The sequence below is a fragment of the Sander lucioperca genome, chromosome 5 (assembly GCF_008315115.2).
Source record: "Sander lucioperca isolate FBNREF2018 chromosome 5, SLUC_FBN_1.2, whole genome shotgun sequence".
Lineage (NCBI taxonomy): Eukaryota > Metazoa > Chordata > Actinopteri > Perciformes > Percidae > Sander > Sander lucioperca.
Window position 1 is genome coordinate 25,998,438 of NC_050177.1, and position 144,179 is coordinate 26,142,616.

At 39.0% G+C, this 144,179-nt stretch overlaps 7 protein-coding genes and 4 long non-coding RNA genes across 22 annotated transcripts in view; 3 read left to right on the forward strand and 8 right to left on the reverse strand.

Annotated features, from left to right (window-relative positions):
• Nucleotides 1-4,443, forward strand: part of zgc:114130 (uncharacterized protein LOC570332 homolog) — a 5,333-nt gene extending 890 nt beyond the window's left edge. The window contains exon 2 of the mRNA XM_031297281.2: nt 890-4,443. Coding sequence (XP_031153141.1) covers nt 890-2,146 — 1,257 coding nt within the window. The 3' untranslated portion in view covers nt 2,147-4,443. The remainder of the gene's footprint in view (nt 1-889) is intronic.
• Nucleotides 4,444-9,831: 5,388 nt separating this feature from the next.
• On the reverse strand, nt 9,832-13,297 carry trappc6bl (trafficking protein particle complex 6b-like). Of its 2 annotated transcripts, none has more exons than XM_031297280.2 (7): nt 13,041-13,297; nt 12,590-12,695; nt 12,292-12,359; nt 12,041-12,158; nt 11,683-11,766; nt 11,252-11,345; nt 9,832-10,990 (listed from the first exon to the last, which is right to left on the reverse strand). In XM_031297280.2, the coding sequence occupies exons 2-7, from the start codon at nt 12,683-12,685 to the stop codon at nt 10,959-10,961; spliced, it is 492 nt and encodes a 163-aa protein (XP_031153140.1). In that variant the 5' UTR covers nt 12,686-12,695; nt 13,041-13,297; the 3' UTR covers nt 9,832-10,958. The 2 variants fall into 2 exon arrangements, with proteins under 2 accessions (XP_031153140.1, XP_031153139.1); XM_031297279.2 differs by having other exon boundaries at nt 12,590-12,687; nt 13,029-13,296.
• A 30-nt stretch (nt 13,298-13,327) lies between these two features.
• bloc1s3 (biogenesis of lysosomal organelles complex-1, subunit 3) lies at nt 13,328-15,471 on the forward strand. Of its 4 annotated transcripts, none has more exons than XM_036001384.1 (5): nt 13,328-13,447; nt 13,762-13,892; nt 14,013-14,199; nt 14,450-14,550; nt 14,753-15,471. In XM_036001384.1, exons 2-5 carry the CDS (start codon nt 13,764-13,766, stop codon nt 14,936-14,938), a joined length of 603 nt encoding a protein of 200 aa, XP_035857277.1. In that variant the 5' UTR covers nt 13,328-13,447; nt 13,762-13,763; the 3' UTR covers nt 14,939-15,471. The 4 variants fall into 4 exon arrangements, with proteins under 4 accessions (XP_035857277.1, XP_031153137.1, XP_035857278.1 ...); XM_031297277.2 differs by having other exon boundaries at nt 13,330-13,447; nt 13,762-13,877; XM_036001385.1 differs by having other exon boundaries at nt 13,390-13,549.
• A 7,437-nt stretch (nt 15,472-22,908) lies between these two features.
• Nucleotides 22,909-38,650, reverse strand: LOC116048276. The gene is made up of 3 exons (XR_004104597.2): nt 38,491-38,650; nt 35,895-37,900; nt 22,909-27,105 (listed from the first exon to the last, which is right to left on the reverse strand). It is a non-coding gene; the product is annotated as an uncharacterized LOC116048276 (long non-coding RNA).
• An 8,138-nt stretch (nt 38,651-46,788) lies between these two features.
• Nucleotides 46,789-65,610, reverse strand: si:ch211-136a13.1 (HHIP-like protein 1). Its single transcript, XM_031297275.2, has 14 exons — nt 64,211-65,610; nt 58,801-59,065; nt 57,849-58,128; nt 57,598-57,723; nt 57,303-57,446; nt 54,369-54,481; nt 53,857-53,997; nt 53,348-53,422; nt 52,934-53,060; nt 52,376-52,521; nt 51,755-51,836; nt 51,125-51,207; nt 50,310-50,675; nt 46,789-48,232 (listed from the first exon to the last, which is right to left on the reverse strand). The coding sequence occupies exons 1-14, from the start codon at nt 64,502-64,504 to the stop codon at nt 47,466-47,468; spliced, it is 3,009 nt and encodes a 1,002-aa protein (XP_031153135.1). The 5' UTR covers nt 64,505-65,610; the 3' UTR covers nt 46,789-47,465.
• A 7,893-nt stretch (nt 65,611-73,503) lies between these two features.
• On the reverse strand, nt 73,504-75,992 carry LOC118495044. Its single transcript, XR_004897334.1, has 2 exons — nt 75,422-75,992; nt 73,504-74,153 (listed from the first exon to the last, which is right to left on the reverse strand). It is a non-coding gene; the product is annotated as an uncharacterized LOC118495044 (long non-coding RNA).
• A 319-nt stretch (nt 75,993-76,311) lies between these two features.
• LOC118495046 lies at nt 76,312-78,218 on the reverse strand. Its single transcript, XR_004897337.1, has 2 exons — nt 77,955-78,218; nt 76,312-76,559 (listed from the first exon to the last, which is right to left on the reverse strand). It is a non-coding gene; the product is annotated as an uncharacterized LOC118495046 (long non-coding RNA).
• Nucleotides 78,219-80,344: 2,126 nt separating this feature from the next.
• On the reverse strand, nt 80,345-102,520 carry LOC118495045. 2 transcript variants are annotated; one of them, XR_004897336.1, is made up of 3 exons: nt 102,387-102,520; nt 92,244-92,324; nt 80,345-81,612 (listed from the first exon to the last, which is right to left on the reverse strand). It is a non-coding gene; the product is annotated as an uncharacterized LOC118495045 (long non-coding RNA). The 2 variants fall into 2 exon arrangements; XR_004897335.1 differs by lacking the exon at nt 102,387-102,520 and having other exon boundaries at nt 92,244-92,392.
• Nucleotides 102,521-116,627: 14,107 nt separating this feature from the next.
• yif1b (Yip1 interacting factor homolog B (S. cerevisiae)) lies at nt 116,628-122,736 on the forward strand. 6 transcript variants are annotated; one of them, XM_031297273.2, is made up of 8 exons: nt 116,628-116,886; nt 117,787-117,889; nt 118,122-118,251; nt 118,353-118,457; nt 118,749-118,885; nt 119,506-119,661; nt 119,882-119,975; nt 121,225-122,736. In XM_031297273.2, the coding sequence occupies exons 1-8, from the start codon at nt 116,850-116,852 to the stop codon at nt 121,378-121,380; spliced, it is 918 nt and encodes a 305-aa protein (XP_031153133.1). In that variant the 5' UTR covers nt 116,628-116,849; the 3' UTR covers nt 121,381-122,736. The 6 variants fall into 6 exon arrangements, with proteins under 6 accessions (XP_031153133.1, XP_035857143.1, XP_031153131.1 ...); XM_036001250.1 differs by having other exon boundaries at nt 117,787-117,883; XM_031297271.2 differs by having other exon boundaries at nt 116,709-116,895.
• Nucleotides 122,737-123,145: 409 nt separating this feature from the next.
• LOC116048268 (E3 ISG15--protein ligase HERC5-like) lies at nt 123,146-136,745 on the reverse strand. Of its 2 annotated transcripts, none has more exons than XM_031297259.2 (23): nt 136,458-136,745; nt 135,426-135,576; nt 135,248-135,324; nt 134,569-134,796; nt 133,074-133,165; nt 132,841-132,968; nt 132,481-132,635; nt 132,064-132,122; nt 131,374-131,465; nt 131,199-131,258; nt 130,993-131,089; nt 130,590-130,761; nt 129,924-130,075; nt 128,652-128,771; nt 128,428-128,526; nt 127,608-127,787; nt 126,769-126,909; nt 126,261-126,427; nt 126,032-126,098; nt 125,845-125,915; nt 125,290-125,473; nt 124,281-124,383; nt 123,146-124,161 (listed from the first exon to the last, which is right to left on the reverse strand). In XM_031297259.2, the coding sequence occupies exons 1-23, from the start codon at nt 136,696-136,698 to the stop codon at nt 123,926-123,928; spliced, it is 3,072 nt and encodes a 1,023-aa protein (XP_031153119.1). In that variant the 5' UTR covers nt 136,699-136,745; the 3' UTR covers nt 123,146-123,925. The 2 variants fall into 2 exon arrangements, with proteins under 2 accessions (XP_031153119.1, XP_031153120.1); XM_031297260.2 differs by having other exon boundaries at nt 132,064-132,119; nt 136,458-136,744.
• A 615-nt stretch (nt 136,746-137,360) lies between these two features.
• Nucleotides 137,361-144,179, reverse strand: part of LOC116048266 (NACHT and WD repeat domain-containing protein 2) — a 9,545-nt gene continuing 2,726 nt past the window's right edge. Inside the window, 7 exon segments of the mRNA XM_031297258.2 lie at nt 137,361-140,901; nt 141,294-141,939; nt 142,532-142,633; nt 142,929-143,169; nt 143,171-143,271; nt 143,942-144,081; nt 144,172-144,179. The exon segment at nt 144,172-144,179 is cut by the window's right edge and continues 134 nt beyond it. Coding sequence (XP_031153118.1) covers nt 137,732-140,901; nt 141,294-141,939; nt 142,532-142,633; nt 142,929-143,169; nt 143,171-143,271; nt 143,942-144,081; nt 144,172-144,179 — 4,408 coding nt within the window. The 3' untranslated portion in view covers nt 137,361-137,731.

The window sequence follows — 144,179 nt, forward strand, 5'->3', positions numbered from 1 at the left end:
GCGTTCCTAGCATGGAGTTGTGTTTAATTCGTTGGATGCTAGTAAGTATTCGCAGGTTGTAAACAAACTAACATTTATTTTTCTAGAAATACGAGGGATTTACTGTAACGTTACTTCATGCGCTGCATTACAAATATACATCATCTCGTCCTTGCTTATTTTCATCACAATAGAAGATGCAAGTATGTGCAGGATGCCAGGTTAAACCTTTTTGGTCGTGTTAGTGTGGATTTAAAACGCATCAGACATATTGTTGACTGAAGTACCTGCACCTGACGTCGTAGTGTCTGCATTGCATGACTAAAAAACCTGTAACGTTAGGGGTTGACAGAAGTTCATAATGCAAAAGTAAATATTTGACAAATGTTTTCATGTGTAACTGTATGTGGGTACTTAGTATCCCTAATCCACGAATAGAGTTCTCCATACATTAATTTATTCTGCCAGACATAAAACACATTTTTACATTAACACAGAAATCCCAGTGACAAGTGTACCAGGTAGAATGCTTTCTACACTGGGTGTACAGTTGAAAGCTGGAAAATCAATGAGCTTAATGCATCTGTAGACAACATGTTGGATAATTGGGTAAATCTGGGAGGAAAAAACAGTATTATGCATTGGCCACATGGTACTTCCGTAGTGTTCAGCATGGAAACTGAAAACAATTACATCCTAACAATGGTTAATCAAAAGCACAAATGTTCATTAATTGTTCCATAGTTTCTAAGGGAAATGTCAACAGATGTCAATGAATAGAAATGTAAAATCATTGATGGACAAAGAAACATGGCACAGTGATTTTTTTTTTAAAAAAAAATGTTTCCAACGAATCACTCAATATTAATTAAATATATGCTAAAATTTTGTTGTCTGTTCTTTTTTACAGCAGTTAATGAATCTCGACTTGAGGGAGAAAAACAGACCACTACCATCCCTCAGTCTGGCAATGACAACACCAGGGTGCATTGGTCAGCCACGGAGCAACATATCATTTTCCCTCTCGTCTCTCTCGCGCCTTCCCACTGATCCTTCAGAGAGTGCATTTCTGACCTCCAGCCAGTGGGGGCAGCAGTCAGAAAGCTCTCTGCCCTCCCAGCTCGCTAATTCCACCCAGTGGGGAAAGTCAAGCTTCCTTGCCCAGCGCTCCATCAGTATGGTAGAGAGCAGCAGCACCACAGCAACGAGTCTTGGCTGGCCCGGGACCGACATTACGCAATCCCAAAGTGACATCAGCCACACTGCACTGAACACCAGCTCCTCCTCTTCCACCTCATCCGTTTCCTCTTCCTCATCCTCATCCCGCTATAAGACTGAGCTGTGTCGATCCTTCAATGAGAGTGGCTTGTGCAAGTATGGCTGCAAGTGCCAGTTTGCTCACGGGCTAGATGAACTGCGGGATCTCAACAGACATCCAAAATACAAAACTGAGCCGTGTCGTACGTTTCACACCATCGGCTTCTGCCCCTACGGCATGCGCTGCCACTTTGTCCACAACAATGAGGAAGAAAAGAAACACTCCTTCTCTCGCTCCTCCTCATCATCCTCTTCCTCAAGCATTCCCCAGCAGCCACCCTCCTCCTTCCGTTTGCACAGACCTCCTCTTGTCCGACAGAGCTTCAGCTTTGCTGGGTTTCCCTCTGCTCCCCAGCAAGCCCTTCAGCCTGCCCTTAATGCTCACCCTCCTCCTGCCACTGCTTCTTTCACACGTGCTCCATCGGCATCTCCTCCTTCCTGCGCTGACATTACTGACCTCCTTTCTCATGCCTTCCTGGAGATGGACTCTGCCTTTGAGGCGTCCCCTGCCCACCAGTTCCAACCTTCCATGGGCCAGGCCACTGCAGTAGATCCCCGGTCTCCATTCCTGCCTTCCCCAGACTCCGGCTGTTATCCATGTGGGCTGTCTCCGAGAGCCTCCCCTTCCCTGAGGCAGAGTCCCAGTGCTACTGTGGTTTTTTCTGGGCCACTGGGTGCCCGATCCCTGTCCTACACCTCTCTGTCAGACCAGGACCAGGATGGAAGCAGCTCTGCTAGCTCGCTCAGTGGCTCTGAATCCTGCGGTGGCATTAATGAAGTCAATGGCAAACGCCTGGCGGTATTCAGTCAGCTCTCTGTTCCAGAGGATGCTACTGGGTTCTGCATTTAGACTGCAGTGTGCTGTGGACACATACGTACATACATATTTGCATACATTCAGACACAAACATGCAGACCCGGGATACTCTTGAGACACAATATATGCAGTACACACATATCCACGATCAAGCACACACAGTGCTCGCACACTAGAACCCTATAAATGCACACATACCCTCACACCCAGCCACTGGACTGACAGCTCAGACGTTCTTTGCACCTGTGTGGCATCAAAGGAAAGAAAAACTTGGTGACTGACTTAGAACGCACAGAGAGATTTGCCTACTCGATTTATGGGGTTAAAATGTCACTGTCATATGCGTAAGGGAAGCCACAGTGATGCTGTAACTGAAATGTGTGTTGCCACCAAAACAGTACATATTAAGACAGAAGGTAAATAGTGCTAAAAGTGATTGATGCTTAACCAAAATAATATGTTGAGATGGAAAATTGCGACAGATATTGTAATCACAGTGTGATTGGCCTCAGTGTCGCCTGTTGTTGAGTCCAACCACAACCTTTATATTTATACATTTTACCAACATCTTACGAATGTGAGAAAGCCAAAGACATCTTTGTAGCGCAAACGTTTTTGATTATGCTGGTACAAACAGACAATGTTTAGGAATTGTTGATTTTTTTTTTCCATTAACTGTACACAGTATTGTGTTTATAAGCTGGTGAAACTGTTTTTTCCTCATAACTCTACAGTCTGAGGTTATGTTTAGATCACTGGGCTCGAACCTGAATGTTATGTTTTTAAACAACTGAAGTGCCTGTTGCGTTATTTACCAGGTCATGTGTTGAAACAGTATTTGTGGGTTTGTTAGGAGAGATGTGTGGAGGGGTGCGAGTCTTTATTTAGTCAAGTAAGCTAGTGTTGGTGAGTTCAGGTCTCTTTGTTGTTAAGATGACCACAAGTGTTCTTCTGTCCCTCGTGCATTATTGACAAACTGCCACCAGTAAAATGCCTAATGACCAAATTGAACCTGCCTTACAGGAGGAGGAAGGAGGACTTAACAGAAAAGCCAGTGGGCTTATCATACTTTTACTTTTAATCATACTTTCGCAAATCACATGTTCGTGACATATCGTTAACTGTATGACTTGCCAACTGGAAAAGCAGGACATGGGAATTGTCTAGGCTTTGATATGTGAACTGTGTCAGCACAAACGGCATTGCAGAAAATCCATCAATATTGAGAGTCCAAGATGGACCTTAAATAAGATGCCATCACAGTATTCTGCATCTTATTTTGTGTAAACTGATATGATCTGAACTTGGCTTGAGTTGCAAAACACTTGGTGTAAAAGTAAAGTTAAATCGAGTCATGAATGTTTGATTCAAGTCCTGTTTTACCTCTGGCATTTATCTTAAAAAAAACTTGTGGTGCTAATTGTATTTTAGATTATCTTGAACACACATTCCCAGGAGTGTTTTTTTCCCTTCCTTGTCCACAGGCAGCACTGGTGTTATATTTTTGATAAATATTCTTGTTTTTGTGACTCACCCAACCATATTTCATCTCTCCGTCAGTATTAATTCTTCCTGTTATGACTTTGTACTGTTATGAATGTGTAGCGTTCCTGGTCTCATGCATGTGGACTGTGCACCCAGATCTGTTGCCTTACTGAGCGAGATCCAGCATGTTGTAGGGTTAAGGTGTATGTGTGTTAAAGAAATGTTACTTGGCTGTTTTGTGTGTTTATGACGTAGTTGGTTAGAAGAACAGACACTGTGCTGTTACTAGTCTATTTAAAATTACCTTTTCATCAACATGTTTGAGGCCTGTTTAGTGTTAAAGGTGATAATCTTTAGTAAATTAATTTCTTTAATTTATTTTAACGTATTTATAGAGGACTTTGACTTGGTAATGCTTGTATCAAGTTTAATATATTTGGTTTCTTCTTTTTTGTACTGGAAATAAAGTTTTTGTTTTTGATTTTTTTTTTAACTGTTTGTTTGTTTTGCTTAATTACCTTCTCAGGGTTACACATGATCCTCTACAGGTAAAATCTATACAGGCTTGCTTGGCACATCGGCTCAGAAACCTTGCTTAGCTGATGCTACAGTGCAGGAGTTAAGAGACTTCAACTTTCTGCCTGGTTGTATGCATTATGCTGGCTGTAGTAATTGCAACATTGTTTACACCTTTGTGATGCAAGGTGCAGGAAGGAAGGAAGCAAACAGGAAACCAGCGAGCTGTCATTTATGGTTTTCATTGTAGATCACGATCATTCTCCGCAGTGGCACTGTTGAGGTTAACTGTATATACACACACAACGTCAAAAGTAATTAGCTTCACTCTGAAGTTGATATCTCATATTAGACTGAGTGATAAGACTTTTGTTTTCCTGGACAGCAAGGACAATAATAAATGTATTGTTGTATTCTAGTTTTGTTAGACATATCAATCTATAAATGAACATTTGATCATTTAGTTTACCTGAAATTTAAAAAATGTTTTTATTTAATCACCACACAATCGGACAGGTCATTAAAGAATGAAGCTTTATGCCTTTAGTGTGACTTTGGATTACAGTTTATTATTCAGTTTATTCAAATGGCTGGCAAGGGTAATCAGAGACTAGAAACCTCTATTTTCATCCAAAAGTTCCACTACAAGAGTGAAACACAACAGGTCCTCCAGGTGAAATTGTGCAAAGGGAGCAGGCAATGACTCACACATCTAATCTGTGGTGCAGCCTCAGCTTAAAGAATGCTTTCAAACCAGTGTTGCTGATTGATTCAATTTGAGCATTTTTTTCTGATTCCACTAAATAAAAGGAGTAAAATGTATACATTTTTAAAAGAATGAAAACTGTGCCTCCTGAAATTGCCTTAGCAGACTAAAGTGAGGTATTGATGGTTACAAGATACAGCTTGGTCTCACATTCTAAAAAAGACACCATAGCAAAAATGGCTTCACATATTAAGTTTGCAAAAACTGATTTAAACAAGCAAGTCTTTTCTGCCTTAAACGGTCTGCTGCAGGATGGCAAGATGTGTATGTGTGTGTGTGTGTGTAGTCATGCAATTGAGATTTCATGTGGAGATAAGAAGTCTTTTGTTTGGTGTTTAATTTGACCAACCCGGGGCTCCCACCCATGTCCCTTCTCCCTCACTGCCTCCACTGATTCCATCCTTCCTCCCTCACTTTGTTCCTCTCCTTTTCTTCAGTGATGTCCCCTCACCTCTCTACTTTCTACACTCTGAGTAGCATCAGAGTCATTATTTAATCTTCTGTTGCTATGGTGAGCAACACAAGTTTGCAGAAGCAGGATCTTCATTAGCAGGTAGACCACACAATTTGGTCCTTTTTAAATCCAATGTCTTTAGAGCAAATCTGTGTCTTCAGATATCAGGGAAATCATGTCATACATGTAAAAATTTAAACAGGGAAAAAGCCTTGAATATAAAACCAAATTGTGGCCTAAGTTACATTAAGCAGTGTCAAACTCATTTTCATTTCATCACCATAGTATTTTTTTTCTCTACCTTTCACAATGTCCCCCCAAAAAAACATAACGGGGCTATAGTTGCATGGTTGACCCTCCAGGAATCTCTCTTTCATGCACACAACAGCTATTATCTTGTCACTGTTAACATGAGATGAGCCTGCTGTCTGGGAGTGATTAGTGGCTGTGAAGGGGTTAAAGGCATGTGTGTGCTTGTATGGTTTCTATGTGTGTGTGTGTGTGTGTGTGTGTGTGTGTGTGTGTGTGTGCTTGCTTGCTGTATTGTGTCTGATAGACATTCTCCCACACTCTTGCCCTGTGGGACATAGGAAAGGCAGGCAGATGGCTGTATTCAGGTCCACCACGGGTCAACATATGGCCCCGAGGGACAAGGTTTGTGTTTGTGTGTGTGAGACAGAGAAGCTCACTCTTACCATGCATGAGTGGAGGAAGTTGAAAGAGTAGGAAGGGAGGGGAAAAAAAGTTGATAGTGGTAGCAGAAAAAAAAGCTGTGAAAAAGAAGTTGTGAGATAAAGAAGTGATGGGACAATTTGAGAGGATGAAAGTGGGCGGCATCCTGTGAGATCATACAGGTTTTTTTAAAAAGCACACTTGGTCGTCTTGGTCAGTTTTGTTAGGATGCTGGAGGACAATGAGACCCACCTGAGGCAGTGCGAACCTATGCTTTAGTTCATTCTTCTTCAAATATTGCATATAACAATTAAATTTGGAATAAATCAGGTGTGCAGATAAAAATAAAAAGAAAGATATGAAAAACTGTTCAAAGCTTTCGTAAAGAATCGTTCTAAGCTAACATGACCGGTTATTTAACTAAGTAGGGCTAGCTAGCATATCAGAAGCTAGCTAGCAATTGATTTAGCTCTATGGTTTACTAATCAGCTAACTACTAGGTTAATGTTAATGCTAGCTAACTCAGTTACATGATTAGGCATACTATGCTACTGTTAACCTAGCCAACTGCTAACTACTTCACTACTAAGAATAAATGTATAAATATGAAATAAGTATGACTACAGCATACTTTATTGATAGAATCCTTCTGTTAGCATCCAGGTAGCATCAACATAACTGCATTTGGTGACTTAATTTTATTTCTGCCTCCAGACTTAAGTGAGCATTCAGGAAATCTAACCCATATCAATAGTTTCTGTCAACTTCTCACACTACAAAAAAACGTTCATTCAGGCTATGTCAGTGTTACTGAATTTTAGCAACTCATCAATTTGAGAGAATGAATGCTGGTTTTACCTGCACACCCCCAACACCTCCTTTCTTTCTTTTAGCCCTGAACCTCCCCCTCCTCCTCCTCCTTTACTCTCCTCCCTTCCTTCATTCACCGTTCCTTTGTGTGAGTGTATTGGTGAGATTGTGATGCAGGGTAGAGCAGGAGGAAGGGGAGGGATGCTGTGTAAAGCAGCACAAAACAGCTGTTGCGTAACTCTCACCATCTATGCCATCATCCCTCAATTTCACAGAGCCATTCTCCAGATTCCCTCACTTTATACTGTTTGTAAGACATTTAGGTACAGAAACTTCTCACTCACTTCATCTTTCTCTTCTTGTACACTGCTTCCACTCTGCCTCCCACCTCTAATAAACTTATTTTTTCTACCTTTCAATTCCCTCCAGCCTCCTGTAGAGGCTATTTATTCTCTCCATCTCATTTTCCTCTTGCCCACCCTCTCCTCCTCCGCCTACTTTCTACAATTCTGCCCCCTCCCAAACTTTCTCTTTAATCCCCCCTTTCTGTTTCTTTATCTTCTCTCCAGAGAGGATTTGGGCAAGTGTTTAATGGATGGCAACAAATGGGCAAAAGAGTGGGCTATAGTCCGGTGCTGCACATTTATGCAGATGCCTCAGTTTTCCTGTTTTCTTCTTTCACAACAGTCCTAGTTGAATATAAGTTCCAAAATCCACACATCTTGCTGTCACCTACAATGCACTATGCAGATCAGCAGGGGTAGAGTGGCAGTCTACTCAGCTCATTCAAGAACTCTTGTCTTGAGGGCCTCCATATTGAAGTAAGGACTTAGGCTAACCCAGTTTGAGTGCTAACCCAAAGTTAAGAATAATAAAGGGAATGTAGTTTTGCACTTCCATGAAGTTGGGGGACTTGTATGAGATGGAATTTTAAAAAGAAAGATCAAAACTAATGCAGCAGAAGCTGAAGCCTCCTGACTTTAATCCCTACGTGGGTCAAGCTCCACAAAACAGGATTCTACACTTCCGATTATGCAATCAACAGCAACTCTTATATTAGACCCTTCCTCCCTAAGTCCATGCCATCAGTTTGTATTGCTGTGTTAAAAGTCCCCAAACATAGCTGACCACGCTTCAGGTGGAATCATTTACCCCAATCAGAGGCTATATATACTGCCTTCTTCCCTTTGTTCCTTCTTTTCCTCCGCAATGTGTGCTTCCTAGAAAAAACACAGACAGAAAAAGGCAAGTGAAGAATCTAAATTGCAATCTGCCTAGTGAATGCTCTGCTTTAACTGCCAATCTGCTGACTGCGTCTCATTCATGCTGACATCAATTGAGTCAACTCTCCAGTGTTTCCCTACAGCAGGCTTTTTGTAAAAAAAAAAAAGCTGTGGTCTGCAAGCCTAATCCAAAATAACCCTGATGACATCACCATAGTCCTTTTCTTAGACTATAAAATGCTCCCACGAGAGCCACCAAAGCCATTTTACAACTGTTTTCACAGGCCGATTGGAAATTGGTGGAGTGCCTCTTTAAGATCCAGTCCAAGTCATTATTTTTCCTCTTCTCCCACTATGGCAACCCTTTGCTTCATGGTGTTTTTTTTTTACAAAAATAGTTAAGTTTAGAATGACACAAAAATATATATCTGCCCGTGTATATTATCTGCAGTGTTTAAGGACGTCTAGATTTAGTGCTTACGGTAATTGCCTAAACTTTATTGTTAAAGTATGTGCATGAGAAGTCGTCCACATCATTACATACACACATAATTCCGCTCTGATGTTGTCATTCACGATAATAGCCATTATGTCAAATATTCAATGAAATACCAAGGCCAGGGTTTTTTCCTTGTATGGTGAAATACAAACTCTATGGTGTGTATAATATAGGCAGTAATTACTGTTGTCAGCAGTAAAAGCAAATTTGGAAAGTAGCACCCACACAGCAGTTTTTCAGGCCTGAGCCTGAGCCAGAGACACATGGGGAGTGGATAAAATGGATAAAGTTACACGCAGAGACCTTTGTTGTGTAAAACTATTACACCGATAGTTACAGTTGAGCCTTTCGGGACAAAACTTTGATTCTAAATATCTCAGAAGTGCAGTGCGCTCACATACAGTAGAACCTCTTAATACCAAGCTCATGATATGGATCAACAACATCAAAGAAATATTAATAACTTAAGCAGGGATGATGGGAAATGGAACTACTGCTGCTACTAATGCACACAGGGAATGTGTTATGCAGAGGAGTAATAAAGCGAAAAGGTAACATCTATTTACATAAGAACAATATAACTAAAGAGTTCTCTTCAATGTGTATCTTGTTCTTTACAGTGTCATTTAGAAGGGAGAACAAGTCTTGAATTCATGCCACGTTATTTTTCAATGTGAAAATAGATTTTTAAATATTTTTAATGAATAAAAAATACCATGCAAAATAGAATATGCAAAGGGTATTTACACACCTTGTGTTATCACCAATGAATTATATCAATAACAGACATTTGACTAATTAATGGAAGGAATTGCAATAACTCTGACACACTTTAGAATTACTTCTTTGTTAGAAATGATTATGTTGCACAAAACATTGTGCAAATAAATATACAAGGCACTCTGCAGCCAAGTGTGTTTAACTACAAGTTGTCCCATCTTCCAGACAAACACAGAGTACATCAAAAAGATAAACTACAGATTTGAGAGAACAAGGCAGAACAGACAAGGAGACAGTGGGAAGAACTTTGCAAAATGTCAAAGTAACAAACATGAAAATAATGACCGCTTTGTGTGTCCCTCTAGTGGCACAAAGAGGCCACAGCATCTACCGGTGAGGTGAATTTCTTTTTCCCTGTACCAGTATTCATTGTGTTGTCTTTTATTGCTTACCAAGGCCTGGTTTTTGTGGTGTTTGTGTCACAACATTATTATTCAATTTAGAGAAAATGTTAAGTTGAGAAAATGAAATAATTAGAACAACCAGAACAAACTTACAGCCTCGCAGTTTTAGACTATTTTAGGACTCATATTTGAAGAGACTTTTATTAAAAGCAGTGTCATTAACAAATGTAACCCAGAAATCCATGTGAAATGATTTCAAAACCATACAACACGTTCCAAACACCTTTGCAGCTTACTCTATGCTAGGAAAATCTCAATACTACATAGTACACATTAATGCTGTACAAAAGGACAAAAATGTACAAAAAAATTAACTCTTAACCCAGTTTGAGTGGTCAACTCTGAAATGTGATATTACTACATAAAAACAGAGTGATGCTCAGAAACTGTCATCACACTGATAATAAAATATAATTAGACTAACATTCTTGTAGCAATGACTTATTCTATATTTGCATTTTTGCCTTTTAATGAACTGAAATTCCAAAGATCACCAGCGTACATGGAACACCCAGCTCCTAAAGGCAATCTGCTACAAGGCAGAGCAAAGCACCAGGAACTAGTTAGGTATTCTGTGTCTGCAGAAAAACAAGTGTTGAACAATGAATCCGATGTGCCAGGTGTAATTATTTTCCAATGTTCGCCAGCTATTATCTTGATGGCTGCTAAAAGAGATGGTATGGCAATTGATGTCTTATCCTAAATTATTTTTCATTTTCAATTATTTCTTAGTCAGTCCTCTCAATTTGGGCACTCGGCATTGCAACACATTACAAAGAATATTAAATTACCTTGTGATTGACTATACATTCACATTATCGTATTCACATCACTGACAGTCAATATTTATTTTCAAAGCTTGGCCAAGTGGGGTCAGTCAGTGCGAGGCTCCACTTGTTTCATGAAAACTAAAGTTGAGAACATCATACATTGTTTCAATCAAATGAGAAATAAACTAATGACGATGAAAATCATCAAAATGCAAAAGAAACTAAACAAGTCTTGTTCTGTGTCAAAGTTCGACAAGTAAAGGGTTAGCCCTGGCTAAGCCCTCCTGTCACGGGTACCTGGTTGTCAGCAGAACCTGGCTAATCCTGTTTGACCCAGTTGTGGAAATCAGGGTGATGTTTGATTCCCTCTGTGGTTGGACTGGAACTACTATCCTCTCTTTAGGATTAACGGAGCCCCACAGGGCCCTGCTGATCAGCTCCAGGGTAGCAGAGAGGATCAGGTTGGTCACAACTTCTGGATCACCACTTGGAACTTACCTGGCATGACAAAATGAAGGGGAGGTGAAAAATGTGTATGAACCTTAAGAGAGGTACTCAAAATTTTAAAACAAATTAGGTACATTAGTTAAGGATATCGCAAAAATTTCACGTACATGTCCTGACCTACCTGACAACACCACCATTCTGACACCTTGCATGAGTAACAACAGTTTGGCTTCTATCCAATGAGCCTGTTTTGTCACCTCGCTCTTTCCCACAACAAAGAGAATCATGGATTGGTATTCTGATAGTACTTACAGGATGGCATAACAGAGACCTCGGCTGTCACCACGCTGTCAAGACCAAGGTTAGACAGAGCTCCTCTCACCACGCCACACGAAAAAGCGAGGTACTGAGAGAAAACACACACAAATACACATTAGCATTAGCTAAAATGAGATGGAGTCTGAGCGATAAAGCATTCAATTTGAAATATTTTTCGTGGCAATACTGTATCGCTACAGCTGGGACGCCAAATATCGATCTTTTACTTTATAAATTACACATGAGAATTTAACTTTTTGGTACTAGAATAATACAATCAATTGCTTTTCAGTCCACTAGATGGAAAATTGAAGTATGATGAACAAACAGACTAATGTATCTCTAGAAGGAATAAGAGAGAGAGAGAGAGAGAGAGAGAGAGAGAGAGAGAGAGAGAGAGAGAGAGAGAGAGAGAGAATAATAACCTTAGGTGCCTGATCCAGGTACTGTTTTCCACTGGAGAGCTGAGTCAGTAGAGAAAACTTGTTGTCCTGCAGGACATAGGTACCCTATGGCAGAAAATAAATGCATGTAACAACCCTTGTAACAAACAATAACAGATTGTAACCAACACTGAATATGCTTCTGTATATATTAATGTCCTATCATTCAGAGGGGATTTAAGTAAGCTATGAGCTTAATTGAGTTTTATTGAAGATTAGGCCACTCTAAGCTCTTCTTTGCCATAATGATCTTTGATATCTATTACAAACTAAGTCACATTTTCACAAAAGAGACTGACATTTCTGTTGGTGGAAAGACTACTCTCAACTTTTATTTTACCTGATGGTTTGTTCTGAGGTTGTCAACCTGCCTCCTGAACACCTTCGTCCAGAAGTCTTTACAGACAAACTTCATTACATCCAACTCATCTTTGAAGCTGGGAGAGTCCCTGGTCAACCTAGACAGAGCAAACATCAACACAGGCACGTAACATAAGTGAGGATGCAAGTCATATAGCATTCAGTCAGTCTGTCTGTCTGTGTGTGTATGTGTGTGTGTGTGTGTGTGTGTGTGTGTGTGTGTCCATCTACCTTTCAATGAGTCCTTGTCCCACCCTGAAACCCATGCTTTCAAGGACAGAAACGCAGACAGCTCTGTCCTGAAGAGAAGAAATTCAAGCGGTTTACTGGCTCATTCACTTGTGTGTTAGTGTGGTAACGTTATGTCATGTAATATGGCCATGTTAAAGCTACACTTTTATAATGTAATAGCATAAGTTGGTGTTTTTCAAGGTGATTACAAACCACAGTGTAACTCAAGGCTAATGTTTTTCTAACGCTATATATTATGTGTCAGGTGATGATTGAACCATGCCTTTATGGAACACACCTTGTTGTCCATCTCTCCTTTACTGGATTGCTGCTCCTTGTAGATATGTGACACGATCTCCATATGGAGAAAGTCAAACAGAGACTCGTCTGCCATCCCTGACAAACACACAGAAGTGATTATACAGCCCAATATAACGCTTACGTAAAACTGTTTGACTTAACCTACGGTAGTTGTGCTTCAAAAGACAAAATCAACAGTAACGCTAGCTAAATGTGAAAACCCTTAACGGCGCTAGCGTTAGCTTCATAGCTAGCGCCAGACATCTAACGTTAGTGTTATTTGCGGTCCACTGGCCAAGCCTAGTTTTTCCTTTTGTCGGCATATGAGAGAGGATGAGGACAAGAAGCCTAACCCATGCATATATATATATATATATATTACATATCTTGCAGTTATCTAAATTAATTAAACATAGTAAACAGTTAATGTACTGTACCTGTCAACTGACTGTAGGCTACACGAAGTAAACACAACCCTGCTTTATGGGTTGAACTCGATATTTCTGCCAGGGTACACCTCTAGATTCACATAGGCGGAGTTAGCGGGAGTTGTTAACCCATAACGTGAAAAAGCACCCGGTGGTGGCGGATTATGGTCCACCATAACAAGAACAACAAATCATACATCTATTAATTGAACATATTGTTCTCATATGGAAGGCATCAATACACGTGGAGATTTAGCTAAGCCTGTCTGAAATTTACGTTGAAATCGGCATACGCCAATTTAATAACAAACAGACGCGTGTCTTCCAATCGCGGTATGAGACGTCAGATGTCACGTGACATCATAGCTCAGAAAACAATCCACTTCCTCACTGCTCATGTGATTTGTGTTTTTGTCATCACAGTGAAGGTTTGACAGTTTTGGGATTTTTGGACTGTATATTTGAGCGTTTAGCTTGTAGCTAATTTTATATTATAGATTCTCGTTGAGTATTTACTTGTACTTAGCAAGGTGAAGCTGATGCCAGGAGTACTGGAACACTATTTAGCTACAGCAACGATCTAAAACGTTACTTTGTTTCAATGTAGCTAACGAAGTTTTGTGTGTGTGTGTGTGTGTGTGTGTGTGTGTGTGTGTGTGTGTGTGTGTGTGTGTGTGTGTGTGTGTGTGTGTGTGTGTGTGTGTGTGTGTGTGTGTGTGTGTGTGTGTGTGTGTGTGTGTAGCCATGTCCAGCGGGTACCAGATAGTGGTGCAGGGCGAGGCCTCTGAGACAGACTCTGATGATGAAGTTTACATCACCTCCATGCCCGCACCCCAAACTGCTACAGTCGGAGCTAAGGTTGTCTTGCATGATGTGTGTGCTTGAGCGTGATATAGAGATAAAAAGTGTGTTTTCTAAAGCATCAACTAATATCTCCACCCCTCCTGACATTAATCTACAATCTGCTTTGTCTGTGTTATCTATCTTGGATAGGTTCCTGGGGAGGCGTCTGAAACAGACAGTGAGGGTGAGGAGGAGCAGGCGGGCCGAGCCTCCTCACTGAGCCAGGAGAGCGCTCAGATACTCAGGAGAGACCTGCCTCCTCTTATCGTAGTTAGAGACCATCCTGATATACAGTCGATAGTGGAAGACAGGCCAAGTCCCACACACAGGCCACAAGGTGAGGAATGCAATATTGCATAGTGACAATTAGAATAATAAATATCCCAATCATAATACTTAAGGTGTGACAAAATTAGTCTCAACTTAGAGGTCCGTTTACCGGCTTCTCCTATTCTTCACGCATTTCAGCATTCAGCATTTCTTGTCATATTTCAACATATTTTGTCATGTATGGCTTCGATCAAATAAGTGAACAATGAAATGGAGGTTTAGTTCTGAGTTATTTTAGTATTTAATTCTGTTTCCAGGTGACACCCTTTTACAACAGAAGCTGCGGGAATCTAACAGCTGGCTATATTCTGACGTGGGACAGACACTACGGCAGGTTTATGGCAGTGCCAGTAGAGAGGTACGGAGATGTGTTTGACCCAGAACGCTTATTGTCAAACATATGAATTAGGTATACAAAGGTCTCCCAAAATGCCCTTTATACTGCATCATTACTACAGAGTCCAGTGCTATATTCTATGATAAGCTGCATCATGTAACAGCTAATTGGTTGTGTTTGTAATGCCTTCATTTGAGTTTTTTTCTGATTGCTTGTGTGAAAGGTGAACAGTGCAACAGCTCAGCTGAATACTTCGCAGAGCGCCATCATCAATGCCTCCCACAGCATAAGGTTAATCCTGGATGACCTGAAGGCTGTGTCTGAGAAGATTGACATCATCACCAGCTGTCAAATACTGCCTGATATTAACATCAATAATCCAAATAATTATACTCCTCCTATACCTTAAAGAAACAAATTAATATATATTTATTTAAAATATACATATTGTCATGGGTATATTTTCATTTAATATCATATCATAATATCTTAGCTTTACTTCAGTGTTTACAAACAATAGCAACAATAGCATATGAAGAAATGCGTATATCTAGCGATCACACACTTTATATGTATTTGTCTGGCAGGATTCTTGGTCCTTGTCTGGAGCTCTGTGATATTTCTGTCAAGAGATGATGTTCTGTCATCCTGCGTTTTGCAGCTGTCCTCCAGGGTTGCACTTTGACATAGAACATAGGAACATATTTGCAATATCAATTTTCTTTCCTGCAGTTATTTGCAAATATAAATATACCACAACATAATCCCTTGAACCATTGTACGATGATTCTTATAAGGCATATCCTTTTCTGTCTTTGCTGTTTTTTTCTGGCTCCCTGTGATAGGTCAAGGATGCAGACAAGTTTCTCATGCTATGATTCAAATGTTTGGTTCTTTTTTTCAGTTTGTTAAAATTGTAAAATAAATGCAACTAAATAATAAACAAATTGCTTTTGTTGGTAAACCTGAATGCTGTTAAATGTTTTTAAATGTATTGACTGCTATCAGAAAACAAAAAGGGTCTCCAGAGCTGTAATTCTGCCCTGGTTCATTGATGTGGCTTTGAATGAAAGTAAATGTGGATATAACTTAAAATGTATTGGTTATACTTTAATTTTCAGAAAACAATAGCACCAATCAGAAAACAAACATACATTGCATACATATTGCAGACACAATTAAAAATAAAAGAAAAGAAAGTTTGTTAACTCACAGAAATCAACAATGCATACAATTCGCCCAGTGTTGGTCAAACATCTCACCTCATGGAAAAGGACTTTAAAGCAACACCAAAGCACTTTTCCTCTTTGGTCCCCCTACAGGTTGGAAGCGGAATTGTCCATTACGAGTCATATGTCTCATTGGAACTACAGATCTGCTACCCGATCTGGCAAACTTGCATAGTGCGGTTATAGCCAGAGGGCCGCAAAGCAAATGCAGAAGTGCCGTTCACCCTGTTACGAGTTGATGAACCACTGAAACGATTTTGGAAACATTATTTTAAGGTATAAAAGAATCTTTGGTGTTGCTTTAACTTTGAGGTAACCTTAATCACAGTTACAAACCCAACTACAAAGGTTGGTTGTATCAGACTTAATAATATAATGAAAAAAACAAATGATCCTCAACACTAACAATATAAGAGAATGCTACTGATTCGGCCTGTTTAAGACAAACACTCCTGTGTTCACAGCATCCTGTTCCTTCCTTCTAGTTGTCCTTGCATCCATCAAGTAGGTGATGTCCCATTTATACACCTGTCCTTTCCATCCAACAGTCAACAGCTTCACCATGAAGCTATACAATCTGTGTGTAGGCATGTCAGATAGCTGTGTAGATATACACTAACACCACTACCAGCAGGTTGAGAACTGTGCCCACAATACCCGCGATGCCAAGCATGTCCTCAGGGTCCACCTTCCATGTGTCCGTTCCACCATCAGGAAGCATGCTGACGGGATCGGCCACCTGAAAGAGAGACAGAGAGAGATGTGCAGTGTGTGGCCAGTGTGTACAATTAACATGCACTCAAGGCAGAAATGGTTAGATTCGTTTTAAGTGTCTTGACATGCTTGAGCCACCTGATGGCGCCATCGATAAAGACATGACAATTTACACTCACAAATCACAACTGGTGTCTTCTCTGCTGAACATGTTATATTAGCCTACATTTGCAGTTAAGTCCATATCTGCACACCTTTATGTCCATAATTATGTGTAATACATGTATTATGTCTAATACAGTGGTGGAAGACGTACAGAGATCTTTTATTTAAGTGAAAGTAGAAATACCATGGTGTAGAATCACTCTGATTTAAGTAAAAGCCATGAATTCAAAATTATACTTAAGTGACAGTACAAAATTATTAGCATCAAAATATACTTTAAGTACCAAAAGTTAAAGTACTCATGCTGAATGGCCCATTTTAGAATAATGTATATCATTGGATTGCAATTATTTTTTTTAAGATCATTTTTATTGACAGGACAGATGAAGACATGAAAGGGGAGAGAGAGGGGGAATGACATGCAGCAAAGTGCCACAGGTCGGAGTTGAACCTGGGACTGCTGCGTCGAGGAGTAAACCTCTATATATGGGCACCTGCTCTACCAACTAAGCTATCTAGGCGCCTGTGGATTATCATTATTGATGCGTTTATGAGTACATCACTTTAATGTTACAGCTAGTAAAGGTGTGGTTAATTATTATTATTTTCAGAATTAATAATCTGTATCTGCAAAGTATGTTATCAAATAAATGTAGTGGAGTAAAAAGTACAATATTTCTCTCTGACTTAAGTAGAAGTATAGTAGTAGCAGAAAATGGAATTACTCAAGTAAAGTTCAAATTTGTACTTAAGTACAGTACGTCAGTAAATGTACTTAGTTACTTTTCACCACTGGTCTAATGTTATACACAGTATAAGTTAAATGTATTAATTTATAGACACATGATAGTGAGAGAAATTCTCTAATATATATTTCTATGCAATATAATGATATAGTGACAATATTGTGATGAAAAGTGTTCCAACCACCAGGAAGTAAAAAAAAAGAGATTAATCTTTCCTCTGATGAGCTGAGTATTGTGTTCTCTGAAATTTACCTCTTTGCTGTTTTTCTTTCCTCTGTCATCCCTTTGCTCCGTTGGCTCCATTTCTCCCTTGTCAAACTCACTTAGTGCAGTAAAAACTACTTCAGCCTTACTGTTATCCTGTTCAGTCCCAAAACAAATAGATCCAAATATTCACAGGGATGATGTCAGGCAGGACTTTGTGCAGCACCGCTCTCTGAGTTAAAGTCTTCTTTATCTTCTCTCGGGGCTCCACAGACCCACAGGTCTATAACAAATGGGAGAATAAAGGGATGCTGTTTTGTTTTGCTGTGCGGCTAATGGCACAGACTGTCACACAAGGCCAAGAAGCCGCCCGGCTGCCCAGACACTATTTCTGTGTCAAGTCAATATTGTTGGCTTGTAGTTGCCTCTGTGTGCGTGTTTGTATGTGTGTGTTCAGTGTGTTACTAAGGGATTGAAGAGGCCGCGACTACGTGGTGACGTCACTAGTGCCCTCTTATTTGTGTGTATGTGTGTGTGTGCATTCTAATTGTTGCCGTCTCTTTTAGTGTGATGGATAAGATGTGCCATTTGGTATCTGAGGTGTGTGTGTGTGTGTGTGTGTGTGTGTGTGTGTGTGTGTGTGTGTGTGTGTGTGTGTATCTGTGTGTGAGGAGGCAATTTGAAAGCCCTTTATGGAGATAAAGAAACTCCCAGTAGAGACATTTGTACGTGAAACTATCAGCCACTGTCATGTCAAACTACTCTAGTTTCGTTTAGGGAATTAGTTTTCCCTTATTATTGTTCATTGTTCAGCTTAGGACAATTAAACTAAACACACATACGCAGTGCAGTGCTGATTCACATCCATCATGCAGCAGAAGAGTGTTTGCCATTGTAGAACCTTGATAATAGAGATCCATTGAGGCTTCATTACAGGCAAAGCTGAGGAGCAGAGGTGAGGTGTTAGTGGTGAAGCTCCCTCAGGCCATTTGTCATTGAGTACCACTACATTAGTCCGTGCAAGTGATTATTTGACTTAATTAGCCTATAAAATATTTATAAAACATCAGTTTTAGTAGTTTTAGGTTCAGGAAAGAAAATATTAATTTAAAATTGCTGGAGCTAACATAAATTTAAAAAAGAGGGTTAAATAATAAGCCTCATTCAACATTTGGAAGTAAACAATTTAGATTAATATCCTTTGCGTGTGCTGTAAAAGACATCTACCAAATGATGACACATTTAGTGCAGATGTTATAGAAATCGGGAAATAATTGGCTAAGATCCCAATTAAGAAAAATCCATGTAGTTGCCAGTTTATTAGCTTCACCTAGCTAAAACTATTTCAGTCTAATACAACAGTCCTGCAATTAATCATATCTCATGAAGGTTATACTGTTCATTATTGTGTAAACTGTTTAGAAAGGTGTAGATTCAACTGTAAGATCATTTTGGAGTTTGTGATGCTGTTGAATTGTAATGTGTTTTACTGACAGGTGTTTTTATTATGTTGTGCTCCACCCTGGTCTCCGTCCTTCTTCCCTGACTGGAACAGAGGTAGCTGACCATAAAGGGAGCAAAGAAGCCATTAACCAATCGATCAGGGACTCTCATGGGATGCAGATAACATAAGTATAATGAGACCCCGTGGGACATGTGAATCTGCCATCTTCATTTGAGGAACCGGCTAAAAAAGCATTTCTCACATCCTCAGATATATTATTTGTCTTTTACTGTGTGTGTGTGTGTGTGTGTGTGTGTGTGCGTGTGTGTGTGCGTGTGTGTGTGTGTGCGTGTGTGTGTGTGTGTGTGTGTGTGTGTGTGTGTGTGTGTGTGTGTGTGTGTGTGTGTGTGTGTGTCTATCCCTCAGTCAGCTGTCCTGATTGAACTCCAGGTTTTGAGGGCTGCATGAGTGATAAGAAAACACATCAGGACCGAAATAAATAAGTGTACTTCTGCATTTGCCAATGGCTGAGGGAACATTTCATTATCAAATGGCAATGTGAACATATGAATATTTATGTATATTGCATTTTATTGCATATTAAGTATATTGTATATATATATATATATATATATATATATATATATATATATATTATTATTTTGCAAATGTAATATATATATATATATATAGAAAGTGAAATGTGAACGACTTTGATCTTTCAGGACACTGCCTGTGCATTGAATAGAGACCTAGGTGCGTCTAGGGAGGTTAGAAACAATAAATGAAAGCAAATAACTATGTGACTCAGTGGGTATTTTCATTCAAGGCTGGTTGAGTTTCTCAGGGACTTGTTACACTCAACAGGACATTATAGCACTGTTTACATAAAGCATCTTTCCTTGTTCCATTGCTTGAGGCTCAAAGCAAGGGATGGAGTTCATGCTTGAGCTGGCAAACTAACTAAAGCCTAAAATAGGAACATGACAAACACCAGGGCACTGAGAAGAGATCATAAATGTTTGTGGTACAGAGAGTGCAGAGGGTAAGGGAGAACAGGAAGAGAGGAAAGAGACACTAGATTGTTAAATCATACTTGAGCTATAGTTAGATCTATGTTAGACACTGTAGGCTGGTGTGGGTGAGTCTTCTATAAATGCATGCGTGTGTGTGTGTGTGTGTGTGTGTGTGTGTGTGTGTGTGTGTGTGTGTGTGTGTGTGTGTGTGTGTGTGTGTGTGTGTGTGTGTGTGTGTGTGTGTGTGTGTGTGTGTGTGTGTGGGCACAGAGGGCAGCCACCCACATTAGCCAGGTCAGTGGCTGTCTCATGGGGTGCCTGAGGATGCACAGTAAGTTTATTTGGTTGACTGAACAAGGCTGCATACAACAGCATAGGTGTGCCAAAGCAGCTATACTACTTTAAAAGAGCTCAGCTCTGTAGGTGATGACCTTGTTGTCATGCTGACAGTGCATTCAAGACAACACAGAATTAGGATGCTTCCCTCTTCCCTCTCTATTTTTCTGGGGAAAATAAACACGAGGAAAAACCTTCAGAGGACCTAGGGAACAACAGCACCAAGCACTCAAGTTGTATCCGGGTGATAAAAAGTGAAAACGTGAATACAAAACTAGACTTCATGAAAAAAACAGAATTTGGAAGAGTTAGGCCGCTCAGGTGGATTATCTTGTCAGCTGAAACTCAAGGAATTACTTACTTTCAGGCTCCCCGATAGAATTTAAGGCAAGATTCATCAGGGCAGAAGGATAAAATTCCTAGTCATACACGTATAGAAACTGGAAGTATGCTCTATTAATCTAAACATGTTCAACACATTAATTTGTGACAAATGTGTAGTGTGTAGATTTTATGCAAGTAAATGATGATGCAAACCCGTCATTTGTTGGTAATTTAGAATTAAGAGTACCAAAATAATATGCAAAACACACCAGCTGGACAAATGCCAATTTGTTTTTACATGTGAAGGTGATTTTAAAATAAGAGTCACAGCAATAGATGTGTTAGATGCCTTTTTAAGTCAGACATATGCCTGGGTGGTCAGGATAATAAAACTACAGCAGAACTACAACAGATCTAGGAGGAAAAGACACAGATTAAAACAGGCAAAAGAGATGTAAATGTCATGAATGTTTGACTTCTAACCTGCATTCCTAGCGCATTTGAAAAGTGTTGCGTTCTTTACAATATTTTAGCTCAATTTTCTAATGTATGAGGTCCAAAATAATATCAAATCAAAGCAGAGGAAGAACAGTGAAACTCTTTGAAAGCTGTGTTCTCCATTTTTATTGGCATTACTATAATAATACATTATATATATAGATATATAAACATTACACGAACGTACACCAGATTTTACAGCATTTGTTCAAAGTTAACTCTAAAGGATCGTTACAAACTGTTTCTTTACCGGCTTCATCAGAAATTGACATTGTTCTTACACAATTCTAGAGACAATTTCTTTATTTCGATAAAATAACTGTATCACTTGCTGATAGGAGCAAACAGGATCTGTTAGCTAGTCATTCTGGACATCTCCCACTTCAAATCTACAGTTTGCCTGAATAGTACTGTAGCAGCTACTGCCCTGGAATGTTAGTCAGTAAATCAGCATGTCACACAAAACTTTGGTTAATGGCTCATTTCTCATGCTTTCTTACACCTGACAGTTGCCTGAATCACTGGTTCTGTTTGCTTATGGAATTATTTGCAAAACTGGGATGTAACAATTCAGCCTTCTCATGCAAATCAGTATTCTTCTTTTTAGTTATTTATTATTATTTTGTCAAAATCTGAGATAAATCAATATTCTTCAGCTTTGTTGCTCTGAAATAACATTAAAATATCCTAGGGATCATCTTGTCCACATAATTTTCTCTTGTCTAGTCTTAGTCTCTGTTCAATATGTCCTCTCAGGCTAAAAATGTATTCAGCTCATGCATCATGAAAAAACACGAGAATCAGTCTTTGCTTTGGCTAAACATAACACAGTCGCTGGCTGGCTCAAACTCAGAGAATGAGTATTTTGGAATCCAGACTCAGAATGAGCCTTTGAACACTGCTTTCTTGTTTTCAGTGTTTTGTGTTAACAATCCGTGCCTGGGGCAGTGGTTAGGAGTCCCTGGTGTACTTTGATGCATCTGTTTTTCCTCTGGCATTGAAGACTATTTCCATAACATAATGTGTTTGCACATGTTCGCCTCCTTACCTTGTCAAATTATAACAGAAAATACTATAAACAGGCATCAAATAAATCATAAACAATGTAAAAGAGTTTTGTTTTTTACTGTAATGTATAAGTGAGACATTTGTATTGTTAAAAATAAGTCTAGGCTGTGTATGTGTGTCTGTGTGTGTGTGTGTGTGTGTGTGTGTGTGTGTGTGTGTGTGTGTGAATTTTGAGGAGGTGGCTGAATGTCTACTGGGACAGCAGATGGCCAGCACTCACCCTTTAGGCTCTCTCTCCTCTCATTGGCCTGCTTGGCAGTGAGTCTGTTAAAACTGGTCTCAACCGAAAACTTGAACTGCATGCAGAACACACAATAACATGTATTGTAGCCATGGAGTTAGGTCGACTCATCAAAAGCTACTGTAGACAAATCCTAGACGTTTATCTAATATCAGTCCATGCTGTTGACTGCTGACATGATGGAGGTTCCTCCCTAACCAAGGCAGAAAACTATAATAAAGACTATAAATCTGCAAAGATTATTATATATATATATATTATTATTATTATTTTGCAAATGTAATTTACTATATATACTAAAGGCTCAATATATAACCTTGGTTGTATAAGATGGTTCAGTCTGCCTCATAGTTTTTAAAATATATTTATTTGTTTTATTCTTCACATATTTTAGAAAGTTTTACTGCCGGCCTTTTTAAAATTGGTACCACTTTACATAGCACCCTGTAAAAGGGATTATAAACACCAATTCTGTTAGTAATGGTTGATAAATAATTTACTATTGTGTTATTGATGAATTAAAAAACTTTCATGAGGAATGTTAGCTGGTGTTTATTCTTTCTATTTGTTGTTAATATAGTTGGTAATGTTAGTAATCATTAAATAAATGTTCATGGGATTCTCATTTTGTAGTAAGACATATTGCATTAGTAAATGATAGTAAAGGATTTATTAAACTTAAATGAAGACATTACTTAATACTTACTAAATCATTTATTAAAGTGTGTCTTGTTAAAAAGTGAATAAACACTAGCGAAAAGGCAACGCAAACTTTTTTTTAATTTTTTTTTTTTTATAGTTTCGGCACAGCTGTGGGTTTGACTGTTACAGTCTGACAGCATACGTCTGGCAAACTAAATGTGGCTTACTCTGGGCTTTGGTGCACTCCCAAAATGGATTTAGCTCAACAAACTCCACTGTACACTTATTGGATGTGACAGGAAATAAATGTGCAAGTCACACTGATCTCAGCGTGCGCTCCTGATGTGTGCTGAAAGACGGTGTAAAATTAAACTCATGAAGAGAGATGCAAGTAGCAAGTGTTTATGTGTGTGTGTGTGTGTGTGTGTGTGTGTGTGTGTGTGTGTGTGTGTGTGTGTGTGTGTGTGTGTGTGTGTGTGTGTGTGAGTGAGGACCAGTTTGAGTCTAGGTATTGAGAGTGAGAATGTTTTGGAATATTTTGGCTGGTTCTCACTTCAAATATTCAAGGTTTAAAGTTTTAGGGTTGAATAAATAAAAAATAATGGTTTATTACAATTTGGGTTTTATTTTTTTAGTTTAAGTACTCTGAACTAATTGTTAAGATCTCAGAATGTGGCAAAGCTAAAACTAAGTTCAAGGGGCAGCAAACAGTAGCGGTCAGATAACCATACAGGCTGTAAACAAGCTAATGTTTTTGCCAGATTATCTTAATTTGAAGATGGAATAAAAAGTGAGTAAACCCGTAATGTTGCTAATAATCTCTCACCGCATAGGAAAATCTTGAGTGTGCATAACTACAGCAAATATGGTAGGTCAAAGTTGAACCAGGAAGTTGTCAGCTAAACAGACAGCTTGGGTATTAATGTTGAAAGTTTGCCTTCATTTTCTCTTCCAAATAAGTTTGACTTAACCTTGTGTATTTTGCTTTGTTCAATATCTATTTTTGGTAATGCCACCGAGTCCCCAGATCTTAACAATTACTTTGGTGAGTACAATGTTAACATAATCAATAGAAATATATATATTTTTTTGGATTTCCAGAATTAGGTTCAGGTTAATGTTACATACTGTACAGTTTTGGGATGAAGCATGTTGTGTTAAGGTTAAGGTTGCTAATGCAATTTGTCAATAAGGGTCCCCACGTAAACAAGTACAAGTGTGTGAGATGGTGAGAAAGAGAGAGTCCTTATACAGGTAATTAAAATATGTACCCTTTTGATTTTTCCTCTTTGCTGTTTTAAAACTCAACAAAGCAACTAATAGTTCTTAGTAAAAGCTAATTACTCATGCAGGAAAATTGCTGTCACTTGTTCATCCAGCTGTTCTGTAGCCATGACCATGGAAATACTTATCTGTACTATTCTACACTTCATAAAAATGTAATCACCAGAACCATAGATATTTGTTGAGCTTCATACCAAACATTGTTGCTTTTGACTTTGCTTGCAAACCTGTCCAAACAAAACACTTCATGATAAACAGATGCTAACACTAAGAGCATACATATGCTATGTAAGAAGGAATCTTATATGATTATCAAAATCTCAGTACTTATTCTTACAAGCCAACTTGTGAAATTGTAAAGTGAGTTGAAGTTGCTGGTTGTTCTGTTTCTGGAGTCCTTTGGTCTGGGGATGTGTCTTCACTCTCAGAACATCTGACTGATGATGAATGAAATTAAGTCTGTGCCTGTGTATATATCCATGATTTTGTGCTGTGGGAAAAGACAGCAGAGACACATGCGGGTCCTCTCAGTACTATGTCTTCTCTGGTGTTAGCTTGTTGGTGGAAAAGAGAATAACAAGGATGAAGTGTAGATTCAGGCCAGTCCTCTCTGTTCGCATTTCAGCTGCATTCAGATTTGCTCCTCCGTCAGAGGCACAGTGCTTAGACCTAAAATCATATCCAGAGTGACATGCAGCTTTAGAGGAAATGTTGTAACCCAATCCCTGGGAAGTTTTTGTGCTTAAATGAGTTTTGAGACAGATGGTGAAGCCTTGTACAGAAGTTTTATATCCTCTTTTTTCAGACAATCCACACTGGTTCAACCTGATTCTTTCTTTACTGTTGCAGTCCTTTGTGTTGCACCGCAACAGGCCACTGTCTTGATTTGTGCAACATTGTCTCAGTTCCACGCTTTGCCCTCTCCGATGCTGCGCTGCACGTGGCTTACAGATCCAATCACAGATCAGAATCACACATGGCACCAGAAAATAGACCATTGTCCCGCTGTACCGACCTTCCACAGAGGGATCTTTGATGGTGTGCAGAGCCGCTGCACAGACTGAAACATCAACACCATTCAGTTCCATGAGTGTTTTCACCATCAATAAACATGTAGAACAAACAGATTTACAGTAAGAAATGGCAGTCTTTACGTCAGGTATTTTGGTCAAATCATGATGAAGGTAATAATACAACCTTGAGTAAACATCTCATCGCGCACATATGTGAAAGAGCACTGTATCTACAAAAACACCAACTGTAAAACACAAATACAAAAAAAACCCGCAAATTCTTGTGGCAGTCAGTGGCACTGCTTTGGCCTCTCAATTCTCTCATCACCTTCTGTTCATGTGCATGTTGCCACTATTATTGGAGTATCACTATATTAATAGGCACGTAAAGCTGCCTAGAATATCATATAATCCCCAAATCGGCTTTGTACCATATTGTACTTAGGTACAATATATACAGGTGTGGTTGAAGAACAGTCTAAGGTACAGGTGATGTTAGGTGTGGCAGGATAATCTAATAGCTGATACTGTGTTCAGGCAAATATATCAGATGGAGGTGTATATATAGACAAAGACGAGCAGCAGGAGGTTGAGTATGATGCCGATGACTCCCAGCACAGCCAGGAATCTCTCCTCTGGTGTGCTCAGGTGTGGACACGTTAGGTCCATGTAAATCTTTTTCAGTCTCTCTACTAACTACATAAACTAGTATTTAGCAATGGGTGTGAGTAATAATCTGTATATTTGTATAAATGTTCTATTCAAGTAGAATAGTTAATATTAGTCCGTTAATAATTCACTTGGCAATGGTGGTCGCTTTTAATAGTTTTAATGGCGTACCACATCTTTCCCTATCCAATAGTTTGGTCAAGTTAACTCAAAGGGGCCTTCGTTGTCAAACCATTTAGATAAAATGAACTGGCAGTGATATCTTAAATGTCACAAAGGTGTTTGATTGTTTAAAGACACACTTTACATGTTATGTGACAAAGAGGAAGATGTAACACAGTCAAATAGGACCACCATTAGATCAACAACACTTGTCTGAGCAGTCACAGAAATGCTTTGCCCCAGTCATATGAATACAGATACCCATTACTAGACTGGACATACTGTCATGTGACGTGTGGTTGTGTGGAATTGTCTTGAAGACGCAGTTTCATTAATTGGAGGAAAGTGCAGATGATTCCACCTGCAACTTCTTCCCTGTGATTGGCAGTCGTTTTTAGCTAACAGAGCAAAGCTGTCTTAAGGGATAAGCAGTGATGCAGGTGTAGATAAATATGGCTACTATCCAGCTGAACACACTTCCAAGGATCTTCACATCTTAACGCTCAATCTGAATACTCAAACCCTCTTAGGTATATAAATACTTAAAGAGGAGGAGGGTAGCAGTGCGGAGAAAGGTTAGGGACAGTGCCAACGTCTCTCGTTCAAATTCTTGCCGAAAACCTTAGGTGACGGAGGTGTAGATGTAGACAAATATGACCACTAAAAGATTGAGGATGGTACCGATGATGCCCAGCACGGCTAAAATTCGCTCCTCGCGGTCGTTCGTGGTGTCTTCCTCTCTAGCGTGAGCGCTGCAGACATAGCGGCTGCCGGGGACCATGGTTACCATCACAGAACCCCACCCCCACAGGGTGCCACGCCTGGATATGGAGAAAGTGATGGGGGCAGAGGCGAAAGACAAATGGAAATAGGAGGCAGAAGAGAAAGAAACAAGTTACTGATTTGAACAGAGTAGCTAAAATTTGTCCCTCTCTTTCCCAAACACACGCACACACACACACACACACACACACACACACACACACACACACACACACACACACACACACACACACACACACACACACACACACACACACACATCTTTTTAGTCACAAACATTTCCCTGCATGCATTTGGGTATTGAATATTAATAAATAAAGGGTTTAAGTCAGTGGAGAATGAAATGAGATTTTGACGTTGTTCTGCTCCACATCTGCACCAATAGTAGAAGTGTCTTCCATTTGTCTCATTCTTCCAGTTCTTTTTGTCCTCTTTACCCTCTTCTTGGCATGCATCTTGTTTTCTTCATTCTTTTCCTCCTTTCTACTCTTTCTTTCACTTCTCCTACTGCTCTTGTCCTCACATCTCCCCTCTTCTCACTACCTGTTTCTCTTCCTTAGTCTTTTCTCACTTCTTTCACATTCCCATTGACTGCAAGACAACATCCAAGACAGTGCCAACTGCCTGTAGTGCTATCAAGTAATTGCACACCTTCATCACATTAACCTCAGGTTCCTTCTTCAGTCACCTCTTCTCTTCCTCAAATATTTCTCCCACCATCCTCAACTTTTACCTATCACTTCTTCTCTCCCTCCTTTTCTTAACTATTAGAACTTTGATACATTTTGATCAAAATATATCATATGAACAATAAATTTAAGCTGGTGTTAGCATTCCTTATAGACTTTAGGCCCCCATTTTTCCTGCTTCTCTTTTTCTTTCCTCTGTCACTAAGAGTGCTGATGTGGGATCAGTGGTATCAGTAAAAAATGATTGAGGTTGGATGCTGATGAGAAAATGATCTGCAGTCCTCTCAGACAGTTTGGGAATGCAGAGAGAAAGGGAGGTTAGGATGAGGACACCCAAGTGTGTTTATTCATATCTGTGTGTGTGTGTGTGTGTGTGTGTGTGTGTGTGTGTGTGTGTGTGTGCGCTACAAGAGAATGACTTCCGGGCTTTATGTGAGATCCCCACTACACTGAGCTGTTCACACTTAGGTCCACCAGTCAGTAACATTGGTAAATGTTGTCAATAATTCACATTGCTTCAATAAAAGCACAGACAAATATATATACATATATATATATATATGTGTGTATGTGTGTATGTGTGAATGTGTGCACATAAGTAAGGACGGGGACATAGCACTATCTTTTGATGCAGCTTAGCCATTCAACAGTGTAACATGATTATTTCCAACCCAATTAGAGGGAATGCATGACACACCTCAAACTCAGGGCCATAAAGCCCCCAGATAGAAGAGATGAAAAGAAAAAAACAAAGTAAAGTACAATAGAGAAAATAGAAAACACCAGAAATGTTGACTACAACAGACAGTGTTGTTGCAATGAAAGGTATGATAAATACAGTATTAAAGATAAACCAAACTGTACACTGCAAAAACTGTGGTTATACCTTCACTTCCTGGCGCTGTGGGAGAAAACGGCTGGCCACATGTTAGCGTGTATCCAGTATTCACCATTTAAGGGTCCACTTAAGGTCAGTCTAAACAAGCTATATTGTGTTCTGTACTGTAAGTTGACCAAAAGCACAAGGCAGTCTAGAAAATAAGCTGTCAAATACTTTATGTGTATTGCAGCATGATCTTACATTGTACAGTTTTGTATTTGTCAGATGTGGACTATGGGCTTTTTAAGCATGTCCTTCTGAAATGTGTTGTCTTTTACTACACGTTTTGATATATGATACTATGTTGTATTCTTTTTACATTTGATTTGCAAATATTGTATTATGGTTTAGTACTTTTTGTAGCATTGGGATACCATTACTTTGCATGCAACAATGTGTACAAATAATGGATTAAGAATCTCTACTCCTAATTGTGTTGTATCCTCATCTGATCTTCTGAGGGCATTTATATTTGTTACAGCATATGTGTATTTGTACATTGTAAATGTGTATACATACTGTACATATGCTTGAAAAAAGAAAACATTGACAGTATTATGCCATTCAACTGCACTTTTCTACCATCCAGTCACAAGCTCACACATTAGACTAAGCAACTCCCCACATTCAGTTATTCCAACACTCTCTTTCTTTTCCTCCCTCCTTCCCTCTGTTCAAGAACACATATCCTAATGAACCGCAGCAGCTCAAGCATTTAGTCATTGAAATTATTTTTGAATACATCAATTTTATTTCAGCTATTTAAACCTTTACTATTCCACCACATTACTGTCACAAAAGAGCAGGAGGAATTGGATTTGATTGTCTTGTGGTCTGTAGACGAATTTATAGCTAAATGACCAAAATGCATCCCCTATAGCAGAGAGAGTACAAGAGCAGAGGGGTTGTTTAGTTTAATATGTTAGTCTAGTCTGCCTGACTCATTGATCCTTTATCTGACTGAGGTTCGTGCAAGTTAGAATCTATGTTCCCGACCATGGCTCTTAAATGTTAGTACTGTGCTGTGTTTTGATAAATCTATGGCGCTGTCCATGGTGCTGAAATAGCAGACAGATATGTAATTCTGAGTGCTGACCAGTTTTGTCTTCACTAGTCGTGGGTGAACGAAACAAATTGGGTCCGTCCCCCCTGTTAAACATCACAAATTGCCTATTGCTTGCGATAATTTATAGAGTATTTTTTTACCCTTTATTAGTGATAAAAACATTTAAACATAATTTTGTCAATTTGAAGGTTTTTCCCATAAATCCCGGTTAGTTGCATTTTTGACAAATTAAATCTCATGTTTGCCCATTTCAGTCTAAGGGGTTAGTTAAAAGTTTCTCCCTGTACAGAAAGCTTTTATTCAGAATTCAGATTTTGACTATAACTAACTAACTAAAACAATAAAGCTGTGTTCCTAACTCTGAATTCACTAATGTATTCATATAATTTTCATGCAAACAAGGCACCATTTCAATACAATGTGTAATTAAAGCTGCACATGGCAAATATTATTCTAAATTTGTTTTGAACCAGACCACAAGGACACAGTATCATACAGTAGTACAGAGGGGAATTCACCAACGGCTTTCCCACTGAATGAGCAATGCTAGGTGGTCTGCCCCATGAAATTCTTGCATAATATTCATCATAATTGGTGCAGATAGCTGCTCTGCTCTCGCTGTCAAATTAATTTATATAGGGTGTGATATGAATTCCCTACGGATGGTCCAACTGCAGTGCAGTGTGCATTACTCTGGGAGTCTGAGGGGTTACATTCTCTACCGGTGTAATCTCATGGAAACATCTAGAATGGAAATAAGAGCCTGTGACATTACACACAGAAAAAAAATTGATTTACTGAAAGAAGTCACTAATTAAGTAAAATACAAGTTTTGCTTCAGAAAGTTTCATTTTTGTAAATGTTAGCAGTTTTGTTTGTTCCTAAAATAGCCGACAAGCACTGCAGACATAACCAGGAGGTTTAATGTTCTTGAAGGACTATTTGCCCTTCATTACACATGTAGTGCCTCCTCTGAGGCTGTGTAATGTTCTCAACAAGCTTCACAAACAACATGTTTAATTTTAAGGTTTTATTAGTACGATTTCAATGGATGGAGCTTTTTAGAGGTTAATGGGTGGTTGTAAGCACTGCTTAAGAAGCCTATCAGGGGAAGAAGGTCTGTTGAGGATGGCGTTTGATTTTATCTGACGTAGGCTCATCACCAGGGAATTGGAATTGCATTATTTCAGGAGGAAAATGATTTATTTTGGACAAAATTGCAATCTTCTACAAATAATGTGGGGATTGGTTAAATCGCAGGATTGCAGATTTGTGGGACTGTTTGGAATTTAAAGGACTGATAAAATGTGTTTTCCTGTATCCATGATGAGACATTTTACGTAACTTAATTACAGCTCCAGTTGTGTTTACACAAGCCTCCATATTTTTAAGTATGGTCTAAATAGCCAGCTGTGTGTTTAGATAGATAAATAGAAAGACAGATGAGCTCAAATTTATAATAAGACCGATTGAGGATGAGCAGAGAGACAGACAGTAAAACACTGTACAGGAGAGAGCGAAAGAGAAAGACAAACAGACTAACTGAGTAATAGGCAGCCAGACAAATATGCTCACTTACATAATTTGACATAAATAGAGGCAGACCTGCCAACATGCTGCACTCTTTTGCCCCATCTCACATTAGCATCCAAACCAGCAGCTTAAAAATGCTTTGTCCCATTACACATATTAGTAAGAGATACAGTCTAGAGAGAAGAGAACTATAGAGGTAAATAAGAGATTGAAGAATGAAAGGACACTGAAAAAGGAATGAGATTGTTGGAGATAGAGGATGGAAGAAAATATGGATGAGGAAGTGCGTGCATGCGTGTGTGTGTTTGGGTAATTCGTGAAGTCTCAAATAGCAGCAACCTTTCCCTTTGAGATGCTTTAACGGTCTTGTTCTGATCTTTGTCTGAAACATTAGCAAAAGGTAGACTAGATTGTCTCCACATCTTGTAATGTGCATTACACACACACACACACACACACACACACACACACACACACACACACACACACACACACACACACACACACACACATATTTCATCTCAGGTGTACTCTAATTTGTATTTTTAATCTGCATACAGGCTTCATTAATTTTGTAATCGAGGATTATTACATATTTACATTCATCATGCACATGCTCTCATCTCACGTTTTTCTCTACATCCTCAAGCTTTTGCACGCTCTTTTTTCTGACAAGAGCGAATATACAGTATAAAACACTACATATACACATGCGTGAACCTAGTTTACCCACTATTGCAGTGTGAGTAGAGTAGATCCAGTACTGAATGTCCTCACAGTTTTTAGCTACTGACTGGCACTGACTCCAATGCTGTTAATGAGCAACTAAGTTCCATAAAGAGTTTGGTCTACTTAATCGTTTTAGGTGTATATTCATATTGGATACTAATGATTTTAGTGTCTAGGACTTTTATCTTTAATTATTGTGGAATGATTTAACATGGAATTAAAATCAGACCACTCAAACATGGTCGATTGTTTAAATACACTGTTACATTTCTATGTATGAAAAGATTAAATCACATAGGATCAACTCACTGCTTTATCTACCCAGCAATCATAGTCATAATCATAGCAGGGTTGATAGTAGTTTTGATAACACCCGATTTAATTTAGTTTCCCACAGCTACCAGCACGTCACCTGTGCCACATGGCAGGCAGCTGTTGGTTTGAATGGATGAATGTTTTATTGCTCAACCTTTCCCCACATTTCCTTTTAGTAATATGATAAACTGTAATCTTTCATTTGCAGTATCTGTATATCTCCACTCATTTTTATTCATTGTCACTTGTGTGATTATGTAAGTACAGTTATAGGGTATAAACAATGTATCATTGCAGAAAGATCTGGTCTGTGGTCTATCACCAGCACAAATGCCACCTATAAATATCTGCTTTTTTCAGGTTGTCTTTTTAACACATACACTCTTGAATTTCCCCTTGGGGATCAATAAAGTATCTATCTATCTATCTATCTATCTATCTATCTATCTATCTATCTATCTACTATTTCACTTTTTACATGACCACCAGCTAGATGAATTATTTTAGAATTTTTTATTTAGAAATAAATTGCTTTAATATTTAAGACAAAAGTATATATATAACCCACACAGCATTGCACAGATTGATATCCTTCACGCTTCACCCAAACTCAGCTGTTTTTCTGCCATTTCCCAATCTGCCATTCATTGCAAAGTAATCTGTCTTTGAGCGTCCTGGGGGGGGGGTTTAAGATGCTGACCATAAAAGCGCAATATACTAGGTTTGAGTCCAGCTGTGTTGCATGTCATCCCCCACCTCTCTCCTTTCATTTCCTTTCAGCTCAATAATAACAGCAAAATGCCTCCAAAATATTATTGAAATCATTGTAGCTAAAACCTTGGTTCTCTGATTTGAATGATTTGAGAGCCTAATGTCAAGAGTACTAAGTGTAACGTGGATGTTTGTGGGATTTTAACTTCATCTCATTGTATGATCTTGACATTGACATCTCATGATGAGGACATTTTACGTTTTTTAACTCTAATCAAGCTCCAAGATATTTGATTATTGGTAAGCAAGACAAAATACTAATAATGTATGTGATGCACTGTGCCTTGACTATCCAATAGTGATCAGGTAATGAAGGATTTGCAGGTACTGATTGGTAGTGTTATTGACTCCACAGAAAGTCTCAATCACTGATCTTAAAGCTTTTGTGGTTGCTACAATACAGACATCTCCGTTCAGCAGAGATCAATGACACACACATACATATGCACAAGAAGAGACCTTGTGTGGGCCAAAACTGAGCTGTAAAGATCAGCTGTTTGTTGCCAAAAGACATATCTTTGCATGGTGAGCAATGAGGCAGCTGTTTACGGATTGTAATGTTATTTTATGAAGCCTACATGAAAAAAACATACATGCTTTAGATACATTCACAAAGTCTCTTGTTTCTGTCTCTAGCTATATCTCTTTCACGCACACACGCATGCACGCATGCACACATGCACTGAGCTGATGCACAGAGTGATTGTGTGGGAACCAGATCCCTATGACACTAAAGCGTTCCCCGGCCTCATTACGAGCTCGGCTGGCCAGTGCTGCTAGAATACGACGCCAGCGGCCATGAAGCGACTGTCACTTCTCCTCAGACACAGCCCTGCTTCTTCTGAGTTTGTACATGTGTGTTTTTATAGTGTGTGTATGTATGTGTGAGGAAAAACTAGAGAGGGAAAGAGAGGATGAGTGTGTTTACTGTAAGACAGTGTGACACCATATATGTGCTGTATTTGTGACAGTAAGAAAAGAGTGATAGTGCGTCAGTGTGAAGGAGAAATTGTGAGAGAAAGTATGTGTTTGGTTCTGTTTGCTTAGTTGTAGCTAGCTGATTCTAGAAACACAGATAAGAAAATCTAAATAATATAGATGACATTTTTAACACTAAATACTTTTTTAGATAAGTGTTCAACTAGATCGATCCATGAAGCTTTGAGAGGTTATCATCTGTAAAACTCTTGCAAAACAGCGAGAAAGTCACAGCATTTCCCTATGTGATGCATTCGCTGCTATGATATCAAGCACATTTCTCACACGACCACAGGCACCAAGCACATTCTGCCTAACAATGAATTCACAACAAGAAAAACCCATCCTCCCTATCATCCAGAGGCAATAATGAGTATATTAAGAGGACACGGTGCCCATATATCACCTCTGATTTCAGCATCAGACTTCACATCTCATGGAATCATAAATCTTTTGTAGTTTTTGGTGTTGGGAGAAAGTTAATGTTCACACATAGGATGATTTAACGATTATCAGTTCATGTTGGTACATGACTACAAAGAGTTCCTTAATTAGAATTTAACAACATTTGTGTCTGTACTCTATATGGGGACAGTCATACTGCAGATATATATTATTCATTACTGCATGTATGGCTACAGTATAACATACCATTCCACCATACCATAACAAATGGGAGTGAAATATCCTCTGACATTAATACTGTAGACGTCCTGTATGGTTTATCATGCTATATGGCTTTGTTTTTCAACCACTATGCCGCGATGAGAGATTCTCAGGTGTTAATTTGACCTAATTGGTCCAGAAAATGTATCTTAAGTTGTGCCAAATAATTGAGTTGAGCTCTTGTTGAGCGTCTATGGTTGCACTAGTGGTGGTAGGCAAAGTCGACGTTTAATTAAATACTCTTCCATGCCTGTAGGTAGTGGTAGCTAGCAGGATTAGTGATGACCTTAATGATTTCAGTAGATAGAGTTAGAGATGCAGGTAGATGCAAGTGACGATGCTAACAACAAAGATGGATAAATATTTAAAGAGGAAAAATACAGACCCTTGACGTGATACTGATCAAAGTCCTTCCAGACCTAACACTGATGAAGAGCCCATTAAAAGTGGGCATCAAAAGAAAGAAAAAACGGTGAGCTCAAGGCAATACAGTGACACTTATCTGTCGTAGAGTTTCTTTCACTGGGGATCCTGCTACACCAACTCCATTGTGCTTAGTATGTGGGGAAAAACTATCCAACAGTGCTATGGTCCCTAGCAAGCTCTAACGCTAATTTACGCCATTAATGAAACACCTATCACTCTAAAACAAGAACACAGAGTTGTTTGTTTGCGTAATCATACAGAGAAACTGGCGACTTTGATGAGGAAGACAACAAAGCTGTCGAAGCATGCTACCTAGTAGCTGAACATGTGGCCAAGTAAAAAAAAAAAAAACACACACTGTGGCAGAGACATTAATACGGCCGACCTGATGCTAGAGTGAGTATCACTATACGTCCTTATAATATTACATACTGTGATAAGCTAATGTTTCATTTTGTAGTATTTGGGATGCTGGTGTGCCATGATAATTTTTCAGTGTCGAAAGTGCGCTGTGGCACAAAAAAGTTCAAACAACACTGGTTTATAGGGTTGGTTCAGTTTTCATTCAGGTGCCAGGCTGAATGTCACGTGAACCTCTGTGCATCATATCATGTCAGATCACATGACCTGCATCCAAAAACTTAGCCAACCTCCTGAGGGAATATGATGCCCATTGTTGGATAGACAAACAGTGTACATGCACTCACACATAAGCACAGACACTGACACACATGGCAGCCATGACGGCGTACCATACATGTAACGTGTACTCACCACACATTGCACCAGGGGGGCTGCCAAAAACTCCCTTCTTTTTTGTCTTTATCCGAGCATGTTGTCAGTTTTTTCTTCTCCTCCGCCCTGTTGGTTTCTTTCACCTCTCTCTTCTCCTCCTCCTCCCCCTCCCTGTCCCCCCTCTCACCACTGCTGTTCAGGTCCAGCTCTGTCGCTGGTGGGGAGAATCCAGGCAACACACACACACACACACAACACACACTCACACAGCTCCGGGGGATGCTTTGAAAATACACTTAGACACAGCTGGGCTCACATACACCTCCACACCCACACAAGCATACACACAAACACAGCTGAGTTTTTCGACAGTCCTTATAGCCCTCCACACACATAAAAATGCAGCTGGTATATCCGCAGCTGAATGGAGACTGTGGCGTTGTGTCCTCCTGCGTTACTATTGTGATGTTTTGAGGAATCTGTGATTCAGGTCAGACCGAAGGAAGTCTCTATCTTAATTTCTTGGTTAAATTAAGTTGGAGGATTGTCCTTATGCAGTCATGGAGACAAAAACAAAGTATACACTCTGCTTCCAATTAAGGATGCTGTGTGTTGATGCACATTAAAGCATTTCCACACTTATATTTCCTCAAGCCATGACAGTAATCCTCCACTGGCCAAATCTCTGTAATGAGGTCATTTTCAGAGACAGTTGGAACAGTTTCAATCAGTCCAGGACAAAATAAAAATAGGAAACATTTGTGAATGCTTCAGCAGTGTTTGGCTTCTCTCATCTGGCAGTGATGTAGCCCCAGAGTGACTGTCAAAGCAGGTACAGCATGTCAATCCAAAATGGATCTGTATTCATCAGCCAGAGCTGGTTCATGTTCTCATAGAAAAGAAGAAATTGTTCTGGTCCTGATGTAGTCTTAGTGATCTCTCCAATTTTAATTTTCTTCTTCCTTGTTGTTCCCACACAAGATGAAGGTCCAGTTCCTCTCTCTGTAGTTATTCCACTCTCCCAGAGATCGTGCACAGCTGGACCAAGATCTGTATGTCTTGTCTGAATTTGTAGCAACATTTGAACTTAACCCAACTCAGCTGCCATCTGACACACTTAACAGCTTGTCTATTCTGGTGTAAAAATCCCTTAGAATTAAAAAAGCAAGTGTTTTTTCCTTCTGTTTCCCCCTCCGTGGTGCAAGGAGCGAGTTCTTTCCAGAGTGGGGTGTCAGCATCAATATTTAATGGGAAACTCTTGCTGTGTTGCTATCAGAGTTAAAGTTTCCATGCCACGTCGTCTCTGTGTTCTGCTGTTTTTGGTGTGTTCTTCTCTTTTTTTTTTACCTTTTCTCTCTATCAATTTGTCAACCTTCTTGAAGCTTGTCCTGCCATATGCAAACCTCAGTAATGTCCCCTCCCTGTAGTAAGACACAGTCACTCAGGACTTTTATTTTTCATTAAGCCTGTCCTTCTGTCCTTCACTGTTTTCTGTCCACTCTCCACCCTGCAGCAAACCTTCAATTAACCTTCCCTCCAACGCTCTTCAGAAACCTTCACTTTGTAAACTTGCCTTCGTCTCCCTCTAGCAAGCTGATTCACTTGGCCTATATCTTACATCCTCCTGCCAGTGTGGCTGCTTCTGTCTCCTCCTGTCCTTCTGTCTAATGACTGCTCAATTCTGGTCAAGTCCTCTGTATTTCCCTCCTCTTGCATGCCGAATACATACTATTCTAGCTGCTGTGCTCTGACTCATACTGCTCTCTCCTCCCTTTTCCTCCCAGAAGCTTGCTAGTTTTTTTTTTTTTTTTTACTCCTGTCTCTAACAGCACATTAGAATCCATTCAACATTTCTCTTTTGTCCCAGGCAACGAAAAGAGACATCTGCATCTTGTTGAGACAGATGGAAGGACAGCATGATTACAGGTGGTTTCTTCTCTCCTCTTCTGAAACAGAGGTGTCTTTTCACTTGCTGTGGTCACTGATGCAAGTTTGCTCCCTTTTTCCCCCTTCTGCTGCTTCTTCAAGTACACGTTTGTCACAGTCTAGAAAAAGAAATGGAAAATCTTGCCTGAAAACAAACACAACAGAGAGACTATCTGAAAGGGATAGAGAATGATTGGAGAAGAATGATATGTGGAGAATAAAAAATAGATGCCCTCAGGATCTGTTGAAGTGACAGCAGAGGAGATATGGAGAGAGAGGGAGGAGGCAGGGCAGGAGGAGGAGGATGAAGAAGAGGGGGAGAAAAAAGCTTGTGTGTGTGGGTGGAATGAAGAGATTATTGTAAAATGGACATGGATTGAAGCGAGAGGAGAATCAGGAAGGAAGGAAGGAAGGAAGGAAGGAAGGAAGGAAGGAAGGAATGCATGCATGGGTGAGTGGATGGAAGTGCATGGATGGAATGAGGGATAGATGGATACAGGGGGAGAAAGATGGACATGTGCATGGATTTATGGATGAATGGATGAATGCTTTGACAGGTTGACTGCTCTTCTATGACATCCAGGAAAGCTGTCATGGAAAGAAAAGAAGAAAAGGGCCTCTCCCAGTCTCTAATCAGTCAATACTATTAGTATTCAAAATATATAATTTAAATGTTTCATAAATAGTTTGAAGCTATTTGATATTTTACCTGTGTGGGAATCCTGTCATGCTCTCTCAGACAATGCTCCGCTCCTCTCTCTTAATTTCTACCTCTCTCATTGATTCTCTCCGTCCCCCTGTCTGCTCCTGCAGTCTCAGTCTGTGTTATCACTAAAATGCAGCATCCCTCTTCCCTCCCTCCTTGCCTCCTCTTCCACACCCTGTCTCTCCCACTTGGCTTCCCTCACCCCCCCTCCCCTGCTCCTGTTCTCTCTATATTTGTCCTTCTCTGCCTCTGCTCTGCCTCGTTTTCCTACTCTCTCCTTCCATCTCCTCTCCTTCTTCTTCCTCTACGACCTCATCCCACCCTCTGTTCCCTCTACCCCCCCCCCCCACCCCTTGCCCTGCCATATTTCATCACAACCTCTCCATCTTACTCTCTCTTTCGCTGTCCTCTCACTTGCTTTTTTCACCTCTCCCTTGCTAAGAGAAGCTTCGAGAACAGAGTGGCCAGGCTCTGGGAGTGGAAAGCTCTCAGGACAAGTGAACACCATTCATAACCATGCCACATGAATAATACACACACAATACATTCATATTTTCTCATACAGTATGCATGCACAAGTGGAAAATACACTAACACTCTCCGCCTCTCTCTCTCCATCTGGCTGACAAAAACAACAACACATCCTGCTGAAAAATAAACATACAGTGAGGTTTTTATTATTCATGCATACCTGAGCAACATTCACAACACACACACACACACACACACACACACACACACACACACACACACACACATTCACTTGGCACTGAAACACAACACACTGAAAGCATTGATAATAAAGGCAGTTTTTGCACTGTGAGATAACAGCTGCAAATCGATGTGAAAACTGGAACAGAGAATATATAGTGCATGTTCACACACACATACACATATACATACACACACACACACACACACACACACACACACACACACACAATGCACATGCTGGGTAAAAACGTTCTCATTTGAAATAGAAATTCTGTTTGACAAACAGCGACTGAGTCACTGAACAAATGTGTGACCAGGGAAAGAAAGAGAGAGAGTGTGTTTCAGTGTGTGTGTGTCTGTCTATTCATGTGTATGTTGCCCCATATTTGTGCAACTACATGTATGTATCTTTTGTGTGTTTGTGTGTGTGTGTGTGTGTGTGTGTGTGTGTGTGTGTGTGTGTGTGTGTGTGTGTGTGTGTGTGTGTGTGTGTGTGGTTAGAGCTATCCTTTTGGCCTCTAGCATCACCCAGTGCCACCATCTGTCCTGTCAGCAAGATGGGAAGTGTGTGTGTGTGTGTGTGTGTGTGTGTGTAGGAGGTGTAATAAACAGCCCATTCCAGTTGTCTCTGACATACTGCTTCCGGATACATTTAAATGTACTATCTAATAAAAAAATATATATTTTCAAATTTTACTTTGCATTTCGATCCATGTCATTAGTCTGTTTTCCTAGGTGCTAATTAAACTACAGCAGGGATGCAGACAAATGTGGCTATGTTATTTAGGAGGCCAAGCACAGCACTGAAGGTGTATCTGTAGTCTTTGTTTCTTATGTTATTTTTGTTTTCAATCTAGAGTCTAGCAGCCCATACAAACACAACTGGCATATCAATACAGACCAGTCAGAGACCCAAGGATGCACATTTTGGACTCAATAAAACACGCTATCGCATGACACCATCAGTCAAAGATTTATTGTCAACCTTAAACCAACCTCTATGAAAAAGCTATTTTTCAGAGCCATCTGTGGCATAGCAAATATACTGTAGTAGTTAAGATTAATCCAAAAAAAACTATGTGTATCTAATGTTTTGTGCATCATCTATAAATATGATTCATTTTTCAGCGTATGCAATATGAAGCATCTTTTAGATGCAAGCAGGATATTGATACTCCCAATTGTTTGCTCATGACATGCAAGTGAATTTGGCAGCTAGGACAGAGAAACTGGAAGTGAGCCATGTCTCTGCATTGCAACTGATCCAGGCTTTACTTTTCAATAGAGTGTCTGACTATCCCAGAGGTTTTCATGTGCCACGTTTTAGCCACCACTAAGTTAAGTTGACTCCATTTAGAAGATACTGGTTCAATACATATCTCAAAATCCAACTGGTTAAAAATGAAATAAATGTTGGGCATTGTCCTATTTCATCAGTCATGTAACATCCTTTAAAACCCACATACAATGTAGGACTAACACAATCCTGACTAATAACCACTAATTTAAAGCCATATGACCTTTCAACTGAGAATGTGTGCATAATGTATAATGGTTGACTCGCTCATGAGTCACAATGTGAAACAGCTGAATATACTGTATATATTGAGTGAACAGTGTCAACATTTGTACAGTTCTGTCAGGAACATTTATGTCATGCGTAGCTGACCATTTGACTGTGACAAAGTTTGCAATGAAGACGTGAACAGGAAGTGGGCCATATCTCGGCAGTGCTTTCAAACATGCTCAGTGGTTGGACAAGTCCTCATTTTTCTTTGCCTCTGGAAATGTTGACTGAAGCAACAACAGTTCTTTTTTTTAACACAAAAACACCCTGTGTGGCAAGATGAGTGACAGAGGCATAAGCAATGTAGCACTGGTAACACCCTTTGATAGCCGGCTGTTCATTCTGTATATGTTAGTTGACTGTCAAGAAGATTAGTCTTCACAGATGAATAAACTGTCATGACAATGTCCAATCTCCATCTCATGTCCCTTGCAGTAAAACCTCCATCTCTCTAGTCTCTGTTGCAATATTCATCCATTCAGGGGCTGAACACAGAATGAAATATGTCACATCAAGTCAACATGGCTGTACTTTTCATTTTAAAGACTCCTCCTCATGCGACAGAGGATACATCTTCATCTGTGGCAGAAATTCTCCTTGACTGCTGACTTCACTATGCTGCAGTTTATAATCTACTATAGGCCTGCCTGACTAACCAGAAGTGTGTTTTAACGCCACCTCTTGTATCCAAGATCTGCCTGAAAGCATTACAATGAACAGCAATTCAGCCAACCAACGGCAGATGTGAATCTGAATTTCTGCTCAACATATTCTCTTAAATGAGTAACTGGTCTTCTACACTAGATACACCTGCAATTACAGATGTTGTGGTCACTTAAGGGCACCAGAAACAAGTTGTGAACATAACATATCACCTTTTAAGTTGATATGGTAAACTTGTTAGATATCAGTTGCCGATTTAGCAGATATTGAGCAACTTTGAATTCATTGATGGTTGCATTTCTGGACACCTGGCAATTGAAGTTCTACAGACGTTAGTGGTTGAATATTAATAATTGATAATCAGTTGTGTGCACAGGTTACAAAGTGTCATCTATAGAAGTGAAAATTATTGTTGGTAAGGGCCAGGTGGTGTGATGCTCATATAACCGTTTTGTTCCTATGGTGTTTGAATATGAACAATTTGCCCAGAACAGCACACCACACACTAACAGATACCATTAACAAACATCCAGTCCCAAATCTCAAAACCGGAAATCTTGCGCGTTTAAACTTGACTTTAGAGTATACAAACATAGCGACAATGGAAGAACTGCGCTGCCCGGGCTAGGCTTCTGCGAGAGGTTGGTGCTCATACAGAGGTTACCCCCTGATAACGCCGGTTGGGGCGGTTAATGATAAGCATGGCTCTCCCCGGAAGCAAGGTCGCCCTGATCAGTGTGAGCTAACCATGGAGTTAACTAATGCTCTGTTTGCACAGAGTTTGCTAGTGATTCCCGTTTCCTCCACCCTCTCTTCCCCTTTGTGATCCACTGATCAGCGGTATGAGCACCGGTCTCCCTCAGAATTCCGGCCCGGGTAAAACAAAACTAGACTGCGTCCTCAGCTGTCCTCAGCATTCTCCACACACAACAAGATGTCAGATCATAAATTTTGAACAAGTTTAATATTTGCGATTTGAAATCAGTGCGGCCAGGATACGCTTCTGAGCAGATCGGGGGATGTAAGAAAACACTCTTAGCATTCCTTACACAACAGGAAATTCTGGCAAGATAATCTTGAGAATCATCAACAAAATCTAGGCTTTGCTGACCATTGTCGGGAGGGGGGAATCAGGCCCAAAATCTGCTTGATTCTTGTGTGGTGTGTACAACAATGAGGGGGTGGATCACCAATGTCAGCAATAAAAGCAGAAGTAGCCTTTCACAAAGGTTGCCATTACACTGGGATGGCACAACTTAAAACAAACATTATTTATTAAACTAAAGTTAACACAAAACCAACACAAAAGTGCGTGTAGGTCAACAATGAAAGCAGAGTTATTGATGTGTGGCATGTGGTGTAGCGGTGTTTCATTCCAAAAAGATTAATGTAATGATGATTTACATTTTTCTATGCAAGTAGAGATGTTCTAAAGTAGGAAGTGTGTTTATAATCTATGATGACATGATACACTGATGTCATTAGGATGTTTGTGCCCAGACTTTAAGCCATGTTTATTTGCATAACTGTTCCAACATGTCAGGCTGTGAAAAGAAACCTCATGAACAAATGTATGCACTGTAAATATTGGATAAGGTACGGCAGAGCAGAATTGAAGCAGTGGTTAATTCTACTAAATACTTTAGAGATGTGGCAACTCTGGAGTTCATTTTATGTGATGTGAATTGTATCCATTACTTGTAAAGAGAGGCAGAGATAGATTGATATACAGAATAGACAGGGTAGACAGATAGATAATGAGAAAAATACTGACATGCACGTGTCTGGCAGCAGACAGACACATACACATAGGCAGGAAAGCAGCTGGAACCTACATATTTTTTCTTATTCCAAACTTTGCTGCGTCATTACCCTGATAAGACCTTAGCTGCTCTCTTTTCCTTCATCTCTTCAGTATATTTCTTCTCTCTCCCCTTCCTCATTTAAAAAAACCCAAATCTGCTTTGGTAAAGAGTACTACTTTAAAGAACACAGCAGAGTAGCACAAGGAGAAGAGAGATGGAGAGTGATTAAGACAGAAATAAAGAGACCGTGTGAGAGAGGGAGAGCTAAATTAGGAACAAAAGACGGGACACCGGGGGGAAAAGTATCTGTGCGCGTCCTTATGCATGTGTATGCTTGCATGTTTTTGTGTCTGTGTGCAACTTTACAAAACCCCTGTGAAACCGCAGGCTGCTTAATTCAGTTTTTCCGGTTCAGTCCCTCCCCCTCATTGTCCTCTTTCTTCCATCCCATTCTGTTTCAGAATCTTTTGGGATGTAATGGACTTATAACAATAGCTAGCTAAGATATATTACTTTTAGAAATAAAACAAAAAGAAGTATAACTGTAAAAAAAATTTATCAGGTAATCACATATAGGAAACAACTTTCTGTTGGTAGCCTAGAATCAAAGCTTATTTCCACCGACTGTGATATTCAAAATATCCCTTTCATTCCTGTAGCAGTAGTGTTTTACTGTAGATCAATAGGACATCCTATCCATTCCTTTCGGTTTAGATCCTGTTTGGGGATATTTCGGTAGATCCATTGGATATAATTACTTGTCAGTTTGTTTGCTGGTAAAGAAAATAGTCGCTCTTATACCTAGTATTATTAATGGCTCCCTCTCTCCCTCTTCACTCATTTTTATATATCAGTTTATGTCTCTTTATTTGTCTTCCTAATATACAATACCAATTTTGACAGAAATGCTGTATCTCAAGCTAAAGCCAATACTGTAATAAGAGAATCCTGCATACATACACACATACATGCAGACACTTACAGCTAGTTTACAGGAGATATGTAGAAGGATCATCATCATAACATAGGTATATAACTATCAAGGAACATGTCCAAAAATTAAAAAATGCAGTGCAATGCAATTTTCATCACTGTTACATCACCATATATCTGGGTCAACAGCAGACCACTAGACTGGGTAAATAATAAACTGCACAGGGTTATGGCTCCTCCTTGTGTTTATGTTTGAGACTGCAGGATGTTCTGTAGTAAAGTGTTTTGTGCAGTGTAGTTTCAGTCACAGATTGTAGTGGTTGTTTGTTCTGAAGTTTATTAGGCGATGGACCTAGTGCCAATGAAAAAAACAGCTTAAATCATTATTATTATTTATAATAAATTATTATTTATAGTGTAAATTGTGCAAACTGATTAAAACATTTAAAAAAAAACAACTCAACAGTCACCCCTCATATGGAGGGTCTTATGCACTGTTCTCTTAACGACTTCCACTGGCAATACAACTATATCCATGACTGCCTCCCTCTGCTCTTAAAGAAGCAGAAGCAATTCAAAAAACACACTCAATTTGTTTACAGTGTACTTCTGGAAAAAAAATGTTAATAGAATCATTTTTATTTTTAATACACAATTTTAAAATGGGTTCATCTTTGATATAGCCTGAAACTAATGTCTTTGTACCGTATATTTTTATTATTTACTAGAGAAGTGGAGAGACTTCACAGCAGGACTTCCTGCTCACATGCTCTCAGACACCACACAGTGTCTCAGACACAATGACAGTGCGTCACATATTTGCACAGATAAGTGTCTTGCTTTTTTTCTGTGTTATATAAAAAAGAGTAACTCTTTAAAGATGTGCGTGGAGCAATGGAGTAAGTTCAGTCTTCATATCATGTAGATACAAATAGATTTTATTATGTGCACAATGGGAGGTTCTATCTATAGTTTAATTTTTTTTATTTATTTATTTTTTAGTTGGGTGGGGGGGGGGTAATTTATTCTTTCATTTGTCCAAGCAGCATGCCTCTATCTGTCTATCCATCCATCTGTTCATACATTAATTTGATGCAAATGTAACTGACTTCAATTGGCAAATAATATTACACAAAAATTCCCTTCATGAAAAAACTCCACAGTGAACTAAGGACAGTAGTTTTATCAAATATTATCACATTTTTTAGAAGCTATTAAGAAAGTTCTGCCTTCCACCTCACTGAGCAGTGATTCCTTTACAGTTTAACTTGTCAGCACTGGAATCTGTTGTAGTCTGTTTTCCTTACATAAGACAGGAGAAAAGCTTGAACCTTCCCATCCCCAAAACAAATTCTTAAAAATGTTAAAGTCTACATGGGATCTTCTCCCTGTGTGTTACACTTTTTCATTTGTCTGGCTAACACATCGTGATTGAAGATTGGGAATCTGCCAATGCTGTCAATAATATTGGTGTTTCATTACTTTTTTTCTGTTTGATCACAGTTACAAGGTGAGAAAAGTGGGACATTAAACTTTCTTCAGTCCCGCAGGTTTTCCTAAGATCTGTTAGGAAGCACTTTGGATGATTTTGGTAACCTGTGGGAGCCAAGAACACCGTCTCACTCATAGAGCCACATGATGGGAAGAACAGTTTGACAATGAAAGTGTGTGTGTGCTTGCTGCTGGAGGAAAATCAATGGGAACCAACGTGTTCCATTGTTCTTCAGCACATTAGAATACATCGGTTGAGAATAATAGAGAATGGCAAGGAGGTCATTTTGCAGTAAAACGTTTTTTATATCACAGGCACTTTGTGCCCTCAAATCTCGTTATATAAAAGTGGAAACATTATTCATCATACAGAATGTCCAGCATTATCTTGTTATAGCTCTTTAGATTTGTTCATCTTAAAACTACATTCAAAAAGGTATCAAAATGCAAATTATAAAAAGACGCTTGAGAAAATAGATCTGCTGAAATGATACAATATACAAATATACAAATGTCTTCTTAGAACACAATGGACTATTTTAAAGGGATATCCTCTCTGTTTGCCTCATGGATGTCTAAAACAGAACACACAGAAAATGACTAAAGTTTCTCCAAGACTCACTCAGTCCACGTTGATCATTTTTGAGTAAGTCAAACTGAGTCAAATTCATTAAAAACATATGTGTTAATGCTTGAAGACCTCACACCACAAACATCAAATCACTCGGTAGTTGCACTCATCTTACAATGATCCTTCATCAACGATTGCCATCTTTACCATGAACAATACTCATGAGTGGTGCTTGAAGATTAACTTAAAGCTTCAGTGCGTAACTTTTTGATATTAATGAACGTCCGTTACATTCAAGCCATTGCCAAATGAGTTGCTACAAAGCTAATTAAAAATGTCAGCTCCACACAACTCTTCTCTGTATTTCTATGAACAGAAGATTGTGTCGTCCGGCGGCTTTCCCGCCAGAAACTTGAGTGAAGATAAATAAATAGATAGAGAATAATAGATAAATACCTCTTCCGAAGAGTCCATCATGTTTTTTTAATCCTCCGTGTCCTCCTTGGCTACTAGCAACTGCGTGGAGGAGGGGTGGGGGTGGTGCGTGATCACCGAAGGCTTGTACCACATGGACGCGCCGACAGTGCTGTTATCATTACTTAGAATTCCTCATCGGGGCGACAGAAACTACGCACTATAGCTTTAATTACTATTTAGTCACTTAACGGACAGTAGGTTAGCACAGTTGTTTTAAAACAGTTGTTTGCAAATTTTTATGTCTAAGTTCACATCTCTGAGTACCTTTTTAATAAGTGTCCACAAGCAATTCCACCGAAATGACTTGATGCGTTCGGAAATATCACTGTAATAAAAGCAGATATGACCCGGCCCTTTGTTACACAGTGGTTAATAATGCGTGATAGGGATAGATAACTACATAATGGTTTATGTGTTAATATGAACTTTCACAATTGGTGTCATTTGCTTGGTTAGATTTTACAAAACAGTGGACTGAGTGAGATTGGGAGAAACTCCCAACGTAGGCTCCTCTGGAATGTTTTTTTTTTTTTTTTTTTAATTTGGCAGAGAAAGGGAAATGACAAAAGAAACATCAATAAGTAAAACTGGAAAATGTGAAAAAAAAAAAACATTCATAGAATTGTTAGCAAACTGACATCACCAACGTCAATGCTTAAAAATGAGCAGTCTGTAATAACCTTTCATACCTTCTTCAAACACTACCTTCGTCATTTCTTTCTTTTCTTCCTATACTTTAACTTTTCACCCCTCCGTGCTAACCGCAGATCACCCCTACATCTTCCCCATGTGAGCAGTTGTGTTTCCCCACCCTGGCTCTCTTGCACTCTAGCAGCGATCTCTCCCTGCCCTCACACTCCACATCATCCAGTAGGATCCTGACGCTGCGGTCTGCCTCCCCAAGTGCAGCCCTCTTCATCACGGCCAACGCCGTCGTGAAGCCGAGCTGTCGACACACCACAGTACCTGCTTTGCTGTTGAAAAGGTCATCGCAAACTGTCCCCCACTCACCACGGATAAAGATCTCCACTCTACCTCGATCTGACAAACCATCGGCGCTTACTAGTCGCACTGAGCCGACCCGCAGCCTTCTTCCTCCTCTTCCTCTCTTGTGACCGCGACCTCTTCCTCGAAGCCTCTTATATACTTGGTTACCCTCCCCTGCGCTTTCAAGCTTCTCTCCGAGCCACACCCTCTCTTCCTGTGATTTAGGTAGTGTTGTGTTGATTGGTGGTCTCTGGGGCTTGAAGCCTGATGCCGTGGGTTTCTGGCTCCAATATGGCGGCAGTGGTGTGGTCAGCGCTCCAGGAGGCTCAGGGTATCGTGCAGAGGTCAGAGCCATCTGCTGTCGTTTCAGGGATGTTGTGGATGGAGAAGGAGGATGTTGTGGTGAGGTAAAAGGTTGTGAGGTGGTAAAAGGGGCGTACTGCCGGGGTCTCCCGTGTCTCCTGGTTGGAGGTGTGGTGATGATTGGGGTTTGAGCAATCCTAGAGAAGGCTGCAGTCATGATGGTTGTGAGATAACCTGATGGAGAGACAGAATCACCCTCTTTATTTGAATATATGTAGTTTAACAATGTGTTAAAGATGCTTATATGCTAATTATGAAACTACTTCCAGCAGCTCGTTAGCTTAGCTTAGCATAAAAACAAAGAAAAGAGGGGGCTGGCTCTGTCCAAAGATAACAAAATCCACCTGCCAGCTTGTTAATTAAGATTTGGTTTCGGTTTCAGTTTTTTTTTTTGGTTTGGTTCTAACAGATTAAATCCAATGTCTAAAAGCATCCATGAAGTCAATGCGTCCGGCAAAAAAAATAAGTTATTTTTACACTTTGGTTTTGTACAAACAATATATACTACGTTGATTGGTGAGCTTTAAAAGGTGCTGTTAGCTGGATTTTGTTACCTTTGGACATCTGTTTCCCCCAGTTTCCAGTTTTTATGCTAAGCTAAGCTAACCGGCTGCTGGTGGTAGCTTCATATTTATCGTACAGATACGATCTTTTCATCTAAATCTCGGCAAGAAATCAAATAAGAATATTTTCTAAAATGTTCAATATATCTTTAGCTAGTACACCAAATTGTTCATTTGAGAACATGTTTTACAAAGCTCAGATTTCACAAAAGCCATTTAAAGCAATGTCATCCCTGAAGACAGGCAAAGGAAAGACATAAACACAGACACACAAAGATGAATGTCCAAACTGAAGCTGATGCAGAACCATTTATTCAAAATAAATAATGCCAAAGTACCTGATTTAATTTAAGGCACTGCAACACATAAATAAGCACCATTTATCCTGCTTTAGACTCCTGTACCAGCCAAAGAATATAATGCAAGAAATAAAGTTGCCACGTTCTCTAATTCCCCTACCTGAGTGAGTTTGACACAAGCTTGTGTGAAAGGCTCATGCTCACCTTCTACATCCGCAAAGGCAAATTTGCCCTCAATTTGCTTTCGGTCAGTAAACAGAACATGAGCAAAAGTTGAGACATTGGTACACTAACTAACTGTACTTCATATTAATTTTCCAACATAACATTTCCATTTTAGCATTTAATGAGGTGAATACTACTAATCTGTTGTGTCCTCTTCAGAGACGTAGCACATTTTATGTGTTTTTTTTTCTACTTTTCCAGTGCAAAGTGCAAAGACTGATGAGCATACATTTAATTTAGCCATTTTTATGGATTGTAAAAAGTTTTTTTCTAAATAAGGCTACTTTGCCACAAAAAAACATAGAATAATTTAAAATAAATATATTACATTCTCATTTAGTATAAATTAGACCTACTGGCTATTTTACTGTATTTTTTTATTTCCTCACTTTTAAGCATCTTTTAATTTTTAATTAAATTTTAATTTTCGATTTTCACCATGCAAGAAAATACCTGAGAGCTACTGTAGGTAGCTCATCTCTAACATACTGTGTAAGCTGCTATAAAAGATTACAGACTAGTTTATTTTCATTCTTATGCTGTAAAACTAGTATGGAGCTCTGAATAAATCATGCTATAATAGCCAGTTGTGAGCTATAATTAAGTTACTTTCTACCCTGCAGTATTTTAAACTGATGTACAGACCAAAAACTGGTTCAAAAAAGTAAAAAAAAAAAAAAAAAGGCCAAATCATATTTACATTAATCCAACTTAGCTGCCAAACTGTATTATTTCATATTTTCTATTTCTATATGATTGTTTGTAAAGGTGAGTCATAAGGCAGCCTGTAATTGACATTTGTAGCAACTAAGACTGCTGCAGCAATCCTGTGTAACTGTAATGTACAGTTTTCTAATTTAAAAGTGATTTGATTTGATCAAAAAGGCAAGTTATATAAATCATTGAAGGTAAGTAAATTGCACAGCATTTGGTTAATTTAGTATTAGCATGTTAAAATGTAAAGCAACAATAAAGCGCAGAAGAAGAAACCACCTGGTTTGACACTGGTGGCTTCACCACGCATCAAGACACATATTCGTGTAGGTTTAGCGGTGGGTTTAATGTTAGTCCTAACATTTGATTTAGTGGTTATGTAAAGAGTGGGCCTAGTGGTTGGGTAATCAGTGGAGCTGGCTTGGTAAACAGGTGCACCAGTAGGCCTACCAGTGGGTGTGGTTGTGGCGGGGGTTGTTGCCATGGACATCTGGACAGGTGTTGGTACGGTTGATGATTTTATTGTTGTTGCTGAGGTTGTTTTTATTGTTGTTGTTGCTTTTAAAGTTGGTTTTGTGGGCGCTGGTGGTGTTTTTCTCATTGTTTTTCTTGTTGTCTGTAATGTTGTTTTTCTTGTTGTTGCTTTTGTTGGTGGTGGTAGTGGCGTTTTTCTTATTGTTGTTCTTGTTGGCATTGGTGGTTTTATTATTATTATAGGTGACTTTCTTCTTGGTGGTGTTTTTGTTGTTGTTGTAGTTTTCCTTGTGGTTGTTGTGGGTACAGGTGTGGTGGTTGGCTTCTTGTTGATTACAAACTCTGCAAAGAAAGGAAGAAATAAAGACATTTGAGCAGTGTCAAAAAACCTATGCAGAATTTGATGTCCATACCGATGCACATTGACAAGATAATCAGAATTCTAGACATGATTATTTGATGAGGTTTTTACATTACATATAATTTAGCTGACCCTTTTATCCAAAGTGACTTACAATTGCTACATATGTCAGAGGCTGCACGCCTCTGGAGCAACTATTGATTAAGTGTCTTGCTCAGGGACACATTGGTTGATGTATCACAGTGGGAATTGAACCCAGATCTCCCACACCAAAGGCATGTGTCATTTCCACTGCACCATCACCACCGTTTTTTTGGTAGAGTACATATGGCTAAGAGTCTCATGTTTCTATAAAGAACAACAACAAACGAAAAATGGGAAAACACACTGACAAAACCAAAAGTGGAACAGAAGTTAACCATTTGCTTACCTTCTTTGGGGTAGAAGTGAATCAGTTTTCCTTTTATCTTAACAGGTGAAGGCTTGACGCTGCATTTTCCTGGTGCTGCTCGCCTATGTGGTCAGGAGAGAAAAAATAAGCACACACATGCAACCTATTACATCATTTTTGAGTTTTGAAGTAATGTTAGAGTATTCTAAGATCAGCTATTCTACTTTAACTAGAGCTAGACTGGACCACCTTGGTAGCCGAGTGGTTACAGCTTGTGTCACTTAACCGGTTTAATTACAGCTGGGGACCTTTGTTGCATGTCATACCCTTCTCTCTCTCCCCATTTCCTGTCTCTCCTTGGTAAATTGTTTGGGCTTATCACTGATACATTTGTATCCACGTATATAGCAGTCAATAAGCAATAAGAAAAATCAGTTTAGTTTAGTCCAAGTCTACGTACAGTAAGTCACAATGACCAATGTCCCCATTACTTGGGACCATCATAGCACTTTCACCTAACGGCCCAATCATAGTTCTACTTAGCTGATAGTTTCCTTTCTGCTAAAGTTTATACACTCACAACCTTCTTCAACCTCTACACCACACACCCCTGCAGGTATGATGAAAGTGGATTTATTACTGCAGTGATGTGTTGTAATGGTTAGCTACCTGGAAGGGTCAACTATCTTATAGATGACTCCTGCTCTGGCTGTGGCACTCGCAGCTCCTGTGGCTAAAAAATACAGTTCACCTAGAAAGATGGACAGAGGAAAGGGAGAGAGTGAGGCAGACAGAGATAGGTGGAGAGTAAAAGACAAAGAGAAACAGAGGGAGGTGTAATGAAGGTGGACAGCAGGGAGAATGAAAGGAGGGAGTGAATATTTACAATGAGTATGGATGAGACATAGAGCAAGAAAGAGGAAGAACAAAACAGAGATGGAACTTTTTAACTTTAATCTTCCCTGAGGCACTTTCAGGGGAGGGAGGAGATTGTTTAAGACCAGCAGCATGTGCACAACCCTCTCCCTGGTAAATCAGCAGTCTCTTTAATACAAACCAGATTTAAAGTCAAACTGAACCCTCTACTGGGTCCTTTTGGTGGCAATTTAACATTATTAATGATTCCACAATTTAAAAAATTACACTTTAGGAAACAAACTCTTTAATCATATAATTTAACTTTACATACATGTCCCACACCTCAATGACCTCATTAATGTTTTCTTTTAATTAAGCAATATATTGTATGTGATACAATGACTATTTCTTTGCATGTTGGTAGGTTCTTACCTGCTTCATCCTCAGCAAAAGAGATGATGTATTTGTAGTAACTGTTGATGAGTTTGGGGAATCTGCAGGTCTGGTCTCTTCCCATGCAGATCTCATTGTACAGCCACTCACCAGAAGTAACATTCTCCTTTAGAGACATCAGACGCCTAAACAGAAACAAACAGCACATAAGCATAAATATATATAATATGCATCTCCATAAATACTTTCATATACATGCATGTTTACCATAAATATGAAATCCAGCCTGTGTAAAATCGCTCAATATAAGTGCAGATTATTGCACTCCTTATTAAAAATGTTGTGTTTTTCCAGCCACACTTACTGTAATACTTGATGTTGCATTGACTTCACGAAAGAATTGAAGGAAAAGGTGCAGCTAAAAAATCCTCAATCAAAGGACAAAGACAGATCTATATAATCTATTTTTTATTAGGCTTTGTATTGTAATGATGTTGCAATTACGGCTTCTACAAACTGGATCCTGGGTCTCTGCAGTTATTGGCGAGAATTTGTCTCAACAAAGTTTAGATTTAGAAATTACACAGAAACACTAACCCACTCATAAAATCCCCGAAGATGTAGAGTCCGTTGAGGTTGGGCATCTGACAGCCTCTGTAGATGTATCCTCCCGTCACTGATTTGCCCAACTTGTGGGGGTAGGCAAAGATAGGCAAGATGTCATCTAGACATAGACATAGAACAACACACCAGTTTATCACCATAACAAGAAGACAAAACTATAGCGACATACTGCTGTAAATATGCACCATATTCAGAGGCATAATTTTGAAAAGTCACTTGAGCCCACAAACTTAAACTAAATTAAAATTAGCTAAAGTTATTGTTAAGAGACTTTCACAGCCTTCAACAATGACAGTACATATAGTATAATGTAAAAAATGTAATCCTTTTCAGTAGTGTCAATTGCAAAAAGTGAACATGAAAAAAGTGAATGACAGCAGTCCTCACCTAGCGAGGAGTTGTGACAGAGTTTGCGATCATAGCAGCTGAAGCCTTCTTTGGCCCTCCATCCATAGTTGCCTCCTTTAAACATGTATTGACAAAGTTAGTGCAACTTCTCAGGGAAAGAACTATTGTACCATTCTTTCTAAATGGAATTGCTTCACAATCATAGAGTCTATGTTCACAATACAGTAAATATACTGTGAAAAACCTTTGGACTTGCAAAACTATTCGACTGTAATTAGATTTATTTCATGCCCCTTTCAGGTTTCTACGTAATCAGATCACATTCACCCTAATTGTTAGGGAGAAGACTTAAGCTATGATGTCTGACTCACTGTCTGCGTGGTCTTTGAGAGAACAGTTTTATATGACATGAGGATGAGTAGATAATAACACCCATCTCATATGAGTGTACCATTTCTTATGAAAATGTGAAAAGAATCTTGAACACTGAAAATTCAGTAAAAGCTCTCTCTAAAGTAAAATGTTGCTTCAAACTAAAATCACCATACCTTTAACAATAAGGTCCACCTCTTCATATTTGTTCTGGCCTACGTCACCACAAAACATCCTGCCTCCGCCCCGGCCTGTAGCGGGGTCACCACGGTCAATGGAGCAACGCCACATATTGCGAACGCCAAAGGCATAAATCTCTGCACAGAAAGAAAAAAATACATTTACATATTGACACAAATAGCACACATCCCTTGTGAGGCTGCATACAGAAACCAAAAAGGCATATACTATTTCTGGAATGAAAATGTTGCATCTGTCGTAGCCTTAAGACATGTTTTTTTTTTTTTTATTATTGTATTTCAAAATGGCAGTGTTTACTGAGTTATGTTTTCCTCTGTAAGAGAAGGACAGTCCCACAGCAGTCACATATTATGTGTGCTCATTAGAAAAGCCAAAACAAAGTCTCATTAATATTTACTATTGTGCTATTGATCTTAAATATTCCATTCATTTTAAATGTGACCGGACACAATTATTCCACAGATATAGAACATTTTAAGAGATTTACCGGGCCGTGCTTCTTTTTCTCTCAAGAATGGGTTATCTGAGGGGATGCTGTACGGGGGGCCATCATCATTGTTGTCAACATCAACACGCAGCACCTTGCCGAGGAGTGTTGACCTATATTCAACAGAGTAGACGAGAGGATTTAGAGAGGCTTCAAGACTGAGGTGACTGAGTGAGTGCTCTTTTTAGGCAGATATTAAAAAGACCTTGACCTGTTTATTTTTCTTTCCAACATATGTTTCACCTTTGACCTTACACTCTCCCGTCATCCTCTTTTTCTACTTCTTGCAACACACCTCATCTTCCTCTGCATTAACTTCCCTGCTATTTATTTTCCATTTATTTTCTCTCTTTCCCATATTCATTGTTCTTCATAATGTCTTCCTCTACATCCAACTTTCCTATCATTGGTTACTTTCCCTCACCTTTCTCTCTGTCCATCCATTTGAACTAAATCTCTAAGTTTGTCCTTTATCCCTTTCTCCATTTTCCTTTTTCTCTTCTCCTCTCTCATTTACTGTGTACCTTTCTCCTCCCTATGCCCTGGTCGCTCTCTCCATATACCCCTTTTCCACTCATTCCAATCCTTCCTTTCACTCCCTCTCCCTCACTCTCCCTGTCTCTCTCTCTTTCCTCCACATACCAGTGTGTGGCAGTCTGCAATGTGTAGTGTCAATATTAGACTTGGCAGGCGGCATCCTCCCTCATTCCCAGAACAGCTAATATGGCCTGTCAACAAAACCCCTCAGAAACAGCTAAAGGGCCAAACTATAACCGTCTGGAGAAAAGCTGTCAGCATCTCAGATAAACCTCGCTAAATGTCAATGTCATTCACCTGCTGCTGATAAAATTCATCAGAGGGCTTCCCCAGTCAGCCACAGTTCTGATCAGATTTTTGGGCTGGTTTTGAGATAAACACCATGGGTATTCCAGTTTAGCTTTAACCTCTCTGAGAACTTAAACCTTTTTTTTGTTTTTGTTTTGGCATGAAGCTGCAATATTAAAGGTGCTGTAGGTAGGATTGTGAAGATCCAGGACTTAGCAAAAGAATTTGAACATCGACAACTTCTCAGTCCCTCCCCCCTTTCCGCTAAAGGCCAAAATGGTCTCCTAAGCCCCTCCCCCCACAAGAGAGAATGAATGCGTGTGCATGAGCAGTGATTGACACACAGTTAGACACCCCCCCTGGCCCTGATTGGTGGATCTGAACAGGGAGCTGTGGATTTTTGCAAATCGCACTACAGGCTGTAGGTGGTGCCAGAGGAGCCGGATTTTTTTTTTTTTTAAATTAACTGCGTCATGTAGTTCTACTGGAACATAGGGTCAGTTTCAGCAAATATGACAGAAAGTTAGTTTTATAAGTCTTACCCACTGCATCTTTAATTTAATTGTTTTAAATGTTTACCATAGTCCAAGTATTTTTTAGCTCCACAATTCACAGTGTAACTCTATTATGCATGACATCATGGAGCATTGTTCATTGTGTATACAGCAAATGAGCAGTAATAGTTGCACTTCCTACCTTGTTGTCCTTTGGCTGTAATTAACATTTAAGCCACTGAGAGTTGATCAAATGAAAATAGAGAATGACAGTTGTAGCTCATAGCTAAATGTAGGGCAAGCCTTCATTACTGTGGAAAAAACACACATAATAGCATCCACATGTACATTTGCACATACATACAGACACAAACACACATCCCCTTGAGATACAGTTAGCCTATCTATCCTGTACAGGTCCTTATACTGTAAAGGTCATGTGGTTTGAGAGGAGAGTAAAGTTTACCAACACAGTAAAATACACATAATGCCCTGCAGTCCCTTTTAATACAAGCTCCTTTTATAAACTCTATGTGCACTGCTCTTGGCATAAACACATCCTGCCACCTCTCCTTGACTTTGACTGTTGGAACTCCCATTGGCACATGCCTGCTACCAGATACTGATGTGGTTTATTCTTTTATTTTTAGAGAACAATTGCACATACATTATGAAGTGAAACTCTACATTCAGTCCACCATTACTTCATGTCTATTATTGGAAACATATGTCCCTCCTGATCTTTGGAAAGTTCATGCACTGCTCCTGCAATAATCTTTGCTGACATGCTTACATCCAGCCCTGTTAATTCAATTACACAGTCCCTTCCAAAAGTCTTCAGCACTTTTATATTTCATTATAATATAGACATAATTGAGATCTTCTCCATAAACCCTCTAGAATATACAAAAAGTTAATTATTGCAATCCTAATTAAAGAAGTGTTCTACAGGGCATATAAAGAATACTTTTTTGTGATAATTTGTGTGCACAAATTACAAATATGTACTGTTGGAATGATAATCTGTGTTATATGAGCAGGTTCCCAGCCCAGCAAGATCCTTAGTTTATGGGAATTTCCATAAGTGGAAGATAACCTGTCTTTAAAAAGCCATAATTTAAAGTTGCAACAGAGTAACGTCAGAGTCTCCACATCTTTGAAGTCTACCTTCTCCATAACTTTTCATTAGACTTAACTGGAATTTAATTAACGGGAACTCCTTTAGGCAGAACTGCCTGATTTTAAACAGACTTTGTTATTTTTTTAATATATGTTTATGCAGCCAACAGCGGCAAAATTTTCTATGATGAGCACCTTTATCATTTAAAATTTTAACAACCTCTGAGAGTAATCAAAAGGATGTGCTTATCTTACTTTGGTATATCATTTTTTTTTATTACATATAAGGCTGAAGCTTTGCAAGGAGAATGATTTTTCAAACCATTACAGGTCAAACTTCTCCTGTGCTCACATAGATGTGCAGCTCATTTTCAGGTTGGCTGTTGTAGATGAAAAAACATTACAACGACTTGCGACTTGAGGAATTTAATGTGACTTGTTAGGAAATACTGAAGGCAACATAATCAAGCACCTACATTTGTTAAATTATTCTTACTTGTTCTGTGAGTTGCCAAACTTTCCAAATGGGTCCCCAGCTCGGCCACCGTCACCAATGAAGATGTACAGGTACCCGTCATGGCCAAATAGAAGCTGTCCTCCATTGTGATTGGATGCTGGCTCTACCACCTCAAGAATAGTCCTAAACCAAGAAGTACAAGTACCAGAAGTTACAAATATCCTATTACTAACTACTACTAACAACTAGTCAATGTCTATCAACACAAATCTAAAAAAAACTCTCTCTCTTTGTTTTCACTTGTGTTTCTCTGACTCTGAACTTCTCTGCCCACCTCTCAGAGGAGTGGTCTAGTTGGTTGTCATCATGTGCTGACAGTGTGAACTCGCTGATACGTATTCTCTCCTCCTTCTTGACAGACACAGAGTAGTACACATAGGCTTTTCTGACTGTGGTGATCCTATGCATGGAAAAGAAGCAGAAGAAGTCATACTTTACACAACCTGTTGGCACAGTGGCATTTTCCCTTGAGAATTATGCAAAACCTTACTGTTAATGTCTCTACATTATCATGAAAGTATGAACCTTGGATGTAGGGCTATGCAGAGGAATCCCCTCTCGTCTCCAGCCCACGGTGATGTGAGGACAGCATGGGTGAGGTTGAGGAAAGGACGGTCGATTCTAGAGCCGTTGGCCAGATACACCCACACATAACCCAGCTGCTCCGCCACAAAGAATCGATGAGTCCCATCATTTGCGTGAATCATGGCCACGGGGTTACGGAGCCCGTTGGCAACCTCCTGCAAACACAGCTCCAGACATCCTTTGGGATCCTCACTTACCAACCCCAAGTTAGCATTTAGAGCTAGGGACAGAAAAGTTTATACGAGAAATGAGAAGTGAAGCCAGGAGTAAAACGGTACTGTTAATGGATCTTTATAAACACACAAAAACAGAGAAGGGTTTTAAGGGGGTGTATTATTAAAGTGTCAGTGTGCCTGAGACTTGATTAGTAGCCTACAACTTCCTTTCTCCAGGTTTTAAAAATCTATATTCAGCAAATACAACCTACTGCCAGACTACAGACCAAAACAAGATATATGTATATATATATATATATATATATATATATATATATATATATATATATATATATATATATCTATCCAGGCAATCACCTAGTTTTCTAACTATGCTTCTTACATATATAATATAATATGTCTTCAAATCATGCTTTTACCATACAGTCTACCTTACGAATCATAATTAGACTGTCTTGTTAGTGCAAGTTGAGGTTCTTGCCACTGGGAATTTAGACTTTCTTTTTTCTATGACAACCTTTTTGTTCATGTTGGCTGTTTATGTAAATAGAAGTAATAGAGATAAGTTTATCTTCTGAGTTTTTCCTCAACTCAACCTCACAATTAGATCAGACGAGTGTTCGTGTGTGTGTGTGTGTGTGTGTGTGTGTGTGTGTGTGTGTGTGTGTGTGTGTGTGTGTGTGTCTGCTGCTGAACATAAACATATGTCCCCATACCTGCATTTGTCAATACATTCGGATAGCAGTACTGTTTATCCTTCAGCTCCAGAAAGTTGCAGAACTTTCTGCGATCTTCTTCTATTGTTGCAGTCATGTTGGCAAACTGCTGCGGCCCCCCCGACTCCTCCAGGAGGAGGCTGAGCGTGTACCGACACTGCTGCCAGTAATCGGAGCAGTAATCACCGCACATTCCAGGCAGCATCCGCATTGGAGTGTTAGCATCCTCAGCATCATACAGGTGGGCGGCGTATGGAGAACACTCCTGCAAAAGATGATTAAACAACAAAAAAATTGAAAATTCTCTTATAATTAAGGTTACGAGGAAGCCATGAATGCAGACGTTTTTGTCACTCTGTGTAGATATTTTTCAGTGTCTATACTATTAACATGTCTTTAAGCCAATGTGTTTATCTCAGAGGTAAAGTTAAGGACATGTATGGATCACATAAATATAGAATTTGTGCACTTATTCCACCGCAGCTCCTCACCGCCTTACTATGACTGGTCAGGCCTAGGTAATACACAGGCTGTCTGAGTGCAGTCTGGTATAAATGGATCCCAGGAAGGTCCAGTCAGTTATTAAGTCACAACCACACTGTCCACACCCAGAATGGTAAGCTGCAGGCACAGGCAGGCACGACAACCAAACCATTATGTGGTCGACTGGTGCTCTTTCACTCAATGCCAGATCATCTCTTAACTGATCATCACCAGGAAACGGAACCCAAAGCACAAAAAGCACAAGATCACTCATGAAATGTTTGGCAGAATACAAATCTGAACAACCAACTGACTAGATGGTTAACTGATCCAAGGCTTCCGGTTGCGGTATTTGTGTTTTGTGTGCCTAATGCCCATTGATGAGTTCATTTTTCCAAAGGAGGTTTTTGGCATTTTAGCAAAATAAAAAGTAACTGGATGCAACAAGTTTAAATAATTTAGCACACATCAGAAGTACAGTGTACCCCTTGAAAGCAAATGTGCTGTTGTCCCTAATATCACACCTACACAGGCAAACTGTGTGTGGGACACTGAATGTGTGCTTGTACTGTACCTGGATCTACTGCTCATAAATCATTTGCACTTTTATTTCTTTGTGCGTGGCAAGCTAAAAAATTCCCATTAACCATGACACATTATTAATTATGAATACAATATAGAGATGGAAAAAGAAGAAACGTATATGTCCATGGGTCTGAGTGTTATGTGACTCCAAGTTTGTTACACATGTCTGTGTGTTATTCTTTTATACTCTTTCTGACATGTTTCAGTTTATGTCAGGTAGTCCTATTAATTTAGTTTTAATGTGTCTTTGTAACTGGAAAATAAATGTACAGACCTACTGATTTCCTGATTGTTTTATTGTGCAAGTAATCATTCATAATGACTTGTAGTATGACCATACTGAATGTAATAGCATATACAGTAAGTCATTTCCGCATGATAATATACTGTATAACAGATAGAATTCCTCCTCTATTCCTGTCCACCCTCGAGATTTGCTCTTCCCATATCATCCCAACGACACAATGTTGAGCCTGCCAGAACCACAGGACTTGTGTGTATTTTCAGGTGTTTTCTTGGTGCTCCGTGTTAAGGAGGTTGTGTTCTCGGTTCGGTTTGTTGGTTTTGTTGGTTTGTCCACAGGATTACTGAAAAACTACTGGCCCAATTTTCATGAAACTTGGTGAAAGGTTGTAGCATGGGCCAAGGAAAAAAACATTACATTTGGGAGTGGATCCGAATCACAGGCAGATACACAAATTATTTTTCACTTTCATTAACTTTGCGAAATAGGGCATGGTCTTGGTGGAGGTCTGCACTCTCCGAGTAGCCTTCTTATTTAATATATTTTAGATCTGGCGTTGTTTAATCCCTTTAGTTAAGCAATAACTATTTATGTTTCTGGCTTTGTTTTATTTTGTCTTCATGCAACTTCAGCTGCTGTTCCACCTCAATACAAACCCTAAAATGAACCAATGCTAAAAATAATAAATAACAAATAAATCGTTATTGACCAAAAAAAAATGAAGAGAAGCTAACTGTAACTTTGTTAAATCACATGAAAGTACATTGGGCAAAGATCAGAGCCTTCCTGGGAACAGTTTAGCAGGGCAAAACAAAAGCTGTTTTCAGTCTGAGCTGCTGGTTCTGGTAATGACAGCAGTTTCTAGAGCAATGTGGAGCAGATGGAAGCCTCATTGACCGAATTCATAGTGCTTCCTACTGTTTGATGTATCTTCTTTATTGTGCAGTAGGACACTGTATAGTAAAGAAGCAAGAATCATGCCAATGTTTCATATTAAGTCTGATAGTGTTTTATTCAGGAAAATGGGAGACATCTATGTAAAGTCATCAGTGATCTATGGCTACAATGTATTTACTTCTCCTGTTTGACCCACTGAAGTTGAAATACCAGCTATTGTCAGTTCTGTTTTTGGCTCCTACTATAATAGGGTAGGATAAATGCATTTAAGTGGGAACAGCTGTTCCCTAACAATGCAGCCACTTCAAACTACTATAATTTGGTGGTAAAGCTGTACAGTTCAGAATAAACTGAAATTCTGTAAATAAAAATTCAGTTGTCTGCCTTCCTGACTCCCCATACTGCACTGAAAAGTCTAAATGGTGGTTTTTAAAAAATATATATATTCAACAGAGTCATGGCAAACAGATGGCTGGTAAATGTGTGAACCTGGACCCCCAGAGAGAGCGGGGTAAAAGACAAAGTGAGATGAAGAAAAAAATGAGAAGAGATGTGACTGTGCCTTAACTTTTCTACAACAAATGGTCCTGATTTAACTAAATCATAGCTGGAGTCAGTTACTGAGTGAATGCAGTAACTAGTAGCCTCAGTAGCTGTGATTGTGGTGAGAGAAGAAAAAGAAAAAAACATTAGATTGTTGGATGCTGTGGTCTTGAAGTGGCCTTAGGTGGGTTTTGTTGTTTTTTATTTTAATTGTGAAATATACTCTTATTAAAAATACAGTTATAACACACACACATTTCTAATTTTCTAATACAGTTGCACAAACTTTTCAACTTCAGTTTCAGTCTTGGAGTTTATTGAGCTCTGTTTTTAGGTTTCTCTTCCTGTTTTTCAGTTTCATCAGAGCCTCCCTCTATCTTTATTTATTTTCACTGCTTTTCTCTCTATATCTATCTGTCTTGCTTTTCCTTTCCTTCTCTTCTCTCTGTGCCCCTCTCTTGCTTGAACTTGATATAACGTATCCTGTACCCCTGGCCAGAGGAGGAAATGATTGTTTGTTTGGTCAGTTGAGCTCAGGGATGATGACAATCTCCCTCCTGTCTCCCTGACACGTCCATCTATCTGTCTCTCTCTCTTCACTGTCTCTCTGATATCAGTGCAGGAAGCTCTTGCAGCACAGCTGTAACAGAGGGCTCAGTGTGGTGGGTTTAGCCAGGATAAATACCTTGGCAGTGGGTTGATTTGACCACCTCCAGGGAATCTCTTACCTCAAACAACACAAAGTGGGTCTGAGTGGGGCTCCAAAGAAGATTTTTATCTTTTATTGAAATATTTAAAACTCAAAGAACAAACAGCCACACCGCTCAGTGCTATAGTCCACATTTTTTGACTAACCCTTTAGTAAAAATGTCTGTTTACTTTGAAGATAATTGATTGGATTGGATCTGTCACTGTCTTAACATAGCGTATGATGCATTAAACTGCCAGGAAGTCTTTCAGTTAGTTTTTTGCATTATTTGAGTGTGTGATTTTTAAGTGTTATTTACGGGTTTGTTTTGGCTTCTGCAGAATCAAGATTTTATCTGAGGTAGCCTATACATGAGCCAGGACAAATTTGTGCTGCACCTATCATTCAATTTGCACTCACCATCTGCATGAAGTTAGTGTCTGAGGTGCAAAGCCAGCATCTGATTATGCAATCAGTATGTTGGACTGGCTTTAAGGCCAGTAAAGGAGAGGTGGATCTGTTTAAAATTAGCATGCTCAGAAAAGAAATGGAAACGTAGTGATGGTGAAATAGAAATACAACAACATTCCCAAACACTAACAAAGGCCACAATCACAGTTGGGAGAAGGTGCAGTATTTGTGATTCTACGGTAATGCTGATACAATGATCACAGTAACACTTAACTTAAGAAAGTTTGATAGCAATATGAGTCATTGCTTTTAATGTTCTGTCCTCACAGTTTACATTGTTGCCCTCAGGCCGGCGCTTTAGGGCACTACCCAGGGAAAAAACGCTATTCAAAGTCCGTTATTCCGTCTGCTATCAGACTTTTAAATATAGACAATAGTCTCTGGAAGGAGCATCCCTGTTTTGTTTTCCTGAGGTGTGAGTTGCTTGTGATCAACTTATTTGGGAACCTGATTTATGTATCTGTCATTCTGCTTCATGGTCTAGAGTCCAGCTAACTCATGCCTATGGCTGTCTCTTATGTGGGAGAAGATACTATGACAAAGTTTTCCAGGAATCTGGAAGGGAAGAAGCATAGTTTACTCTTTGCGGATTTACTTTCACACATGAGCAAATGTAAGCAAATGAGTGTGTGCTGTGCTTTGCATATTTTATCCCATATGTGCCACTGTATCAAAAATGTACTTTCAAAGTTTTCCCTTAAAGGATTTCCTCTGGATTTAGTTGCAATGTTTCAATCAAACAGTCAATTTATGTTCTTTATTTCAAACCAAGTAAAAAGTTTATTGCACTGCATTATTTGGCTTGTTTAGGTTCATACAACACATGAACAATACATAGTCTGTGGTTTAGCTCTCCAAGCATGGGTAAGTGCTGTCTAACAGATGCCAACCTCACCATGTAGCCGTTAAACCACAATGTGTTGATTACTGTTGAGGTGTCTTACTGACGAACCACACCACAGTTTTGTTTAGAGGGAGAGTTGGAGAGTTGGATTTCAGAGTGGTGGTTATAATACTGCTCACTGAAATATAAATTATACTATTATTACCTGACAAAAAAACAGAGGAAAAAGAAATTTAAATAAACTGCTCAATGCACACTGTGCTCAACTTTAAGACGTCTTACGGTGTAATACCTTGGATGCAAAAACCAGGTTTCCAAGTTGGAACTGCAAACATCCGCAGCCAAATTTACACCTTGCATGAGAGACATATTTAGGTTAAAAAAAATATGGGACTGTAGTCACTACTGTAGTCACTACACAAAGTAGCTACACTAACACATAGTGGAAACGATTCATGTGAATCCCACTGTAAAAATGACTTTAGCAGGTGACAGGTGTATATTTCCAGTATATTAGTATAGTTTCAGTTAAATACTCAAATGCAATTAATTACAAACATTATCCCTTGAACATCTGGATGCCCAGGATAAGAAGAGCATAGCCACATAATCAAACATAATTATAATGATTCAAATAATTAAATGTTTTGCTTACCTGGCAGAGGATGCTGCGTATGTACTTGGCACAGGTCATATAACCTGAATGGTCAAAATTGTCCATGATGGTGTAAAACTTGACTGATATCGCCTCATCTTTTTCCAGATCACAGCATCCAAATTTAGAATACTCCTTACAGAAGACCAGTGGCTGCCGGGGCTCAAACGGAGGCTTGTAGTCCAGACACTGGGGGTGACAGCACCCCCACAAGACATGGAGGAGCAACAGCAGGACCAGAAGAAGGAGGTGAGGGAGGACAGCGTGATGCAAATTACAAGTTTGTAGGGTCATGGTGTGAAAATGCTGTATTTCAGTTCAGTGTAGTTTGGCTCTTGACCCAGTAATTCAGCAAATCAAAGCACTTTGGATTTGATATTACACTATAATGTATGAGATGAGTGAAGCCTTGTTGTTAGACAATGCACATGTTACTTTGCCACCGGCATCTGTCAAGCACAGGTATGAGACTCAAAGTTAGCTTTTCTGAAAGAGTTTGGAGATTTGGATGTCCTCATGTGATGTCCTGGTCACTGCAGTTTCAGGCAACCCCATGTGTGTGTGTGTGTGTGTGTGTGTGTGTGTGTGTGTGTGTGTGTGTGTGTGTATCAAACACACTGACCATCCAGCATCACACCTGCCTGCAAGTTGACCAGAGACCTACAAGGCGCTCAGAGTCCAGGCATTATGCTTATACGGCAAGTAGGGGTCAAACTGATCCAGGTCCAGTGAATTCTTTTGATGATGAGGAGATCTACAGTGCAGCTGTCCGGGTGGTGTGTGGAGGATGGCAGAACTAATGTCCCAAGGTCCTGTTCATGTGGAGAGTTTCAGTTCTTGTCACTACAGTAGTATCATATCTGCAAAAAACATCTGTGGATCACAACACAATTTCTTGAAAGAAAGAAAGTGTCCAAATCTAGTTACTGAAACTCCATTTCCATCAAAAATAAGTTATTTGCTGGATGCTCAGCAATCCTCAAAAGAAAGCAGTCACATTGCTAAGAAGTAATCCAGCAGGGACGGAAATTTAGACTCGCACCTTCAGCCAAAGTTTCTGCAAAATATTTACTTCCAGCTTTAAGTCACTTGAAGAGCCTCGCTGTCTTTGCTCTGGACATGTGCTCACTTGCTGCAGCCGACATGAGCCATACATACAGAGAGCAGGAGAGAGTGAGAGAGAGTGAGAGAGGTTCTTTCATTCAGAGACAGAGCCACGCTGCAGAACTTAGCTTAGTTCCCTCCCTCCTTGTTCTTTCCTCCTCCTCCTCTCTTCTTTTCATTTGCTCTTTCACTCTCCTACAAAGACACAGGCATTCCTTCCCATAGCATGTGGTCTATATTGCCCTGAAGTTGCAACTTTCCAACTCTCCTCCCTCCCGGCTCTCCCCTGTTCAGCATTCCCAGACCTCCTTTCTGTCTCTGCCGTTTCCAGACAGTGTGTGTGTGTGTGTGTGTGTGTGTGTGTGTGTGTGTGTGTGTGTGTGTGTGTGTGGTCAGATAAATCAGGACGTGTGCTGGAAGTAGAGACCAATGGATTCTCCAGGCACAAATCCAAATCTTTGGTTTAAAGAGCAGAGCTGGCCAACATTTAATTGCATTGCTTCAAGTATTTGTAGCTGCATTATCTTCCTCTTGAATCAGCATAGAAAACAGTCTAACAAATAACTTTAAATATTATAAGCACGTACAGTATGTGCTCTTTATTACACTGAATTTGGATTTTGTCATTTTCTAATAACTTAAAGCAGCTTTAATCAATATTTTTATTTTAATACTGGATCACATCAGAACCAGAATCAGGTTTATTCCCAATTAGCTTTTCACATACAAGGAATTTGCCTTGGTATTAACGGTCATAATAAGCATAGCAAGAGAAAAGAAAAAGAAACAAGTACTGCAAGTACTTGCAAGAATCTTGAATATAAATTAGAAATTTAAAATAAAAAATGTGTAAAATATATTTGTTCAAAAATGTAAAGAGCTATACAGTGTTTAAAAAAAGAGGATAAAACACTGCTGTGTGTGTGTGTGTGTGTGTGTGTGTGTGTGTGTGTGTGTGTGTGTGTGCGTGCTTGCGTGCGTGTGTGGGACAGTCTCATGTTTGTGTGTGTGTATACCGCTACCATCTGTGTCTCATTATTGCCAGCCACCTTTCAGATCAGAGAGTGACTCCCATCTGGCTGTCTGTCAGACACTTTATCACTCTACACTCACAGATAGAAACATAATCTACAGCCAGACGTTCCCTAGATTAAAAAGATCGATGGGCACTTTATCATGTTATGTAACTTCATGGTTCATTACAGTTCTCATAGATTAACATGACAGCGTGTTGGTAAATGTACACTTTCTGAAGTTGTTTTGGAATCTGATTAGTATAATAGACAAATACACCAAAACCACAAGCTTTCTAGTTTACTCTTTATAGTGGATTCCCCATGTTATTAGCAGTTTCTGGTGGTTCAACACACACATGATAACTGCAAAATGCAGTTCTAAAGTTGTTAATTAAGTTAATCACATATGGAATGTCAGTATATCAATACTTAACCACAAGCTTTATGACATAGTGAGAAGAGTATCTAAATATTTTTGGAGCTTTATGCTGCTGTTTACATCCGAAAGTAAACAAAGTTATGAAGCCATGAGAAGATCAGCTAAAACAAGATCAGACTTGTGCCACGTAAGAGCTGAAAAACATGCAGCAAGCAGTGTTTATTCTTGTAAAATGTGCGAATCTGTAGAATGACTGAGTCAGTGAGTCAGTCTTTACGGGAAAACACACACACACGCACACACACACACACACACACACACACACACACACACACACACACATAAACACAACTGTGCTATCAAAGCAACTGAGCACACTGACTCTCAGACTGTGTCTTTATCTTTGCTTTCTTCTCTTACACACACATAAGTGAGCAGTTGTTGCTGCAAATCTTAAGGTCATTTTCTAGCAATGAGTTCACCCTTAGTCATAACACACACTCACACGTACACACTTTCATTGCCATAGTACATACTTTTTAAAGTAGTTGCATTCTGTCATAACTACTCCGGGATCTAGCGCCATTTGTATCATATTTGATACACGGGTTTCTGAGACCTCTACATCATCACCAAGATCAATAGTTACCTGACACACCTATTGTATGCAAGCTGGCACATGTTAACTGCCCTCTTGTGGATTCTCAGTGTAATGCAGGATGTAGAGGACTACACACATATCCACCACCCAGACCTCCACCCTCACAAAATTTTTATGTGCTAAGGTAAAACTAAAGTAAAAAAACTGAGACTTAGAGAGCCAAGTTTACATCATTATTTTCCTCTGCCCTTCTCACACCATATATAGACATCTTTGTGCCTGAGCAGTACAGCACTGCTCAGACAATAAAAACACTGCTGTGTGTGTGTGTGCATGTGTAATCAGATTTCTTGTAACAGACGTTTCATCCTTTAATTATAATTAATTTAGTTGATTGCACTGTTTAAAAGTGCATTTAATAAATATATTAAATGCAAATGTCACTCTTTTTCACAAGTCAACCAACACAAGATCATATAATTGTGATATGTTTAATGCATAATATGTAATAGCAATTCAACATGGTCTTTCTTCATAATATAATTTATTTCTTTAACTCTTATCTTCTGGCTTTAAAGTGTACAAAGCATTTTGGATGGTGTTTTCCAAAAATGTGGAAAACAAAGCTGTAAATTATAATCTGGTTTAATATTGGTGACCGGCTTCTGTGTAACATCTTGTTTATCTCACAGTCTGTTAGGTCAGGTAGCCCTGCTCCCTGGACTGAGGAGTTATTCATATCAAATAATTTTACCACAACAGTCTGGTTCTTGAAACTGTTGCTTCATCCATCGTTATCTTTGTTGACAATTTATTAATCTCTTCCTTCTTTCCGGGCATGGCCCCCGTGCTGGATTAAATGTACTGCCAAAGAGGCTAGTGATCACTGTTTTGGTCAACATGCAGCCAAAAGATTTCTTGAATTTGCCTTCCAGCAGATGAAGTGCCTTTCATCAACATGTGTGCTTTTATAAACTTGAGCCAACACATTGCGTTACTTCATTGGCATATATTCAGTGCTTTCCAGTGAGGACTTGCTATATAAGGGTCACTGCGACGATTAGATTTTGAATGACGTGTGATCCCCTCCTCAAGGTCAACATATCTTTTGTTTGGAGAAACGTCTCTTGGTCTCGTTCTATCTCTCAGGCTGGTCATGGTAACCGCTAATTTTCTTTACATTTTTCAATGCCTTTTCATTTTTTATCACCCAACATCCATTTCATCCACGTTACAGTAATTAAAAGTAAAAATCAGAAGTATCTTTGGTCCTTAACCGATGTTGTGATTAAACACAAAAAAGTGAAAATAGAAACAACCTACCTTGATGATACATTTCAATAGAAAAAAAGAATCATTCAGTGTTAAATAACATGGGATATTCCTTACAGTATGTGCTCTTTATTACATTGAATTTGGATATTGTCATTTTCTAATAACTTAAAGCAGCTTTAATCAATCAATATTTTTATATTAATACTGGATCACATCAGAACCAGAATCAGGTTTATTCCCAATTAGCTTTTCACATACAAGGAATTTGCCTTGGTATTAACGGTCACAATAAGCATAGCAAGAGAAAAGAAAAAGAAACAAGCAAGTACTTGCAAGAATCTTGAATATAAATTAGAAATTTAAAATAAAAAATAAAAAAATGTGTAAAATATATTTGTTCAAAAATGTAAAGAGCTATACAGTGTTTAAAAAAGAGGATAAAAACACTGCTGTGTGTGTGTGTGTGTGTGCCCGTGCGTCGAGCGTGTGTGTGTGTGTGTGTGTGTGTGTGTGTGTGTGTGTGTGTGTGTGTGTGTGTGTGTGTGTGACTGTGCATGCGCATGCGCATGATTTCATTTATCTGTATGTGTTTGAGAATCTCACATCTCCCCAAAGATAGCCATGACTGGCAGGACTACAGATGGAGTGTCTGGGATAGCCTGAAGTGCTAACAATCAAAACACACACACACACACACACACACACACATACACGCACAAAGAAAACACTTGCTTATACAATGCCTTATGAAGTTCACAGAATATCACACAAAGGAATATTTAGTCCATAAGTGTACAGATCTGTGTATAGTCATTAGTCTTTGCCATTCAGACAAAGAAATGGATAGGGACCGTTCAGTATTTATGGAATGGACCATCAGAGGAAAATAGGGGAGGGTCATGTCTTGTGTTGTAACTACGACATCTGATGAAAAAATAATTGTATTCATTAGCATGATTGCCGTACTGTTTAGTTCAAAAACATCCAAAACACCGTACGAAAACATAACGGGCTAGTGTTGACGAACTGACTGAAGAGCCGGTTAATTAACCCGACTCATGTCACTGAACCGGGATAATCGAGTGCCATACATCAATGAACCGACTCACTCCTGTTGTTTTCTTTTACCTCATTCATGCTGCTGTGTGTAGCTGGTATTCTTCTGCTACTGTGTGGGTAGTAATCTAGCTCATTAGCGCCTCCACTGGAGTGGTGGTGGTAGAATCAATCAGGAAATGAGCTACCTAGACCGCGCACCAGGCTACTGAACGAGACCGAATGTAACCGTGCAACCGGCCGCTCGAGTCTATCAAGCAGTGTCTTGGTTCTCGGCAAGTTTGAGTTATTAACCAAGCCTTGTTTCTGGTGCATCTTAGATGATTGTGTTCATGGCAATTCACACATTATCGATGGGGAAGTACATCACGTACAAATACGCGTCATGTTATCTTGGTAGTTATGTTAAGTTAAATGTTAGAGAAGTGAATGTTGCTACATAGAAGGTAGGCTGTCACGAGGAGACCGCGCACCAGGCTACTGAACGAGACCATAAGGACCATAACCGTGGGTACTGCATGAATCTATATTCAAATGGGTGTCTAGGTTCTCGGCAAGTTTGAGTTATCAACCGATCTCAGAAGCCTTTATTTCTCGTGTATCTTAGATGATTGTGTACATAGAAATTCATAGGCTACATTATCGATGTAGTATGTTATCACATACAAATACACGTCATGTTATCTTAGTAGTTGTTAAGTTAAATGTTTGTTACACGGTAGGTGGGCTGTCACCAGGAGACCACGCACCAGGCAACTGAACGAGACTGTAACCGTGCCTAATGCATGAGTCTATGTAATCATACGGGTTGTCTAGGTTCTCGGCAAGTTTGAGTTATCAACCGATCCCGGAAGCCTTTATGCCTCGGGAATTTTAGAATTGTGTTCATGGAAATTCATAGGCTACATTACCAAGGGGAAAGTATTATATCACATACAAATACACGTTATGTTAAGTTAAATGTTAGAAGTGAATGTTGCTACATGGTAGTTAGACTGTTACGAGGAGACCGCGCACCAGGCTACCGAATGTAACCGTGGCCAGTGCGTAAGTCTAGTGTCGGTCAGTATTAATGTGTAAATAGTATGTCGAGACCGAATGTAACCGCAACCACTCGAGTCTAATGTAATTAAGCAGTGTCTTGGTTCCTTGCGGAATAAACGCGCGACGTCCATTACTACCACGCTGGAGTCTTACCAAAGTCCAGTTCTGGATGAGTTCCAGAACTCACCAAAAGTCATGGAGTTACTCATGCTACACTATTTTCTCAATAATATTGAAATCATGCAATTAAATCCAGACATGTTCACGAAAACGCCTGTTCTTCAGTTTGACCTGCAGCATTTTAGTGTTAAGGGTGGAAATACTACTTAATCCTGCTTTAACAAAATACAGAATACATAGGTACTATTACACATGTTTTGAGCTGTAAATGTATTTTTCATGTCTGATTAAGATGATGTAATTCTACTGTAGGAGAATGGTGCCGTTGTTATTATTCATACAATCAGTCTTTATAATGGAGCTGCAGTCATTATTAGTTGAAACAGGAAATCCTGTGATCATTATTAAGTCAGATGAAGATGATTCAAGATGAAGCCACATTACCATTAATTAAGATTTAGTCAGTGTCACCAGGATGAAGTCCTGTCATTACACATTCACTGGAATATATCAAGACCAACCACTCCGAATTCATCATTTCATTCATATAAATTAGAAGACCAATTAAAGAAATCAATCCCTAATAATAAAGTGACAATTATTAGCACCTATTATTCAACATTCTGCCCTTCCTCTTAATTAAGTAAAGTACCAGGAAGGCCAGTACAATTGGGTTCATTTTAGACAGTGTTGAAGCCACTGAAATAAGACATTGCCTTTCAAATTACATTTTTGAAATTATCTTTTGACAGGTGCACTTTATATCACTGCGGTTGCTGTTTGAAGGCACTCACTTAAAACCAGCATCAATTTAATGCATAAAAGTAAGAAAGCTGATGATCTGAAGTGTTTATCGGTGTTTTAAGCCCCCAACGTCTAGCACTAGGATTAGGCAATGGTTAGGGTTAGGGTTAGGTGCCTTGAAGTCAATGGTGGCAGCGCTGCCTGGAAGGAGAAGTTGGGGGCTTAAAACACCATTGAGCATCTGAAGTACATGTCATGTAGACATAGTACATGTACATTTCTAATGCATAGCCTGCACATAAATTATGAAAATAACATTATGTGCATGTGAGAGTTTCCATTTGGATTATAAATGTAAAAAGTAAAAGTAGTACAAGTAGAACTGCATGATTTTGCCATAAGTTCAATGTGACAAGCATTCATAAATAAACCTGATGGGATGGACAAACATCACACATTCTTATTAATTTAATGAAGTTATATTACAGAAGTCATACAGTAGAAAGGTCCACTTTTACAAAACTTCCTTTGAAGACGAGGAACTATGATTCATGGCATGATTGAAAATGTACAAAGGGAGGTATTTCTCAAATAAAACTTAAAACTGAGACAGAAAAAAACATATTATCAAATGCACCAAACTAGAATCAAATGTAAAGCCAAACCCTAACACATAAACATATATATTGACTAAAGTACAAATGACTGACAGGTATTAGCGAAGAAGGCAAACACTTTACTCCATCAGTGAGGACCAGGGTGTTATTTGCTGGGGGGGGATTCGTGGGATTTTATCCTTTCTGGTCTACATATCCCTGCCTCTGCTGAATTATTTTTATCCCCAGTGGGGACAAAATGTATCCCCACCTAAAAGTGATCAATGCTACTTCACAAATAGACCATTATATACCTAAAATAGAAGTATTTTAAACTAATTAAAGCGCTACGTGAACAGTCTACAGTATAGTGCCATAGAACGATAAAATCCAAGCGGCAGGTGCTGGTTGTATTTAGTCGATACAGAGCTCTGGGACGCCAGCCACCAGCGGCAGTTTTTTAGCTGCCAATAGGTGACTGTGAGCCCACTACAGGCACCACCAGATAGACAGTCCTTTCAGGGGCCATGGTCGTTCAGTTTAGCCAGAAAAAGTGAGTGTCATGCGGCGATGACGAAGTGATGAAGTTTAGGCACCAAAACGACTAGTTAAGTTTAGGAAAAAGATCATGGTTCGGATTAAAACACTCCTGCATCGTGAAGTGAATTCCGCTCTCCGGCCTGAAAGCGCTGTGTTTTATGTTGACACCACATTATTCTATTTCATTTGGGATTAGTTTCCATTGAATATTGAAGTTTATAAATAAGTGTTTTAGCATTGCTGGCCGAGTGGCACTATATCCATGGTGGTATTGAAAGGGGGATATCATTCTTGCATGTTTTGTTTTGTTGTGCATGATAACCCCCACCCCCCCTCTGCTTTTTCCACAAATCACACCCTGATGAGGACAGTGATGGGAATGAGAGAAATCTGCTGGTAGCCATGCATGTAAGTGAGGTACACATAATGCTACAATGGTAGCATGTTAACATTTAACATTGAGCTCCTATTGTTCTGCAAGCCATACAGTGCTGCAGATGTTAACAGGCATACTCTTTCTGTTTCTTATTTGCATAGTGATCAATTTCTCATTATGTCTGCATCTGTTTTACCATCTGTCTGTCTAAGTGAGTGAGTGTATGCATAATAGGCCTATGTATGTGCTTTATTACATGTTTAACACTTACAGAATTTAATGTATTTTTCCCTTCGAACATTTTGGCTTTAGTTGTCACAGTGAAGTCTCCATAGGTTATAGCTTATCATAAGTTTAATACATTATACACTTCTCAGCAAGTCATGACATTTGGAACAAACAAGTAATAGTTAATTTCATGGTTGTACTATTGAGTTTTTTTCCCTCAAAACCTTTAAAGGTTGCATCACTGTTTGAATGTCTTATCTGTACAACAATATCTTCCTTACAGTCCCATATCGTCCAAATCGTAAACTATATCAATTCAGTCCAACTTCTTTCATTGTCTTCTCCAGAAACTACAAACTACATTCCCCAAATATCCTCATTACCGAAATTAAAATATCTAAGCAAATATGTAACTTATTACCACTCTGCTACCAGATATTTGGGGAGGGAAGGGATCTTCAAACTGTTCCTCATCACCAGGGCTGTTAAATGTGAGTGTGGTGTGGGCTTATAGCCAAATATAACCATAATGAGACATTTGCTTAGGCTGTTGTTGCTTTTCCTTATTTATCTGTCTTCTCATCTGGCAAATATCCTCATGTCACCACACTGCAGTTTTTACACATCCTCCATAGGATAGAGTCACTCTTCATTTAAATCCATTCTGTATCATGATGTAGAACATGGTCATCCTGACACACCTGTATCGCCATGTGCACTTGTATTCATAATCCAGGAAGGTGGATCAGAATGAAGTCAGTGCCACAGTGTAGTCTCTCAGTTCATTATGTGGAAGACAGACCGGTCTGGTTGCCACCTCTCCAAGTCCAGTCCTTCTTCTATGAAGATCGATGTTGGGTATCTCTACGGAGGTAGAAAAAAGATTCAGGATCCAGGTTTTGCCTTTCTTGCGGAAATTGTATATATTTTAGCTCTCTGTTTTCATGGTCTGATAAGTTTTCTATTTGACAGGCAATTTCAACCCATTATTTGTTTAAAATTTATAAAACACATAACACTATATCATATTTATAAATACTCTGCAACCACGTCTGCATATTAGTCAACCCCAGATACAACCCATGTGTACCACACTAATACAGTATTAGTAAATGACGAGTTACATAAATGTCCAATGAGGCAAATGAAGAAAGAGGAAGAAAAGAGGATGACATAAGATAGATAGATGGAGAGAAGTTTGTGTGTGTGTGTGTGTGTGTGTGTGTGTGTGTGTGTGTGTGTGTGTGTGTGTGTGTCTAGGGGAGTGGTTTCACAATGTGGACTTCACGGTCTGGTGCATCACATGCATGAAAGGAGGGATGTGGGAGATGACAGAGGAAGGAAGAAAGAGAACAGAGGGTACAACGTGTCAAACAAGAGAAATAGGCAACAGTGAATACAATGATTTTTAAATAATAGAATAATAAAACCATTATAATAATAATCACATATGCTAAGAATAAATAAGGTGTACCTGGTATTCCTAAAAGGAGGCAAAGATAACAGTGAAAAACATGACTCCTGTTTACCCAACAAACTGATTCAGGATGAATCTGTTAGACAAACTCAGATTCATGGATGTGTTCTGGTCAGACCCTGAGAGGAGATGAACTGAGAGAATCCTCTGTCAGTTCAGGTTCCTGGATCATTGAGCTCGTTATACTGCCATCTTGGGTTCATATACAGTGTGGAGGATTTTTGTTTTTTACTTACAGTCCTTTAAAGTACTGCATTAGGGCCTATGTAAATGCAATCTCTTTATCAAGCAAGATACCTTATCTTTTAGCAACAAGGTTGTGTATAGACTGTTTACTGTTTAAAATATTCATTATGCAATGTCTCATTCATTTATTGCAAGAACAAAAATCTTTCCTGGGAGAGGGTGATCTCATAGAAATCCTGATTATAAGTTGAAGACAATGGGTGACTCATGTTTGCTGCAGACTGGCTCATCACTTTCAATGAGCGATGTTACAGTAATACTGCTAACAAGCTGTTTTTCGAGGAGAAAGAAAAGCTAAAACGAAATGTGTGAGCATGAAAAACACACAGCAGCTGTTCTTCCTAAAAGCAAAGGTGGCCTACATCAGGTTGCTGCACCACACCAGTAACTACAGTACTTTACTTCTCACCTCTGGGTGCCTGGGTGGCTGAGTAGATGGAGCTACTGGAGTTGGTAACAGGCGCCTGGAGTTGTTATCCTTCATTTCCATGGGGCTGTGTAGGCAGGTATTGTCAGCAGTAAGATGGAGAGAATGGGGAAAAAAAACACCTGTCTGATTGGAGGGTTTTGTAGATGGCCTTGTCCATTATAACAGATGCTCATGTTTGCGTGATTTCTTCTTTGTGGGGTCCGCTGAGTCACCTCCAAAAGCTTTGGGTCACATAGGTAGAAACACATCGATGCTATCAACTGGTTGATACTGTAGGTCCATGCTTCCACAAAAACTGGCCGTTGATAGACAGTGAGGGAGTGAGGGTGTTGTGTGAGGTAAATTGTAGGTGGTGGATGAACACCTGAGCCTCGACCGACCAAACAAGGACCACAAACACATTGATAAATATTGTGAATATGTACTGTTTGGTTGAGTTCTCGGATGTTTGTTAGAGTTTAGAAATATAGCTAACCTGTACACTTTTTACTTTTTTTGCATCTTTGATTTTTCTCTTGTCATACTCATTTCTTCTTACTCTAGAGTCTATACTCATTTCTTCTTACTCTAGAGTCTATACTATTCGTTCAGTCAAACATTATCCTCGTTACACATCCTCTGTCCTCTCTCTGGCGCATTGTTTCTCCTTTCCTCGCTCACACTCATATACAATGTCTCTTTCCATGTCAGTTGTCATAAGTGAATGTACTAATGGTGGAAATGAAAATGAGTATTTCCTGCCTCATTATCTTTCCTCTCTCTTCCACATCTTCCCTTTTTACTTAACGTATCACTCATTGCCACTCTTCATCTCAGATTACCAATGTTACAAATTATTTCTTCCTCCACTCCTTTAGACTCTGTCTTTGTCTCTGACGGCTGAAGTTAGCTCTATTCTGTCTGTAAAATCATTTTCTAATAAAGTCGACCGCAGAGATACGATCTGCTCTGACCGCTCTTCCCCTGGGATGTCAACCAAGGGAGGGGAAAAAGAAAAAAACGGATAGGAAGCTCGAGAGGCACATTACAGCTCATTACTCTGCTGGACTGACGAGACAATGACGCGGCTCATACAGGCTGAGGTAGTGAGATGCATGTGAAAACACACATGTATAAACTAGGGCTGTCAAAATAACGCGTTAATTTCGATTAATTAATCTGAGAAAAAATAACGCGTTAAAAAAAATAACGCAGATTAATCCATTCCATATTGACGTTTGACCCGGAGCCGTTCTAGCCACCATTCGACTGTAAAATGAAGGAGGGAGACGAGAATGTGCTGCCTGGATCATTAACTGGAACATTTACTTGTAAAAATATTCTTCCTGCCAACCCTGGCTACCGAAATCTGGTGCCACTGATATGTCTGCACTTCTCTCTGGTGCTCTGAAGACGATACAGACAACACAAACACCGCTGCATGTGATGCTAGTTAAAGTGCCCATATTATGAAAAAATCACTTTTTCTGGGATTTGGGGTGTTATGTTGTGTCTCTGGTGCTTCCACACACATACAAACTTTGAAAAAAATCCATCCATGCTGTTTAGAGTGAGATACGGTTTCTGAATGTGTCCTGCCTTCAGTCTCTGGGTGAGCTGTCCAAAATCGGCACGGCTTGTGACGTCACAAGCCGAAACGAGCAGGCTAACCGCAACATTAGCTCGTAGCGTTAGCATGCTAACGCTAATGCTAACGCTAGCATGCTCGTTCTCAATAGCAAAGCACTGCTACAACACACACAAGTTAACCATAATCTACAAAAGAACTACTTACATGTGCGCCCTCATTTAGAAGTCTCCCAGTTAATCCTGCCTTGTAACTGACCGAAGTTGTAGAAACAGCCTTTCTTTTACTGTCTATGGAGCTAGCTAGCTGACATGATCTACATCTGAGCTACTGCACATGTGCGAGTGCAATCAAAGAAGAAGAAGAAGAAAAGAGGTCTCACTCTGTAGCTAAAACAGAGACCAGGTGAAAAGAGGATCTGCAGCAGTGAGAGAGATGGATGGATTAAACATGGTTAAAATGCTGACAGCTAACGCTAAACGGTGTAAAGTTTGACTGTGTTTTACTGTAGAGGACTGTGACTCAACAGCGGGATGTAACAATCTGCAGCTGCCGAGCTGCCGTCGGAAAAACAACACAGACGGTGCGTTCAATGAAACTGGTAAACTACAGCTTCGTGGTGCATTTGAAGTTATTGTAAATGTCCTTGGTGGTTGTTTTTGTCGTTCAACAGCAATTTACTAGTGAAATAAGTTATTGTTATTGTTATACATTATTATTAAATCATTTAATTTTGACCACATGGCCTTAGCAATAAACAAGCCGTTCTTTAATGTCACCAACTGTTGTTTAGTACCCTTTGTTTTCTTTTCTTTTTTTACTTTCTTAAAAAGTATCGGTTCAGGCACCGTTAATTATGTATGTGATTAATTTCGATTAATTAATCACAGAGTCTGTAATTAATTAGATTAATTTTTTTAATCGATTGACAGCCCTAGTATAAACACATGTGTAGTGGAAGACACTGGCTGCATGATTTATTCTGACTAGACTGGGTTAAAACTACGTAATGCAGGAATGTATGTTCATATGTTGTCCTCTGAAACAGTATAGTACATATAGAACGACCACTACTACTGTGTTTATTTTAACAAGTCTCAGTTTAACATATAGTACTTGATGGTCTGATGTCCAAAATATAAGAACAAAATAATTTGTCAGTACCTCTAAAACAGTTACAAATCAAATAGATTGCCAAATAAAATTGTTTTGTGAATTGACACCGCCATGGTTAAGATTTGGTTCAGTTTAGGCACAAAATGCCTTGATTAAGTAGGGTTATTATTTCTTTATGAAAGTGGCTATAATTAATATGTTTGATTATGTATCACACAGCTACATGTAAGGCGTTGCTCATAATGACAAACCCACAGCAGTTCCCCTTGGCTCTGTGGAGCTATGTACCGTCTTTCAGCTTGTTGTGGTTTTCTGGACCACAACCATAGACTGTATAAAATACAACTTAACTGTTTTGTTTAGTCTCATTTCAGTCACAGCAGGCAGCTGTTTTTTTGCCAAAAACCCACTGTACCTGCCAAGCACACTGCAGACAGACAAAGTTCGTAACAAACTAATGAAAAAGAGTGTGGTTTGTTCCTTCTGCTACATTCCAGTTTTATTAAGTTTCTTCCCATTACTTTTTGACCTCCTCTGACCTTATCTACCCTCATCTTCCTCATTCTGTATCTCCATGTCCTCTCTATGCCTTTTCTTCTCCCACCATTGCCTCTTTATGAGATTTCATCTTCTCACGAACAGAATGATTTAAAGAGAGCTGAAAGCGAGGGCACTACCGTTTTTAATGATGTATTTATCCTTATAATGGGGAAAGAGTAACTGTGACAGAGATGCCCCTGCGCGACATTCCTTGCTTGTTAAATTTCAACAAATCACTGCTCAACCACAGCTGAGCCTTTCTAAATGGAAATGGTTTCCTCTGGGCTTTTTAAGGATGCTACAGTTTCTTCAAATGCAAGACATGGGTGTCAGATGAAGAGTTTTTAAAATTTGCTATTAGTGTGAATGTTTGTGGTAATTTACTGTTCTCTATTTCCATGTTCTACATCAGGATGCTGACTTTGGGTCCTGGGACATAAGCTACAGCTTTAGTCTCAGTCTTTTAGCACGACATAATAACCATCAAGTACATATCTAAAACCCTTTTACAGGCGTCTCTTTTTAAAACCAGCTTCACAAGTTGGCTAGCTAAAGCTACAGCTGAGATCTGAGGATGACAGTTGTGATTTCAACCTGCAAAACAACAGTTGTCAGCTAGAAATGAGAAGCCTGATTTTGTCTACCTTTGTCTTAAATCAAGGACCCATTTTAAAACAAATCATTAAGAAGTTATTAGATGTTTTCTCATATGAACTCTGGAAAACATCTGGAGAATCAGGTCCGGAGAGCCCTTTCACACATGTAGCACACAACACGAGATTGTCCGTGTCAGATGCATTCTCACTTACTGTAAATACTGTTTGGTTTTAGGCGAGTGGTGGCGCTTGGGTAGAACGTGCAGGAGGCAGAACATGGCGAGGATTACACCATGGTCAAGACACGACACGGATTACACAGGTTTGTAATTTGGTTATAAACAACGAGTCCGTTTCTTAAAGTTGTCAATGACTCCTGATTTCGGCGTTAGCTTTTCCCAACAGAAGTTCTAGAATCACGTTGTCTCTACAGCTAGACATTTTCGTTGGTATCTTTACATAAATGACCCTTTTTCTTAACCCTCGGATGTTTATATTCTTCCGGTTTTGTGCCAGCCACATGATAGAAAGGTCATCAACATGCCCACTCGCTTGCTGTTATTTCTCCAGACAATAACCTGCTCTATATACACATGGGCTAAATCGGACATTACATGGACTTTGTACTAGGGTGCTGGCAGGGTATAGTATATAATACGGCCTATTCCTCTTATTGGCCAGAGTATTCAGAATTAGTCAAATAAATATACTGGGTGCTGGAAATGTAAGAATACAAACAATAGAATAGAAAAGAATAGTATAGACAATACAGGTTGGAGTTCAGTGCTTTAGTCAAGCATCATCAGGATGTTATACAGTACGGCTCAAACCTCTGGCCTCTCTAACAACTAAATCCCATAACACAGATATTTAAATTACAAGCTGCAGCAGTGGATCTCTCTCAGGCTTCTGATCCCACTAAGAGATCAAGCTACGATCTCGTCTAATGCGTTTGACCTCTGCTGAGCCTGGTGTAACCAGGACTGAATGGGTTTATATAACACCAGCTTGGCTTGCATAACCAGCTGACCATTGGCAAGTTTACAATAGCACTATTATATCAAGGCCAATGCTTTTTTTAGCCTGGAATCCAAGATGAATGAATTTAGTATTTTGCCCAACGCTCATTAAAAATGTTACTGTGTTCTCATCTTGGCTAAAATAAACATCCCTGTGACCGATTTAGAGTCTGCAACCATAAAGGGCAAACCTGAGGACAAGTTTATCTGATTGTAGTTCCACTGGTCCTATTTACTTTCCAGTGATTAAAGCACACATATGTGTTGTATGTATTTGACTGTTGTGGGTCATATACTGTACCTGGATGGCAAAGACAAATAGCTGAATTAGGAAACCTTTTAATGTAATAGTAGTGTAGATCTAATAATAAACCACGGCTGCTTCTAATAATTTCAAGCTATTTTGATTAAAAGGTTGCTGGTTGCTGACAAGCAGAGATCTGGAAGAGGAGTGGGTTAAGTTAATGAATGAAGTTCTCCTATAGCAAGGCGTCTACTAAAACTCAAATTAATATGGCAGGGTTGTCTTTGAACTTTCTGTAGATCTATCAACTTGATTTGGTTTATCCAAATGTGTGCTGGGTAGCTTTCTTGCTGGTTAGTCATATGAAATGTGTAACAAAGGATATACACGCATGGTATCTGGCTGTGTGTGGTCTTGTTTGGTTGGTATCCAGTATTTTGAGTAAGATCTGCTTCAGTAGTCATTGTAGAAGTCCCTTATTGTGACTATGTTGTTTTTTTGTTTAACCTTAATTCTTTTCTTTTAATATTGTTTCATTGTAGAACTGAAGTGAAAAAGTTATACTTGTGTCTCATCAGATCATTATTTCAATTTTCAATGACAGCTTAAATAAACAAATAAATAAATAGTTTTGTGTTTCCTATTTTAACTGTATTTAATAATGTTGCTCTCTTCTATTTGTTGAAAAAAATGTGAAAAGCATTTGAATGAAGAATTCCATGCAAATTCCCTTTTTAAAACTCTTTAAAAATCTAATCTAAAAGTAAGGCTATTTTACATTATTTTTGAAGAAAAATATATTTTCAGGATGTACAAGATTCCCCATTATTATTATAGTGGCAGTATTTTTGCTCCACTCTTCTATCTTTTCAGAAGGCACAGGCGCAAACCACAGCCACCACTACTATGTTGCCAATGGTTGCCAGCACAGCGATCCACAGCCAAATAGTGTCACTGGACACTTTCCCATCATCCTCTGCTTCTGAAGGTCGAGAGTAGCCGGCATTAAGGTTGGAGGTGGACGTCTGCAGGGACGTGTTGCCATTGTACGGTGAATCCATGAAGGCCCCGCTCACAGCCAGGTAATGCTGTCAGGAGAGAGAAAGACACAGGGAGGTTTTCAGATTAAAGTCTGTGAAGATCCAACTCAATCATTTTTGTTAGACAAAGTTTGAGGAAAGTTAACTGGGCTGAACTCAAAACTCCAATCCAGTTATTTAGATTTAACTTTTCCAGATTTCAGCAATAAAGAGACAGAGACAAATATGAGTTTTAACAAAACAGCATATTACAACCCAGTCTCATGGCAGTTCGTGAAATGGTCACGTTATTTAATCTATTGATTTGTGTACACGGACACGTTTATCTCGTTTTGTTTGTGGTGGTCAGCACGTTTTTTAAACTAATGTATTTCAATGGGAAGCATCTTTCGTGATCACAGCACGACTTCGGTAGCGAGTAGTATGAAATGCCGAAAATCCGCGCAGGGAGGTTGGTTGGGGTGGTGGATGGGTCAAACCACACAGGACTTTAACCCTGGAGACCGGGGATCGTGTCCGGCGTGTAACGTTTCATTTCCCCGTTCTTCTTTTCCTAAACACAACCGTCCCGTTGTTGTCCCGCGTCTCCCAGAGACCGTGGATCGTGTCCCGGCATGTGACGTGTCCTTTCCCCGTTCTTATTTTCCTAAACTCAACCTCCATATAGATGCTTCCCATTACGTGCTGACCACCACGAAAAAAAACAACATAAACGTGTCCGTGTACACGAATCAATAGATTAAAAATAATGTGACCATTTCACGAACTGCCGCGAGACCATGTTGCATATTACAGCACAGACTAGCAGTTGTGTTTCTACTCACTACTCAGAGTAAGACAGAAAGGTAAAGTTGTTTAATAAGGATTAAACAAATATATTAACAACCATTAGAAGTAATGCTATAAACAGGTTCTTTACCATGAATGACACACAACAATAGCTGAAATGTTCTTCATCAAAATTGTTTTAGATCATTGTATTTTGCTAATTAGTTACATGAGCTAAACTATCATTTTGCCAATTCACTTTTCTCAGGAAGTCTTTATAATGTGTCTAGATTCCCACTAATCCACAACACAAGTAAGAATATGACTAACCATTAGTAAAATATCATTCTTCGAGTTCATCTTTTGAAAACTAGCTTTTAAACTCATGTCAAAATGGTAGCATGATTCCACTGTCTTCAATATAGATAATTGATCAATCAGATTGAATCATCAGTTCTGATTAAGATCTGATTTTTACATTTTAATTTCTAAAATATTCTTTGTCTTAAAAGGATAAAAGTGAGATGCATTCAGCCTTAAATCAATCTTACAATGATGAGGACAGCATAGCTGAACAATAACATGTTTGGTTCAGGAGGTTGACTCCACAGCTGTGCCTTGTCTCAGGACAGCTGTGCTGTACAGTGAAGAGAAATCAGCATCTCAAAGGGATTAATTCTCAAACGGATTAACAAAGTCAGACACATGCTTTGGAGCCACTGGCACTTCAGTTTGCATGGGGGTGTAGTTTGCAGATTTCTCTCTTTTTGATATGAATTTGAAAATTAATTTCTATTTACTGTATATTTTAATTGTAAATTTTGTATAAATAAATAATAAGTAATTTAATAAAGTCATTTATATGATTATTTTATTATTATTATATACTGAAAGAGACAGAGACACACAAATAGAGGATGACGAGAAAGCCACAAAAAAAAAACAAGCGAGGCTGATAATGAATCCCAATTTTATCTTAGCTGGATATCTTTGTCCCTGGGGAGCTTACATTGCATCCAGTCACCCAGACAGGACTCCATACATTGAGCTATCTCTGGTAATTAATAGACTAAAATGTCCATGTCTACAGAAGAAGAAACAAGCACATTTCCTGTCTTTTTATCACACACACATTTATAGACACATACAATACAAGCTACCCCTAGCTTTAGTTGCTTGTGTTGCTGCTAGCTCTTGAGTTGTGACACCTGTGTTACAGACGTGCAGTTGGTAAACTCAGGTGTGTAAACTTAAACTACTGTAACACACAAGCTAAAAAAACACTACAAAAAAGCCATGCACAAAGGCTGTTTCATACTCTTACATACAAACAATAGACAGAACAGCCTAATACAAACAGACAACTCAGTGATCTTTAATAATTCAAGCTTTCATTCTGACAGCTGAAAGGTTCAAGTAAATTTGACCCTTTAACTTATGGGTGTTTTAGCATGGAAAAGCACTATTCTGTGATTGCCGAATAGCATCACTTCCACCTCGACTGTGAAAGTTTGACAATTAACATTTAGTTGATAGTTAAAATATTTGATATGGGAAAATGGGATGCAAATACTGTACAGAGATGGTTAAGGGTCAATTTAATGGGGAGGCTGATTCTATCATAATTTTTTTTTTTTTATTATTAGTTGGAGGCTCAGTTCACCCAAATCATATTTTCTCACTTACTTATGGTAGTACCAGACTGTCCATTGAAAAACGCCCATATAGGCCGTTTGTTCAAGCAGCAATTATGACTCATATTACCGTTTATAGCGGTGGTGCCCTCTAGTGGTGGTAGTAATTATGATGGGAGCAAAGCAGGATGTAAAGTGACAAAGTATTAGGCCGGTTACACACTGGATGCGTCGCGCGAGCGTGGCGTTTCTGTTGTGTCTCAGAAGCGTGGCGGCTGCGTGGATTTTTCTGTGTCCTACACACCAGAAGCGTGTGTGACGCGGCACTGCTCCTGCTGCTAGGTACAGAGAGGGCTGATCTCGGGACATAGCGCCGACAGATTCAAACTCTGAAAAATGGGTAAGTGGGCTGTCTGTTTATAACAACTTTGTGTAGCTGTAAAGAGCCTATATAGCCTATCTGATGTTGGACCGTCACTCAGAACACACACTACGTTGTTATTGTAGCCTATCCTACCCTTTATATATAGGCTTGGTCGACGTATGGGGAGAGAGTTGTTAAACATAAATATATAGCCTACTGATTTGATTAAAGCAAGACAACGTCGGCAGTATTGACTGCAAAATATGTTACAGAATATTTCGTTCTGTATGACAGGTGCAATATTTGAAAATCTTTTCTCTGAAATTTTTTATTACATTTATATCTACATTGATGCATCCAGTGTGTAACCGGCATTAGAGCGCCATATTTGGGGTGGTGGATCATTGATGTATTATAAGACCTGGATACAGCGCTCAAGGCGGATCCCCATTCATTCCTATGAGAGCGGTGCATAATGGGAGCAAAAAATACCCAGATCTCCCCTCTGCATCCACTTTTTTATTTTCGCACTGCTAACGTGAATGGGGATTAAATGATTTAATCGTGCGGCTCTTCTAGACTTTCCAAATGTTATCCGACCGAATGGAAGAAATTCGGATTTGTGGGGGTTGTGAAAAAAATGTATGCACTGATTTACAGACATCTCTTTCACAATGTAAGTCTATTGCATGACTTTGTAATTCCACCTTTGGCCGCTATATTCAATTTGCATTAAAGCCTGGCACACTTCCTGAAGGCCTGTGGTGGATGGGTCAAACAACCACAGGACTTTCACCCAGGAGACAGGGATCTGAGTCCAGGTAACAAATAAAAGTAAATGGTGATTTTCTTTGTTTTTTGTACTTTACGGAACAAACGGAACTATGTCATGGTCTGCGTCACGTGCATAACCAGAAGTAGCCTGGTTGACACCAGACATTCTGGGGAAGGTTCATTCACAGCTCATTTCCAAAGGGGCGTCACCAACGAACGCCGCTCAAATGCCTCTGGGCTCAATTGGATAGTCCTTCAACCAGTCAGACCAAAGATCCGGGTGACGTTGCAGCGACAGCGGCATCAACAGGTTGCTGCGCTTCGGTGGCCGTCATGTTGAATGTAAACAAAAAGCTGCTTGCCGTCGCTGCGCTATCGTCATCGTCAACGGTTGTGATTGTTGCCTCAATTTGGAAAAATTGGAAATGGGCTTGAATGGGCTCTTGGCCAGACTGACTTGCAGAGCAAATCTCAAATTTGCCAGAAGTTCGTCAGGGTTTTCCCAGGCTAAACCGGAAGTGAAGTAACGTAACAAATATCTACGAAATCGGTACGAAACCACAATATTTTTCTAAAGTTAACTAAGTAGTTTTGGTGCCTAAACCTAACCAAACTGTGACTGTTTCAAAACGTTAACCAGGTATTTAAAACCGCGCTGTTACGTTCTGTAATTTAGATATGAGGATGGAAAATGCTCCTGTGGGTCGTATTTCCTGCCACTGCTAGGGAGGGCGCTAATTTATTTAACATTCCTATGGGTTGTTTTAGAGGGTAGGAATAAACAACCTATACTGTCGTGGTTTGGAGAACTTGTTGGGTGGTATTCAGCAATGCAGATCATTTTGATTTTATCTCATTACATATCTCGCTGTGAACAGTGTTTCAATTCCATTCCATGTAGATATTTAAAATCTCAGCAGATAAAAAAATGTAACATATTGATATTTACTTGATTTATAGTAAGTAATTGCTCCAAAAGACAGTTACAAAACACGTGGCAGAGCACACCTGAATAGAAAGAGAGGATGCAAAATGTATTAAAGAATATGAACATTCATTAAGCCGATTAACTAACTACGACAAAGAGGTCAAAGCCTTGTGAATGTAAATATAAATTTTCTTCCAGTGTGGCTCTCAGATGCTTCAGGCATCAGGTTCAGTTTGACCCTACTGTAAGTGCTTCTCCAGCTTCTCTTGTGTCCTCATCCACCCTATCTCTAGACTCAAACTGCAGATATGACTTCAGCGTTGACTCCAGTGCTTGCGGCTCAGTTAGTGCTTATTGTTGTCATTCAATTGTTATGTCTTCACAGGGAAATGGAGGTATTTAACCTAAAATAATTTCCTATACAGAACCATTCTAAATGTGGGTTCAACGAGGAATCACTGGGGGCATGACATGAGGTTATGTGACACCACTTGGCCGCTGATGCATGGTTAAAATGTCTGCTTGTTTTGGCCAAATCCGCTTCTTCAATCTGTCTGTAGCTTTACAGAGGTGAGCTGAGGTGCATGATTTACTGTAGAGTTTGTGGACAAGTTAGAGAGACACTTTTCCAAATATCACAACAAAACCAGCCCTCAATATATTCTACATATGCAGCAAGTAGACATAAAGACATTCCTCAAACTGTTTCAATGAGGACCACGAACAACAAAATTACCATGGCAACTTGAAGGAAAAGAGACTGGGATCAAAAAGGATGAATAACATCAAAAGTGAGTGATTCCAACATTTAATATTGGTACAAAACCTTAACTTTTTGGGGGATACAGATGTCAATGGACATATTACATGTCCCAACCAATAGGTATAGATTCCAGGCCTGACATGATACAGTATATATATTAAATCCCAAAAGATTTACCTTTATGCATCATTATTCATGCACAACTGTCTCATCTCATCTCGTAAAATGCAACCACCACCGTTTGTGTGTGTGCTTGTGTGAGTGCATGCATGTGTTCATTCCTTTGCAGAAGTGAAAAAAGACTTGAGTCTAAAATGTTGCAACCGTTAATATAGGGCAGCATAATTTATGAGAAAACTTTAAAAGCTCTCACTCCAGCCACTTATATGTATATTTAATTAACTGCCTCCCAGGGGTTTTTTTAAGTGAAGGAAAGGGACAGGAGTAAAGTTTGCTGTTCCAATGCTAGTTTGTAAGAACTTAAAGTTCACATATTATGCTTTTCCATGTTTTCTGTCATATCTACAATGTTATAATGTTGGATTTTCATGTTAAATGTGGCCAAAACTATTTTAGACAAATCCCTGTGAGCATAAACGTTCAGATTTCCAACTTTTCTGAACACTCCGGTTTCAACAGTTTGTTCTACTCTCGGCTAAGTGTTACGCAACTGTTTTTTTTTAAGCCATTGCCGTGTTAACATTGTCCCATGTAACTACATGCTAACTAGGGATGGGCATTCGATTAAATTTTCTTAGTTGATCGTCAGGAGAATTAACGATCGACTATCGATTAATCATTAATATTTTTATATTAAAATTTATTATTTATTTAACTTTTTATAAATTAAAAATGCAATGAAAATACAAAAATACAACGTGTTTTTCCTCGATGAGCTCTTAATTACAAGAAGAACAACTTGTGGCAGTTAAACTGGAGGTTATAGATATAGATTAGGTGTGGTGCTCTGAAGCAGCAGAATCTGCAGCTGCGAGCCGGCGTTCTTAAACAGAGACCCTCATTTGTTCCAAAATAATAAATAAAAAGAATCATGTTAAATAATAACTTAACCAAAAACATAATAATACTTAGATCTGACAGGTTTTGTCAAATTAACTCAAAACTATCCAAGGCACGGACAAAGCCTAATAAAAAATAACCAGTAACTCACGTACAACTTCTGCACCAGTTTACTGATTTTTGTTGAGAAAGATAAGCATGTTGACATGATCTGGGGTCAGACGCGACCGCTACCTGGTGACCGTCAGTCCAGCCGCCGAAAACACCCGCGTTGCCGAGATGCACAGGTACCTCCGCGCTAACTTTGCCAGCCCGGGGAACCTTATTTCGTTCTTCGTAGTGAGTTTCTACCAGTCTAGTGATGGTATGTCGTGACGGAATGTGATATGCTGATATGATATGATATATCTCAATGAACTTGCAGATCCCTTAGGTAATTTTCTCGGCTCGTTGTGCATCGCAGCTCCTCCGAGTTTAACGCCGAGTTTATGCTAGGTTGAGACTGAGAGCAGGATGGACCGCGGCCGCCACCGACATTAACCAGGGTCGGATGTACTTTGTTTAGTGTTAGGCTACATCATTTGCTTTGTGGCCGTGTTGTACTTATACACGGCATCACAGTGTTTGCAGTGAACTAAGTCGTTTTTTTAAATCAAAATGGTCCCACGCCACACTTCGCCGTGTCCTCTTCATGATTACTTTTGAAATAAAAACAAATCGAAACTCGCAGCCAGGTAACTGAGTATGGAGTAAAATATTGCCCCCGGGTGGTAAAATGTTTAATTGCTGCCACACTGTGAAATTCATTTCATTGCTTCAAGACTCACACTACGCAACGCAACCAGCATTAGTTTAATCGATAACAAATTAACGTGATCGACGAAATTCTTAATAATCAATTATCAATCGTCGAGTAATCATGCCCATCCCTAATGCTAACGGCAGTAAACAATGTCACCTTGGCTGCCAGTGTCGTTATATTATCCCCAATTCGGGTCACATTACTCCTGAAACTTTTTCTGTTAGTAGTATTTAGTTTAAAAACCTTTATTTTTGACTGTAGAAATTGCTGCTATATTCTATTAGTGTCAACTGCTAACTAAAGTAGCTACATGGCTAATGGCAGTAAACAATGTCATCTTGGCTGCCAATGTTGTTAAATTCTCCCCCAATTTTGGGTTCCACTACTGCTGAAACATGTCCTATTAGGTAGTGGTTCAGAAGCCTTTATCTTCGATTTTTGACGGTAGAAAGTGCTGCTTTGTTCCACTACAATCTAACGTTAGCATGCTAACTATTAAGTAGCTACATGCTAACACGACATAGCTGTAATCTCAGCCAATGCTGTTCATTTCTCCCCAAATTCTGGTCACTTTACTGCTGGGACCGGTTGTGTAATATTTGGTTTAAAAGCGTTTATTGGTGATTTTTCTCGGTACAGTCCTGCTACATACTCCGTTGCAGTAGATACAGCTTCAACTAGTGAAACACTGAGCGGAGGCTCCGGAGTTTCCAGGAAGTGTGCTGGCCAATCAGAGCAGACTGTGCTTTTTTGGGAGGAGGGATTAAAGAGACAGGCGCTCCTACAGAGTGTCTCATACAGAGGGTGAATACAGGTGCAGCAGCCATGGGCAGTATGAGAAAAATAGTGTTTTTTTTAACATTAAAGCAGGTAAATATGTTCTTGTACAAACACAAAATGCAAGTATAATCCTGAAAATGCTATATAATAGTTGCCCTTTAAAGCATCCATCATATGGACACAATCACAACCTGGTGACAAAAAAAATTCTAGCAAAGGTAGCAGTGAACTTGTTCACCTCCTCATTAAAAAAGCCTTTGCCTCGAAGCTGTGTCTCATTCTGTGAGTAAAACAGCACAGAAAGGTCATCAACAAAAACAGCAGTGAACATGAGTATGTGCAAGAGTTATAACACCACACGCCTGGAAGACTAGTTTCGCATTGCCTGACCTACCTTCACGGAGCTGCGGAGTAGGGTCTGGCTAGTCCACACAGCATTCCGGGATGGGAGAAAAACGCACTCTGGTGTATTGGCATTTCTTTAAACCAATCACATTTGTCTTGGAATCGTGAAACGTGTACGTTCAAAGGTTGTTTTAGTCGTGCAACAGAAAACTCAGATTGGACAAATAGTCTAGTTAGCTGCCTGGATTTACACAGCAGAGATTAACCATAGTCCTCATAAAGAGTATAAAATGCCAACATGGGTATCCGGCCTAAATGAATGAAATCTGGTGGAATTTCCTTCAGCAACCGAGCAATCCCGGAAGTGTTACGTCATGGATATAGACTACTGGAAGACAAACTACCCAAAGATAGAAAGATATCATTGTTTTTAGAAGTCTAAAGTCAAAAAGCTAAATACCTACTGCATGCTGCAACTCTGCATGGTTAACTGAAAGTGGCAATTTAAGTGGGTTCTTGACCAGGAACATGTTGTAACCTAACCTTTTACTTATTAGCCGAAATTGGGCAGATAATTGATTATATGCATGTTAGGCACACATTTTTCAACTTAAATCTTCCCATTCTGCTAAACTAACATGTGAATAACTTTTCAAACTGCAGGAAAATGGCTTCCCATCGAAAGAAGCCATATATTCTATTATTTCAGAATTTGAAAGAATAAAAGCACCAAAAGGCAAACAACTAAAGTGAAGGCTTTCAAATGTTTCTGTTGTACTCTCTAGAACGCTACTCTCTAGTAGCAGTTTTGATGCTCCAAAAAACAGCTGCAAACATGCACTATATGAACCTCCCCCTGGGGTGTCGGGCCTCCACTAGGGTGCTCCAAACTGTTTCAGGGGCCTTTATCCAAGCTTTGTCAGAGGGGAGGCCCACAGTATCAGACGTTGAAATCCCATGATTTATCCTATAACAGGAATGTATTTTCTAATGCGAACAAAACATTTGTTATTGCTGAGGCTCTGGCACAAAGACGTGCATACATATCTGTCTGACTGTGGACAGAGCGGAAACACCTCAAATTAAAATAACTCTCTGGAAGATACAAACTAGGCACTACAGTCAGATGTTATACCCTTTTGTCCTTAGGGAGTGTCTACGTCATATTTGTAGATGCTATAGAATATCAAATGAGTGGAGGGAATGCTTCCAGACACACAGACATACTTACAGTCATTGCACTAGCTATCAACGTGGCAATGTGTTCATTCAGACTAAAGTTCCAGTTATAATATATAAGAAACTGACCTCTTTACCACTGCTTCACAGTTTCTGTTTATGTTACTTTTTTTTCTGTACTTGATTGAAAGGGCTTCTGCAAACACACACACACACACAAACGAAAAAATTCAAATAAAGTTTGTGCATCAGAACATGGAAGATGTTTAAATGTTTAAACAACATTTAATTTGTTTTACACTGCAATAGTCACCAATAATATACTTTTTAAATATATGTAAACCATATACATAGACAAAGACATGCATTGCAACAACAAAAAAGGAAAATCAAGACAATTAATAAAATCAAAACATGAAGTAAGGTGACTCCTCACATAATGGACGGATGCTATTTCCACAACATACCAGGCAGTGTTACAGAAAACTGACACCAGCTGTAGTAGTTGCCCACTTACAGCCAGTCAGTTTAGAAGCCACATAGTCAAACAGAGATTTTATAAAGTTAGGAAGACACACTTCTTAACATAAAAAGAGTAAGCCAAGAGGCAGTATACAGTAAACGAAGTAGCCTAAATATTAATTGTGATTACAAAAGAAAAGCTGTGAGGAAAAAATACCAGTATTTTACCCCCCATGGCAAACCTGATGCTTGTGCTAAAATTAGAGATCTTTTTGCATGTGTTCATCATGAAACACTAAAGCGTCACAACATCATTACAGAAGTAGTGCTCGACTGCTGGTATCACATGAAGTCTTCAAGCTCATACAAGACTATGCACATCCTGATGTACTGTATTATAGATTCTCTGTAGGTGGAAAGAAAGTCCATCCACTACATTTAGTTTAGACTGAATCTAGTGTGTGAACAACAGCTGAAATACTGTATGTACTTAAATGTTAGATATGTCAGAATTTGTCTTGCATCTGGAGCAGCAGGGCATCACCTCATGTTCGCAACACCAAACACAACCCTACTCAAGTTTTAAAGTAATTCAAAGTTGAAAACAATTGTTATTCCACCAGTTAGTTACTTCTAAAACATGGTCATTCAAATTCAGCAATAAAAAGTAATTAACTTCACCGTTTTTCTTTTTTTTAAATAATTACAAGTTCCCTGCTACTTCTTGTTAGCATATAAGCTTAGACAAATGAAAAAGGAGATGCTTACATAGTTTGTGTTGGGTTAGAAGAGATAGTGAAGATACAGACAAACAAGGAGCAAGAATAGAAAAATAAAGCAAGAAAGAGAGTTGTACCTACTGCCGACTGTATGTGAAGAAAGAGGTCAGTTCTGGTGTTTCAGTCTGTCCTGTCCTACACTCTGACTGAGGCTGAATGCCTCTAAAAGAGAGAGGGGAAGCAGTGAGAGAGAGAGCGAGAGAGCGAGCGAGAGAGAGAGAGAGAGAGAGAGAGAGAGAGAGAGAGAGAGATCCCTCTCAGTGAAAGTGAGAGTTGAGCACACAGTGTGAGAGCATTTGTGTGAGACAGATTTAGCCATCCTGCTGTGTGTGTGTGTGTGTGTGTGTGTGTGTGTGTGTGTGTGTGTGTGTGTGTGAGAGAGAGATACAGACAGAGAGAGACAGATCACACCATGGACACGTGTAGGTGTATAAAAATAAGTGTATTTTGTGCATAAGGGGGACGTCCAGGAGACGCTTACATCTATGAAACAGCTGAGCTGGAGGTTTGTAGCCTCACACAGCCAGAATACAGCTCACTAGCTGAGTTTTCATCATTGATTTCCACCTGGTCAGATACCTACTGACCAATAAGACACACATTTTTGAATTTCTGTATTTGCCCACTTCAGACCTATAGAAACTGATTTTGCGAGATAGTTTAGGCTAAATCTGACAATTGATAGTGTAGAAATGAAGCTTGAGCGTAAGTTCATTCAGAAGACTTCTATGCTTTCATTCTCCACTTTCTCTTTCCTAATATGATCAGCTGATTCTGGGTGTTTACTCTTCAGTTAAACCAACCAGAATGTGCCATGATTTCCATGAGCCAATGACATCATTACATCCCTGCTTTAAAATCTGTTCTCCTCTCTCCTGCTGTCAGTTGTCATTTCAGGCAAATCGAGCAACCCTCCTCCACCCCATTCACCTCCAGTCATCATCATTTACAGCACCCAGGGTCCTCCACCAGAAGCCCCGCTCCCATAACATCCATCCACATATTCAGGCTTCCTTCACCACCACCAGTGTCTAGACTCCAACTGGGGGATATTCCTGCCTACAAACGGCCTCTCTACCCCTTATAAAAAATGGACATAGCGATGGAGTCTAATCGCCAAAGATTGTACATATGGGTGGCAGTAGCTCAGTCTGTAGGGACTTGGGTTGGGAACCGGAGGGTCGCAGGTTCAAGTACGCAACAAAGTACAGAGTGTAGATTGGTAGCTGAAGAGATGCCAGTTCACCTCCTGGGCACTGCCAGGTGCTCTTGAGCAAGGCACCGTACCCTCCCCCAACCGCTCAGGGTGCTGGTCCACTGGCAGCCCACTCACTCTGACATCTCTCCATTATTGCATGAATAGGTCCTGAGCATGTGTGTGTGTATTTCAGGTCTGTGTGTAGTGATTTCTAACAAACAGAGTGTAAATTGTAATTTCCCCACTGGGGATCAATAACCAGTATTAATTATAAATTATATCAACCTTGTGCATCATGCGATGAATAAACTTATTTGCACCTTTCCACGAAGTCTCTCCTGATTCAAATATCAATTACAGGCCAGGTTTTGTTAAGTTGGTTGTAAAAAGCAGAAGGAAATGAGAATGTCTATTAAATATTGTGCAGTCTACTTGAAACAATGTTTTTTCTCAAAATTGTTCTTCACCTGAAACAATACAATTCACCACTTCAGACTTATCTAGAAACTGATTTTGGTGGACAGGTTAGGATAAATTAGACCATTTACAGTGTAAAAAGATTGATTACAGCCCAGCATGTGATGCTTTTGTCCAGTGGGTTGTAAAAAGAAGGAAATTAGAAAACTGTCTATTATCTCTTGTGAAGTCTACTTGAAACAATGGCTTTCTCAAACTTCTTCTTTACCGGAAACAATACCATGGTAAACAGTTGGAACGACGGGGTGACTGGGCATATGACGTGACAGAAATCCTAAATCAGATTTAAACCAACTACATAGTGAGCACATGGCGGTCGACTCAGCCTGTTGAGTCACCAGGATGATCAGCTTTACTGCAAATACATCTGCGACTGTGTGGGCACGCACAAAACATCAAGTTACTTAATCAAAAATGAGGCTTTGTGTGTGCATTTTACACACATGCATACACGTACATATGACATGCACCTGCGTATCTGCCTGTACCGTATGTATGCATATGGGTGTGTGTGTGTGTGTGTGTGTGTGTGTGTGTGTGTGTGTGTGTGTGTGTGTGTGTGTGTTTGTGTTTGCTTATTGTACACATCTTAATAGCATCTGTATGCATGTGTGAATGCATATGCACGGTTAGAGAACATGTGTTTTTCTGCTTGTGTGCATCATATTCTTTGTGAAATAATGCAGAAAACATCTATCTTGACATATCATTCTGTGTCAAATAATCATATCAAGAAATCTCAATAATACACAGTGAAGTGCCTTTTTGTGTCAGAAACTAATATTTTGGTACATGACAGAACACAACAGTGTTTTGTCTTGAAACCACATAATGTGTGTGGATTTATTTAATTATTTTTATTTTAAGACTGAATACTTGACTGCTTGAGATAAAGTTTTTTCCCAGTGTAACCATGTTACCTGCTAGCTATTCTTCCTTTCCCATTATCTTCTTTACTTGTCCTTGCCTGTCTCTATATTATCTTTTTTCCCCTTTTTTTTATAGCTGTTTTTTTTTTAATCTAGCCTTATTTTCAGCTCTCACCTTTCTATTCTATTTGATATTTGAGTATCATCCTAATCCAGGGACGGACTAGATACAGACAGGACATCCCGCTATAGAGTGGAGTGCTGCAGGGCTTGTGGGATTAGAGACATACATATAAATCTTCAATATTCCAAATCTCTGAAAATGAGAATTTTTTGCTGCATGATGCACAACATAGCTTTTGTGTATAATATTTGGGCATATGAGTCTGCCTCCTGTGCCCATCTGTGAGTGTGTGTCCTTTAGGGGTTTAGATGGAGGAATCACATGTGTAGTCTTCTTCAGTAATGTGCGTGCGTGAGTGCGTGCGTGAGTGCGTGCGTGCGTGCGTGCGTGCGTGGATGAGTTAGCATTTATTTACCTGACTCTGTTCTATTTACACAGGTGCATTCATTGCCGACCCTTCATTAGGTGTTTTTGCCTGTGCAAGTGACGTGTGTGTGTGTGTGTGTGTGTGTGTGTGTGTGTGTGTGTGTGTGTGTGTGTGTGTGTGTCCAGGAATGTGATGGTTTATAAAGTTATATAATGTTCTTCTAAGAGGAGATTCAGATACTGCCTCCGGTTATCACATGCACACAAAAGCACACATGCACATACAAAGCCCAATTGAATGTTTGAGCGATATAAGGTGATATTGGGTTAAGAAAAAAACAACTCTCCCATAATTAAGGATGGGGGGGGCAAAATGGGCCAGAACTCACTTATCATTTATGAGGCATTTGTCTCACAAGCTATTTGTTTCACAAGCTATTAGTGTAGCCTGTGACGTGTAGTTTGCTCCTGGGCAAAGGAAATATTTCAGCCTCGTGCACATTTTCTCAAATACGCAACTTTACATAGCAGAGGAGGATTATATTTGCATGTTATAAATGACATTTCAATTCCCAAAATTGGACTGGAAATTTGGGTCTCGATCTGTGTCCACTTTTACAGAAAATCAAGTATAAAAGAAAAGAGGGGAAGGACAGAAGAAAAAAAAAAAGATATGAAAGGGTGAATAAGCAGCCCCACAGCAGCCAGCTGTTCCTCTCTCTCTGAAACATCTGTCATAGAAGGAAAAACAGAACGATACGGAGAGAAAGTGAAGCTGGGAAAGAAAATACAAAAGTGATGAACAAAACAAAAGAGAGGGCAAGAAAGGGTGAAGACAGAGAGATACAAAAATACAGTATGAGCCATTCGTTTCTCTCCTGTCTACCTGTATAAAGTTTGATCAATCAATCTGGTCATACAATTTACACAGTATATGTGTGTGTTTTTGGGTTGTCTGTGCCTGGTCCGACGTATGTTTGAGTTTGTACTTGTTTCGTCTCTTCTTAAGACATTTGCATTATAACATGACTAAAAGAGCCAAAGTATAAGGCTGTAGTACTGTGCAAGTAAAACAATATAATTTGACAACTTCAGTTGCATGCATATGAATATTATTGAGACAGTTTCATAACAACTTTTACAATCCACACGTCAACACTTTTCTCCAGTGTGGATATGCTGGTGCATCTTTAATAAGTTCCCTAATTGCCTGAAACTCTTTTTTAGGTAGGCTGATGTTGATCCGGCTGTTACTCTTCTCACCCTTATCATGAGCTCTATCAAAAAACTAATGGACAGAGAAAGAGACACAAGCGTATAAGAGGAAATAAAATGGTAAATCTTATTTTATAATTATAGGGTTGTAATACAACTAAACATTGGACATTAACGATGTTAAAAATGATATTGGGTTTCTTTTGTCAAGTCAACTATTTTCTATGTAATGAAACCTGAAAATGCATTCTGACTCTTATAACATGGTAGTATGTGCAATAATGGACACCAAGCAAACTGAATAAAAAAGTAGAAGCAGCTGAAAATTATTTCCATATTTTCCAAGTTATTGAGCCGTGAGATGAAAAGAAAATACTGCTGCTAGAATATGTCCAGAGGGGACCCGAGCTGACTGAATTCATGACAAGGATAAAGGGAGCAAGAATAACAAAGAAAGGAAGACAGACAGGAAAAAAGAGTGAATCAGTGAGAAAATAAGCGTGAGAAGGCCAGAGTGTCCAGACTGTAGGTTATAATAAGCAAGAAAAAAAGGACGCTAAAGACAGACATAGAAGACATAGAGTAAGAAAGAGAGAGGCTTGTTTTCATGGCTGGCTGAATCTTTCCTTTGTTTTGCTGGAGGCCCAACAGACATGCATAGAACCGCATTCACTGACATCATTAACTGACCTTAATCAGCGTTCATTAGACTCTTAATGCTTTAAACACACACACACACACACACACACACACACACACACACACACACACACACACACACACACACACACTGAAAGGTGCAAATGTATGTAGGCTGCACAGATGTTTAATCACAAATGTCCATGTGATTGTTTTGGGAAGTCTGACTTTATGTAACTCAGGCAGCCATGTGTACTAGTGGTCTGAAACCCTATTTGCACTGGATAAGTATTACCTGGTGACCTGTAGTCATTTGTAATAATTACGGAGGTTGTCTGTGATAATTATCCCGTGCAAATCTGCAAGTCTGTAATTTTCGAGGTCCTGTGATAATATTAATCCCGTCCTCGGCGCGCCTCCGGGTAGCCAACTCTCGAGGTACAGATATGTCAGTAAATTCAAGTAAAAGCAGGCTTCTCTTATCCCGTGTGTCGTCACGTGACCAGCCGGCATTCGTATTTTCATAGGAAATCACACAAGTGTTTTTTTTACGATCATACGAACCCGAATGTTTTGAGTATTCAAATCATTAAAAGTAACAATACCACATTTTCATAGGTCACTCACATGTACAATAAGATAAATAAGTGTAAGATAAATTACACAAGCACATACTTATTACACATGTTATATACATATCTCTTTTCTGTTGTATACAAAGTGTTTATGTTTACAAAAAATGTCTCTTTTTTTCCCACATGCTGCATTATGTTTTTGGTTGTTTTTTTTTACAGTTTTAACAATGTAGGTTTGGGCCCAAACACAGAACAGACTGATAAGTAGGCAGCAGTTAGTGTTCAATGATTTAATCAAGAAAAGGCTTACAAAATCCAAAACAAGCAGTAGGTCCAGCAGCCAGGGAACTGGAAAATCTAGGGTCAGTAAGAGGAAACAAACTAAGAACACATAGCACTTGGAGATAAACTAACACAAAGAAAAAACTGCTTCAACACTACTCACAGGGTACGATGAAAAACTGACAAAAGACAAGGGGAGGACAAAGACTAAACAAGGAAAGAAGGGTGATTAGACACAGGGGGAACTATTCAGGCCGAGGCAGGCAATCACACAGGGGGGAAACACACAAGGGCCGGAAGTGAAGTTACCTGGAACAAGAGACAAGGAGTACCATAATAACAGAAACCATTAATAACTAAAAAAACACGGAAAACATAACCATAACACAGAGGAGCAGGACATGAGACATTGAGTTTTACGAACTGGCTTATTGAGGATGTTTCTGGGAGTTGTGTCAAACTGCATTGTAGCCTAATGTAATAATGTAATATATGAGAGATATTATCCTAATCCTTGAATAAAAAAGAAAACAAAAAAAATCTGCCATTGCATTGAGATAATACTATACTGTCTGAATGACCTGTTTGCTGCATTTTAAATTTGAAGCTTAAACAACATGATAACATGTACTAGCCTTTACTCACAGTATCAGCCCTGAAACTCTACCGTAAAGGAAAATCTCATTTCTAACCTTTTAATGCTAGATCTGACATTATGATTAAAGCTGGACAAGAAAAGTACATTAAATTAAGTTTCTTTCTAAACAAACTGGTTTAAATCAAACCTGAAACTGAAATGGCAATATCATGTATAATAATGTAATGTATACACTGCTGTTAATAAAATGATACAAATATGACTGTAGTTGGATATAATAAAACGTTTCTCTAAACAATGTCATCATACAGTAGAGGAACAGAGGAAGTGAAGTGTAGGTTGACAATTGACTCATTTACATTACAAAAGTGCAACTGATTCCAAATGCATGTCTGACGTGTGTGTATGTGTCTAATCTGTCATGCCATCCATGCTGAATGAATAAAGCATTATTACTTCTATGCGTGCAATGAGTGACTCATCTGCCTGTGTGCTTAATGTGTTCAGCAGAGTCATAACCTCCGCTTATCACAACAGGTTCTCTCAACTCTCTATGCTGAAAAAATAAAGGAACAGACACTGTAAAGATGCTTTCATATTGTCCACATAAAGGCACCTTATGCATAGTTAAACCCAACATAAACCCAACATTATATTTGTACTGTAAGATTACCCAGACAGTTCATCTTTAAAGTGGACAAGATGTTTTGTCAAGCATGCAAAACCAGTGTCAAGACAGATAAATACATATTTAAAGCACTAAGTAAAGTGTGGGCATTATAATATCCAAACTACTTAGCACCCCTGCAATAAAACAGAAGCAGACACAGAGGGACAAGAAGCTGTTGAAGGTGGTCAGAAAATTAGTTGTAGAGCAAAATGTTGTGCTATACATGTGTTTAATATAAGATAACATAACTTAAGAGACTTTATTGTCATCCATCCATACAGTGCAGTACATTACATAGAGGAACCAAATTGTAAAACAAAAATAATGAATGATGCAACATTAAGTGCTAGTGAAGCAAACATTCAGGCTATGAGGTGCAATCAACAAGAAAGAAAACTAAGAAAACCTAGTGTAATTTTCTAATACAAAAACGCTTTTAGATTAACTGAAAGGAAGAGCTGCTCATGATGGATCAGATCTGCTGTCTGTGTCAATGAAATGCCCCCCTGAAGTACCTGATGAACTCTTTAGCAGATGGTAATCTGACCTAACTCTCCATCAAACACACTTTGATAGACATGCCTTAATTAAGTCCTAACTAATCTAGCATTCACTCCAAGATATAAAGGAGGCTTGGGATAGAAAGAGAGAACCCAGTCGCTGACACAAGGTCAGCCACTGGTCCCTGTTTAAGCTCAGTGTCTTGCTCAAGAATATGTCATCAGTGATTGAAACAGGAATACCACCTGTATGATGGATGACATGCCACGCCATTCAAATGTATTAATGTTTTCATTAATCACTCTGAGATATATTATTATTTCTCTCCGGGGCTTTAAAAGAAGCTTTTTAATTTAGTGGACTTGTTTATTACAAATGTGTTGACTTTGTACTGTTACTGCATGAAAGCATAGCTTAATAATCAGGTCCATGATGCATTTCAGTGACCCTAGAGCTGCAAAAACACTGCCATCTATTGTAACAATTTCTTGGGGGGAAAAGGTTTTTAAGGTGCATGGTTGTCTATAGTAAGACCATTGAGGCATTGACTGCAGAGTGTGCAGAGACAGTTAGTGTGGGGTGATTAAGGACCACATATTGAGCACACTTGATTAACTATCTGAGAAGAGGCTTAACAATCAGATGAGGCTTTCCATCAAACTCCTTCAGCTGGACAGGGTTCACGTTTGGTGTAGACAGGCTCAGTGACAACATTCAGGGAATTAAAGGGGAACACTGCTTAATCCAGAAACCAGTGGGACCTGATTCTGTGCAGGAATATTTAAACAGATATAATTATAATTATATAATTCATAATTCAGAAGTCTAACGTGGAAAAGCTCTGAGAAGACTGCAACATCCTTTGACATTACTTGAGTGTGTCATTGCACAGAGTTAGCTGATGTAATACCTTTGAGCAGATGGTTATCATTGGAGATTTCCCATCACTTCTGCACAGCTGGACAGGGTACATTGCAGAAAATGGGTACTTTATTCTGCCCAACAGGACTGCTGCATGTGCCAGGCTATAAGACTAACCTATGTGTTATTTAACATCTCCTGATGCACCTTAGTGTCATAAAAGTACATACTAATCTAGAATACTGTCAAATAATGAAATTATGCTCACCTGTCCAAAATCCGAAGGGAATTTTGTAAAACTAGGCAGAAGTGGTGGCTCAGTAGGCTACAAGCTCAGTCTCAATAACACCATCTAGTGTTCAGCTCCAACTAAATCCAGTTGAATACAAACACACACTATGAATATATTTATTTTCAATTAGGTGATAGGTCACAGTACAGTGTTATTTGTTGGGTTTCTCTCACTGACAATTCTCAAGGTATAATTCCTTAATGCTTCATGAACTCCATCCCTTGCTTCTGTCCTGCACACATGCAATGATCATTTTATTTGTTTCATGTTAGACAATAAATTCAATTAAATTACAATTTTGCTCATCTAAAGACACAGCTGTAATAAACCATTATCCTCACCAAAAAATACATATTTTATTCTGACAAGAAAGGAAAAACCCAAATGTATATACCTAAAAGTATAAGTGATTAAATGCAATAAAATAAGGACTTTCAATGTGCTTGCACTTGAAAGCTATTAAACATACCCATAGGCTGCATAGCTCTACACCTCACAACCTCGGTTGTAACATAAAGCTCTGCCCGCAGGCTAGTTAAAGCTCAACATTATAGGTCAGAGGAGACAGAGAGAGAGAAAAAACAGAAGCAGAAAATGGGACACGAATGTTTCACCATCAATCAGAGCAAGATACAGGATGAGCCTGCCGCAGTGACTGACTGTGATGGGAGGAAAAAGCACCAGCAAACACAGAACTTAATCACTTTATTTTTAGTATAGGCTTCATTGCAGATAGAGAACAATTACAATGGTTTTCCCTAATTTTTATGAAGAATTTCATGTTAGGATGCAATAATCAGTCTAAGTCAGGCAAATAGTAGCCTTGTGGGTATCCATATCTTTAAAATGTTATTAAGTTAACAGAAAAAGAAAACTGGAACCAAAATTGCTCTCAGCCTCAATGCAGTACAAGTGTTTGTGGCTCATGAATGCTTCACTCTACTAAGTCAAAAAGTTGCTAAAATGACAGGAAGCCTGCAAGACTCAGTTGTTCAAATGAATCATGAGCCCTGGCTTGTATGTATTCTTTTGGAGAAGCTACTTTGATTCTGTGTCTTCTCTGTATATGTGCACTGTCTAAAATTGTATATCTATCATGCAAATGTGTGCTTTACAAATGTACAAAAAACATTCTAACGTTCCTGTGACTCAGTGTGTGCAGCTATGTATATTTCATTCCCAAGTCATTGTCTTTGCATTCTCTGGCTGATAAAAATAGACCCTGTAGCATTTCTATCAACTACATCTAATGCATAATGTTTTATCGTATGGTCTAAGGGATTTCATGAATGTTGTGAGATTGTCGTGGGTTATAAATACTTTCTCAGTAGGCAGCTAAAAACATCTGATACTGTCACAAATAAAAATAAAAAAACGTAGTAACAGTAGCAGTAAACAAAACATTTAAGTACACAAATAAAATCAAAGCATATTAGCTGTACTTTCCTTTGCTGAGCATGGTTAGATGGCGAAGTGATGAAGTGAAAACTGTATTTAGTACTACAGTCCAAAACAAAAAACATTTAAAAACAGGCAAATGTATTTCTGCTTCCTTACCTGAGCTGCCATCAGTGATAACTCCATTATCCCTGGATCGATGCTCACCAGCCTGAGTGTGTAAAAGTCTGTTGACGGCAAAACAAAGTAGAAAGTAGAAGAAAAAAAGAGGACGGTCTCTGAAACTGCACTGCTGTGCTTTACTGGATGAGTGCAGTTGTGAACGTGCTACATAATGACACAATGAATGCTTTTCATGCTTCATGGAAGAGTTTATTCACTCATCTCTCTCTCTCTTTCTGTATGGATGTGTACGTTGGGGGGCAGGGGTAAACTTGTGCTTGACGCAGGCTAGGCAAACCCTGGCAGAATTATTGATGCTGGTGTGGCTTTTGCATCTAAGCTTTTTTGACACTGCTACCCCATACAACTTCCTGCTACCACTTTCTTTTAGATGAACTTCATAATCCTTGAATTATTCATCACCATCTGAAAATTTCCATTAAAATTGTCTTTGTGTATGTGTTTGTTTCTCCATATTTGTCTCTCTTATCCATCTCAGGCTTATAAACGGTTTACATGTTATAGTATTAGCCATATTATGATTAATAGATAATTTCGTTTTAGAGATCAGTAACAATGCAAAGTAATTTTGTGTTGCCGTGTTGTGAAAAGGTTACTTTGCTGGTGTTTATCCCCCTCAAGCATGACTGTTGCTTTGACACAAGCATTGTCAAGACAGTACTCAAGCCATGCAGAGCAACAGGAAACAGCAAACCAACGTACAATACTATCTTGCAGCAACAATAGCCACAACTCTGTTTTCATTGTACTTTGTTGCATTTTCCTTTTATCGATAAACCCACCCTTCCCCCTCAAACAAGTGCAAAAACATTTTCGTGATATTTTGACATTTTTTATGAATTTGTGGTGTTTCACCACAGCTTTTTTATGCGCAGACTGAAAATGTGCTTTCAAACATGCGGATAGAAAGGTACTTCATACTCAAAATGTACAAAACCAAACTGTAACGGTATATCACTTCACTGTCCGGGAGCCTGTGCGGTCTATAAAGTGCATTTTCTTGTTGGTACAAATGGTATCGGAAAGATTTGAAAAAAGATAACCACTTCAGGAAGCACACAAAATGCAGTATTGCTCAGATACAGCCAGGCACACATTTAGACAGCATTTTTTTTGTTTGCTTTTCTGTGCTTGAAATGAGCATGTCTGAGTTGAATTTAATTTCTAAAGACTGATTCACCCTAAGCCATGTATGTGTCTTTAATGTCACAACACACAAGCTGTTATCTGTAGACATCTTTTGTACTCTCTGGCCTTTGGAACAATTACTACCGCATGAGAAAACCCCTTACAATAGTCCCAGTTATGGCCTTTGTGCGTGTGTTACAAGTAAGAGCGAGAACATGACTGTACATTTATGTGCCTTATGTAAGTGTGTAGGCATGTGCATGTGAGGCAGGGCTGCTTTAGAGCAATGTGTGCTTCCTTTACGCACAGCACAGTCCATTTGAGGAGAGACTGTCATTTTCCCTGAGGGCCAGTGAGTCCAGCTGTCAGCAGAGAGAGTGAGACAAAGTGATTTTCAACAAAAGAGAAACAAAGAGGAGAACATTTACTGATAGACATACAGGTAATTGACAGTGTTGTTTATTTTTCCACATATGTTTATTTAACCATTACCCCACCACAGTTTGTACATTAGTATGTTTTACTTGTGTATTTTCTCGTTGGATGGTATTTTACAGGAGTACTGTCTGTCCAAGAAAAACTGCCTGCTGTGTTTCTGTGTCTACTTATTGTGTTGTCAATTCATTACACATCCACTTTCCATCTGCCTAAAACAGCTATTTTGACATAGATAGAAAAACACTTTGATGTCATTATATTACATTATGCCCTTGTCTATATCGACAACGTTTAATTTCCGGGATTGTTAAGGTGCCGCTGGAAATTCCGCAGCAGCAGTGGCAGCAAAAACTGTCCTGCCCAGTTAGTAGTGTCCTGAGGAGTGTCCCGGGACAGTCAGACACTGTCCTGTGACTCCCAGACACTGTCCTGTGACTCCCAGACACTGTCCTGTGACTCCCATGACTGTCCCGGGACAGTCGGACACTGTCCTCCAGTCATGGGAGTCACAGGACAGGCGGGAGCATAGGTTAAAGAGAAAGTTTTAAGGCAATGTTCTCTCTCCTCTGCACAGTAGCTGTGAGATCAGCCACACAGAGCAGCCCTTAAAAATACAGAAAAATAATAAAGAAGCACTAAACTTTTATAACACAACATCTGAAAAATATATCAAAAAGCTGAATAATTTTCTAATAGCTGAAGGTTTTATGAATAGGGTAAAATTTGATTGATGTCTCTAGGTGAAAGTATAGTAGCCTATGTTGAAGAAAGTCATTAAAAAGTCATAGTATTGTTGGGGTGGCCTCTAGCTCACCCAGTTAGAGCGTTCACCCCATGTTGACTGAGTCCTGCAGCAGCCCGGGTTCGAATCCGACCTGCGACCCTTTGCTGCGTGTCTTCCCCCATCTCTCTCCCCCTTTCATGTCTATCCACTGTCACTTAATAAAGGGAAAAGCCCCAAAAAATAATTCTTTAAAAAGTCATAGTATAGCATTGTATGTCAAAAAAAGTGATAGTATTATTGTATGTCGAAAAAAGTCAAAGTACAGTATGTCAAAAAAAGTCATGGTATTGTATGTCAAAAAAAGTCATACTATTATTGTATGTCGGAAAAGTGATAAAAAGAGTCATAGTGTAGTATGTCGAAAAAAGTAATAAAAAATTAATTGTATAGTATGTCGAAAAAAGGTATGTAAAAAGCCATAGTATAGTATGTCGACAAAGTCATAGTATTGTATGTCGACAAAAGTCATAGTATTATTTTATGTCGAAAAAGTGATAAAAAAGTCATAGTATAGTATGTCGAAAAATGTCATAGTATAGTATCTTGAAAAAAAGGTATAGGAAAAGTCATTGTATAGTACAGCATGTCGAAAAAAGTGATAAAGAAATCATAGTACAGTATGTCGAAAAAAGTGATAAAAAAGTCATAGTATTGTATGTCGACAAAAGTCATAGTATTGTATGTCGACAAAAGTCATAGTATTATTTTATGTCGAAAAAGTGATAAAAAAGTCATAGTATTGTATGTCGAAAAAAGTGATATAAAAGTCATAGTATGGCATGTTGAAAAAGTGATAAAAAAAAAATCATAGTATAGTATGTCATTGACATACTGTGCTTTGAGTTTTTAAGTACTTTTTTTCGACATACTGTACTATGACTTTTTTCTGACATACTACACTTTGACTTCTTTCAACATACTACACTATGACTTTTACGTCTTCAGTAATGTAAACAATAAATACAACACCAAACCAATATATTATGAGTTTTACAAGTGGCTCTGTGAGATAAGCTGCTAGAGATGAAATGAAGAATGGAGGTTGAGGGTTTAACTCTTCAACATACTATGACTTTTTTCAACGTACTATACTATGACTTTTTTTGACATATACTATAACTTTTTTGTCATCAGAAACGTGAACAATAAATACAACGCTATACTATGATTTTTTTATCACTTTTTCGGCATACTATACAATGACTTTTTTCGACATACTATACTAGACTTTTTTCGACATACTATACTATGACTTTTTATCACTTTTTTCGACATACAAAACTATGACTTCTTTTGTCATCAGTAATGTGAACAATAAATATGAAGCTGAACCCGCACATTTTGAGCTTCTCAAATAGCTAAGTGAGATAAGTTGCTACAGATAAAATAATGATTGGAGGTTTAGGGATCAACTCTTCAACATTCTATTGACTTTTTTGACATACTATACTATGACTTTTTTATGACTTTTTTGACATACTACGCTTTGACTTTTTTTCCAAATACTAAACTATGACTTTTTTGTTGTCAGTAATGTGAACAATAAATACAAAGCTGAACCACTAGTCAGGTTCACTATAACCCGCTCCCGAACCCGGTACCGAACCCGACCGAACCTGATGCCGAACCCAGCCGAACCTAACTGAACCTTATGCCAAACCCGACCAAACCCTACAGAACCCGAACCCAGCTGAACCCGGCTGAACCCGATCCCGAACCTGGCCGAACACGACCCCGAACCCAGCCAAACCTGATGCTGAATCCAACCGAACTCAATCCCAAACCCGGGTTCGGGCAAAGATCTTCAGCTCTAACTGTTACTCCATTTTAATGCACCAGGGAGTTAACATGTCAACCTAAGGCTATGCAACAAGCAGGAGTTATTTCTAACCTCAATAAAAGCCTTGTGAAGCAATAAAGGGATGTTTGATTTTACAAAAACTACAGCTCCAAATGGAGGGTAAACCAGGCGAAGCATTAAAGCTACACTCATTAATATTGTTATATTACTTCATGCAAATGGTAAACAATTTGATTGCATAATTTGCAAAGACGAGAGCCCATTTTAATCTGAAATAGCTGGTACGTCCAGTCAAACATAGCAGCATTGCAATCCATTGCATTTGAACAAATTCAATATTACATTTAAATGATTAAAACACTGTGCTATTTTTCCAGATTGTCAATATTTGTCATACTGTAGGGTTTATTGTACTGTAGCAGAGCATGTTAAAAGTATTATGTGCAGGATGGTATATATCTTACTCAGATTCCTAAGTGATAGTTCTCCATGTACTCTCAAGTTCTGTGGTTTCTGTTAGAAGCAAAAACAACTTTTATAAAAACAATGATCTTTTCAAATTTGATAAAAAATATCATCCACCTCCATGCATTTACCTTTTTCTTTAACAAAACATGGTATCATCAAAATTACACCATATTTTATGATATAAATGACAATATTTTGTCTGCTGTTTGAGTTGAAATACGCAGACAAAACATTGTATTAACATTTCTTGGCAAGAAGTCCAACAATACTACCAGAATTATAGTATTAAAGCAAAGAACGAAGAGTGACAACCACATACAGTTTGAAACCTCCACATCACCTGTCGGCATATACAGGGAGGGGGGACCTCAGTGGTTCCCAACCTTTTTATGACCCCTTTACTATCCTTGGGTAAACTGACGACCCCTGACATATTTCATGGATATACCTTTTTATATTCAATGCATAACAATAACACTGTTACAAAAATGAATACATTTTTAACATACTGTCCTGTGAATATTGCCACAGAGATGAGATTTCCCGAAGGAACCCAACCCCAAACCCGATCCCGAACCGGGCCGAACCCGATACCAAACCTGGTCGAACCCGTTACCGAACCCGACCGAACCTGATGCCGAACCCGGCCGAACCTGACCGAACCCGACCCCGACCAAACCCGATCCTGAACCCAGTCGAACCCGATCCCGAACTAACCCGAACCCGGGTTTGGGCAAATATCTTCAGCTCTGTTACTCCATTTTAATGCACCAGGGAGTTAGCATTCACATGTCAACCTAAGGCTATGCAGCAAATGGGAGTTGTTTCTCAGATTCTGTAGTTTCTGTTGAAAGTAAAAACAACTTTTATAAAAACAATGATCTTATCAAATTTGATAAAAAATATCATCCACCTCCATGCATTTACTTTTTTCTTTAACAAAACATGGTATCATCAATATTACACCATATTTTATGATATAAATGACAATCTTTTGTCTGCTGTTTGAGTTGAAATACGCAGACGAAACATTGTATTGACATTTCTTGACAAGAAGTCCAACAATACTAACGGAATTATAGTATTAAGGCAAAGAACGAAGAGTGACAACCACATACAGTTTGAAACCTCCACATCACCTGTCGGCCTATACAGGGAGGGGGGACCTCAGTGGTTCCCAACCTTTTTATGACCCATTTACTATCCTTGGGTAAACTGACGACCCCTGACTAAGTGACATATTTCATGGATATACCTTATTATATTCAATGCATAACAATAACACTGTTACAAAAATAAATACATTTTTAACATACTGTCCTGTGAATATTGCCACAGAGATGAGATTTCCCAACAGAACCCGACCCCAAACCCGATCCCGAACCGGGCCGAACCCGATTCCAAGCCCGGCCGAACCCAGTACCGAACCTGACCGAACCTGATGCCGAACCCGGCCAAACCTGACCGAACCCGACCCCGACCGAACCCAATCCTGAACCCGGTCGAACCCGATCCCGAACTAACCCGATCCCAAACCCGGGTTCGGGCAAAGATCTTCAGCTCTAACTGTTACTCCATTTTAATGCACCAGGGAGTTAGCATTCACGTGTCAACCTAAGGCTATGCAACAAACGGGAGTTGTTTCTCAGGTTCTGTGGTTTCTGTTGAAAGCAAAAACAACTTTTATAAAGTTTAAAAATCAAATTTGATAAAAAATATCATCCACCACATTAAGTGAGATAAGCTGTTAAAGCTGAAATGAGTGGAGTTCAACTCTTCAACCTTCTATTGACTTTTTTAACATACTATACTATGACTTTTTTATGAGTTTTTTTTTTTACATACTATACTATGCCTTTTTTTGACATACTACACTTTGACTTTTTTCAACATACTTTTTTGTCATTAGTAATGTGAACAATAAATACGAAGCTGAACCAAAGAATCATGAGCTTCTTGAACAGCTCAGTGAGATAAACTGATAGTGATAAAATAAAGATAGGAGTTGAGGGTTCAACTCTTCAACATAGTATACTATGATCTTTTTATGACTTTTTTTCAACATACTCTTTTTTTATGACTTTTTTTCGACATACTATGCTTTGACTTTTTTTGACATACTAAACTATGACTTTTTTGTCATCAATAATGTGAACAATAAATACAAGGCTGAACCACTGCATTATGAGCTTCACAGATAGCTCAGTGAGATAAGATTATAGCGATAAAATGAAGATTGGAGGTTGAGGGTTCAACGTATATACTGTCGACTTTTTTTGACATACTATGACTTTTTATGACTTTTTTTCAACACACTATACTATGACTTTTTTTTTTTCGACATACTACACTATGACTTTTACTTCTTCAGTAATGTAAACAATAAATACAACCCCGGACCAAACCACTATGAACTACACAAATAGCTCAGTGATATAAACTGCTATATCTTAAATGTAGATTGGAGGTTGAGGGTTCAACTCAACATACTATGACTTTTTTTCGATGTACTATGACTTTTTTTACCAGTATTTTGACATAACTAGATTACTTTTTATGACTTTTTTCGACATGCTATACTATGATTTTTTTCAAAATACTATACTAAGACTTTTTTATGACTTTTTTCGACATACTATACTATGACTTTTTATGACTTTTGTCTGACATACTACGCTTTGACTTTTTTTTACATACTACACTAAGACTTTTATGTCTTCAGTAATGTGAACAATAAAAACAACGCCATTTCTAGAGATAAAAAGAAAATTAGAGGTTGAGGGTTCAACTCTTCAACATACTTTGACTTTTTTGACATACTGTGCTATGACTTTTTTATGACTTCTTTCAACATACTACACTATGACTTTTACTTCTTCAGTAATGTCAACAATAAAAACACCGAACCACTCCATTATGAGCTTCATGTATAGCTCAGTGAAATAAACTGCTGGAGAAAAAATGTAGATTGGAGGTTGAGGAGTCAACATTCTATGACTTTTTTTTTATGTACTATGACTTTTTATCACTTTTTTCTACATGCTATACTATGACTTTTTTCGACGTACTATACTATGACTTTATTGTGACGTTTTTTCGACACATTATACTATGACATTTTTTCGACATACTACGCTTTGACTTCTTTCGACATACTACACCATGACATTTACATCTTCAATAATGTAAATAATAAATACAATACCGAACCACACCATTATGCACTTCATGAATAGCTCAGTGAGAAAAACTGCTATAGATAAAATGTAGATTGGAGGTTGAAGGAAAAGATGTAACCGATTCTGCTCTGGCTCAAAAGGCCAGTGTCTTTCTGACTCCACTTGGTCACTTCTCAAGCTACCCCTTTAAGTTTTGTGTTCGTTGACTGGTAGACCAGGACATCAACACTTTCGCTCAGATAAGTTATAACAAATCTTTAGTAAATGATCTTGCAAGCAAAATACATATATATATATATATAGTTCAGAACTCTTTCAAGACTATCTCATCCTACCGCCAAACAGTCTCTCCAGGTCTGACCCTGGACCTCTCTCTGCCCTACTCTTTTATCCTTCTCCAGGTTCCTCCTTCCGCCATGGTGTCTATCACCGCTAATCAGTTGGACATAGCTCAGACGTTCTGTCTCCCGAGAAGATGGCGAAATGCGCGCTAGCCCCTCGCTCTTGTACTCTCCTCCTCTCCTGGCCTAAAGATTGTTACTATTAGACATTTTATTAGGTGCATTCTGTACCAAATGTTTATCAGGAGCACTTTGCTCCAGTAATTCTGCAAATGTCTTATCTTACACATGCCAGACAAGAGGAGAGAGTGAGGCCATCCCAGGCTTCAAGACATTCTATTCTTACACAATATATTCTTCAATCCCTCTTTTTCCACAGCAAACGCTGTGGAACCTAACAAAAGTGTAAAACAGTAACAATGGGATCCCTCTTTTCAGACCTAAGTACGACTCAATGGCAATTAGCAACATAAATAAATGACCAAAAAAAATAAACTATGATGGTAATAAAATGGCACAGCGGTGTGGTGTGTGTGTGTTTTATATGTAGATGTTAGCCACTAGTGTAAGCTGCATAATCCATTGCCTTTTCTATGACTATACCAATGGTTACATTTATTTTTGTGGAAATCTCTAAACATTGTGTGATAGCAAACTTCAAAGAAACATCTTTTGCAATTTAAAAATTGTAAAATCACACTTCAAACCTATGTCTTGCTTAAGGCTATATTGACTATGGGCTTACTTTCAGCCCCGCACAAGATATCTGTGAAACAAAGAAGGGAGTCTCTGACAGCAGAGAAGAGGATAGAAAAACAGATTGAGATAGGAAAGATGGGGATTGGAGAGGGGGGCACTGGGTGGTGACAGGGAGTAATTTAGACCCAGCGTTACTGATTGTTTTCCTCATCAGAGGAGGATTCAGCCTCGTCCAAATGGCCCTCATAGTCGGCAGGCGAATAGATTCAACCGTGGCTAACATCTGATAGGCTGGGGGAGCACCCTCTTTTGATAAAGCCGTAATTATCAGTCTATTGATTAGAGTTCTGAGACAGGGGATTGCACAACAGCCACAACACACCAGAATGCCAGCGAACACAGCTATGGAGACCAATATTGACATAATCATGTCTTTCCATCTTTAAGGGTTCAACTCTTCAACATACTATTGACTTTTTTCGATGTACTATGACTTTTTATTACTTTTTTGACATACTACAATATGTTTTTATCACTTTTTTCAACATGCTATACTATGACTTCTGTGACATACTATACTATGATTTGTTATGACTTTTTTTGACCTGCAATACTATTACTTTTTGCGACATACTATACTATGACTTTTTTCAACATGCTATACTATGACTTTTTTCGACATACTATACGATGACTTTTTCAATATACTATACTATGAATTTTTATATACCTTTTTTTCGACATGCTATACTATGACTTTTTTGACACACTATACCATTACTTTTTTTATCACATTTACGACATACTATACTGTGACTTTTTATCACTTTTTTCGACATGCTATACTTTTAATTTTGTATCACTTTTTACGAAAAACTATACTTTGACTTTTTTCGACATACTATACGATGACTTTTTCAATATACTATACTATGAATTTTTTTATATACCATTTTTCGACATGTTATACTATGACTTTTTTATCACATTTTTTACATGCTATACTTTGACTTTTTTCGACATACTATACAATTACTTTTTATCACTTTTTTCGACATGCTATACTATGACTTTTTCATCACATTTTTTGACATACTATACGATGACTTTTTTGACATACTATACTATGACTTTTTTATCACATTTTTTCGACAAGCTATGCTATGACTTTTTATGACTTTTTTCGATATGCTATACTATTACTTTTTGCGACATACTATACTATTATTTTTTTCACTTTTGTCAACATGCTATACTATGACTTTTTATAAAAATATTTGAAATGCTATACTATGACTTTTTTATCACATTTTTCGACATGCTATACTATGACTTTTTTGACATACAATACTAAGACTTTTTATGAATTTTTTTGACATACTATACTTTTACTTTTGTATCACATTTTTTGACACACTATACTATTACTTTTTTATCACTTTTACGACATACTATACATGACTTTTTCCAACATACAATACTAAGGCTTTTTATGAATTTTTTCGACATGCTATACTATGACTTTTTTATCACATTTTTGATATGCTTTACTATGACTTTTTCATCACATTTTTCAACATGCTATACTGACTTTATCACATTTTTCGATATGCTATACTATGACTTTTTTTTACTATTTTCGACATGCTTATACTATGACTTTTTTGACACATATACTATTACTTTTTTATCACTTTTACGACATACTATACTATGACTTTTTTCGACATACAATACTAAGACTTTTTTCACTTTTTTCGACATGCTATACCATTACTTTTTCATCACTTTTTTCGACATACTATACTATGACTTTTTCAACATACTATACTATGACTTTTTAACACTTTTTTCGACATAATGTATGTTGAAGTGTTGAACCCTCAACCTCCAATCTAAATTTTAGCTGTAGCTGCTTAATCACACTGAGCTATTTGTAAAGCTCATAAAGTACTGTTTCGGCGTTTATTTATTGTTCACATTACTGAATACGTAGAAAGACGTAGTATAGTATGTCGAAAAAAGTAATTTAAAGTCTTAGTTTAGTATGTCGAAAAAAGTCACAGTATAGTAAGTCAAAAACAAATGTCATAAAAAGGTAAAGTATTGTATCTCAAAAAAGTTTTTAATAAGTCATAGTACAGTATGTCAAAAAATGTCAAAAAAGTCATAGTATAGTATTTTTTTAAAATTCAAAGCATAGTATGTCAACAAAAAAATATTATAAAAAAGTCATAGTATAGTATGTCAACAAAAGATTATTTTAAAAAAAGTCATAGTATAGCCTAGTATGTCAAAGAAAGTTATAAAAAAGTCATAGTGTAGTATGTCAAAAAAAAGTCATAGCATAGTATGTCGAAAAGAATCATAAAAAAGTTTTAGCAGAGTTGAACCTTCAACCTCCAACCTGCATTTTATCCTTAGCAGCTTATCGCACTAAGCTATTTGTGAAGCTCAAAATCCACTGGTTCGGTGTTGTATTTTTTGTTCACAATACTAAAGACAAAAGACGTCATAGTTTAGTATTTTGAAAATAGTATAATATATATATTATATATATAATATAAAAACTTAATAGTATAGTACGTTGAGAAAAAAAAGTGAAAAAAGTCATAGCATGGTTTGTCCAAAAAAGTGATAAAAAAATTATAGTATTGCATGTCACAAAAAAACATAGTATAGTATGTTGAAAAAAGTTTTAATAAAAAAGTCTTAGTTTAGTATGTCAAAGAAAGTCAGAAAAAAGTCATAGTATAGTATGTCGAAAAAAAGTCATGAAAAGGTAAAGAAATATAGTATGTTCGTTCTTAAAAAATTAAAAAATTGTCATAGTCAAAAGTCATAGTATAGTACGTTGAGAAAAAAAGTGAAAAAAGTCATAGCATGGTTTGTCCAAAAAAAATGATACAAAAGTCATAGTTTTGTATATCAAAAAACTAATTGTAGTATTTTGAAAATTGATACAAAAGTCATAGTAAAGTACGTCGAAAAAAGTGATAAAATGTCATAGCAAAGTATGTCGAAAAAAGTCATTGTATAGTATGTCGAAAAAAGTCATAGTATAGTATGTCAAAAAAAGTGATAAAATGTCATAGCAAAGTATGTTGAAAAAAAGTCATAAGAAGTCATAGTATAGTATGTCAAAAAAGTGATAAAAAAGTCATTGTATAGCTGTCACAAAAAGAAATCATAGAATAGTATGTAAAAAAATCATAAAAAGTCCTAGTACAGTATATCGAAAAAAAAAGTCATGGTATAGTATGTTGAAAAGAAAGTCATAAAAAGTCATAGTATGGTATGTCCAAAAAAGTGATAAAAAAAAGTCATAGTACATTATATTGAAAAAAGTTATAAAAATAAAGTCATAGTATAGCATGTCTCAAAAAGTCACAGTATAGCATGTTGAAAAAATTCATAGTATAGTAAGTAGAAAAAAGTCAAAATAAGTGATCATAGTGTAGTATGTCAAAAAATCATAAAAATGTCATAGTACAGTATACCGAGAAAACAAATCATAGTGTAGTGTGTCTAAAAAAGTCATAAAAAGTCATAGTATGTTAAAAAAAAAGTGCTAAAAAAGTCATAGTATAGTATGTTAAAAATCATAAGTAATGCTACCAACTCCTCTTCAGGAGCTCTTTGAGGAGGCGGTGAGGAAACAGGGTCTCAAAATCACCCACGACCCAAATCACATCCTGTATAGTGAGTATGAGCTGATGCCTTCAGGCAGAAGGTACAGGTTACCAAACTGCAAGCTTAACAGGTATAAATTCTCATTTGTGTGTGTGTGTGTGTGTGTGTGTGTGTGTGTGTGTGTGTGTGTGTATTGGCTGCAGTGATGTGTATGTGTGACTAATACAACTAAATAATATTTGTGTAACTTACCATTATGGTTATAGGATGTGCAATACCTGATAGGGTACTGGTGCAATATTTTATAAATATATATGCTATGTTATATTTGATATGTTATTATGCAATTGGGCATTGTGCAATACAGAAGTTATTGACCACAGTGTAAGTTAACGGGAAATGTGCAATCATTATCAAAATTAAGTGCAATACGAGGGGGAGGATGTGTTGTGGGTTCTCTTCTGTTCTTCTGTGATTGTGAGGAAAGGTAGGGGGGTATGGTGTGAGGTTTATTAGATGTTCATTGAAGCATTGGATGAGATAATGTATGATTATGTTTCTATGTAGGTTGGCTGTATGTTTGGTGTGTGTTTGTGCACGATGTGTCGCAATTTCGTTTCCCTCGAGTGGCCAGGATGAATTTCTCCTATAGGAGACAATAAAGGCTTAGCTTATCTTATCTTATAAAAATTCATAGTATAGTATGTCCAAAAAAGTGATAAAAAAGTCATAGTATAGTATGTTGGAGAAAGTCATAAAAAGTCAAAGTATAGTATGTCAAAAATAATCATTGTATAGTATGTCGAAAAAAGTGATAACAAGGTCAATGTATGGTATGTCGAAAAAAATCGTAGTATAGTATGTCGAAAAAAAGTGGGAAAAAGTCATAGTATAGTATGTCAAAAATAATCATTGTATAGTATGTCGAAAAAAAGGGATAAAAAGTAATAGCATAGTACGTTGAAAAAAGTCATAAAAAACTCATAGTATAGTACGTCAAAGAAAGTCTGGAAGAACATGCAACTTCCACACAAAATGGCCCAGCCTCCAAATAAAGTACAATTAAAACAGTTATAGCATAGTATGTTGGAAAAAAAACATAAAAAGTCATTGTATAGTAGGCCTATGTCAAGGAAAGTCTGGAAGAACATCCAACACCCCACAAAAAGGGCCAGGCCGCATTGGGGATCAAACCAAGTGTCATAGTCTGCAGTGCCTACTTGCTGGTGCTAGTTGGAGCAGTGCCAACTAATAAAGTACATTGAAAACTGTCCAATCAAATAAAGGCCTAAAATGCCTAAAAAGTCAAAGTATTTTATGTCGAAAAAAGTCATAGTTTAGTATGTCGAAAAAAAGTTATAAAGTTACAGTTTAGTATTTCGAAAAAAGTGATAAATAGGTCATAGTTTAGCATGTCGCAAAAGTCATAGTATAGTAGACTAGTACTGTGTCTATAATGTAGTGGAATATTTCCATTTTCCACACATTTAAAAATGTTTAAGAACACTACTTGAGTAAATTTACTTAGATATTTACACCATTGTGAAAAGCAAAGTGTCAGATAAATGTGAGTTTTGTAGTGGTAAAGAAAACGTTGACCATGTGCTGATGAGACGTAAAAAGTTTAAGGTAGAAAGAGACACATTTAAGAAGAAATGGGTAGAAAGTGAAGTTACACGTTACAAGGTTGTTGGAGATAAAGGACAAACAAGGTAAGAGAGGCTTTATTTAACCTTGGTATCCTCATGACAGGATGGACCCCAGGACACTTCGATCCAGTAGGTGGCGGTATTCACCTTTCACGTTGATTTGTAACCCGTCATTAAATCAAAAAAGAAGAAAGCGTTTACTTCCGTGTAAAATTTATGAATGACTCCAACTTCCCTGTGCGGCTTTTGCTAACTATAGCAACTGTATCTCAGTCGAGTTGGTCAACTGACTGCTACTGCTACCATCAAGTTAGTCCAAATGGATTATACTGCAACTCAAAGTGGATTCAGACAGCGTAAGTTACGTACGTGATTGTATCGATCAAATCAGCCTTTAGTTATTAGCTAATTAGCGAATGGCTGCATGTGTACATTTTGTACTTGCTAGCTTTCTGGAATCCAACGTAAACGGAGCTGAAAGATGCTGTCACTGTTTTGAGCCGGTTGAGGCTAACGACTTACTGTTAGCTAGCTAGATAACTTGTAAAAGCACAGACACCAAAACGTTAAACTTCAGTCCACCACCGTCTAACGTTTGTCATTGTGGAAGACATTAGCTAAATAGAGGGGAATAAGTAGCGAAAGCTTGTGTCTCTTTTGTGTGGTGGAAGTGTCTGTGCAATGACTGTGGGGTGTTTTTTGGTGTTTACAGATTGTTTAATGCGAAATGTAGTGCTATATTAAGCTACATTGTTTGTGCTTTTGTAAGCGACACCTCCGTTTCCAAGCTTCAATCTGGACTTTGGGGCTTGTTTTTTTTTACTCTTCCTAAAGAAGAATGTCTGATAATTAGCTAGTAATGAGGCTAGCCAATACATTTGATTTACCGTTACCTCAAGTCCCTAAGGAGTATCTCGAAACAGATATCTGTGCATCACCAAAATTTAAACGAGCCTCCCCAAAGCACGCTGTTCAGACGATTCAAACATACCAATGAAACGATTATTCAGTTGTGTGCTTGAATTCTCAGTTTTCCACAATCAGGCCGACCGGTGAGCACCACAGCAAAGGCGCACCATGATGTTGTTACAATACCAACTGTTATACAAACTGATGCATGCTGGTTTCTCAGATTTCCTGTAATTTGCTACTGTTGCATTTGCTTGCATTACTAACTTTCTACACAGTTTCTATGTAGATCTACTGCTTTGTTTGACATATCTGTTTCTCAAACCACTCTCTCTCTTTTCATCCAGAGCCTAATATGCGTCTAAGGACTAGTTTGGTGGATGGTTCAGAAGGCAGCCAGCTGTTTGAGGATACGAGTGGAGCTGCATCTGGACCACAGACGGGGTACAGGTGGGGACCAGACTGAAGATAGGCTAGATGTTAAACTGTTGTGAATACATATTGTGTTATTGCATTTTGTATGTTTGTGTCCTATGTTGCATCAAGGAAAAATCAGGCGCCCTTTGTCAATCAATCAGATCATGCCCTCAAAAATAAAAAATTGACTATGTTTGTGTTTTTTTTAGCCGACACATCCATTATGTTCTTTCAGTTGGTACATTTTCTTGTGTAATTTTGGCAGTAACCAGCAGGCCGGGCCTCAAGCAGCAGGATTTCCTGGCCAGTCTATCCTGTCAGACCCCATGTCTAACCTGGCCATGGCATATGGCAGCTCACTGGCGTCCCAGGGAAGGGAAATGGTAGACAAGAATGTAAGAGTCATTAATAATACCTTAAATGATTGCTTACCAGAAAGGATGCAAAAGGGGGTGAATAATGCATGTGTGTTTGTCTGTGTGCTTGCTTGTTTCAGCTGGACAGGTTCATCCCAATTTCTAAGCTGAAATATTACTTTGCTGTGGACACAGTGTACGTGGGGAAGAAGCTGGGCCTTCTAGTATTCCCTTACATGCACGAGGTAAGTCTGCTCACACCAGCTAAATAGTAGTTATTCTGTTATGTCTGCCATGTTGCATAGGTAGAGGTAATCCTGTGCATGTGAAAATATGTCGATTTTTTTTCTCTGTAGGCCTCTGAGGCTTTTCTTATTCTCCGAGTTGAGACAAAATACCTGTTGTAGTTTAAATTGATTGAAAAAGTAATCCAGACTAAACAGTACACAGGAATCGATGCTACTATACTACATGCTTTCCTCTGGAAATTTAGTCAGTAAGGACTTAGGAAGTGTGTGATCATGTGTGTGTTGTAGAACTGGGAGGTGAGCTACCAGCAGGACACTCCTGTGGCTCCACGCTTTGATGTGAACGCCCCGGATCTCTACATTCCCGCCATGGGCTTCATAACATACATCCTGGTGGCTGGACTGGCCCTCGGCACACAGAACAAGTACATACATACATACATACATACATACATGTTTTTATCAACGTGATACCAGTTTGGAAAAGTAGTTTGGGCAGTAATCTATTGTGTTGATGTTCATTTGTTGTTGTTTTTTTGTTCCATTTTGTTCTTATTCTTTATAAGCAATGATCATTAACAGCTAGGTAGCAGACTTATTTATGTCTTCCCACATAACCACATGTTAATTTATTGTGAATTCTAGTTTGTTTTTTTTTTTCCCACCAAGGCATTGTCTTAGTTTTTGCCGGCTTCATTCTATGGATAGCTCTTCATTCTAACCATACCCACAGAGCAACAACAGCAACCACAAAACACTTAAAACTTCTGTAAGCTAATAGGACAGCAACATCTTACAACGAAAACAACCTCTGGATGGATTAATTACAGTGTTGCACTCATTTAACTTCTGTGTTTTTGCAAAATAATAACAATGATTGTGGATTGAAATTGTACTAAATATGGAATGGTTATATATACTAAGGCTCAAAGAGAACCTTTAAAAACAAAAACTTAATTGCAGCTTGATCAAAGGTAATGATGCACTGATGTAATGAGTTCACAATATACATACATAGAGACTGTATCATTTTGTGACCCTTTAGGTTTTCTCCGGAGCTGCTGGGAGTTCAGGCCAGCTCAGCGTTTGTGTGGCTGATCATGGAAGTCCTGGCGGTCCTGCTGTCGCTCTATCTTGTGACCGTAAATACTGACCTCACGACCATAGACCTGCTGGCCTTTTCTGGCTACAAATACGTTGGGTATGTACAGCATCTTTCTATGTTCACATTTTCATCACCAACTCACCCTCTACTGCCTCTCACCTACTCTCATCACTTGTATTTCTTGTTGTTTATTCTTTTTTTTTTTATTTTCCTTAAACTATGCTCAGAACAAAACATGTCTTAAATGTTCTTAGTGTAACACTATAAGGCTCTGTGGATATGACTACCTTTGACTGTGTGTGTCTTATTTCCTCAGGATGATTGTAGGGGTCGTAGCAGGCCTGTTATTTGGGAGGCCGGCATACTATCTCTCTCTGCTTTGGTGTTGTGTTGCCATCTTTGTCTTTATGGTGAGTAGCAACATCTACTAACTCTTGAGAGTTTAAATTATTGATCTTAAAGTGCTCATATTATGCTTTTTGGCTTTTCCCCTTTCCTTTATTGTGTTATACATCTTTTTGTGCATGTTATAGGTTTACAAAGTGAAAAAGCCCAAAGTCCACCCCAAAGGGACTTCCAGAGAAAACACTGTTCACAAACAGCTCTATTGTAGTCCAGCCTTTACTTCCGTGACGAACGTGCGTCACTTTGTAACACGTTATAATGCTCGTGAGATGCCTCACTCTGTAGCTAAAACAGAGAGTTCAACACACAGGGTGAAAAGAGGAGCTGCAGCAATGTGAAGTACAACAAAAATGATGTTTTCTGAAAATTAAACCACATAAACCTATTCTGTTACAACCTCTAAATATAATTATGAACCTGAAAATGAGCATAATACGAGCACTTTAATAGACAGATTTCCTATTTACAAATAATTGAGGACCGATGACTTCTGCACAAACTTACTATATTAATGCCTTGGCACTGCATCGAATTATATACTGTATATTCTGGAAAGCGTGTTCCCTTCTTGGCATTCTGGATATTTTTTCTTCAACCTTGTCCTCGCTTTCCCTCATCATAGCTCTCTGCAGTACTCCGGTCAGCTTTCTGCCCCCGTCTGCAGACACATCTCAACATCTTATGCAAATAAATAAGTAAAGCCTTCCCCATACCTGTAACTGATGTCAAGCTAAGACATGAATACACACAAGACAAGCCATGCTGTAATTGCACACCCTCTCACATTTCTTCATCTTACTATTTTACTCTACTAATACCCTTATGACCCCCATCTCCACCCTTGTCACACATACCTATACAAACAGTAACCATTTTATTAGGTATACCTTGGCAATCTAATGCAATACAGTCATAACTTCTACCTATACAAAGTTTATAAGGTTAACTTTTTGGTGACATTGTAGGAAATGTGTAGATTGATTTATGTTTATCACTGAGGTCATAGTTTTAAAGGTGTTGTACTGCCCTATATCCGATCAAGACATGTTTCTATTTTCTAACTATGACCTCAATGCTAAAAGACACAATGTATTTAACACATTTCCCACAATGTCACCAAAATCTGAACATTACGGCCTACACAAAGATGGATGCTATGGCAGGGCTGGTGTTTGATTGCGTGTCACAGGTCATGCGTTCAGGTCATTTGTTTAATGGTTGATTAAAGAATATTTTTAACGGATCTCTCTTCAGATCCGCACGCTGCGTCTGAAGCTGTTATCTGAGGCGGCGGCGGAGGGAAGGCTGGTGAGAGGAGCCAAAAACCAGCTGAGGATGTACCTCACCATGTCTATAGCAGCAGCACAACCCATCTTCATGTACTGGCTCACCTACCACCTCATCAGATAAAACACACACACACACACACAAAAGAAGCTGGACTTTGATGAAACACAACAGCCATAGTAGTCTGGAAAATATCCCATCACTTCCCAGTCATAAAGACAAAAGTACACACTCACAAGACTAGCAAAACAACACATGCTACAAGACGATTAGGAGAGGAACTGAGGCATTACTGCCTTCTCTCTCACAGCACAGCCCCGAGTCATTAGTTTTGCCTTTTTTTTCTGTCTTTTTTTTCATGTAATGTCTTCAAAAATGTGTAGCAAGAGCAAACGGCTTTAAGTTGTTTTTCTATACTTTGTAATTATTGGTTAATTATGTTTTTAGGAATATTTATGTATATGTTTGTGTATAGAAAAATTATTATTGCAGATGTTGCTCTGGTCTGATATCTCATGTGAATTTTCTGAGCCGACTAAGAAAGCAAACTAACCTCACACAAACCGTCCATTTAATGACGAGAAAGTAGTCAAATTCAGGTTTTAAGGTGATTTAACTGGTTTGGATGTTTGACTAGAATGACCTTTTCCCTGGTGCTCATGTTTATTTCATGGCTGAGAGAAATACGTGTTCTGTCATCATCGGATGTGGAAACAAGGGTTATCTAACTGGTGTGTTAGTGTGGCTGCAGTACCACCTCTGTTTTATCAGTTTCATCTTTTTGTATGTGCTTTGATACATGTTCTTTGCTGCCTGACAACTCTTGAATAGAAATATCAACTGTGTGTAAGCCACGTCATCAGGGCGTAGACCTCACAGTGAAATGTTGAGTTGACTTTGATATCCTTTTAAATACAAAGTAAATTATTTACTGCTTTTCATATTTAAAGTCGGATGGAATAAAGGAATGGAAGAGATGGTCTGTTCTGTGAAAATTGTTTTAGTCTCTGAAATACTTGAAATATTTTAACGTTAAATACTTTCTTGTGCTTGTAAATCATCTCATGCCTCAGCTGTTTTTTATGTAGCCAATGTTGACTCAAACCAGGGTAGGATTCACATTCACTTAAATTAATTCAGGAAACTATTCAAAAATCTGGATTTTTTTTTTCGCATTTCCCTCAGATGAAATGTATGATTATTGATAAATGCTAAAACACTAACCTCCGTTAACTGAGGTGCCAATAAAACCTTCCAAATATTTTGCCAAAGTGCTCATTTAAATAGGATTTCTTAAATTACAACGAATGACTCATTCCTTATATACATGTAGCAGGTAATTTAAACATTTATTTCAGGATTAATCATGAATGGATCCCATCTCTGACTGTCAAAGTAGGCTGTAAGCCACCTATCGAGTCAAGCCACTGAAATGATATGACGACTGATAAATAAAGTCTGACTGATGGAGCTGCTGAAGTGGAGTTGTTTTTATGTGCTCAATTTGTTTTTCTCAGATGTGAATTTCTTTTATCACAAACTATTTTAGCTAAATTTATATTACAGGAAATGACATCAATCAACCAGTTATGGAGGGAAAGGAGGTATGAATCTTTGAGAACTAATATGTTTTTTATCCTTCCTCTATGGACCTTTGTTTTTAAGCTAAATGTTTGCACTTTTTAATTTGTGGATATTAACCACAAAATCATGAATGGTATCTTCTAAAAAGGTAATGCCAATTTAACACAGTCCACTAGGAAATGAAATAACCAGGCCCTGTCGGATATTAGAAGATTGTGTTTTGATAGTTGGCCTGTGGTTTACTAAAAACATTAAAAACATATTAAATTACTTAATTTTAAACATAATAAACTGCAAGCCAGTATTGAAGAGGAAGACATTTATTTAGTAGGTTGTTAAGGTACAAAGGGTACCTTAAATGTCCTGATTTACACACATTTTACTATAGCTTTTCTTGTTTTGTCACACAAACATAACATTTACATAAGATTTAAGCTTATATACCATGAACAGAATTAGTACTTAATGCTACAATGTCATGAGTAAAGTGTCAAAAAAGTGAGGTTATCATATCACGTGTGGTTAACATACTAGAGTTGACCTATGCAGAGGTGTGGCAGTCACTGAAAGCAATGGCAGTGGCCTGACAACTGCAGACTTGATATTTACTGAAGTGGAGAAAGATTTTTGTATCCACTTAAGGGTCCTGTATGTGATGTGTTGTGTCCCGATTTATTTCTTTCCTTTAAATCTTTCCTACCTGTGCATATTTTTGTTAGCGACTCGCCAAAGCTGAATGAATATGTGGAAAACTCTTTGTGACAAATAACTCTAGCAGCGCAGTCTGCTTCATCAATATAAGATTTGACATGAGACCCTTGTCAAAAAAAACATTATCTTAAAAGACTTCAACATTTAACATGTGCAGGTGACATCAACCATCAACAAAGGAAAATAAAAAAAACAAATGCATGCATTACTGTTTCTCAAACTACTAAATGACAGCACATGGGCTGCTGTTAAGTCATACCTTCATAATATTACTATGGATCCCATGTTAGAACTTACTTTACGACATGAATAGAAGAGGAAAGCATTACATTTGGCAGACTAGAGACAAAAAAGCCCCAAACTACATACTCATTCATTCTGTAGTGTCCACTTCCTTCCAGAAGCCTCTGTTGTGATTAATAGCCTGAAGAAGCCTGGTCTGCATTGTCCTCTCGACTGGGTATCTCTGGTAGATGGGCAGCAATAGCAGACAATGGCAGGTGAGGGATTCTGGCAAATGGATCTCGGTGGCATCGGGCAAGACGGCAACTCTCATCTTGATGCTCTCCATACCCAGGAAGGGTACACGGTCGCAGCCTGTGAGGAACACTGCCGACAAAAACAGCATCTTAAATTGATTAAATAAGATTTTATTGAATACTAAACTACTTCTTTCCACTGTAAAGTCAAACTTGATAAATGAAAATAAGCATAATTATAATACTTACGAAGGAACTTTTTCTTTTCCTCTGCCGTCAGTTTCTCAAACACCTCCCAGAAGGTCACGATGGTTGGATGCTGATCATGGTAGTCTCCTTCATAAACTGTGTTCTGTTGTGGAAAGTAAATAAGTACATTTACTACATACTACTGTACTTAAGTTCAATTTTAATGTACTTGTACTTTACTTGAATATTTCACTGTTATGCCACTTTTACTCCACAAAAAGGGAAAGAGTCTACTTTTTACTCCACAGCAGACATGTGACAACTATAGTTACTAGCTACTTTTGAAATTAAGATATTACATAAAAAAGCTTATTAAATACAGTACATTGTCAAAGATTTAACCTGTGGTTCCCAATCTTTGTGGCTTGTGACCCCATTCTTCCAACACTGACTCTATCTAACAGTATGTTATGTTACAGTATTGCTTTAAAAAGATAATCCATCAGCAAACTAGTCAAGACTAAGTCATTCTTTTTCATTGTTTGGCTAAAGTTAAATTGTGTACTGATGCACTTTTTGTGCAGGAACTTTAAATCTCTTCTTGTTAGTGTGTTCGGGTGATTGTGGGAAACTCCAAAACGATGTCAAAACACTGAATTGTTGCAGTCAAGAGATCAAATTTGAAATGTGTTGCTGTTTGGTAGCTAAAGCTTTGGGTGACTTCCCCACAAGCACTTGGACACACAAACCTCTAGGAACTATTTTTAAAAAAAGTCTTAAAAATAGTTCACAACATAACTTGACTCAAATTCCAAGTCTCTGACCATCAAACATATGGTGTGCATTGGCAAACTGTCGGGAGTGATGGAACATACAGTCTAAACTGATCTTTTAATCTTGTTTGCGGCATCTTAATACTGTATTCTTGTTTAAAATTATATATGATATAATGCAAGGTAATACAAAATTCAGAATATCTAAATTTGTTATTCATTTTAAAAAGTCTATATTTAATCTACATTTCTGACTCTCTTTAAGATTCAAAAGTCAAAAGCTCTTTTCAGCAGACCTCCTTGAACACCTCCCAGTCGTAGTTTTCTTGGCCCACCGTCACTGCTTGCAACTCCTCGGGCTGGAAGAACTCCACCACGTCCATGTCACACACCTTGAAGAACCCTTTCTTGAACGCTTCGAACACTCCCTCCACTGATTTGTTGAAGGCATAGTTGACAAAGGCGTCTACGAACTCTTTTCTATTAAGAAAAATAACTTTATACAATGTACAAGTAGCTTCAACTGAGTGCTGACATCGTCCAGCGATCGTCCCTTACATCACCACAGCAAAGCTCTGTTTACATAAATGTTCCTTTAATACAGTAATATATAGTGTATAGAGCAACTCCACACTAAATCTTGAATGGCAGAAAAGTATTGTCGCACTGCCCTCTTTTGGACGACAGTTTTATCTCAACAGTATGCATTCCCAAATTGCAAGATATCTGGGAGGATATTAGAGAAACAGACTGACAGAAATGTAATGCATGTTTACAGGTTGTGAGCCTCCAAATCTGTGCTGCTGTGATGCTTACATACAGCCATTCTTGTAAATTCTGTATAAACATACTTGTTCGACGCTGTGACAAGTTTTCCAGTTTCTGTCGGATCGAGCTCAACATCCTCACCACCCCAGGTCCCCTGTAATGAATGGCAATTACAGTCAGATTGGAATATTGCAGCAACATGTGTAGGCAACAGAGTCCATGTATGAAATAACACTGCCAGTCATTCTGACTGGGATTTAGTAGACCTACAGTGAAAGTAGTCTCCATTTTTTCGACTACATCAGGAGTGTAGTCCTCCAACATGCACCGCCAAGACCTGAAGACACAGCGAATATACACAACTATGACCTCGATGTAATCTCTCCCAAACAGACCATATGACTTTCTGCAGTTATGCACGTTTTAATCAAGAATTGCTGTAGATTGAAACAGCAATACAACAAAAATCGCAACAAAAATATATTTTTTCAAATCTTACTCTCCAATGACAGGTTCAAACTCCTTCATGTCATCCAGTGAGGGCTTGACTCTAAGCAGCTTCTTGAAGAGAACCAGTGGAAAGGGCATGTGGACAATGTTGTGGTTGTAGAGAGCCAGGCCACACAGAACGCCAAAAAGGAAGTAAGTCCTTTCCTCCACTTTTGGCTATTTGGTTGACGACAAACATGATTAGGATTTGGTGCCATTTAATAACCGTTTCACAGGATAATTAGGTCAAATGTACAGTATATGTGTCTCTAACTTCTAAAATGTAAAACATCAGACATCAGATAAAAGTAGGGTTAGGGTTAGTACATTGTACATTGATCCTTTTTTTATTTTATAGTAATCAGCTCACTTATATATTACATTCATAAATGTTTTAAAAGTATTGTGTAGCCAATTCAATCAAGTCAACAGATTTGTTTAATGTTTAAAAAAAAACAAAAGGATTAGTATATGCAAGTATTTAATACATAGGTTTCTCTTGAACTATCTGGTCTTACCCTGGGAGGGAACCAGGCCAGAGTCTTGTTTTCGTTGTACATGAACATTGACGACTCAGGAGCTAGCAGCTCATCAAACACATGCAGGAAGAAATCCCTTTTGTTGACATCCATCACCTTCCTGTTGTCCACAAATTGCACCTAGGAAGGATAGAATTATACTGTTTTTAATAAGTGTCCTTGAACACAAACTGAATTACTATCACCTTAAAATAATAAATATCCACGCAGGACTTCCTGTGCTTGTAACACATGGTTTTGTTAAGTGATTTCATCAAGCAGACACTTCCAAATGTATAATTACTAATTCTGACAGCTTACATTTACACAGTCCTCTAGTTGCTACAATCAGAGGCCAAATTATAAACTTTAGTCAATAAAATTCTACATTTAACTAATCTCATTACAATAAAATAAACTTTTCTAATTAGCATTGGCATGTTTCCAGGCCGTTGTGTCATGGAATATTTGTTGTGTGAAATTCTTTTACTATACTTGACATTTTGTTCAAGGTGTACTTAATCGATTTTACACATAAAGTCAAGGGAAGTCATGAGGCAATGGACAAGATGCTATTAAGTGGCATTGTGGGAAGCTGAGGATTCAGTGTTGTTGAAGTGTACCCATACCAGGAACTAAATCTGTAAATATATTGGCCTTTGTCTGCTACAATTTCGACATTTTTTTTGTCTTCTGTGAGTCCCACAACTTTATGGCAATGCAAAACTAAATCGCTGGAGTAGCCCTTCACTTCCTCTGGAATTAAGTAATAAGAAGACAAAAGCTTCAAAATTTTGCTTCAGAACACTAAAGCTGGCAAAGATTTGACGGTGGTTTACCAACAGCTCCCTTTTGAAGGCGCAGTGGTCGGCTGCACCGAGCTGTCTGAAGGTGTCCTCCACCAGGTGAGTTCGTCTCAGAGTTAGCTGGAACACCGGTGCCAGGGCAGAGTCTGGGGGATTTGTCCACAACCCATCAGGACACTCCAAAGCTAGTTGATAAGCTAGACATTCCGCTCCCTGAAAGTACAAAAACCTACTTTATTAAGAAATCTTACAGATGGAAAGCAATTTTAATATAATTATACAGTGTAGGGCTGGGTACAGAACTACGATTTTTAGACACTGACCAAATTGCCTCCATAGTATTGAGTGTCAAAAAATGCCTCGTCATTCAACGCCGAATTTCAATACCAGGTAGGAAATCTCATCAGCATCAGTGAGCCAATAAGCATGCAGCATGCTTGTATCAAGATCTAATCATGCTGGTGATTGGCTGTCTAACATTACACGTCGTGTTGTGTGGTTTTTTGAGAGGCTTGACTCCACTGTGTGTCACATAGGTGTAAAGGTGGTTAAAAAAAAAAGGTTTGTACAGTAATATGTAATGTTGTAATTAATTTGTTTTTTTTTTTGTTTGTTTTTTTTTTAATGGATTTTATCAAATTTGTACCGGGAAAAGAACCGGTATTGAATTTGCGGTATTGGTACCGGTATCGGCAGTGAAAAAGATACCCAGTCCTAAGTACATGACATATATTCATTAAAATAAATGCTCAAATAAAAAAGATAAAAGAATTGCAGCCATACATATTATGCAGCATTAAAGTAGACTTTCAGTAAAAAGTTTACAAATGATCCACTTTTATACATACTGTACCTTCACTATTTGTGCAAAGGTGTTAAAGACTGCCACCTTCTGAACCAGAGTGAACAGGAATGGGTAGCGGCAGAAAATGGTGGGTGTGTTGACGTCATCCTTATCGGAAAAATATATAATAATTAATGATTTACCAAAAACAAGAATTTTTTTAGTAATAAAGAGTCCAACCGGAAACTAAAAGGATTCAGGACAAAAGGACATACTGTACTACATGGTTTTACCTCCACTTTAGAAAATTGCCACCAAAGACTGACGTCCGCAACTGGCAGCACACTACTGCTGATTTCCTCTACGTAAAAGGTGTTGAGTGGGACTTTGTAGGACTTTCCAGCTTTGTTTGCCTGTGAAAGAATATACAATACAAAAAAAGTTAAACACAAAAAAGATTATTTTCAATCTAAATAGCCACTTTTCAACCGCAGGAACTTTCCCCCGGAACTAAGAACATTTTCAGGAACTAATTCTGTTTCACAGTGTTTCTGCAGGTCTGTATAGATACGATTAGATATACTTTATTGATCCCAAATTGGGAAATTTCAGTGCTACAGCAGCAATTTAATTAAATTTTTTCAGATTAGTTTTTTATTTTATTTTTTAGATTAGTCAGAGAACGTTATTTTACCACCCCAAAAACTCTAATCAGAGTTTTTTTGTTTTTTGTTTTTTAGTACAGGAATCTTCGGGTGGGGTTTGCAGGGATGACCGTTGCTGATTGGTCAAACACACACAGCGCTGCTGCTACTCGTGTACATTTATATAACAAGAAAGTAGTCTATTGATTTATGACCATTTTATGACGGTGGAGAACATTTGTATTTGTTGATAACATTAAAAGTAAAGTTAGGCTTTGCGGACAACTTCCTGACTCATTTTAAAAAAGAGAGATCCACGGGCAAGATGAGCACAGCACTGAGCTGAGCTGGGAGAGTGAGATAGCGTAGCGGTGCAGTTAGAAAGTCAGTGAATGAGAGAATTAAAATGTTATTTTCTGATTATTTCGGTAAGTTCTGAAACAAAGAAATAACCATCAAACACGCAACAGATGATATTCTGTAGAGACACACACTCTTAGTTAATTTTCCTCTGCATTTCATTCATAGCATCCAACGTGCAGTAAATGTCGTCACAGTGAGACAAACTTAAGGTTTAATTATTTTTCATGTTTTTAGATCAAATGGGAAGGCACAGTGAACTGCAGGCTGAGTGTGTTGACCTGCATAACTTTTTCCTACTTCAGCGGATCAATTTGCCTAATCTTAACGAGTCTTTAGACCACAGGGGGGGAACAGCAGATCATGAGCTGAAGGAAGGAAAGTCCCTTGAACTTTGGGTCGATACGCAGCAAATATGGATCAGGGTTAAAATCTGTATTTATGAGCCTATTCCAAGGATAAATGATTGCCTTTCATCTTTGATCCCAAATTCATAAAGCACAATAGATCTTACACTAAACCCACCGATGATTGAAATAAAAAATTAAAAACAGCACTGACTTTGTAGAGTAGCTTGAGGACTTCCAGCAGGTATTTGACTCCTGGGTTATGAGTTGTCAAGAGGCCATTTCTTAGCATGAAGGCCAGGGCCTTTCTGAACACCAAGATGTGCTTCATTAGTATGGAGGGTGTCAGGGAAGACCACCAGCGTCCTACAGAACAAAAAAAACACCATATATTCACTGTTGACTTATACGTCACATATCAAGTGAATATTTTCTCAAGTTATTAAAGAGCAGAACTGTTTTATCTAATAATGACTGTGTATAGTTATACATCTAGGTATGTGTATTGATGTGCTGTGTATATTTATGTTTTGTTTATGCTTTTGTTCCTTCTGTTAAAGCACTTTGTAAGCTGTTGTTTTTAAAGGTGCTATACAAATAAAGTTATTATTATTATTATTATTATTATTATTATTATTATTATTATTATTATTATTATTATTATTATAGTTGTATCCAGTACATAAAAAAATTGTGGTTGGAATAGGTTCTGTGAAAAGTATTTAGCACATTGAGGGAAATATAAACTTTTGATCAGGTATTTTGCAAGGCCATAGTCAATGTAATGTCTAATTGTGTGATAGTTATCAATAATGCACATTAAGCTCTAGGATCAGTACATGTCATGTGATGTGACAAAAAGTTTGCAGTGGTTGTTTACTTAGAGTCTTCTCATTCTGATCTGCAATGATGACAGCCAACGGCAACACCACGTTCATGACATTAGATTCCTCTTGGAGAAGGGGACAGGTCAGCAGAATCAGGAGGACCTCTGGTGATTTTAGGGCAGTTTTTGAAGCGTAAAGCAACTCAATCAGGACTTTAAGGTTTACCTGCATGGAAAAAAATCAATGAGATCACGTGGCGTTTTTCACAGTGCATGCATTTGTTTGTAGATAAATGAATCAGTGGCTACTGTACAAAATGTATGGGCACAAAAGAGGTTGAGAGCCTGCCAGGACACGACTGCATGTTACTAGTTTCGTCATTCATTTAATTTATGTCTCAAGTAACAGAACAAATAATCTCAGTGATGAATGAATGATTTATTTTATGTTCTTTACTGATTGTTTGATCCATGGTATCGCTAGCAGCTGGTCAAACACTTGGCTAGCTGCCTCCAGGTCCACAGTTAAGGCATCTGCTTCTAATGGAGGCCCACTGCAAAGCATTAAAACAAAATGGCGGTACCAATGTGAGTAAATGGCATCACCTCATAATCTTAACATTATAACTGATTCAGCTACTAAACAATCGAAAAAGGACTCACTCAGCCTTTGTGAAACTTGCAACAAGACTTGAACTCGTCAGAAAGATCAAAGATATTTCTCTGTTGAATAAACAAAGAGGCAGCCTTACAAACACTGTAGTTGCTGCGTATGAGACTGATATTTCATATGTACATTTACACAGTTACAACCATAAATACATTCATGAAAAAGGACCTCTTTGCCTCTGCGTTGCCATGTTTCATTGACAGCCATTTTTTCAGTCTTGTCTCATCAAGCCGCCCAGTTATCTGTCCTCGGTCCAGGCTCTTAAAAGACAGACATTAGATTTAACTTTAAAAGGTGCTGTAGGTAGGATTGCGAAAATCCAGGATTTAGCCAAACAATTTAAACAACGACAACTTCTCAGTCCCTCCCCCCTCCTTTCTGCTAAAGCCCAAAATGGTCTCCTAAGCCCCTCCCCCCACAAGGGAGAATGAATGCGTGTGCATAAGCAGTGATTGACACACAGTTAGACACCCCCCCCCTGGCCCTGATTGGTGCATCTGAACAGGGAGCTGTGGATTTTTGCAAATCACACTACAGGCTGTAGGTGGTGCCAGAGGAGCCGGATTTTTCTTTAAATTACCTGCTTCATGTAGTTCTACTCGAACATAGGGTCAGTTTCAGCAAATATGACAGAAAGTTAGTTTTATAAGTCTTACCTAGCACCTTTAAAGCCAGCCAGATTAATGAACGTGACAAAATAGTAATTTGAACTTTAAATTATTCTGAACAATTTTGACTCTAGTGGACATTAAATCCAGGTAAACCAATTTACACCAATGTGCTTACTTTAAAAAATATGGGTATCGTTCTGTGAAAGTCTATAAGAACAATGAGTCTTTAAACAGGTGGACACATTACCTGTGTAGGTGAAGTGTAAGTGAAGTTTGTATTCCACCCAGCTGATATTTTTAAGTCTGCTTAAACAAAAAAAAAACACATGTACAAATGTAATTTAAATCTGCTAGTTTTACACCATCTTCTACTTTCAGAGAACACAAGTCAAATCAATATATTACTCAAATGTTCGTTAACTGAATATGCAACATTTATAGGGACTGTCCAAGAATAAGGACCATCTTTAACTCAAAACTTTATCTCATAGTCTTTGGCAGCCACGTTACTGTCTAACATGCATCTCCTGGGATAATTATAAGTGTAATAATAAGATAATTATAATATAAGTATAAGAGAGAAATGTTAGAAAGATTAAAGACAGATCCACTCCATATGCCTCATTAAAATCTACTAAACACCACACTACCCATACATACATACCCTTGGGTATGGCTGCTGCACCGTCAGCGGTCCATGGAAGTTGTACCAGAGTGGGAGTCTTACTGTCCTCTTGTCGTCCAGTCCCAATTTGTCCTTTGGCCCCATTGCCAAAAGCCCACAGCTGGCCAGAGGAGCACAAAACTAGAGTGTGACATCTGGGAGACAAGAAGCAATTGTAAATTTAATGAGAAACATGATGAACTAAACATAATGTTAAAGTATATCATAAAGTAATAAAGTACTTAAATTAGGCATCTTAAGTTGTAAGTATGATTTTATGATGCGAAAACTAAGAAAGCCTTCCTTTAACTAAAACAAAGTTTCAGTGTTTCATATAAGCACCCTCCTAGTTTTTTTTACCTGCCACATGAAATCTGTGAGGCGGGTCCGTCCAGACCGTCAACCAGCCTGGGTCTCACTTCATTAGCAGAGGAGTTGTGACCCAGCTGACCGTGGCTTCCCTCTCCAAAAGTGAAAACCTTGCCATCCTAAAAATCACAGCGTCACACAAGATTATAAGAAGCAACGTCTTAGACTGTAATTATCTTCACATGTGATAGTTAATGATTGGGATAAGGCAGAAGATTGTTTACCTTTGTTAACACAGCAGAGTGTGCCTCTCCACAGCTTATGAAGCGGACACCCAGTGGTCTGAGGGCAGGTACCATACAGATGTTGAACCTGCCTGTTAAAGATGTTATTAAATGGAAAAATGTGCTTATTTCAAAATGATGATACATATAATGAGCTCTGATCAATTAAAAGAAATATAATCAGGATGTTGATGGGTTAATAGCCCCACACTTAACACTTTCCGCTCTTCTGAAATTTCTTGGGAAATGGGTTCATGTCTTTCTTTCTTTTTCTTAAAAGGCGCTCTAAGCAATGTTGGGTGATGTCACTTCTTGTTGACGTTCGAAGTATTGTCAAACAAAACGGAGGCTAGCTTGCCCCTCCCTCCTTTTCATCCCGTCCCCTCCCCATCCCTTCTGCACACTAACCCCCCAACCCCCACCCCCTAATCCTTTGTGTCGGTTATTGGCTGGAACACTGTTATGTTTCGTGGTGCAGGTTGGCGCAGTTTGTTTTTGTTGTGGTTTGTGGAGCCTGGGCTGTCTACATAGACTGTGTTTTTTTTTTTTTTTTACAGTGTGTTCAGGGGACAGGCAGCTCGCGGATAGTGAGGAGATGTTTGCTGTATGTAACAAAAAATGTTGTAGCTTAAAAAATGCGTGACATCACTTAGGGCACCTTTAACGCTGTGGTAGGCACTTTATTTTTGGTGTCGTTGGGCAAAAATCTCATAATAATCTTATCATTATATCTTATCAGCATATTGTAATTTAAGTGGTCAGAGAGAAAACTAGACTTCTGCACATCCTCTTGGCTCTGTTTTCAGGCTTTAGATAATCTAGCTGTGACGGGAGACTTCGACCAATCACACGTCATTTCAGAGAGAGAGAGAGAGAGAGAGAGAGAGAGAGAGAGAGAGAGAGAGAGAGAGAGAGAGAGAGATCCTCTTGGCTGTTCTGCACATGCATTGCCCGCGCAACAGAGAGGTGAGAGGGAGAGCTGCAGGAAGAGGTCTCACTCAACTTTTTTTTGCATTCTACCCACTGCAGCTCTAATGACTGCAAATGAGCGTATTGGCAGTTTGGTTTTGAGAGTTTCTATTATTATTATTTTTAACTTACCCATATTACACAAACTCAGTAAAAAGGTTCAAGTTTCACAGCACTGTGCCACGTCCAAAAACTGAAGAAACAATCCCACACAATCGCAAAACGAAAGCTTACTGTCTTGCTTTGCCTGTGACACACACAGACGTGCTGCAGGTGTAGCCAATAGAAAGATACATTCTGCGTTGCATTTGCATCCACAACGGTCCGCATATGTCACGTGTTCAATGTAGCCAAAGCAAGTATTAAAATGGCAGCAGCTGTTACTCTCTTCGCCTGTAGGTGGTGCAGATTGACATGTGTAGAATTGGTCTGACAACGACCAATGAACTCCACTTGCATAGACAATATGCTGCTTTTAAAATGTGAGCAAGTGAGTTTGTGACTGAGTAGAGTAAAGTATTTGTACCATTCTCATCCACCCTGTTGACTCCCAGCTGGCCATATTTATTGGCCCCACAGCAGTACACCAGGCCTGGGAGTGTGAGGAACAGAGAGTGGCTGGCTCCGGCTGAAACCTGAGTCACCGCGACGCCGGTCAGAGCGCACACCAGGACGGGTGTATGCTGCCGTGGCACCTCCTTCCCTAGGCCCAACTGACCATGACTGTTCAAACCCCACGAGAAGACATCGCCTCCTGTAAAGTGGAGAAAAAAAAGAGTACTATATGCATTTTCAGAAGATGATTTCAAACATATGTTTTTCTTTAGATCTATCTAATGTAATAATCAGCAAATATTTCTTATTCAACATACTAGTTTTCCCATATAACACAAGTGGTATTCATAAGGGGGTTGTATCCTTCTGCATTAGCTAGATCAGTGCGAAAATGGTGGAATATAAATTGACTGTTTCTTAAATATACTCTATTTGCCAGCTATTTATTTGCAGCTGTGTCTTCTTGAAGCTCCTACTATGTTAAAGAACATTTACTTTGCACTTTATCGTGTCTGCAGGGATGGTAAAACTGGATTTGGCACATATCATTACTACATTAAACAGAATTAAACATTACAATCTGTGAAACTAGAGTTGGCAGTGTTCCATATAAACACAAAAAGATGTAATCAGTGTCTTTATTGGTTTACCTTTAGTCAGTGCCAGGGAGTGGGAGTTTCCACAAGCAACTTGAATCACTGGTAGTTGCAGTGGTATCGGCACCTGACTGCATGTCAATGAAACAATAATAAGCTAAGAAATAAGCTTTGCTGACTTTCAGTGGTAAGTATGAATTTCATATGTATATTCCATAGACGAAGATCTTGCCTTGGTCTGTTGCACAGTAGACGTGGTAAAATGCCTCGCTGTCCGTCCTCTCCTGCCCCCCAGGAGAACACCTGTCCAGATGCACAGACAGCCAGACAGTGGTCCTGACCACAAGCTATCGACACCACATCACCCAGGCCCTCCACACGACCTTACACAGGATGACAGACAAGAGAATCACAAACACACACACACACACACACACAAATACAGAGGCAAACCTAAGCACAGCACAAGTAATTATTTAAAGTGGTGTAAAATACCTGAGTACCTTACTCAAATAATGTTTTTGTTAATGTCAGTTTTGAGAAACTTGTACTGTACTTGAGTATTTTCATTGTATGCAGCTTTATACTTCCACTAAACTAAATGTATTTGACAGCTAGTTTATAGTTAGCCTACTTTTCACATGAATATTTCACATCAAAACAAAAGATCAACACAAGCTGTATTGTTATAGATTAAACAACCCAACATAATATTTTTACTTTTACTTAAAGTGCTCATATTATGCTCATTTTCAGGTTCATAATTTTATTTAGAGGTTGTACCAGAATAGGTTTACATGGTTTAACTTTCAAAAAACATCATATTTCTGTTGTACTGCACTGCTGCTGCTCCTCTTTTCAGCCTGTGTGTTGAGCTCTCTGGTTTAGCTACCGAGTGAGGCATCACTTCTACATGTACCCCCACATTGACCATATAGCCAAACCGTGAATGCACCACTGACCTAAATGACCAACCTTCCCACCTTCACTTGAACTCAACGCATAATAAAGTAAAGTTAACTTTCGTTGCCTTCAATGACAAGAGGGAAACGAAACTGAAACTTAGCTCGGTTTTTAGCCTACGTAATACGTGATTCAAAGCTTTCGATGGATGCCATAAACTAATAAGGCTATCAGTAAACAAGATAAAGTTGACTCCTTAAATGAAATTGTCTTGACAGACTCGTGAAGAAATCAAACAGCCTGCGTTCAATTAAACGTCATGAGATAAAAACTATGTCGACTAGCCTATTCCTTTGCCTACCTGGTGCTGTCTTCCCCTCTTTACGTTTCTTTCGTCCAAGTTGTCCATGTGAGTTGTGTCCACATGATAAAACGCCTCCATCCCTGGTGAGGAATAAAGTGTGCTGGTCTCCGCAGCAGATGTTGGTTATAGCCCCGGGGACAGTCCAGGACGCCGGACTCAGGACTTTCTGTGGACCGAACTGTCCACTGGAGCTGTCTCCCCAACAGTACAGCTGCACCATGTCTCCACCTGCACTCATCTGATGTGTTTACAGCATCTGTGGTGGTGGCATTTTATTTCAACTGATGCTGCCTTCAAATGCTGTCGGAGGTATCAGAAGAATATCACAATCGGAAATTTGCACTTGAACCACTCTTTCTGCGGACCGTTTTTATGGCGGGTGTAGTATATTGAGTACATGATCTACCTAAAATGTCTAACATGATAACTAAGTCTGTAACTGGGTACAATTTGTCATTTACTTTCGACAAAAAGCAAGCAATGCACAACCAATAGGATGCACGATCGAAATGTTCTAAATTACGAGGTTACCAAGAGGTAAGGAAGGCATCATGAGAGCAAGGCGCTTCAAGAGTTCTACTATCTTTCAAAAGTCCCTTTCGATGTTTTAAGTTTAACCTGTACGACCGAAATATGTTACTTAATCTTATGCCGTAAATTGCAACTTATCAAGTACTTAACTTAATATATCTGCAATAAGATAATAATAAGAGTGAACTGATCAAAATGAACAAAATCATGTAGGCCTAATATTGTATTTATTTAATAAAAGGCCAACATTTCGTTGTTGTTGTTTTTTTTACCATTTAAAGACAGTACGCTATTTTCATATCTGTCATTTCTGGCAATGGGACAGTATTTCTTGCAGTAAATGTGATGTAGAAACAGAGATATAGGCAGTGTGTTTATGACAAATTATTTTATTATTACAAATACATGTGTAACAATGATCTCTGTGTTAACAACACATGCAGGCTATATGGCTCAAACTGATCAGTCATAGGTTTTGCTTTCACAGAAATGAAACTCAATTGCTGGGTTGGTTTTTCTGCAGTGAGCTCACCATGATGGACTCAGAACAGCTGGAAATGAAACAGATGGTGCTGCAGCTTCCCCAGGAGTGTAGAACAAATGTATACAGTATTTGTATTTACTTCAATATATACATACAGTATACACGTGTGCATACAATCACTTTCTGTGCTATCACATTTATCATACATATACATGTATTTTAGAAGCACAGTCCAACAACAGCTTATATAATCTTTTTAAGGCCATGTGATATTGGGGGTTGCTAGTGGTAACCAGGTGAATGCTCTGTCAAAAGGGCAGCGCTTCATCTGACCATTTAACTTCTCTCTGCCCCTGACCAACTCCTCCCCTTTGATGGTGTCATCTACAATTGAATACACGCCCACAGAACCGTCCTCAAAGCCCACAAACACACACTGCCGCTCACACATAACCAGGGTCAACGGATTCTTAGCCAGAAACACACTTCCTATTCTTTCCCCGTCTGCGAGTCGTAAAACTCTGAGGACGGGCCTTGTGTGCAGGTAACAGGCGCAGTTTTTCTCCAGGGTGGTGGTAGGGCGGAAAATGTAGGCAGCATAGTGTCCAGTTTTATCCAAACAAGCTTTAATGACAGGACCCTCAGCCTTGAATGAGCACAGTCTGACCTGAGATAAGTCCAAGAGGTGGATGGCTTCATTATCAGTGGACAGCAGGGTGTAGCTCCCATCAGAGGACATTTGGAAGTCTTGTGGCTGACAGTGAAACCTATAAGGCAGCTGGAAGTGCCTGCACAGCGTCTCCTCTGCTAGTTTCCAGGTGTACACCGCCCCTGAGGAGGCCATCACCACCACAAAGTCTGGGTGCTCTGAAAGTGTGCGGAAAGCAACAACATGCTCCGAGCTTTCCACGCAGGAGAAACGCTTGCTGATCAAGCCTGACCACAGACTGGCAGCTAACAGGTCTCCATGGCGACGGCCAATAAGGAAGGTGCTCTCAGGCGACACCTGGGCGTCAGACAGGTACGGGTGTATGCTGCACACAATGCTCCCGTGTGCCAGCTTCCAAACCCGAGACATCCCTCGTTCAGAAATACTCACCCCAAAGTTACTGTTCGGCGTGATCAGGACGTCTGACGCTCTGCTGCCTCTCATACGCAGGATGTTCTGACCTGGCTCTGTCTGCCAAATGTATATTTCCCCTGCTGAGAGTGTTACAAGGTGGATGTTATCCGGAGAAAGACGCAGTTTTTCCACAGGACCGTCGTGTAGGAAGTTAGCATATGGAAGTCCTGTTTCTAATCTCCATCTCCACACTGTCTCTGACCCATCAGAGGTGTAGAACCCTGTTCGTTCAACCACCACTTCTGTCACTCCACACCCCATTTTCGGAGCTGGTCCTGCAGCATCTATCATCCCAGAGTCCCATACTGTCAGGCAGCCGTCATGAGCGACACAAACAATATCTGAGGCCATTTTGAGGAGTTTATGTGGCTGCTTGTTTATTTCTAAGGATAGAACACAGTCTCCTGTACTGACCTTCCAAACCAAGACAAGGGGACAGGTGTCTAACAATGCCAGGAAAAAGTGGCCATCCTTAGAGAGGACAGCTTGAGTGAAGGCCCTCCCCTGCGGAGCCAAGAACTGGTCCCACAGCTCCCAGTCACACATATCCCACAGTGCAACCTGGTGAGATTGACACACCAATAAAGTGTCAATTTCATGTGAGTAATCTACATTGAGGATGTTATTAGATTTGACCCCCGTAAATCTTTCTGTGACAAGTCTTGGTGAGTTTCCTTTGGCTGCCACATCCCAAAGGGTTACACTCCCTGTCCTGTCAACACATGCCATTTCCCACTTCTCTTCACACAGGATCATTGATGTGACCGCATTGTGGTTTGAGTTTGAACAAGTGGCCAGGAGGCTGCCGGTGTTGGTGTCAAATATGGACACTGTGCCGTCCATCTGCCCGCAGTACATGTAAACGCCATTAGAGGAGCAAACCACACAGGTCACGCAACTCTGACACTGGAAATGAGTCAAGATCTCACTGGAGACGTCAAACACACTCACAAAATTCTCATCTTTCCACCACATGAGTAAAAGTTTCTGATATGCAACGAACCCCTCAACTTCGTTTAATGTTTTTTGGCTTAACTCTGTTTTCAAAGAGTCCTTAACCTGCAGAAACATTTCTGGGTCGGTCACATCCCATAAGAAAATCTGGTTGCATTGTGTGGAAAGCAGCATGAATTGACAGCTGCTCTTCACTCCTGCAAACTTCAGCTCCTTCTGCTCACAGCTCAGTGATAGTTTGACTACATCACATCCAGAGCCTTTCCAAATCCAAGCCATGCCATCATCCATGATCTCTGCTACAATCCCACACTCTGTCCCTGCTGCTTCTCTAACAGAGACGTCCCTAGTTTTGGCAACACACTTTAAATACTGAATGGAGGGAACAGAGGAGGGAGCAGGGCAAAGCGCCACTTCTAAACCGCTTCCTCTTTTCCTCCTCTCCTGTCTGATCTCTCTGGCATAACCTTCGAGTGCAGGAAATACCTCCAGATAAGGCAGGAGGCTTGTCTCCATCACTGAGGGCAGCTGCAGTGGGGAGCTCTGCAGTAAGCAAGCACAAGACTTCAATATGCTTGCTAGGACTGCTCTTTCCCTTGACAAACAGAAGTAGGATGACCACTCCTCACCTTCCAACATGGTTACCAAATCTTCCAGGAGTCCTGCTTGAACCATGGCCTGGTGAAACCTCAAAGACATTAATAGCCCATGCTCTAACTCCTCCCATTTGTCACTCCCTTGCAAGTGATGCGGCAATTCTATGACCTTCCTCAAGTTCACTCGGCCAACCTCGTTGAAAGAAGAGGCGAAGACAAATGGCTGGCTGGATGTCTGCCTGTCTATGTGTATTTCCATTTGGGTGGTGTCCTTATTTGGTCCAAATTTCTGCTTCAGAAGAAGTGGTTTTGCAACTTCACAAGACAATCCGCCACTGAAATAGTCCGCCATCACCGAATGAATCTCCCTCCTCACCTCATGAGTGCCTAGACACCTCTTAGCCACCACCAGCTTGAAATGCCTGCTCACCCAGAACAAAACATGTGACCCTGCAACTGTCCTCCTAATGAGAAACCTCCTCAAATCCAACAGAAGTCTCTCCACGTCGATTTGCGGGACTCTCATTTTGGAGGAAGGGCTCTCTACCTGCTGAACGTACTCAGTCAGCACCTTTTGATCACTGGATAGCAGATCGGCGAGCTCAGCCTCGGTGAGCCCGGTCCTGGAGAGGGTGAGGTAGGAGACGGCACGAGCCACGATAGAGGAGCCATGTTTCTGCTCGAGGTGATCTAGCAGCGCAGAAATGGATGAATGGACGCTGTCAGGAAGAGACGACTCAGTCACATCTGAATCTGATGAGGAGAGAAGAAAAGGGGACAGAAGGTGAGAAATATGATGTAACCAGACTGGGTTGAAGCCTGAAATGTATTAGTATTTCTTTGAGCTCTGTTATATATCTATCATTAAATATCAAACAGTTGTTATTTCTGATGGCTGAAAAAGTTGAGTGACAGAAAGTGTTTTTTGCACTTAACTGCATATCTTCCAATCCTTTTTAATGCATTTGAAAATGTCACATGAAAATTGTAGTTAATGCAAATGTTAACAATTTTTTATACAATAAAACATGATTAACAATGTACAGTCAAAAATAAAAATGGAAATAAATCTTTCAGGACCCTTGGCCCATCCTCAAGGGACCTCAGAGTGAATCTGTCTGTCCGTTAACTGTAGTTAGTCGTACCAGAGTGCCAGAGCGAGATGTGTAGGTGCAGGAGTCGAGCGTAGAGAGTCAGACAACAGGAAGTGAGCGCCTGGTTCACCAGTGCCTGTTGTCCTGATGTCACTCTCCTCCCTGAATTGCTCAGCAGTGACGCCAACATCTTCACACACTGTTTCCTGTCCACCAATCCCAGCTGAACACACACATATCCTGACTCCTTCTCCCTGCCCTCTGACACACACTGATGTGGACCTCTTTGTGGGTTGATGGCTTGCAGGACTTGTGTCCGTTTGGAGGAGACTGCGAGGATGAGTTTGACGCTGGGAGGAAGCGGGGACGGGAGGCCCTCCATGATGTGAGGTCCAAAGTTGTTTCCGATGTGATCCAGGCCATCGAGGATTAGAACCAGAGGTTGTTCAGTGGAAGGCATGAAGGAGAGGAGGGATGAGAGACGCTCTTTAAGCTTGGACAGACACATGTTGGCTGTCGGGCTACAGCTAGGATCGTCCAGCTCTCTGGGATTCTGCTCAGAGGAATATTCACTGTGATATCTACCGGCAATTTGAGAACACAGGCTCGACAACAGGTGCCTTGGGGAAGGGTCAATTGACAGGTTGCAAAAATAAGTGATCACTACAGGATCACAGTCTGGTAGCCAAGACTTTATCTGTGGAGAGAGACAGAGAGACAGAACACTTCTTCACATTGTTATCAAGACCATGTCTTACAATGTAAATGTCTTGTTGGCTTTTATTTATCCTTCTTGGAATCTAAGATTTGGTTACATGGGTAATTTATCTTGATAAAGATGCCAGGAAACCAAAAACGTAAAAGTATTTTTATGCAGGGTTGCAACTAACGATTATTGTCATTATCAAGGAATGTGACGATTATTTACAGATTAATCTATTAATTGTTTGGTCTATAAAAAGTGTTCCCAGGACCCAATGGCATGCATTCAAATGTCTCTTTTGTTCTTCTAAAACCCAACTACAGTACTCAGAAAACCAGAAAACATTTATTTTTGAGAGGCTAGAACCACTGGTGAATTAAGGACATTTTTGCTTTAAACAAAAATGACTTAAACAATAAATTAATTTGATTATAAAAAAAAAACAAATGTTGCAATCACTAACTAATTGATTAATTATAATTGTTTTGCATTTTTTAAGTGCTTCAAGCTAAAAAGATATATTCAATTTAGGAATAAAACGGACCGAAATTACAATGAGTTTCACATTTCACTTTAGTCCACTTACCTGCTGAGCACAGTGTGCCAGCAGAACTGTCTTTCCTGTGCATGGTCCTCCTGTCACCACTAGTGGGCACTGTTGCTCGCTCTGCTCCACATAGGCTCTGACCTACAGCAAATGAAAAAGGAAGCTCTAGTGATGCAATGTTGCACCTTACATGTTTGGCTCTATGAGCATGTCACAACACAGAGAAAATAGATCAGAAAATATCCACAAAGTTACCTTGAATTGGTAAAAAAAGTCAGCCACTAAATTGTAAAGTACTGAATGTAATTATCCATTAATCAGTGTGTGCCACACAACAAACATCAACCTAATCCTTCACACTGCCATGTTAAAAATAAAACATTTAATTTTTTTTTGTGTGTTTAGAAACCATCCAGAAAAACGGCTTCATCCTGACCTGTTTCTCCTCTGGCCGAATGATGTCATAAAGTCGGGACAAGACGTCACACAGCTCCTCCTGCTCTGCCTGCTCTCTGGCCAAAGCATCAGCGAGCTGAGAGCCTTCATCGCATTCTAAGATGCTCAAGCTGTCAATCATCCCCACAAGGTCAGTGTACACCTGCCGGCACAGAGACTCGGCATAGACCTGCCTCCTGGCTGTCGTGTAACCAAGCCGACGGTCACACTCTGTGGCTGACTAGAAGCTGGGAGGAAGAGATGAGACCAGGAAGGAAGTTGTCACAAAGCTCTGATAATAATTGTCCATCAGTGGGCGTCGTCCCTAGGTCAGAGGTAGCAGCCTAAAAATACAGGAAAAGGGGGGGGGGGGAGTATTTTGATCACTTTCTGTGGCACTTTTGATGCAATCTGCATGTGTGTTTCATATTTAGTTATTTCTACTATACTACAAAAATGAACCTTCATTTATAAAACCTATGTCGGAGATACAGTATTTCAAACACATCTCTATGCTTCTGTTAACACAGATCACATGTATCGGTCAGGAACTAATACTAAACTTAAGATAAGTTAAGATAAACCTTTAAAAAAAGGGGGAAGAGAGCACTCATTTAGCAAATTCCCCACATTGATGGAGGCATGACTCACATTATGCTTAAATCACCTTTACTTCAATCAAAATTCATCTGTCTTGGATGTTTATAGTAAGTTGCAGAGGTGATTTATTAGCTTTAAGTTAACACGTAAACTTGCTTTGACCATTTCTGATTCATGCAAGCCCCACTTGCTCTTTTTGTGAAAACAAAACTAAATATTTGGTTTCTCAAAGGCAAACGTGCCCACATGTTCATCTATGACAACTATGTTTTCCTTCTAAAACTAAGAAAACCAGGAGAGGAAAAAAAAGAATATGAACTTGAAAATTGTACTTTTGTCAAAAATTGACCGATGAGGGTAAAAGTGGGGTGTATTGAGATCACCATTTTATTTCTATGATTATGATATATGTACCTCTGACTGTGACTGAAGGTGTGACTTCATCTGTCTCTCTCGTTTTGCGTTGATGACCTTGTGGACATAAACAAGGCCACGTCTGATGATGTCATTATCAGGACTGCTGTCCAGAGCAAATCGCAGATCTGCATCGAGGGCTGGAGAGAAGCAGCAAAGCACACATCAAATTATACTTCAACCCTACACACACACACACACACACACACACACACACACATATATCTCACCTGATCTG

What these genes read in the sequence shown, in the direction of transcription:
- trappc6bl (XM_031297280.2), bottom strand. Translation starts at nt 12,685, where the DNA reads ATGGCAGACGAGTCTCTGTTTGACTTTCTCCATATGGAGATCGTGTCA. An exon ending in GGACAAGGACTCATTGAAAG is followed by an intron (nt 12,159 to 12,291) that starts GTAGATGGACAC and finishes TGCTCTGTCTAG; the next exon opens with GTTGACCAGGGACTCTCCCA. An exon ending in GGTCTCTGTTATGCCATCCT is followed by an intron (nt 10,991 to 11,251) that starts GTAAGTACTATC and finishes TTGTCATGCCAG; the next exon opens with GTAAGTTCCAAGTGGTGATC.
- bloc1s3 (XM_036001384.1), top strand. Translation starts at nt 13,764, where the DNA reads ATGTCCAGCGGGTACCAGATAGTGGTGCAGGGCGAGGCCTCTGAGACA. An exon ending in CTAAGGTTGTCTTGCATGAT is followed by an intron (nt 13,893 to 14,012) that starts GTGTGTGCTTGA and finishes TATCTTGGATAG; the next exon opens with GTTCCTGGGGAGGCGTCTGA. An exon ending in ATGGCAGTGCCAGTAGAGAG is followed by an intron (nt 14,551 to 14,752) that starts GTACGGAGATGT and finishes CTTGTGTGAAAG; the next exon opens with GTGAACAGTGCAACAGCTCA.
- si:ch211-136a13.1 (XM_031297275.2), bottom strand. Translation starts at nt 64,504, where the DNA reads ATGACCCTACAAACTTGTAATTTGCATCACGCTGTCCTCCCTCACCTC. An exon ending in TGCATAGCCCTACATCCAAG is followed by an intron (nt 57,724 to 57,848) that starts GTTCATACTTTC and finishes TTCCATGCATAG; the next exon opens with GATCACCACAGTCAGAAAAG. An exon ending in CTGTCACAACTCCTCGCTAG is followed by an intron (nt 53,061 to 53,347) that starts GTGAGGACTGCT and finishes GTCTATGTCTAG; the next exon opens with ATGACATCTTGCCTATCTTT.
- yif1b (XM_031297271.2), top strand. Translation starts at nt 116,850, where the DNA reads ATGGATTATACTGCAACTCAAAGTGGATTCAGACAGCGTAAGTTAC. An exon ending in GGGAAATGGTAGACAAGAAT is followed by an intron (nt 118,252 to 118,352) that starts GTAAGAGTCATT and finishes TGCTTGTTTCAG; the next exon opens with CTGGACAGGTTCATCCCAAT. An exon ending in TTGCCATCTTTGTCTTTATG is followed by an intron (nt 119,976 to 121,224) that starts GTGAGTAGCAAC and finishes ATCTCTCTTCAG; the next exon opens with ATCCGCACGCTGCGTCTGAA.
- LOC116048268 (XM_031297259.2), bottom strand. Translation starts at nt 136,698, where the DNA reads ATGAGTGCAGGTGGAGACATGGTGCAGCTGTACTGTTGGGGAGACAGC. An exon ending in CCTTCAAAAGGGAGCTGTTG is followed by an intron (nt 126,910 to 127,607) that starts GTAAACCACCGT and finishes TATCCTTCCTAG; the next exon opens with GTGCAATTTGTGGACAACAG. An exon ending in AAATGGAGACTACTTTCACT is followed by an intron (nt 125,916 to 126,031) that starts GTAGGTCTACTA and finishes CATTCATTACAG; the next exon opens with GGGACCTGGGGTGGTGAGGA.